The following is a 144,179-nucleotide window of genomic DNA, read 5'->3' as shown; positions in this document are numbered from 1 at the left end:
ATGGAGAAACAGCAATGCAAGGCGCTTTATAGGGTGTGAGTGCTCTTCCTGTCACTTTTTTGTTAACAGTTATATCAATAATTCGATATTAATAATAGTATTTAAGCTTCCTCTATGATATCAACATAAAGCATTGTAATATGGTCTAATCTGAACCATTTAGAAAGTGTCTCTTGTGTCTAATTTACTCTTGCCGCTGTGGTTGTAGGAGGCTTTGAAGTGGATGACTGATCAACCTGCATGGAAGCGCTCCGATGGAAGAGATCACATACTTCCTATTCATCATCCTTGGTCTTTTAAGTCTGTTCGCAGATACGTGAAGAATGCCATATGGCTGTTGCCAGATATGGATTCCACTGGGAACTGGTTTGTATTCTGAGTTGCATGCCTGCGATTTTGTGAATATAATGATAGTATATTATTAGTTGCTGAGCATGGCATCCAGTGATCATTTTTACATTTTGCAGGTACAAGCCAGGACAGGTTTATCTCGAGAAGGACCTGATCCTTCCTTATGTTCCCAATGTTGAATTGTGTGATGCCAGATGTCTGTCGGAAACGAATCCAAAGAGAAGCACACTACTTTTCTTTCGTGGCCGTCTCAAAAGAAATGCGGTAAGAATGTTTTGCAATTGCTGATTTTGATTGACTAACAGGTCAAAACTTCAAAGTGGAAGTACTAATACACTATATGTAAATGATGCCAGTTGAAGTCTATAGATATACCTTTGTTCTGTTAGAGTTGTAATTATTGTCAACACCAAAGAATATATATTTTATTTGCATAATTTTTATTATGTAATATTGGATATTTCATTGAACTGGTTAATTCTATTTCTATGATATAAATGAAGGCCTCGTATTGCTTAGGGTTTGTTTGTTTGTTGTATGTCTTTTTATAGTTTGTGGGGGGCAGAGTTCCCTTATCACTTTCTTTCAATCTTAGTCATATGTGTCATTTAAACATTTTGAGGTTAAGCTACTTTGTGCCTTTCCCATTTCAGGGAGGAAAGATTCGCTCTAAACTTGGAGCTGAATTAAGTGGAGCTGATGATGTGGTTATACAGGAGGGAACAGCTGGAGAAGGAGGAAAAGAAGCAGCTCAAAATGGCATGCGCAAGTAATATAAGTTCAGCACTTGAATATATGCAACCGCGATATTTGATTTGTTGTAATTATCTGCTTGCCTTCCATATTATCAGGTCTCTATTTTGCTTAAGCCCAGCTGGTGACACTCCATCCTCTGCTAGATTATTTGATGCTATTGTTAGTGGATGCATTCCAGTTATAGTGAGTGACGAGCTGGAGCTTCCTTTTGAAGGAATACTTGATTACAGGAAGGTGTGTGTCTGTGTGCATTTTTTGAAGTAATTTGAAATGTTAAATTTGCAATAAAATTATTATGAAAGTTGTAGGCCAATCTTACAGCTTAGATAGCATTATTGTTGTAACTTTTTAACTGGATGCTTTGTGATCCATTTATAAATCTGTTGCATAGGGTGTTTACTGGAGCATATGGTTTCCTGATAGCTTTTAACATTATACTTCCGTACCAGATAATTAATATTGCCTACTTACATCAAGAGATTATTGTTGAGGAAAGAAATATCCAGATGGGAATATTGCCTTGAACCCTGGTCATTTTTCTTATTTCTTCCTGTGGTTTATGTTAAAAAGACCGATTTAGGCGGTAATCAAGGTGTGATTAGGTTAGGGTTATTCACTAGTTTTGTGTATCACTCCTTGAAATGGAGTACTGAATAGAATAAAAGATACACCGAGGGTGAGGAAAGGAACCCTAAATTTTCAGTTGGGTTTTCTGCTCCCATTGTGTCAAAGATAACAGATGCCCTGTGTTATACCCATCGGCATAACACTGAACAGAAACTAAAATCATAATCCAATCCCCAAGAGATTTTAGTGCAGGGAGGCACTTAAAGGTGCAAGCATTCTGTTGCAGCCAAGGGCACTAAAGAGTAGCACAGAATGCACGTTGTCTCAGGATTTTGCTCCTTCATTTTACCAAAACCTCTAAGCACACCTAATGGAAGCTGCTTTAGGTTCACCTAGTGCTTTTCAAATACACCATAAAGTTGTTCCATAGAGAAGTATATGTCTTGCCATGCAGACAATTGCCACTGTGATTTCTTGTGGATCTGGCTGCATTCTTGTATGCCAGCTTAACTGAATTGTAGCTTTATGTTTTATTTTTATTTTTTGGTGGAAAGTGCTAAGAGGTTGACATTTTTTGCCACACATGCAGATAGCCTTGTTTGTCTCTTCCGTTGATGCTGTGAAGCCAGGTTGGCTTCTAAACTTTTTGAAAGGCATTAGTGCTGCTCGTATAAAAGAAATGCAACAAAATCTTTCCAAGGTTTGTGTTCTGGGTTATGTACAGTCTTTTGCTGCTGAAACCCTGCAAGAACTTTCTACTAATCACCCTGCATATTTGTTATTTTTCTAAAATTGATATTTAGTTCATTGTCTTGCTTTCCTATTTGGCATTAATTGCTTTTATTTTGTTTTCCAGTACTCAAGGCATTTCCTGTATTCTAGTCCAGCTCAACCATTGGGTCCTGAAGACTTGGTTTGGAGAATGGTTTGTTACTTTCTGTTTTGTCATTTTCCGATATGCTTGACCCTTAGTATTCCTAGACTGCTTTTTTTAGGAACTGAATGGCATTGTTCTCCTTTAACTATGGCATTGTTCTGTTTATGATGATGCTACAGATGGCTGGGAAGGTGGTGAACATCAAGCTTCATTCCCGAAGATCACAACGTGTAGTTCAAGGGTCTAGAAATGTTTGCACTTGTGAATGCAGACCTGGCAACGTCACTAATACCATTTCAATTGTCTCCTGATTCCTTTTTTTCCTCCTTACATATGTAACACCTAAGCTTTTGTTTAATTTTTTTCGTGATTTTTTGCTACAATTTTTTAGGCTATTTTATTGTACTTACAACTTTTACTGCAGAAGAAGAATTTTTAATTTACTGAAACACTGAAACAAGATTTATTACGGCCAGCTTTGGTTTGAACTAAAACAGTTTATAAAGATTGTAATTGCCCTTCATCAACCAAGTTCATAGTGGTGGAAACATTAGTGGTAAATTTAAATTGATGGGAAAAATATGATTAAAAAAAAAAAGAACTGAAGGGGAAGAAAATGGTATGATTGGTAACTTAGCTTTTCTATTGACTATTGTCCCATGATTTACGTCTTTTATTGTTCCTCAAATTGGTGCACTGACAACTAAACTGTCTTGATGGAAAAAGGAAGTGGGGGTAACAACATCAAATTAAGACATCAAAATCGGCGAGATTGGTTCTGAATTGATAAAATATAAAATATTCATGCCATATGATGGAGCAACGGACATAAGGAACCATCGGAATAATATACACAGCATATTCCTTACACTGAGATCAGTTTAAAGTATTCAAGTTTTCCGTTAAATGGATCCCCATTCTGTTTCTAAAACAGCAATAAAGAGAGAAACTTTCTTTCTGTGGCGCCGGTCTTATCTTCAATTTCAAATATCCTTCATTTGAAAGCATTTACACAAATTGCTTCTTAGAGACAAATCACAAAATAATAACGATAGAAGATAGTGTAGTAATTACTAATTAGAAAAGAAAAGATTGGATCCCATAAGAAGAGAAGGCTATATAATATTGTATTATGATGTTACTAGGAGTTACTGGGCACGTCGCTTATTCTATGATTATGTTATGGGAGGGTGAGGATATTGTTTAAAGGTTGAATTAAAAAAGAAGAGAGTTGAATTATGAAGAATGGTTTATAGAGGAGACGGTGGTAGGCATGTTGAGATGTTCCAGCTTCGTCACAGCCGGCAACACTTTAACGTGTCACCAACAATTTTCATAATCATATACTATATAAACTCTTCTTATTGTCTCATTCATTAACCATGAATAAAATATAATAATCATCTTATATTGTCAAATCCCCTATATTTACTTGTTCAATGTCAAAATGTCTTCACAATCCCTCTCAGATTCCATTCTTTTATCCATAACTGAAAAAAGATAATAAATAAATAGAATTTGTTATTAAGCATATACAAATTTATTAAAATAGAATTGAGGATAAGGTGCAGGCAATGGCCTTCCAATTCCATCATCAACCTTCAAGGCTTCAACCCCACCTCTCTCAACTCAAATAAAATTAAAATACAAGATATGACATTTATTAAGAGAGAAGATATATTTAGTGTATCGATAATGTTAGAAAGACAATATCTAAAATTACTTTATATAACATCATATTTATAATTTCATACATATAATATTTATAATTATATATTTATTCAATCATTATTTTTAGCCTATACGTATATACACGTTTATTATCAAGAGAAGATATATTAGCATATATATGCATACGATTATGATATGAATATATGATAATGATGGGCGGGTAGTTCTTGTAGTTTAGTTGAGGACTAAGTACTTGTTGGTATCTCTGATTCTGAATAATAATGTGACAGTTGGAGACCATATATCTAACACTCTTTCAAGCTTTCCAACACACACTCTTCTCTTATAAGATCACACACCACACATCTCAGTTTCTTGTTCCTTCAACAAACAGGTAATACTTCTGCTTCTGCTTCTGCTTCATCACTTCATTGGCTCTTCCTTCTTTTTTCTACTTCAAGTAACATACTTTCTTCACTGGGTTTTACTTTTTATATATTTATTTCTTGCAAGTGTAAAGAGTACCTGATTGATTGCCGTGACTGGAGGCAAGAAAGTGGTGATATTAATATTATTAATGATAATGGGAATGGGGAAAGATTTTCTTTTTTCCTTTTTTTAATTATAGTGGAAATCTTATTGAATTATTGGTTTTGTGCTCTCTTTCTGCTTTCGTTTTTCCACTCTTTCTTCATAAAATAGTCCTCTGAGTTTGTTGGCTTGCTGAGAAATTGCAAGAGAAAGCGTTGGGATCTTATACTTGAGGTTTAGAGAACAAAATACTCATAAGCTGTGCCTGCATTTGTGTGCATTAGATTCAGTTGCATGTGAATATTTTGTTTTAAGGTTAGATTTTTTTATATTGCTCTATTTTCTTTGCTTTAACAGAATGATGTAGAGGAATCGCCACTTATATTTTGATTACTAGAATACAATAGAATTTTTCACATAATTTCAAAAAAGCTTGGAATGATTGACACTTAAATAATGCATCTTATTTTACAATGTATAATTTCACTATAATCTGTGTTTCTATTGAGTGGAATTTAGATACAATGCTGATAAAGAAAGATCTGATTTTTGCTAAATTTCTGAACTGGGACATTAGGTTCAATCTTTGTCTTCAAATATGGCGTCAAAACAATTTAAGGGTAGCAGATCATCTCTATCAGCAACTTCTGATGCACCTGAAAACCAGAAGCCTCCTTTACCTCCAACCATAACATTCGGCCGAAGAACTTCGTCGGGTCGCTACATCAGTTACTCTAGAGATGATCTTGACAGTGAGCTAGGAAGCAATGACTTCATGAATTACACAGTGCATTTGCCACCAACCCCAGATAACCAACCTATGGATCCATCAATCTCACAGAAAGTTGAGGAACAATATGTGTCGAATTCACTCTTCACAGGCGGATTCAACAGTGTGACACAAGCACATCTTATGGACAAGGTGATAGAGTCCGAAGCAAACCATCCACAGATGGCTGGTGCAAAAGGATCTTCATGTGCAATACCTGGTTGTGATGCTAAGGTGATGAGCTATAATACACAAAATAGTTACAATTTTACCCACATGCAAATATCTTCATCAAATATTCAATACTAGTATTTGTATTTGTGCTACATAGGTGATGAGGGATGAACGCGGTGTGGATATTCTTCCATGTGAGTGTGATTTCAAGATATGTAGAGACTGCTACATAGATGCAGTGAAAATAGGTGGTGGTATATGTCCAGGGTGCAAGGAACCATACAAGAACACAGAGCTAGATGAAGTGGCAGTGGATAATGGAAGGCCTCTTCCACTTCCACCGCCGAACCGGGTGTCTAAGATGGAGAGGAGATTGTCATTGATGAAGTCAACAAAGTCAGCTCTGATGAGAAGCCAAACTGGTGATTTTGATCACAACAGGTGGCTCTTTGAGACAACAGGTACCTATGGCTATGGCAATGCTATATGGCCAAAGGAAGGGAATTTCGGAAATGGAAATGGAGATGACAATAGTGTTGCTGATCCTTCTGAGTTGATGAACAGACCTTGGAGACCACTTACAAGGAAACTCAAGATACCTGCTGCTATTCTGAGTCCATATCGGTACAAATTCAATTCTGTCATTTTATTTGTTAACAAACATAAATGAACTTTTATGTTTTAATTTGTTTTTTTCCTATGTCATCTAACAAATTGCCATCTGCTGCATGGAATGTTGCAGTCTCATCATTTTTGTAAGATTGGCAGTGTTAGTACTATTCTTGATGTGGAGGGTGACACACCCAAATAAAGAGGCAATCTGGCTATGGGGAATGTCTGTGGTTTGTGAGATATGGTTTGCATTCTCTTGGCTCCTTGATCAATTGCCAAAGCTATGTCCAGTGAATCGTTCCACCGATCTTAATGTTCTTAAGGAAAAATTTGAAACACCAACTCCTGACAATCCTACTGGAAAATCTGATCTTCCAGGCATAGATATTTTTGTCTCTACTGCAGATCCTGAAAAAGAACCACCTCTTGTAACTGCAAACACCATCTTGTCTATTCTAGCTACTGATTACCCTGTTGAGAAGCTTTCTTGCTATGTTTCCGACGATGGTGGAGCTCTTCTAACTTTCGAGGCAATGGCTGAAGCTGCTAGCTTTGCTAATGTATGGGTTCCTTTCTGCCGGAAACATGACATTGAGCCGAGAAATCCTGAATCATATTTCAACTTGAAGAGAGACCCTTACAAGAACAAAGTCAGGCCGGATTTCGTGAAGGACCGTAGGCGTGTGAAGCGCGAGTATGATGAGTTCAAAGTTAGGATCAATGGCCTGCCTGACTCAATTCGTCGCCGGTCCGATGCATTTCATGCAAGGGAAGAAATCAAGGCCATGAAACTTCAGAGACAGAACAGGGAAGATGAACCTGTGGAGCCTGTAAAGATTCCAAAAGCAACATGGATGGCTGATGGAACTCACTGGCCAGGAACTTGGTTGAATTCTGCACCTGAACACTCCAGGGGTGACCATGCTGGTATAATTCAGGTACTATGTTGGGCCTAATGGAATTTATTTTCTCAGTTAAATTATTCTGCAAATCCTTATTGTTCGAATCAATATTTTGAGTCTCTGTATAAGGACTTGATTACAAATTTTTAGACTATAGGGGTCTAATTAAACATTAAGTAAAACTATAGCTAATGATGATAATTAATGAGTGATAACTAGTAATGCATGCTTGATGAATGTAATTAATTATGCAGATGATGTTGAAACCTCCAAGTGATGAACCTCTTCTAGGAACCAGTGATGATTCAAATCTCATTGACATGACCGACGTGGATATCCGTCTTCCCCTTCTTGTTTACGTTTCCAGAGAGAAACGTCCGGGCTATGATCACAACAAGAAAGCTGGAGCCATGAACGCCTTGGTTCGAGCCTCGGCAATCATGTCCAATGGACCTTTCATACTCAACCTTGACTGTGATCACTATGTCTATAACTCAAAGGCCATGAGGGAAGGTATGTGCTTCATGATGGATCGAGGAGGCGACCGCCTTTGCTACGTCCAGTTCCCACAACGGTTCGAGGGGATTGACCCCTCAGATAGATATGCGAATCACAATACTGTATTCTTTGATGTCAACATGAGAGCCCTTGATGGACTTCAAGGGCCAGTTTATGTAGGAACCGGTTGTCTATTCAGAAGGGTAGCCCTCTATGGTTTCGATCCACCTCGCTCCAAAGAACATAACTTGGGTTCAGGCTGCTGTAGTTGCTGCCTCGGCCGGAGGCAAAAGAAGAGCACCCCTGAAGAGAACAGAGCACTAAGAATGGGTGATTCTGATCATGAAGAAGAAATGAACCTTTCCTTGTTCCCAAAGAAATTTGGAAACTCAACTTTCCTCATTGATTCAATTCCAGTGGCAGAGTTCCAAGGCAGGCCACTTGCTGACCACCCTGCAGTCAAGAATGGCCGTCCTCCGGGTGCTCTCACTGTCCCCCGGGAGCTTCTCGACGCATCGACCGTCGCCGAGGCCATCAGTGTTATCTCCTGCTGGTATGAGGAGAAGACTGAATGGGGACACCGTGTAGGGTGGATCTACGGATCAGTGACTGAGGATGTTGTCACCGGCTATAGGATGCACAACAGAGGCTGGAAATCCGTTTACTGTGTGACGAAACGCGACGCATTCCGGGGAACTGCTCCGATCAACCTCACGGACAGACTCCATCAGGTTCTCCGGTGGGCTACTGGTTCAGTGGAAATATTCTTCTCAAGAAACAACGCCATTCTTGCAAGCTCAAGAATGAAGCTTCTTCAGCGAATTGCATACCTTAACGTCGGAATCTATCCCTTCACTTCCATATTCCTTATTGTCTACTGCTTTCTTCCGGCACTCTCCCTCTTCTCCGGCCAGTTCATCGTTCAAACCCTCAGCGTCACCTTCCTCGTTTATCTCTTAACAATCACGGTCACTTTATGCATGCTTGCAATTCTGGAGATCAAGTGGTCCGGCATTGAGCTAGAAGAATGGTGGCGAAACGAACAGTTCTGGCTAATCGGCGGAACAAGCGCCCACCTGGCGGCGGTTCTACAAGGCCTGCTAAAAGTGATAGCAGGAATAGAGATCTCATTCACATTAACCTCCAAGTCCGGCGGCGACGACGTAGACGACGAGTTTGCCGATCTATACATTGTGAAATGGACATCACTTATGTTGCCACCAATCACAATAATGATGGTGAACTTGATAGCAATAGCGGTTGGTGTAAGCAGGACTATTTACAGTGCGATACCTCAATGGAGCAAGTTGCTAGGTGGAGTTTTCTTCAGCTTTTGGGTGTTGACTCATTTATACCCTTTTGCAAAAGGGTTGATGGGAAGAAGAGGGAGAACACCTACCATTGTTTTTGTGTGGTCTGGTCTTATTGCTATCACAATTTCACTCCTTTGGGTCGCTATTAATCCACCTCAAGGTTCCAACCAAATTGGTGGTTCCTTTCAGTTCCCATAGCTACACATATACATTCTTTTTGTCACATCAATCTGTTCATTCTTTTTTCACACTTTGAATTGCTTCAAGTTCAACTACCCAATGGTGAATTAAAACAGTGGACAATAACCCACATTACTTACCTATCTGTGTGCTAGTGTGGACTTGAGTTTCTTTATGACTTGGCTGTTCATGCTTCCTTCAAATTCTATTGGCAACTTATTAGTATGCTTATATGCGTCTGCAGATTTTCATGTTTCCAATTCCACCCGTAAATGAGTTCATATATTTCTACCTATAAAACAAAACTAGGTAAGAAGTTAATTAATAAGTGCATCTTTCAATTCCAACCAAATTAAGTACTAAGTAGCACTTGGTTTTGATTTTTATAATATGAAGACCGTTAATCTACCAGTCCAGCCACATGCTTGAATCCCTTCATATGCTACCATCACCTAACAAACCAAATTACCAAAAACCCCTCCCCCTCTATGATGCCTTATATATTACAACGCAATTAATTTTTCTCCTTCATTAATTCTTCGTATCAACATATTACTCCTCAATTACCTTATTACCATTTTAATTAGAGTGTGTGTGATTCATTAAACAAAGATATTTGCTCGTACAAACGAAATAAGATTAACCCTAATGCCATGCCACCATCATCAGAAACAACTTATTCCATTGATGCACAAAAAACCAACTTCAACCAAACTTACCAAACTACCCACATATTCAGATCAAAATTACCAGACATACCCATCAACAATACTATTCCTCTCCACACTTATTGCTTTCAAAAGCTCCCCCAAGTCTTCCACCGCCCATGTCTCATCACGGGTGATGGCAAGACTTACACCTACGGTGATATCCACCGCGCTTCTAGAAGCTTTGCCGTGGGCCTCTTCAACCTTGGAATCCGCAAAGGTGATGTCATCATGATCCTACTCCCAAACTCTCCAGAATTCGTGTTCTCCTTTTGGGCTGCTTCTATGCTTGGTGCAGTTTCCACCACTGCCAACCCTTCTTACACCTCCGTTGAAATCACAAAGCAGCTCAAAGCCTCCAAGGCCAAAATCGTCATTACACGTTCCATGCACGTGCACAAGCTCAAACAAGAACAAGAAAACAGCTTTATAGTAATCACATACCATATACATTTTTGTGTCAAACATTGATATTTTTTAATTTACAGTTGTCTTATTTAGTTATAGTGTATCGTATTCCGTATTTATACTCGTATTTGTACACGTAGGTGATAACTGTAGACAATCCACCAGAGAAGTGCATGAGCTACTCGGTGGTTTCCAGCATGGAAGGGAAGCTGCCGGAGGTGGATATCGACCCTGACGACATGGTGGCACTGCCATTTTCCTCCGGCACGACGGGGCTGCCGAAGGGTGTGGTTCTGACACACAGAAGTCTGATAACAAACGTGGCTCAACAAGTTGAGGGAGAGAACCCTAACTTGCACCTGAAGGAAGAGGATGTAGTGCTTTGCGTTCTACCATTGTTTCACATTTACGCACTACACTCGGTGATGTTGTGCTCTATGAGAGTAGGGTGTAGGGTGTTGCTTATGGAGAAGTTTGAGATGAGGGTGATGTTGGAGCTTGTGGAAAAGCACAGGGTTTCGGTTTTGATGGCGGTACCGGCGTTGGTGGCAGCACTTTCAAAGAACCCGGCGGTGGAGGAGTATGACCTTAGGTCCATGCGGATGGTGATGTCGGGAGGTGCCCCACTTGCAGAGAATATTGAGGAGGCTTTTCATAGTAGATTGCCTCAAGCAATCCTTCGACAGGTACACAAATAATATCACACTCATATTATGGTGATATATTTTTCGGAAACCATGTATAAAGACTGTTAAAACATTTTTTTAAGGATGTTCTTCAAGAAAATGGATCCTTTTCAAGTTCTTTTATCACTTGACAAAATACAGTATCATCTCTTACTTTTGATTCAAAAAGTGGGGGCTAAAATTAAATAAAAAAAAAATAATGAATGATTAGATTAAATACTGAATACTATTCAATTTTTTTTTATTGGAGAGGATCCACTCTCTATTTTTTAATAGGTAAATTTAATATATATAATTGGTTAAATTATATTATTTTTTTCAAAATTAAGTTAAATAAATTAATTTAATTAAAAAAATAGTGGATCAAATTTTAAATTGATTTAAATTAATATTATTTTTTAAAAAATAGCTATAATATTTTTATTCTAAAAAATAATTAAAATATTTATATTATATATTAATTTTTTAAAAATCTTAAATTTTAGTCCTTTTTTTCTCTGTTATCGTAGGAATAGAATTTAGAGTTTTTAATATATATATATATATATAATAAGAATATTTTAGTTATTTTTCATAATAAGTATATTATAATTATTTTTAATACAAAATATTAATTTAAACTGATTCAAAATTAATTTATTAGTTTTTTGGCTAAATTGATTTGTCCGGTCTAATTTTAATAAAAATAATACAATTTAATTGATTATATATGTTAAATTTTAATTATTAAAAATATATTTTTGATATCTTTTTCTGAGTGACTCCCTTTAAAAAAATGTTTTTGAATTTTTTTATCAATAAAGAACTATTTTTTATAAGTATTGCAAAGAAAAATACATTATTAGAATATAAAAAAATATAATTTTAATTTTAACAATATTTAAATAATCATTATAATATAGACACCATAATATTAAGTAATTTAATTAAATGTGTAAAATTACCGATCAAAAAAATTTTAACCATTATTTTTATATAAAATAATCATTTCATAATTTATTATCATAAAATAAGATGCGACTCTTTTTCTAAATTATGATTATATCTTTACAGGCTTTAGGAATGACAGAATCAGGACCTGTAATATCGATGTCACTAAGTTTTGCAAAGAATCCAATGACAACCAAGTTAAGATCATGCGGTACTGTTATTAGAAATGCAGAGTTGAAGATCATTGATCTTTTGACAGGCTCTTCTCTCCCTTATAATACTTCGGGTGAGATTTGCATCCGAGGTCAACAAATTATGAAAGGTATATATATTACTATGGAAATTAATTCACGTATAGTTATCCTGTAAAATTAATAGTTGACAATTATTAAATAATTTGATATATTTGACTAAATTATCATCTAATAATTCTCAATTAACTATCTATTTTACATAAAGACAATTACATATAAATTTTTAACATGTATTATTGTTGTAAATATTACATTGTATATATCATAAAATTAGTCATTGAGAGGCTTTAAGTGCTCTCTTAGTTGATTTTGTATTTGATGTTACTTACAACTTATATTTGTAGTTATTCATATAAAAATGTCTTTAATAATTAAGATATAAATATGTATGGTACATTTTTAATTATACTTTTACCTAATTTAATTACAATAGATAGAAAAAAAAACACCAAACAACAATATTTGGATTTTGTTGTTAGAGAAACTTTTTGATAAAGCATGTTTTATATTATCTTTTTAATATGTTCTTAACTTCATTTTTTTGTTAATGTATGATACTTTATCATAAAATTATTATTAATGTAATATATTGTGTAGGATACTTGAATGATGAGAGGGCCACAGCAGAAGCTATTGATGAAGAGGGTTGGCTTCATACCGGTGATATTGGCTATGTAGATGATGATGATGAGATTTTCATTGTTGATAGACTCAAGGAACTCATCAAATTTAAAGGCTTCCAGGTATATATGTACATATTCTTAATTTAATTTGACTCTTACTTACACATTTTTATTACTGGATTTTCACCGTAAATATGTAAGATACTTAAATTCTTTTATTTTCAAAACAAATATAATACAATTGATTTAATTTCCAAAATATAATATAATGTGATTAAATTAATTGGCGATTTGATTTTGAGAACTAATGTAATTTTTAAATTATTTTTTTATTTTAAAAAAATAATTAATAATTAATATCATGATAATTATGCTTATTACTTTAATTTGATCATATACAATATTAGGTGGCTCCGGCAGAACTTGAAGGAATTCTCATGAGCCACCCTTCCATTAAAGACGCAGCTGTTGTCCCGTAATACATATATCTCTTTGAAATTAATTAAGCTAGCTATTAGCTACTAATAATAATAATTATTAATATTATTATTGAGTAATAATAAATAATTAAATGGTTTGTTGCACACACATGCATATATAGGCAAAAAGATGATGTAGCTGGTGAAGTTCCAGTTGCTTTTGTGGTGAGGTCATCAAATGATCCTATTACTGAAGATGCTGTCAAGGAATTTATAGCTAAACAGGTAAATTATTTATACTTAATTAATTTAATTGTATTTGATAAGAAGATAATTAATTAATAAGACAATGCATGACATTTTTTAATTTAATTTGTTGTGAACAGGTAGTATTTTACAAGAGACTACATAGAATAATTTTTATTGACGCAATCCCAAAATCTTCAATCGGCAAGATATTAAGAAAAGAACTCAAAGCAACTCTATCTAATTAGTTATTTGGCTTCATTTGTGTTTTTTTTTTTTAGATAAAAGTAGTATTTTATTGAATGGAAGAATGATGATGATGATGATTCATATATTTGTATTCTTTATAATAGATTCAACATTATATATATATATGATTATTTTAAATCAATTTAAGTCCAATAATCAATTTACTTTTTGTTTAAATAAATATTAAAATTTAAATTTTATCTAGTTTACATAATAATTTATTGATCAAAGATAAATTTTTAAATAATGTTAAAATGTTATTTGCTATTATTGATCCACCTCCACGTTCCAACCAAGTTGGTGGTTCATTCAGTTTCCATAGCTACCTATACAGAGACGAATTCAAAAATTTTAATATGGAGGACCGAATTTTAGATAATTTTTTTTTATTTTTTAAAAATAATTAACATATAGTTATTAGAGTTAGTTTTTTAAAAGATTTATCAATATATATAGATATATATAATTTTTTTTTATAATTTTATTTTTAATATGATAATTACATAAAAAATATAACAATATCAATAGTGCATTATAAAATTATAAAATACCAATAATTTATAGTGTATTTATTAGTTAAAAATTATCACATATCTTATTAATTAAAATTAATTCTCTTAAAAATTTAAAAATAAATTATTAATTATTAATTATTTAAAAGACACAGTACCCTTATAAAATACAAGATATAAGATATTTTTATAAATTTTTTTTTTAACAATGTAAATTTAAAAAAAATAAATATTTTTACAAAAAATAATTTTTAAAATACATAATGTAATTACCAAAATATAACTATGTAAATTATTATTAATATAATAATATAAATATTAAATATATTAATATAAAAATAAATATAAAAATTATTATATAAAAACTAATTTAAAAATATAAAAATTTAAAAATATAATATTAAATTAATTAAATAAAAAATATTAATAAATTAAATAATTAAAATATAAATTTATTATATAATAAAAAATAATATTTATAAAATTATTAAATTATATAATATTTTTTATTTTTTAAACACATATCTCATATATAAATATAAATATAAATTCTTAAAATTTGGGGGAAGGGGGGAGCCAATTTCTTGCCCCTCTAGGTCCGTCCTGTACATATACATTCTTTCTCACATCAATCTCTTCATTTTTTTCCATTTTGAATTATTTCAATTACTAAATATCTATTGGCTATGCATCCTTTCCTTCCTTCAAATGCCATTGGCAACTTCTCCTACATCACAAAATTACCGTCCTTCTATTTATTCATTTATAATATATTAAAAGAAAATTTTTAAAATTTTAAAATTATCTTTAAATATTTAAAATCTCTTTATTTTGTCATAGAAATTCAAATTCCTTTTTCGATAGTATAACCTTCTATTTTTATATTATATTATATTATTTTGTTATTCTCATATTCTCTTAATATTTATTTCTTTTTAAATTTTCTTAATATTATTTCATTTTAATTATAATTGGTTTATAAATTTATTTCATTCTCTTGTATAAAGTTCATGTTTTTTTTATTTTAAATTTTTCTTTAAAAAATTATTATTTAATTTTATCTTTTTTATATTTTTATTCTTTATTTGTATACTGGTTGTTTTATATACTTCAATGTTGTTGTCAAGGTCTCCCTCACTTTAATGGCACCGCTATGAGCAATCAATGAGTTCTCGTAGTTTAGAACTCTCTTTTGGACTTTGAAATTCAATTCAAATTAAAAATATATATATTAAAATCATTAATTCTAAACTAATTTTTGGAAATTTCCAGCTTAAACCGGTTATTTAGCTCAAACTCGGGTTTTGGCTAAATTCAGTTTCCCGGCACTAATTTAATAAACTAACTATCCCGATAGGAGTGTTTATGGATAGGATCGTATCTGCATATCTGTAGTAAATATTTGCATCCGATCCGAAAATTGCGGATACGATCGAATCCGCATATTGATCGGATCCGATCCGTACCTTTCGCACTCTTTATGGATCGGATCGCGGATATCTACTCTACATCCGCATATCCGATCCACGAATCCGCAGATCCGCACAATAATAATTAAAAATAAATAAATATATATATTTGGTATTATATTTATTTGTTTGTATGTTTTAGTTAGTAATTATTATTCATATATTGTATTATTTTATTTTTGTTATTTAGAAAAAATTTGATTAAAAATATTTTAGGAATAAATAAGTTTAAAAATGTGAAAGAAATATTTTTATTGAATTTTTTATATAGAAATATGATCAAAAAGAGAAGATTTAATTATGCAGATATATCCAATATTCCTGTGCAGATCGGATCAGATTTGGCACTAAAAAATGCAACGCAGATATCATATCCGCCGATAAAAATTATACGGATCAAATCGAATTTTCAACCATATCCAATTAGATCCGATCTGCGTACACTCCTAGTTCCCATATCATAACACAACATGTGACATTTAATATATTTTTATCATTATTGGAGTAGCCGCTATTTTTCATATATTTGTATCATAGGCTGTGCTCATTATTCTACGACGTTATCAAGTCAAAGAAGCAAGATTTTATTTATTTTTTTTTTCTAGAAGGAGATCAGACTAAGCTGAATCTTTACGTATAAATATAAATACTCTATTTTGAGTATTTTCACGTATAAATATAGGCGGCTGGCTACATTATAGGGATAGCTACGCGTGCGTTAAGGTTTTTAATTTTTTACTACATACATTAAGTTATTTACGCGTGGTTAACTGGTTAAGTGGTTTAGTGTATTGATAAAAAATATATATTTTTATTTTTAGTGTTAATAACTATACCATGTGTATATAAAAATAGTTATTAAATTAATTATTTATATAAAATAATTATTGAAATACACATTAAAAATATATGAAATAAGACATATATTTATACACAAATGTATAAAAAATTTGGTTACACATAATATTTTATAGTTTTAAATGGTTAGATTATAATTTTCAAAACTTATTATTTAAACACTCTTTACTAAATAGGTAGTATTGTATTTCTTGTTAATTAAAGAAATTTTAATTTTTTATTTGTTATATTTTATTTCAATAATTTAAATTTAGAATTTAAAATTTAGAATTTAGAATTTAATATATTTTATATTTTATATTTTTAGAGAAAATTTTACTCCCCTCTTCTGCGAGATACTAAAATAACACTCTTTTCTCTTTTATTTTATAAATGTACATTCCCCTCCTTTTTAACTTTTAAAAAATCTCCTCTTTAATTCATTTTAAATTTTTTGTGTTAACTAATGTTAACTTTATCCATTTTTTAAGAAAAAATACCCATTAAAAAAAAATTATTTTTTATCATTAAATTTTACTTACCAAAATACCCTTTAATAAATTATTCTTTTATTGATTAAATTGTATTTTTACCAAAATATTTTTTAAAAAATTAATAATTAAATTATTTTTTTCTAAGATACCTACCCTTCAATAATTTTTAATTATTAAATTATGATTTTACTAAAATTTTTGTTAACAATTATTTTTATATTTACTATTAATTTTTTTATATCAATATATATTCTTTTAACATTAAATAAAAAATCTTACCACTCTTAATATGTATAACAATTAACATATATTGATATATTGAAAAATAATCTTACTAAAATTTTTTATTTAATGTTAAAATAATATATATAGATATAGAAAAATTAATAGTAAAATATAAACAAATTGTTAACAAAAATTTTGATAAAATTATAATTTAATAATTAAAAAATTATTGAGGGGTATTTTAGAAAAAAATTATATAATTATTAATTTTTTTTAAAAATATAATTTAATCAATAAAAAATAATTTATTAAAGAATATTTTAGTAAGCAAAATTTAATGATAAAAAATAAAATTTTTGTTAATGGATATTTTTTTAAAAAAATAATTGTTTTTTCTTAAAAAATGGATAAAGTTTAGTTAACACAAAAAGTTTAAAATGGATTAAAGAGGAGGTTTTTTAAAAGTTAGAATGGATGGGAATGTACATTTATAAAATAGAAGGGAAGGGAGTAGGGCTGGAAGTGAGTCAAGCCAGCTCGATCTCGACTCGTTAACAGCTCGATAAGCTAAGCTCGTGAGCTGGTGAGCCAAGCTTGAGCCTAAAATTGAGCTCATAAATTAAATGAGCCGAGCTTGAGCTTGGATAAGCTCAGCTCATTAGCTCGTGAGTTGGCTCGATTATATATATATATTATAACAATCTTAATTATTTAATATTTATATTTATTTTTACATATAATTTTAATAAAGGACATAAATAAAAAATTTATAATTTATTGATAGATAAACAATATATAAAATTGATCTTTTTAAATATTTTTAAAAATATATAAGTTATAATTTATTGATATAAAATTATAGATTATGTATTTATGTTTCTCTTATTTGAGCCAGCTCGTGAGCTCGAGCCAGCTCGTGAGCTTTTGGTGAGCCGAGTTTGAGCTTAAGAAATAAACTCGATTGTTAATGAGCCGAGCCGTGAGCCAAGCTCAATTTTCGTGAGCCGAGCTTGAGCTTGGTCTAGCTCGGCTCAGTTCGGCTCACTTCCAGCCCTAGAAGGGAGTGTCATTTTAATATCTCAAAAAAGGGGAGTGGAATTTTCTCATATTTTTAATAACAAATTAATTTTTAAAAAATACTGTAATTTAACTCTTTTTTTAGCGTATTAACATTCATCGTTTTCTAAAATACATATGAAGATACTTTTTAAATTTATTAATATAGAATTTTTCTAGTTATATACAAATTTTTCTTATACTTAAAATAATATTTAAGGAATAAGGAATATTCATACTGCATGAAGCATGTGTAAGACTTCAAAGTCAATGATGTAACTTTCTACAATATATCTAAAGGATACAATGTACTGTTGTTATTCATATACTTTAGGAAGAAGATGTTCGTATATATGCTGGTGTCTTTGAAATATGATATTCCAATAATTTTAACCATTTAGATATAATAATAAAAAAATATAAAGTTTAGATTCGACGAATGAAACACACATGATGACATGAACATGAAGGCTGAGCGGTGAACATGCAATCGATTTTTTCTTTAACAAGTTTTTTATGATTAAAGTTGTCAGCTTGTCTTTGTTGGTAAATTTTAAAAGCCATTTTTTTCAATAGCCATATGTGATATGTCTTGGCTGAACTGCACTAGATAGTATTATTTTTTTTTTCTTTTTTTTTGATCAAGTCTCACAACAATAACTATGGATTTTTTATTTTAATAAAGAGGTCGCTACACATACAAATTTTTTTGGCTTACAAGTTGGCACAAGTCCAACAAAACACACGCATTACACTCTCACATTCAAAAGTAAATAAACGCACGTTATTCAACCACTTCTTGTTTCTAAAGCGCGCTACTCATCATGCATTATGAATGACTCTTCTTCTTCTTTTTCCATGAAAACCATTTTCTTGCCAAATTTGAAGATACTGGAACTTCAGAAATATACCCAAACGATTACAGAAATACACCCAAACGATTACAAAACTACACCCAAAGAATTTAAGAAATACACCCAAAATTCATTAAAGTATACTTTAGGCATAATTCAGAACTCTTTCTCTTTCTCCTCCTCATCTTCTGCTGTTTTCTTCTTCTTCAAAAATGATTTCAGAACTTGATGTCAAAAAACAATGGAAATCGAGAATAACGAAAAAAGAAAAGAGAGAAGCACGTAAATGAAGAAGAAGAAGAGGAAGAGGAAGAAGAACGTGCAGCAAGAAGAAGAAGAAGGAGAAAGAGAAGGCAAGAAACGAAAGAAAAGAAGAGGAAGAGGAAGAAGAACGTGCAGCAAGAAGAAGAAGGTGCAGTGAAAACGTGCAGTAACAGTTCGAAGCGCGTTAATATGAATGACTTGTAAAGACTTGTATAAAAAAACGTTTGTATGTGGAGAATTATTCTTTAATAAATAAATTAATTATAATAATTACTGAAATAAATAATTTAAAACATATTTACTAAAATAAATATTATTCTCTTATCTCGTTCATACCGTAAACAAGATAATTTTGCACGTATTTCTGTTTACACCGTAAACGAAATACATGTATTTATAAATAATTAAATATAATTTTTGAAAATAATAAAAAATATTAATAATTTAAATTGGATCAAACTCTTAAAAATGAAAGTTTTAAATAATAGAAATAGTCCATTTTAAATAGGGGTGGCAAAACAGGTCAAACCGTCGGGTCGATCCGCTAAATCCGCTAAAAAAGGCGGGTCGAGTTAGGATTTGAAGCCCGCTAAATTAAAAAAATCCGCCAAATCCGCACCGCCAAATTGGAGGGTTTTGGCGGGGCGGGGCCGAAGATTTTAATTTTTTATTTTTTATTAAATAAAAGAGTGATTATTATTATAAAATTAATAATTATAGAATTTTTAAATTTTTTTTTATTTTTTGTTTTTATTCTTCTTATAGTTATTAACTTTATTTATTTTATTTTACAATTTCGTATATATACTCAAATTATGAGACTTATTTTTTAAAATAAAGATGATTCTATTAACAAATATTATTTTGAACAATTTTATTGAAATTAAAAATTTTAAAAAAAATAATAAAAAAATTATATTATAATTTGACTATTTTTATTGTATTTAATTTTTTAATTATTATTTTTTGGTTAATTTTAATGAATTTAATTTTTCAAAAAAAAAAGTCAAGCGGGCTAGCCCACCAATTCGTCATAAAGCGGGACGGGCTAGCATTTTGAACCCATTTTAATTGGCGGGACAGACCAGTCCGTCCTATTTATGGGGCAGGCCTGCCTAGGCGGGGTGGGACGGGCCGGCCCGCTTTACCACCCCTAATTTTAAATAACAGTGATTGACTCTTGTTTATTAATGGAAATCATCCAACCAATCAATCAATCTTCATTGAGTTCTTTTTGGACAAGATTATTTATATTATATTTTAAATTTGTATGTACTTCCATGCAATAAATGAAACTTTTAAATATTTCCATACAACAAATAAAATTTTAAATTTTTATATACACAGTCAATGGATAGAAGTAAGTGAATGGAAGAAGCAATAGTATTAGCAATGGGTAATTAGAAAAGAGATAACTATATTAACAGTGGACAATTTTCTTAGTAACTAATAGTGGGCAGGTTAACGGTTAGGAAAGTAAACGTGTTAATGTGCTTATTTTAAGACTATTTATCTTCTCTTTTCTATTATTTGAAACATTTCATTTTTAAGAGTTTTGTCCAATTTAAATCATTAATATTTTTTATTATTCTTAAAAATTATATTTAATTATTTATAAATACATATACTCGTTTACAATATAAACGAGATAACATGTATCTCGTTTACATACTATAAACAAGATAAGAGGGGATATTTATATCGATAAATATTTTTTAAATTATTTATTTCAACAATTATTATAATTAATTTGTTTATTAAAATAAAAAATCCCAATAATCATGCAATTTATATAAAAAATTTAGTTATTATGTATAAAAATATCATTTGATTTTCATAAAAATTTTTATTATAGTACTATAAAATAATTAATTATTTTAATATTTTAATTATAGTACTATAAAATAATTAATTATTTAAATACTTTAAATTAAGTGCAATGGGATTCTTCTTTTAATAATGATTAATAATTATCTAAAAGTTTAACTTGATATCATCAATATGATTACATAATAATCCTATTTTTAAATTTTTTTGTTTATGAATTGTATTTTTTTAATTAAGTTATGATTAAAAAAATAAAATTTGATTAAATACAGTTAATTTAGTTACTGATGTATGTAGTATTTACTACCACAAAATTACTGATTTTTTATTTATTAAAATTATTATATAAATTATTCATGGTTATATTTTTTGGGTTAACGAAATATTTTTATACAAATTGAATGTATTTATAATTAATAACTTAATTAGAATTTTAACCATAGATTTTTTGAAAAAATATTTTGTTAATATTAATATTTTTTATACAAAACGAATTTAATTATAAAATTAAAAGTAGTATAAGAACGTAATTAAAAAAAATATAAAACCTTAATTATAAATTTGATAAAATTATAAAGACTAATAAAATAATTAAACTTATTCTTAATATATTTATTATAACCTAGAGAAAATTATGCAAATGATTATAATTTAAATAATATATATTTTTTCTAAATTAAACAAATACTGCATTTACAAAAGAATTAAAAAAAATTGTTCACAATTATTATTATTGATTAATTAATTAATTAAATAGATTTTGTTCACGGTTAACCAATAATGGGCAATGTACTTATATAAAATAAAAGAGAGAAACCTTCACCTAATTACAATATTTGCAAACTGTTTACGTGTATGTCCTCTTTTATTTCTATATAATCCGTGGCAGCCAACGACAGATTCAAAATTGTATGTAAACCGTTGCTACCTAGCACGGTTTACGTGTAAAAAAGCTTGGTCATAAATCGTGGTTGGCCACCACGGTTTACTAAGGGAGATAAATGTGCATAAAACCTTGTAAGCAGCAACGGTTTATGAAGGGCTTTGGATAGGCATAAACCCTTGTTAGCTGCCACGGTTTATGAGGAGAGAAATTCTATACATATGTGAGTGAGATTCAAGCTGCTGAAGAGATCATTATTACAATGGCAAGTGAGGAAGAGAGTTTTATTGTCTTAGTGCATTGCTCTGGAAAAATCAAAAGAAGCAAAAAATATGGTGTGAAGTTCACTGACAGAGAACATTAAGTGTATTCATGACTTCATCAAGCATTTTGTCAGATGTGAAGAACAGCATCTTGCAAAAGCTTGGGGTTTTTGGGAGCAAGTGGGTAAAAAAGCTATTCTACAAGATTCCCATCGCAGTTGTCTCGACCGGTGTTAAGTATGATATGTTTGTGCTAGCGGCTGATGAAGATATTAGGGTTCTGTTTCATTGTGTTAGAAGTTTTCCGAAGATCAGAATACACGAGTTGTTCGCGAAGTTGGAGGCTGGTGTCGATAGTTCTGGGGCATCAGCTCCAGTTCATAGCTTGACTGCCGCGGGCGGTGCGTCTAGTTCGATGCCTGCGGTTTTACCATCGGTTCTGCAGACCGCATCCCCGTCATTCGCGGCTGATTTAGATCGAACGGAGGCAGTTGGTTCTGCACCGTTGGAGAATCCAGGGGTTTGGCAGCAGGCATTTGAGGTGGGCACCGGTGGTGGCATGATTCATGATGTTCAAGGCTTCGGAGAACCTGATCGAGTAGAGAATGCAATGCGGGACGATGACTCTGACCAGAAGCCTGTAGATATCATTGAGGACAACGATGATGACACAGGTGCCAATCCACATACACAGCATGGGCCTTCAAGTTCTGGCACACAACAGTACCGTCCACACTTCTCCACCCTAAACTTGGAGGCTCTGGGTCAACAGGCGGACGGTGGTGCTACAATTGGGGGTTCTTCAACAAAATTTCAGATTAGGCAATCATTCCAGAATAAAGATGAAGCTGTGCTGAGTGTGAAGGACTATAGCATCCGTCGAGGTGTTGAGTACAGAGTCTTGGAATCGGATCATCTGAAGTATCATGGAAAATGCAAGGAGTTCGGCAAGGGTTATAGTTGGTTGATTCGCATATCGCTGCTAATGACTGTTCAGCCTAGCCAAGTGATACAAGCCCGCGGTCTCTAGATACGGTATAATCCGGTCATGTAAAGGCATATTCTGTTATCTCCTAACACCGCTAATAACCCTAGTAGGCTGCAAAATATGGATAACAAAATCCTCAACATACGACCAATACTAATAACAGCTAATATAATTTTAAAAAATTTTCATACACCCACATTGGTTTTCTATTTTCTGTAATAATAACAATAGTTCTAATAACAACAACAATAACAAAATTAATAATACCAACAGGAATAACAATACTAACATCAACAATAATAATAATACTAACAACTCGCGATAATAACAATAATAATAATAACAACAACAATAATAATGATACTAACAAGTCACATTAATAATAATAATAATAATAATAATAATAATAATAATAATAATAATAATAATAATAATAATAATAAACTTGTTTAGCTAACCTCTTGATCGATGTATCCAGCCACATGCGCAACGCCATTTAACTGGTACATGCGAGCTTCGTCTTCCATCGATCCACCACCCAACTGGTTCAAAACCTCAAACCGGCACCCTAAACCTCCAAGCTCTCCGGATTCTCTCTCACCCACCCAAGTTGCCAAAATTTGATTTGGCTCATATGAGATCCGCCATCACTAACAGCGGCTTCTATATTTATACCAAATCATGCGTAAACCGTAGTTGCCCACAAAGGTTTATGCTCACAATAATTTGACCATAAACCGTGGCTACTACCAACGGTTTCTGCTGCGCTTTCTCCAAGGATAAATCGTGGCTACCTATCATGGTTTACATTGAAACCTCCATGCATGTAAACCGTGGCTGCTTAGGGCGGTTTACGTTCAAAGCTGAAACCATGGTTACCCACCACGGTTTACATAGAAAGAAAACAAGACTTTCACGTAAGGAACTTCCAATTGTTGTAATCAGGTAAAGGTTTCTATCATTTATTTTATATAAATAATTTGTCCTAGAAAAAGTATAGGGTACTAATATACTATCTGGCAACTTATGGCCAATAATAATTAATTATTATATTTTAAACACATGTATAAAGAGACACATCCAGAAAATATATATATAATAAGACACTTTCATTAATTAGACACAATCATAAAAAATACATTTTTATTAGACACATTCACAAAGACACTTCTATTAAATACAATCATAAACAAAAGTTAGTAGAAATTCACAAAAATACTGTTGGTAACTAATGTAGCAGAATTGCCAATAATAATAACAATAATGACAACCACAACAACAACAATTATAGTAACAATTATAATAGCAATAGATAGTGACAGTGATAGAATAACAATATAATGATAATTATGATAATGAAAAATTATAAAAAATAAATAAAAAGATAGATAAATAAATGGAAAAAATACTTTTAATTCGACAAATGTGTTTTTATATTCTCAAATTTAATAAATAAGTCAAAATCAATGTAATTTTTTTTATACGATATTGTATTAAGAAATAAAAAAATTAAATAAAAATAAAAGAGAATATAATAAAAAATTTTAGAATTAGAATTAAAAAATTAAAATTTTTAATTACATCATATATACTTATATTATATTATATTTTTTTATAATATAATTATTTAATTAAATTATAGACTCAATATTAATTCTAATATTTAAAAAAAAATTAAGTATTAATGTCTTTATAGGTGTCTTTTAGTTGGATCTCTTTTCTTCTATTAGGTATGCTAGCTAGTTAATCCTCTGACATATGCCTTCAACTTAGGCCCAAAAAAAAAGATAAATAAATAAAGAAGAACAAGTGAACAACAACCTAGCCAAAACATTTAGCGGCTTATTTTAGTCTTTTTAATTAATAAGATGGACATTTTAAGAATTTAATTCCTCACTAAACAACAAAAATAGCATGAGCAACTTATTCCTTCATGACATACTATATTTCATTGAAGTAGCGTGGAATACTGAATAATTTTCCAATATTTTATGACCGTTTGTTAGTTTCCGAGCAATACACAAGCCATTTGGTTCGTATAATGGTAAAGAAAAAATAATTATTAATTATTAATATATTAAATTTATAAATATTTTTTTACAGCCTGCGATGTTGAGCCGCCGGTAATCCTCCTAACAAGACAAATCCAGTTGAAAACCAGGAATTTTTTGTGATTTTATTTCGAGTAAAATAAACTTTGCCAGTGATTTAGGACTCACTCTACGAAGTTGGTAAGTCAAAGAAGCAAGATTATTTTTCTTAAAAGGATATCATACTAAGCCTAGTCATTACTAATGTAGTGTATATTGAAATATAAATATTTTATTGTTTTATTATATTTATATCTATTAAAATTATTTAAATGTTAAAAATAATTATATGGAATGCATGTACTCCTACACGTAGATGCGTCAAAATTTTTGACCCAATGGAACCTAACGAACTGATGTACTCCTCCTACACGTAGATGCGTTGCTGCGTGTACGGATTTTCATGTCTCCATCGTCCATGAGTTCATAAATTTCTACTTTCAAAGCAAATAGTCAAAAAACTATCTATTAGTAGGGAAGGTGGGATTTTTTATTTTAATAAATAAAATAAATATAATAATTATTGAATTAAATAATTTTAAAAATTATTATTAAAATCTGTCAGCCTTTCTTGTTTCGTTTATATCGTAAACGAGATAATTTTACATGTATTTCATTTATAATGTTATTGTAAACGAGATAAAACACGTGAACGTAATACTTGTATATTGTAAACGAGATAAGACTGGGCGACCACTTTCTTCTCTCTTTTACCCTTTTTTGACCATATAATCGATAAATACGACGATGACGTACACAGCTAATAATGACGGAGACATCAACAAGCTGAACGAGACTTTACATTACGCCGGGGCAGTTGACTTTGCGGTTAGTTCTGTTGTGTTGAATTTTATGCAATTCCATATAGATATATATGTGTATGTAGCCATAGTTAGGATAGTCGTCAAGAACTAGAATATAATTTGTATAGTTAGAAATAGGTCACCGATTAAAATTTGGAACTCTCTTTTATTTCACTTGTGTTAGATTGTTACTACATAATTATTAGTTTAGAACTCTATTTTATTTCTTTTAGTTTCATCAAATTTATAATTAGATTTTTATATTTTTTAATTTAGTTATTATACTACTTTTAATTTTATAATTAAATTTTTTTTATCAAATATATTAAAACTAATAGAATAATATTTTTTTCAAAAATATATAACTAAATATTTAATTATGTTCTTAATTATAAATATCTATAATTTATAAAAAAATATTTATTTAACTTTAATATTTTTTATACGAAAAAGATATAATTACAAAACTTAAAATAGTGTAAGAATTTAATAAAAAAAATATAAAACCTATTTAAAAATTTAGTGATATTATAAGGACCATTGAATTTCAAAGAACCAATAGAAGTTTTAAAATTACTTATTGATAATTGTGAACATATATTTTTTCTTCAGAGATCTCGCCTTCTACTATCCCGACGAGTGAGTCATACTCTTCCTCCACCCGACGCCATCGTCCCGTATCTGAGGGAGGCTGGATTCGGGCTCGGCGACACTGTGCTTTCAGGGATTTCACATTCAACAATTCCTTAATTACGACATTCGTGGAGCGATGGCTTTCGAATATCCACACGTTTCATCTCTCGTGGGATGAGGTCACTATCACCCTGCAGGACGTGGCGTACCACCTAGGACTACGCGCCCACGAGGACCCTGTTGGGGGGTGCTTCCGTGACTTCGATAGGTGGTACCACACGGAGACGTGGCAGTTGGTGGAGCGCCTGCTGGGTGCTAGGCGGCTCCACAGCAGACGGCGTAGAGGAAGGAGTCGTTCACGCTGAAGCTCGTATGGCTGCAGGACCGTGTCTACCAGATACCCCCCGACGGACGACCCAGAGACCCTCAGACAGTACGCTAGATGCTACATCATGTTACTGATCGGAGGATATATGATGACTGGACAAGTCGAACAACTTGGTCCACCTGCGTTGGTTCCCACTTCTTGAAGGCTTTGGGCAGTGCCGAGCGTTGTCTTGGGGCTCGGCCGTGCTGGCCTGGACATATCAATCACTGTGCTCGGCGGCACACCAAGGTGTCACAATTGCTATTGATGTCCTGGATATACCAGAGATTTCATCAGTGGTATCCACTGGAGCGAGTGATCTACATGTATCTTATGGCTGCAAGGTAACAACTGTTTATGTCTTTATTTAGTTATCAATTTGCAACTTCTTACGACCTTCTGCATAATGAACTGCTTTTATTCTTTTGATTGGTGTCAGGTTGGTTGGACTACAGCAGTAGAGCAGAGATCAGCATGAGGCTAGGATTCTGCGATGGAGAGTATCGATTGACAAGTTACAATTCGATGAGGTTAGTACCATGTTTGACACCACCACATTTTCATTTTAGTGTTTTATGTTGCATTCGTTTATAAGTGCTAATTATTAGTTATATCACGGTTCTTTCGGTTTGTATGGAGGTCGTACGATGACCCTGCTCTGTAGGCTCTGTGTCCTCCTTGGTTCGTTGAGGAGGAAGAGTGGAGAACATGGATTTAGTCGTCCCTCTTGTTTGCTTCAATGTTGTGCAGTTTCACCAGGTTGACCGGGTAAGGCAGCAGTTCAATGGAGAGCAGTAGGTCCCTGACACTCCAGTCAACCTTGACAGGTATTGTTAAAGCCTTATTTATCTTTGCTTTTCTAAGTTTAGAGTTAAATTATTACAATCAACAGATGTGTCCCAGTCAACTTCGTCATACTAGTTACTTGTCTTTATTTTTTCTGACAGGCTCCTGACATCCACCGGCCAGGGTGAGGATGTGTGGTGGCTTGACAGACATCACGATTGGCACAACAGATGGCGTAGCCATTTTGATCCAAGTCACAGGATCTCCATTCTGCACACGTTTGACAGCAGGCCGACCCAGGATATTATTACAATTGGTGGCATGGGACTTGCCGTGTAGGCACCTGTTAGGCAAGGAGGTTTTGGAGGATTTGAGGCTCGTCGAGTTACCTGCCGACGTATAGCCCACTGCTAGACAGTCGAGGGACGATCTCCACCTTCTCTAGGGCGTGCCGGATCGGCGTAGGCGTGCGAGGGAGGTTAGGACGAATATTCGATGATCTGCTTGAAGGGATAGGGGTGCTAAAGATCGCAAACCAGGCGAGGGGTTAGGAGGAAGAGGGTCATCAAGCAAAACATAGCGCACAGATGCCTCGACGGACGTCTTCGGTACAAACTCCTCGTCATCACCCCCTTAGAAGAATCATTGTCGCCACTATCAACAACGTACTCTTTGTCAGAGTCTTCCTCACCCACCTCCATGTCCTCCACAGGAATGGCGACATGAGTGGGTGGTGGTGCGAGAGGTCAGTCGTCCTATACATAGATCGAGTGTACAAAACCACCACCACCAACATCTCCAACATCGACAGAAAGCTCCATCACTTGCTCCGCCATGATTTTTCCATAAATGTCGAACATGATTCTCACATGCTCGTCCCTTATAAGACGAAATAGTCAAAATTGGAATATTCTATTACCTGCCAGTATGGGTGCACATGGCCCAGTCCGGTTCAAAGATTCGACCCGGTCCCGGTCACTTTAGGGGCTAATTTGGTGTGATTTCACCGGATTTAAGGTCGGGTAATGCTCTCAAAACTAGACCCGGTCATTATTTCGGGTCGGGTCCGGGCCATAGCTCTGGTCACCCGAACTCGGTCCGGTGGCCGGTCATCATACACAATTAATATTTTGTGTTATTAGTGATAGATCATGACTATTCTTATGTGGAATTTAAGTATTGTAAACCTTAATATAAGTTAATGTTTTATGTTTAGAATGCATAAGACTTTAGACTAATGCATAATATTGTGTTATTTGTATTGATTTAAATACTTGGTGTTATTAGACAATATTAGTATTTATTGTGGTTATGCTTTAATTTTGAAGAAGGGTTGGTTCTTGTTATATTTTTCGAAGTGAATTTTACCATGTCAAATAATAGTTGGAGTCTTGGAAATTTGGATATTTTTACATGCTAGCTTACAAGAAGGTATCAATGTAATGTAATGTTAATGGCCCGGTTTCACCCGGTTTTCATCCGATATAATTGTGGTCCGAAAGTGTATTGGTTTCATCGGGTTTAAGGCCGGGTTCGGGTCTAATAAATAGACCCGGTGTATGTTTCGGGTCGGGTCTGGGTCACATCAAACCCGGCTTCACCCGGCCCATGTGCACCCCTACCTGCCAGTAACCTATACCCCACCCTTCTGACCTTCCTCGTTTTTGTGCCACCAAGGTTGCTCAATATCAAACTCTTCAACTCGGACAACGGACTTACACGCTGAGTGCACAACAGAATTGGATTCTCACACTCAAATATCACCACATTGTCGCCATTTCTCATACAACAATTGGGGCAAACACACACAACTATGTATACGCTATTACTGGCAATTATTGCCTTCTTTTTGTAAGAAAACGAGACAAAAAAAAGATATTAAATGAAAGTGGATAATGCCAAGGGTTATACATCTTTTTATAACTGCTAAAAAATTATCTCACTGTATCTCGTTTACACTGTAAATGAGAAAAGCTTGCACGCATCTCGTTTATACTGTAAATGAGATACGTATAAAATTATCTCATTCACAGTGCGAGATAAGAGAGGTTGACGGATTTCGGTAATAACTTTTAAAATTATTTAATTAAGTAATTATTACATTTATTTTATTTATTAAAATAAAAAATTAAAAAAAAATTTCCCATTGAAGTTTAAAAATTATTTAGTAGTATATAATAGTACTATTTATTTGTTTTATTAAATTATTAAATTTATTTCCATTATGTTAAATAAATATAAAAATTATTTTATTAGATTTTACTCTCTATATATAAAATTATTGTGTTAATTAAATTATTGATGTCACAAAACTAATTTATTAAGAGAAAAAATTCTATTCACTTATTCTCAGAGATACTAAAATAACACTTTCTTCTCCTTTATTTGTAAAATATACACTCATATGTCTTATAACATTTAAAAAATCTTCTCTTTAATAAATTTTAAATTTTTTGTGTTAACTAACGTTAGTTTTATCTATTTTTAAGAAAAAATAAATTAATTTTTACAAAAATACTCTTTAGCAAAAATTTTATTTTTTTTGTGATTAAATTTTATTTACTAAAATACCCTTTACCAACTTATTTTTTTACTGATTAAATTGTATTTTATCAAAATATTCTTTTAAAAATTTTTTAATGATTAAATTATTTTTTTCAAAATAACCTTTAATATTTTTTAATTATTAAATTGTGATTTTACCAAAATTTTTGTTAACATTATTTTTGTACTTTATTATTAATTTTTTTATATCAATATATATTATTTTAATATTAAATTAAAAAAATCTTATCATTGTTAATATGTATGATAATTAATATTAATAAATAATTTATTTAATAGAATTATTAAAAATTATTAACAACTTTATCAAAATTTAAAAATAAATTATGATGGATACAACCCAAATCTAAAAAATTAGCATCTCATTCCTTCACATCTTTACAAAATAAGTTTTTTAATAATTAAAATATTATTGAAGAATAACTTAGGATAAAATAATTTAATCATTAATTTTTTTTAAAAATATTTTTAAAAAAATACAATTTAATCAATAGAAAAATAATTTGTTCAAGGATATTTAGTAAAAAAAATTTAATCACAAAAAATAAAATTTTTATTATAGAATATTTTTGTAAAACATAATTTATTTTTTTTAAATGGGCAAAATTAATGTTAGTTAACACAAAAAATTTTAAATGAATTAAAGAGGAGGTGTTTTAAAAGTTATAAAGGAGGAAAAATGAACATTTTACAAATAGAAGAGAGAGAACTGAAGAGTATCATTTTAGCATCTCTCAGAAGAGAAAAATAAAATTTACTCATTTATTAAACTTAATTATTACTTTATTAGAATTTTTTAAGTTAATATATTTTATCAAATAGTTAATATAAAAACAACTTTAATATTGAGTTACATTTTTGTATATCTTGATTAATTATTTTTAGTATTTGATAATGAGAAAGTGATTTATTCACTTCAATTTTATTTACAAGAATTTTTTCAATTTTATTAGTTGTATGTGCATGCAATCTAAATATCAGTAATTGAACTTAAATGGAATTTTTGTGTGTATTCTTTTTTAAATTGTTTGCAACAAACTAATAATAAAAAAAATGTTTATTTGTTGGTTTTTTTTTTTCTTTTAAAATTTACTTAATTTTGAAAATCACCTATAGTTGAAAGAACTACTATCTATTATGAATACTATAATAAAGAGTCAATTTTATAAATATATAAAAGATAATTTTTTTAATAATTATTTAAATAATACATATAAAAAGAGAAAGAGATTATATTTTCCTAAAAAAAATTAGTAAAATAAAAAAATAAAGTTTAATCAAATTTTAATGAAAGATAACAAACTCACGGTATCATAATTCAATACTGATTGAGAATAGCCACTTTGAATTCCAACCAAATTAGTCACGATAAGAAGATTCTTAGATTCCAACGAAATTAAGTATTAGCGCCTGCTCTTGACTTCTGATATATATATATATATATATATATATATATATATATATATATATATATATATATATATATTAAATGTGAAGATCGTTAATTTTTTGTATCTACCGGTCCACGTGCATGCATGTGATATGCTACCACCATCTGACAAGCCAAATTACCAAAAACCCTTCCCCTCGATTCCTTATAAATTTCAAGCAAAGCTACAACCAAATATTTCATCACTAAAGTGTGTGTGATAACAAACAAATTTGGTCCTACAAACGAAATAAGTAGATACCATGGCACCATCATTAGTAGCAACTTATTCCGTTGATCCAAAAAAAACCAACTTCATCAACCAAAGTTACCAAACTACCCACATCTTCAAATCAAAATTACCAGACATACCTATCAACAATACCATTCCCCTCCACACTTATTCGTTTCAAAAACTCCCCCAAGTCTACAACCGCCCGTGTCTCATCACGAGCGATGGCAAGGAGTACACCTATGGTGATGTCCACCGCGCATCTAGAAGCTTGGCCATGGGCCTTTTCAACCTTGGAATCCGGAAAGGTGACATCATAATGATCCTACTCCCAAACTCGCCGGAATTCGTGTTCTCCTTTTGGGCTGCTTCTATGCTGGGGGCAGTTTCGACCCTTGCCAACCCTTCTTACACATCTCTTGAAATCACGAAGCAGCTCAAAGCCACCAAGGCCAAAATCGTCATCACACATGCCATGCACGTGCATAAGCTCAAACAAGATCAACAAGAAGAAAACACATTCACAGTAATATTTATACCATATACATTATTTTTGTATCAAATATATATTCATATTATTATATTTTTTCATTTAAAATTGTCGTGTTTTTGTATTTATACAATATAGGTGATAACTGTGGACAAGCCACCAGAGAAGTGCATGAGTTTCTCGACGGTTTCCAGAAATGAAGGAAAGCTGCCAGAGGTGGATATTAACCCTGACGACATGGTGACACTGCCATTTTCCTCCGGCACGACGGGGTTATCAAAGGGTGTGATTCTAACACACCGGAGTCTGGTTACAAACGTGGCTCAGCAGGTTGAGGGAGAGAACCCTAACTTGCATCTGAAGGAAGAGGATGTAGTGCTTTGTGTGCTACCGTTGTTCCACATTTACGCACTACACTGTGTGATGTTATGCTCTATGAGAGTAGGGTGTAAGGTGTTGCTTATGGAGAAGTTTGAGATGAGGGCGATGTTGGAAGTTGTGGAGAAGCAGAGGGTATCAGTAGTGATGGCAGTGCCGCCGTTGGTGGTGGCACTGTCAAAGAACCCGGCAGTGGAGGAGTATGAGCTTAGCTCCATCAGGATGGTGATGTCTGGAGGTGCCTCGCTTGCAAATGACATCGAGGATGCTTTTCATAGTAGGTTGCCTCAAGCTATCCTTCGACAGGTACACAAATAATACCAGGCCAGAGACTCTAAAATTTTAATTTTTGTTTTTAAAATTTTAGTATTTTAATATTTTTAAAAAGTAAAGACTCAAGATTAAAATTTTTGAAGATGAAAACTGAAATTTTAATAATATTTTATATTTAATATATTTTTATTTTAATTAATTAATTTTTTATTTTTAGTTTTTGTGTAAACTAAATTAGAGTTTTATTTTTATTTCAATCTTTATCTTTCACTTTGCATTAAATACAATACTAATATTTATTTTAGTTTATGTTTCTCTATCTCTATCTCTCAATCTGAATCTCTCTTCCAAACACTATCTTAAGGTCATTATAATTATATTAGGATGATTACTATAGTTATAATATTTTAAAAAATATTGTTAAAGTTAAAAAATATTTTTTTCTGATAAACAATGCATTTTTATAAGTATTGCTAAAAAATATAATTAAAATATAAGAAAAAATATGATTTTAATTTTAATATTTATATAACTACCATAATTACTTAAATATAGACATATTAAAATTTATTATAATAGTAACTAGTTTAATTAAATATATAAAATTATCGATATAAAAATAATATATATGAAAAATATATATTAGGTCTAGAGACTGGTAGACAAATAATATTAGGTTTAGAGATTAGTATTAAAAATTTCTAAAATTTTAGTATTTTAATATTTCTAAAAAATAAGAATACAGGAGATTAAAATTTTTGAAAATAAAAACTGAAATTTTAATAACATTTCATACTTAAAATATTTTTATTTTAATTAATTAATTCTAACTTTAATTTTTGTGCAAATTAAATTAGAATTTTATTTTTATTTCAATTTTTTACTTTTACTTTATACGAAACACAGTACTGATATTTATTTTAATTTTTGTCATTCAGTCTCTATTTCTTAGTCTCAATTTTTCAATCTCTATCTCTCTTCCAAATACTACCTTAGAGTCATTATTATTATATTATGATGACTACTATAGTTATAGTATTTTAAAAAATATTGATAAAGTTAAAAAATATTTTTTCTGATAAACAACGACTTTTTTTTATGTATTGCTAAAAAAACATAATTGAAATATAAGAAAAAATATGATGTTAATTTTAATATTTATATAACCACCATATGTAAATAGTCTTTTTTTTACGAATATGTCTTTACAGGCTTTGGGAATGACAGAATCAGGACCAGTGATATCAATGTCATTAAGTTTTGCAAAATATCCAATGACAACTAAATTAGGATCATGCGGTACTGTCATCAGAAATGCAGAAATGAAGATTATTGACCCTCTAACAGGCTCTTCTCTCTTTTATAATACTCCGGGTGAAATTTGTATCCGAGGTCAACAAATTATGAAAGGTATATATTATGATAAAAATTCACGTGTAATTATCTTTATGTAAAAAGTATATATTGTTGTAAAAGTTATTTTGGGACTATCAAAAAATTAGTCATCCTGAACAAAATATATTTCATTCATATAATAAAAACAAATTCACAATTAATCATACTTAATTTATACTTATGACATAGACATTAAAAATATGACATAAAAAAATAATTATGTTAAATAGATATTAAAATTAGTTATTGATATAAAATATACATAAAAATATAAAAATATAAAATATATATTAAAAATAAGTTAATTTATATGCATGTTTATATACAAAAATATAATAACTTATAAATATTATTTTTGAAAAGAGTAAAACATAAATTAGTATCATTATATTTTATTTGGTAATAAATTAAATAAAACTATCAAACGGTCAGCTCAACCTATATATTTAGGTCTAATAACCTGTTTAAGTACGTTTTATTCATGAACCATAATATTTCAACCTGTATCATTTATGGCCAGATCGATGGGTTAAATGGGCTGATTAGTTTATTTTTTTATTTTATTTTTTAAAAAATATTTGACAAAAAATTATCACTTTTAGCATGTCAAAAACTTTAAACAAATAGCTTTTTTTGGTTGTGATAGATCGAATTTTGAGTCAAATAGAATGAAATGATGGCAAAAGGTGCTACTTTTAAAAAAATATAAAAAATAAATGAATCGCTCGTTTAGTCCGTTGGTTAGTCCATTTAATTCGTCGTTTTTTTTTTCAATTAAATTTGGTTCAATTTATTTAGCCTATATTTTAAACATGTTTAATTTTAGAGACAAAATTTGCTTGTTTAATCAGATATATATAGACTCATCCAATAAGTTTAATCCATTTTAATGGTCTTAAAATCAGATTAAAAAAAATAAAAAGTGTAATGTATGCTTTTTTTTTTCTCCTACAATATTTAGGAAGAAAAATATAATAAAAAAATATATAATTATAAAAAATTAATATATAAATAATAAATAAATATATTAATTCAGTATTTTAAAATATAATGTTTAAATTTGTCTCTCAACATAATTTTTATGTCTGAATATTTATATCTTAATGTTTCATACTTAAAAACAAATGCAATTTAAAGATTTTTTAACTGATTTTCTATTGAATACTGCAACTTATATTTTGGTGATTTCTTGGATACCTCAAATATAAATAGGTATTATTAATTTAAAATATATTAAATTATTTAACTGTGTTCAATATATTTTAATTCATATTTTTTATTTATTATTTAAAGATATTTTTATAGGATAAATTATTAAAATTATCTTGATTTTTGAAAACATGATAAAAATATCTTTTACATTTTTAATTATGATAAAAATGCCTTTTGCTAACGACAAAAATATTTTTAGAACATTTTAAAATGTGATAAAAATACTCAACATTAAATATTTATTCTCAAAAAATATTTTAGCATTGGATTTTGATTTTTTTTTTACAGATATAATTAAAAAATTAAAATATTTTTTATTCTTAATATTTAGTAATTTTACTCTTAGTAGATATTTTTTAATGGCCAAAGATTTTTTTTTTAAAATAAAAAATTTAGAGATTAAATTTTAATATAGTTTTTATTTATTTTATAAATAATTATTCAAATATTCATACACAATCTTAAATCAAATGCATAAATGATTTATCAAATACAAAAAGTATTTGTCACTTATAAAAATATAATATTCTTTCTCTCTATCTCTCTCCTATTTTGAAATATCAGCTTGTTCCTTTTTTATTTTTCCAAAAGTCGAACCAATATATTAAAACAGATTGGATGCTAATTTTCTTATTTTTAATTACAATTTTACAATATTTAAAGATATAGTATATAGAAGAATGAAGAAACACCAAACAACAATATTTGGATTTAATTATTTGAGAAACTCTTTTATAAATTGAACGGCAAGTTACTATCTTTTTGAATTATATATATATGTTCTTATTTTCATGTTTTTTTCATTATTAACACATGATACTTTATGATTAAACAATCGGTTCCGCTACATTATCAATAGCATTTCTGCCAACTTCTGCCAACTCTTATGTATAATTGTATTTAATGGAAGTGTCTTCATGGATGTGTCTAATAAAAATGTCTTTTTGTTGGTGGTGTTTAATAGAAGTGTCTTTATAGATATATTTTCTGGATGTGTCTCTTTATATATGTGTTTAAAATATAATAATTAATTATTGTTGGTAATAAGTTGGCAGATAATATGTTGGTACCCTATACTTTTCCTTAAACAATTAATGTAACAAAAATATATATATATTGTGTAGGATACCTGAATAATGAGAAGGCGACAGCAGAAGCTATTGATGAAGAGGGTTGGCTTCATACAGGTGACATTGGGTATGTGGATGATGATGATGAGCTTTTCGTTGTTGATAGACTCAAGGAGCTCATCAAATTCAAAGCCTTTCAGGTTGCTCCGGTAGAACTTGAAGTCCTTCTTATGACCCACCCTTCCATTCAAGATGCTGCTGTTGTCCCGTAAGTATATATAATTACAATAATATGTAGAAGACATAAAAAATTAGATAAAATAGTTTAAATTTATTTTATTTAATATTGATTAATTATAGCGATAATTAATAAATATTAAATAAGATAAATTAATTTTTTTTCTTTAACATTATCGATATAATTATTATATGTATCTTTGAAATTAATTAAACTAGCTATTAATTAGCTAATAATAATAAAAATTATTGACTAATAATAAGTAATTAATTAAATGGTTTGTTGCACACACATGCATATATAGACAACAAGATGATGTAGCTGGTGAAGTTCCAGTTGCTTTTGTGGTGAGGTCATCAAATGACCCTATTACTGAAGATGCTGTAAAGGACTTTATAGCTAAACAGGTAAATTATATAATATATATCATGCATACTTAATTAATTTAATTGTACATGATAAGAAGATAATTAATTAATAAGACAATGCATGACATATTTTAATTTAATTTGTTGTGACAGGTAGTATTTTACAAGAGGCTACATAGAGTAATTTTCATTGACGCAATCCCAAAATCTTCAATGGGCAAGATATTAAGAAAAGAACTCAAAGCAAAGCTCGCTAGCTACCATTAAATTCGCTGCATTTAGTTTGTTTCTTATTCTATATACAAAGTCAATGATGATGTCAATGTGTCTTTGTATGTTTTATTTCCTATGATGGATTGAAGACTATGATTATTATTATAATAAATTTATTGAGTGATCAACACATTTAACTACTTAACTAAGTATTGAGCTAGAGTTTAAATTTCCATCTTATATATATATATATATAGTAAATTATTAATCAATAATACACCTTTAAATAATATCCATTAAAATATGGGTAAAGTACTAAATTCGTCCATACGTTTGGGCATAACTTTGTTTTGGTCTTTAAGATTTAAAGTATCTTATTTGAATAAAAAAAAGTTTCATTTAGTTTCAATATATAGTCCCACCGTGAGATCAAAGTTAAATAATTAACAAAAAAATGTTCTACATGACAACAATACAAAAATAAGATCGATAATCTGGAGAAGAAGTACAAGCTCGAAAGACACAAAATCAACCGTGGATGCATCAATATATTTATTTATCATTCTTCTTATAATTTAAATGAAATATTTTCTATATAACTAAGGAGAATGATAAATAAATGTATCGATGCATCTACGGTTGATTTTGTGCCTCTAGAGCTTATACTTGTTCTCCAAATTATCGACCTTGTTCATATACTGCTGCCATGCAGGACATTTCGTTAATTATTTAACTTTGAGTTTACAGTGGAATTGCATTGAAACTAGGAAAAGTCTAGGGGACCAGCAATTTTATTAAATTCTGGCCAGCATATAACCAGCAAAGAAAAGTGAGCCATTAGATGAAATCTTACACCAATCTCACACCATTAAAACCATCTTGATGGCTATTTGATGGCTACAAATTACAAAAATTGCTGGCCCCCGAACATTCCTCTTGAAACTAAATGAAACTTTTTTGGATTCAAACAAGACACTTTAAACTTTAAAGACTACAACAGGATTACGCCTAAATTTAGGGGACTAATTTAATACTTTACCCTTAAAATATTATGCATTTGGTTTATAATATTTGTCATGTAAATTGGTTAATTCCTCTATAAATTTTGACTAACCTTTCTTTTTTCAAAAGAAAAAAAAGAAATTTGAGTAACCTAAATATCAAGGATTGGTTATAAAATTATTTAAAAATATCTTTATTAATAACTAATTTATTATGTTTGTATATTCTTCATGAAACAAAAAAATTAATTAATTAAAGTGTGGTAAAACAAAGATAGACATTTGCTTATAAAAAAAATTATTGTGTTGCCTAAAAAACAGATGTAGATGTATCTGTCTTATTTTAATTGCACTTTGGCTTGTTGAGCTCATCACAATTGTTAAGGGCCATTTTTCTCTTAATGAGTGAAGGAAAGGGTATTTTATTGGTTAATCCAATTAATATACTAATTAACTAAATGTTAACTTTCACCTTTCAGTTATTTCAAGATATCATAATTTGCTCAATTAAGTAATTAATAAGTTTATATTTCCATTAATATAAACTCCTATATATATTTAGGGTTAAGTTCAATTTTGGTCCGGGTCGAAAATCGGAATCGTCCCTAACTTTTTTTTTGTTACAAAATGGTCCCCAAAGTTTCAGTTTGTTTTAAAATCGTCCTTTTTACCAATTTTATTTTTTTTATTACCAAATTATCCCTCATTAAAAAATTATAAAATAAAATAAAATAAATATAAAATAAATATAAAATAAATAAATAAAAAAAGAAAAGAAAGGGTACAGACGGAGGTGGGGTGAGAAAGAGAGGGGAGGCGCGACAAAGGGGGGGAGAGGGGGGGGAGGGCGCGACAAGGGGGGGAGAGGGAGGAGGGGGGAGAGAAGGGGGACGAGCGCACCACCACTGTTCGTCCGCCGCTGCCGCTTCTTCTTCTTCTTCTTCTTCCGCCATACCCGCCGCACCACCGCTCGCCGCCGCCTCTTCTTCTTCTTCTTCTTCCGTCATACCCGCCGTACCACCGCCCGCCGCAGCCTCCCCTGCTTTACCACTGCCAGCGAGCATCCCTGCTTTTCCTCCCCTGCTTCACCACCGCCATACCCACCGATTCTTCTTCCCGCCGACCCACCGCCATTACTTCTTCTTCTGTGAATTTTGTGAATTGAATTTTTTGTGAAATTTCTGGATTTTTTGTGAAATTTATTGTGGAACATTGTTGTTGTTGAAATTTAAATTTGGAGTATTGTTGTTGTTGATTCTGGGTTCTTGATGATGATGATGATTTTCTGAGTTGAGCTTTTGTTTGTCTGAGTTTGAATTTTGAATTTAAGTTCTGGGTTTGATGAGGATGACGATGATGATGTTGATTTTCTGATGGATCTGAGTTATGGGTTTGATGAGGATGACGATGGTGATGTTGATTTTCTGATGGTGGTGATGATGATGATGATGATGGTGGTGGTGGTGGTAGGTGGTGGGTGGTGGCGGGTGTGGTGGTGGTGATAGTGGCGGCGGGTGTGGTGGTGGCAAGTGTGGTGGTGGTGGTGGTGCTTATGCTTATTATGTTTCTGCTGGTGCTTTGCATAATTTTGGAGAAGAAGGGATAGGGGCATTTTGGTCCGAAGGACGATTTTAAAACAAACTGAAACTTTGGGGACCATTTTGTAGCAAAAAAAAAGTTAGGAACGATTCCGATTTTCGACCTCTACGCTGGGACCAAAATTGAACTTAACCCATATATTTATTTAATTAGAACAAAAACTTAATTAGAACAAAAAATGACTAAACCAGCAGAGTCACTTTTTTTCACTCTCTTGTTCACAATTTCATTGCTGATGCATGCTCAGTCTTCTTACAAACAGGTATATATTAGTACAAGCTATTTTCAATTTAGTGTATACAATAATTAGCAATAAATGCAAAAATCATAAAGTGTTATATGTATATGCAGATTTATATTGTATATCGATAATGTTAGAAAGAAAAAAAAAAAGCTAGAACTTGTTTTTATTTAGTATTTATTAATTATTGTATTAATTAATAAATGTTAAATAAAATAAATTTTAGCTGATTTTAGCTCAATTTTTTTGTTATTAAATTTTTTTATTGTATATAGGGGAGAAAAAAAATAATAATTGGGATGAATTCTCCGCACAATCATTGCATCATTCCATGCTATTAGGGGTTCATGAAAGGTTATAAAATTTTCTTATGTACCTATCAATAATTAATAAATTTAAAAGTTTGTTTTTCTAATATAATTTTAGATTAGATATTTTAATTTTTAATTAATTTATATTATTCTAGAGATCTATGAAAATTATTTTCGTCAAATAGATTAGTCATTTTATCAATATTAATAAAACTTTTAATATAGATGGACAAATAAATTTTTAGTCAATTTTGTTATAAAATAATTAGATAAAAAATATCATTGTAAGATAAATTATCTTAAAAAAAAAATCAATCCGAAAACTGTTATAGTAACAAAGAGACAAAATTTTATATCTAAAATTTTTTAAGAACCAAGTTGGATGCTTACACTAAAAGTTATTATAAGATGCTATATTCATAGTTATGATACAAATATTCCAAAAGCTTTCATTATTCAATAATATATTCTTATATATATAAATTAACAAAATAATAACTTACATATTGAAGATGATTTAAATGTGCAACATTATTCTTCTAAACAAGTTAAATCTCACACCATTTTTTTTAAATAATTTATGGACACTCACTCTTTTTTTTTTTAATTCTCACCTATAGTAACCCTAATTTTCAACTCACTTCACTTCTACTACTACTATAAACCACTACCACTACTCTAATTTCAGTAGTGATTTTGGAAGTATTTTATCACTACTATATTTTTAGTATTTTCGGAGACTATATATATATGAGAAGAAAAAAGGATTTTATAGAAGGTGAGCAGATGGAGAACAGTAATATTTTATGCATTAAAGATGTGTGTCACCGTCTCTCTTTCTCCTTGTCTACAAGCTGAGACTAGGGGTGTGCATGGGTCAGGTGAAACCGGGTTTGATGTGACCCAGACCCGACCTGAAATATATACCGGGCCTATTTGTTAGACCCGAACCCGACCCTAGACCCGATGAAACCTATACACTTTCGGGCCACGATTATACCGGGTAAAAACCGGGTGAAAACCGGGCCGTTAACATTATATTACCTTGATACCTTCTTGTAAGTTAGCATGTAAAAATATCCAAATTTCTAAGACTCCAACCATTATTTGACATGATAAAATTCACTTAGAAAAATATAATAAGAACTAACTCTTCTCTAAAATTAAAGTATAACCATAATCAATACTAATATTGCCTAATAACACCAAATATTTAAATCAATACAAATAACACAAGATTATGCATTAGTCTAAAATCTTATGCATTTTAAACATAAAACATTAACTTATAGTCTTATATATAATGACTAATAACACAAAATATTAAGGTTTCCAATACTTAAATTTCACATAATAATAGCCATCATCCATCACTAATAACACAAAATATTAATTGTGTATGATTACCGGGCCACCGGGTCGATTTCGGGTGACCCGAGCTATGGCCCGGACCCGACCCGAAATAATGACCGGGTCTACTTTTGAGACCCATACCCGACCCTAGACCCGATGAAATCACATCAAATTAGCCCCTAAAGTGTTCGGGACCGGGCCGAGTCTTCGGACCGGGCCGGGTCATACACACCCCTAGCTGAGACAAATCTACAGGAGATCAGAGCAGCATTGAAGTCGAGCCTTCAATATTTTTATATTATATTATATTATATTATATTATATTATTTTGTTATTCTCATGTTCTCTTAATATTTATTTCTCTTTAAATTTTTCTTAGTATTATTTCATTTTAATTATAATTGATTTATAAATTTATTTTATTCTCTCGTATAAAGTTCATGTCTTTTTTATTTTTTTAAATTAGTATTTAATTTTATATTTTTATATTGGTTATTTTATATACTTCAATGTTGTTGTCAAGGTTTCCCTCACTTTAATGGCACCGCCATGAGTAGTGATGAGTTTATATTAAAATCATTAATTTTAGAATACGATGAGAGATTTTTTAAGTTTATTCTTTAAATAAAATTTTATTATACTAATTTAATAAAAAATAAAACAAACACATTTAAAAAAATTTAATATTTTTTAATTTAAAATATAAATTCAGAAAATAATTTAAATAAAAATAAAATAATAAAAATAAATTATTTATTATTTTAGATGTGTTGAATATAATTAAAAAATTATACCGTAAATTAATTTTTTTTAAATATTACTAAAAAACTATAAATAATTATTTATTTTTAAAATAATATTATTAAAAAATAAATATGACAGTGATAGAATTAATGGTCTATTTTCTTGTCTTTACCTTTCAACTTTTGTTGACTATTAGAATTAATATCAGGAAATTTAATAATATTTAACAAATAAATAAATAAATAAATAATTTTATAAAGTCAAATGCATATAAGAAGATAGTGATTTGTATTTAATTGGTTTGAGAATTTTTTAAAAAAATATATATTTTTAACGTTTCAAGATAAAATAACTAACAAGAGTTTAATAGTGCAGAAAGTTTAAAAATAAGAAAGAATAATTAAAAAATATAAAATTTAAACTAAATCTCAATTTATATGATTTTTTAAAAAATCAAAAAATTAGTGATTAAAAAATTATTATAATTAAATGATTAAATGTAAAGGCTATTTAAAGAATGATATTTTAAAAGATGAATAGCATTTTTCTAAAATTAAATCCAATTAACAACTAGTTTATCTAAAAGGTAGAAATGTGTTTTAATTAAAAATAATTAAATAATGTCATTTAAATTAAAAGGCCGACAAAAAAGCTTAATTTTAAAAGATATGTAGTATTTTTATAACAGTTTCGCTACATATTCAAGTCTCTTTATCAACCAAGTCCAATTAAGTTAATCATAATCTAACAAAATTCAAATTCCGTCGTTCTTCTTCGTATTTCTTTATCTTCTTTTTCGCATTCCTCCTCCAATAATGTTTGTATCACGCGTTCCTTCTCTTCCTTCTTTTTTTTTTATGTTTCTCCTCCTTTTTTTTCTCGTTTATTCTTCTTCGCATGTTTCATTCTCATCGTCGTTCTTTTATTGCTTCTGTTGTTGTTGCATTCTTTTCTTTTTCTTATCTTTTTCCTATTAATTTTGTAACATTATGTATTTTTTTTTCTTTGAGTGATTTTTTTATTCTTATTAAGAGAGTAAAATAAGAAGAAGATGAACAAAAAAAGAACACGATAATGATAATGATAAAGAAGGAGGAGAAAGAGACGTTTTGAGTTATGCAGGATTTATATATCAAAAAATAACACTGAAATTTTTTAATCGTTACACAGAAACTTCTCAATTTTGATACCGTAATTTTTTAATTGTGACACTAGTTTTTAAGAGGATTATCATTAAGAAATTTTGGTGCATTCTAGATCTAAATAATGTGCACTTTTAGTCTAAACTTGTTTTTGGAATGCACCTCAATTAACTCTAAAATTAAATTCAGAATCCACCTCAATTAACTTAGAAATGCACAAAAATTACATAATGCACCAAAATAAAATAAACAATAAGAATTATGAGAAAATGAAATAAGAAGAAGAATAAGCAACAGAAGCTTAGGAAGAGGAAGAGTTTTGAATTATGCAGAACTTATCAAAATAAAAATACACCAAAATTTTTTAACAATAACACATAAATTTTTTAGTTTTTAAACCGAAATTTCACTACAAATACACAAAAATATTTTCTTTAATGCTGCATTTGTTTTCTTCTTCTTTTTTTTCTTATTTCTTTTCTTTCTTTTAGTTGAATGAATATAGGTTCATCCTCTTCCTAGTAATTTTGTAGTATTATGTGTTTTTTCTTTTTTTTGTTTGATTTTTTTTGTTTTTATTCTTGTTAAGAGAGTAAAACAAGAAAAAACTTGAGAAGGTAAAACAAGAAGGAAAAGATTAATAAAAAAAGAAGATAATGACGATGATGAAAAAGAAGAAGAAGCAGAAGATGAGAAAGAAGAAGATGAAGAGTTTTGAATTATGAAGAACTTAACAGAATATAAATACACCGAAATTTTTTAATAATAACACATAAATTTTTTAGTTTTTACACCAAAATTTTGTTATAAAAACACAAAAATATCTTTTTTAATGCTGCATTTTTTCTTCTTCTTTTTTTCCTTATTTTTTTTTCTGTTATACATATAAGAAGAAGACGATAATGATGATAATATATAATGATGATAGAGGAGAAGCATGAGGAGGAAAAGAAAGAAGGAGATCGAAGAAATTAAAATGAGAAAAGAAAAAGGAGAAGGAGATGGAGGTGGGGGTAGTGACAATGATGACAAAGGAAGGAGGAGAATAAATTCCAATAAAAAAAGAGGAAGAGAAGGAGCGAGGTGATAATAGTGGTGACGACAATAACAAAAGAAAAAATAACAAAAAGTAAAGAAAAGAAAAAACGCAACATCAGAGATGAAGAAGAAAAAGATACGTACGTAAATTTAAAATATTAAGAAGAAGAAAAAGAAAAAATAAAAGTAAAAAAAAAATGTACGTACATATATATAAATGATTTAATTAGATTTAGTTAAGAAAATCACTTGGTAGTAGAAATTTTTTTTTTCTAATTTTAAACTTATGTTTGGAAATTTTCAACTTAAACCGGATATTTAGCTCAAACTCGGGTTTTGGCTAAATTCAGTTTCCCGACACTAATTTAATAAACCAATTATCACCGGATCATCAACATGTTAACATGTGACATTAATAATTTCCCATTGTCCAGCACAAATTTTCGGCGCCGCCATTTATCATATATTTTTATCGTTGGAGTAGCCGCCATTTTTCATATATTTTTATCAAGCTTTACTAATGTATTGAAATATAAATATTTTCACGAATAAATATGGGCGGCTGGCTACATTATAGGGATAGCTACGTACGTTAAGGGGTTTTTTTTTTTTTTTTTTTTTCACTACATACATTAAGTTATTTAGGCATGGTTTAGTGTATTGATAAAAAAAAATTATATATTTATTTTTTAATGTTAATAACTATACTATATATATATATATATATATATATATATATATATATATATATATATATAAAATAACTATTAAATTAATTATTTATACAAAATAATTATTAAAATATAAATACACATTAAAAATATATAAAACGAGAATATATATTCATACACAATATATAATAATTTTTTGTTACACATAATATTTTATAGTTTTGAATACTTAGATTATATTTTTTAAAATTCATCCTGTAACGCTTTTTACTAAGTAAATAGTATTGCATTTCTTGTTAATTAAAAAATAAAATTTTAATTTTTTATTTATTATATTTTAATTTAATAATTTAAATTTAAGATCTAAAATTTAAAATTTATTATATTTTTTTAATTTTGATAATAAATTAATTTTTAAAAGTTTTGTATTTCTTACTTTTTTTTTGGGGTGTATTAACATTGTTTTCTAAAATACATATGAAGATACTCTTTAAATTTATTAATATATAATTTTTCTAATCTTTATATTTTTATCTTTATCTTTATAGTAATACAAATGGGGAGCTCATTTGCTGACGTGGCGCTCATACGTTGAGTCTGAGAGTTTATTTGCTTACGTGTCGTTACTAGAAATTTTTAGATTTATATTTATAAATTATAAATTATTATTTGCTTAGGTTGTTATTTTCAAATTTTAAGTTTGGATTGTTTTACTTAGGTTGTTATTTTTTAAATTTTAAATTGTTTTATTTGTTTCGGTTATTTTACTTAGGTTGTTAATTTTAAAATTTCAAATTATTTTATTTAAGTTGTTATTTTTTAAATTTTATTTAGATTTTACTTAAATTGTTCTTTTTTATATTTTAACACTATTTTTTAAAAATCTGTTAATTTTTTTTAGCATTATTTTTTAAAATTTTGTTGATTTTTTTTTAAATTGCAGCAACATAAATTCTTTTAAAGAAATTTAGAGTTTTAAAAAAATTTACGTTAATTATTCTTCGGTTGTTACATACTAATATTACTATAAATAAAGATTTACATTAGTTTAGAATTTTTAAATTATTATTTGTTTAGGTTGTTATTTTCAAATTTTAAGTTTGGGTTATTTTACTTAGTTTATTATTTTTTAAATTTTAAATTAAAGTCAACCAAATTTAAAAAAATTTAGTTATGATGCAACTATAAAAGGATAAGTTATGAGAGATGTAAAGCACCATAATTTAAAGTACATCAATTCCTTTCTTTATATATATCCAAAATCTCCCTACTTATTTCAATGGCTGGTATTCACAAAATTGTTGACATCAATCCTACAATCGACAATTTGTGTGTATGTATATGAGTGATACGGTTACGGACACTATCAAGTTACGAAAATTCTCCATTGTCATACTCAATTGAGATGGTTTGGCTCGATGAAGACGCGAATTTTCTACTAATATCCTTTTATCCATGACTCCAAGGTTATTTATTTATTTTTTTAAATTAAAGTCTATGTACATTGGATTAGATATTGAATAAATCTATATTTAACTTTTTTTTATGTTATTTTCTTTTTTAAGCATGTATCGAATAAAGTTTGGTGTCATTGATGATTCTAACTGTGCATGTTATGTAGTCTTTGACAAGGAGGCAAAACAAATTTTGGAAAAGAGTTGTGTAGAGATACTTGATCCACTCATATTGGTAAGATCTAACCAATATTTATTTCTAAAAGCATTAGTGAAGATATTTTTATTGATACTTTTTATATTATTTATTATTAATATATTATGTAATACCCTGCAGAAAGGAGATCTATCGGATACACCTACACTTTTGCTCAACCTAATTGATAAGATCTTTTTCTTCATCGTTGAAGTTCAAATATCTGATAATCCACATTTTTCACCTTCTTATAAAGTTAAGAAGATGATTGATAATGTGGATCTCATAAATAAATTTAAAGAGGCTCACCCTATTCAAATTGTGAGTATATATAATTGTATTTTCTATTAAAAATCAATTTATTTTTTGCTTCTTTGGTCATTAGTAGTATCTAATTTATAAATAATAATTAATTATAATTTTAGGATGTTGACTACACCAATGGTTTTCAAATTTCAAAGACATCCTCAATCATTGAAGGGGAGAAAGTAGAAGGTGCTAAGGTATTTGTTCAAAAAATATATTTTTTTTGTTTGTTCTCTCAAAATTAGATCTTAATTTTATTCAAAAAATATTAGTGAGATAAAATTAAAGGTTAGAAAGAAGTCTTTAATTTAACGTGGCTTTTTGTATAGAAGACACTATTCTAACCTTTGTTATTTTTTTCTCTCGGAGTCGGAAGATTTGAAGGTGGAAGGAGATACCTCAACTTGCAAGAAGATCAAGATTGAGAAAGAAACTTGAGAATTTGGATGCACATGTTTTAGAATCCCTTTTAGAGTCTATCTAATAGAATAATGCCAAGCATATGTTTGTTTTAGTGGAAACATTGTCTTTTCTTGAGTTGTTATTTTTCTTTTTGTTCTTTTCGATTTTTATGTTTGGAATTTAGAATTTTTTTTAAATATAAATTGAAGTTATTTGGTTATTACTTGTAGTTTTATTTTTAATTTGATTCTCACCGTTGATATTCTGATAATTTTTAATTTAATATTTAATATCATAAAGTTATAAATTTCTTCTTTGAATTATTGTTGATTTAGTTATTAATTTTTAATGTATACTTATTTAAAAAAAATCTAATTATAATTTTTAATTAAAGTATTATGTTTAGAATTTTAAATTTAAATTCAAATATACTTTTTTTTCGAATTTTTACGTAAGCAATTGGGTTTGAGAATATTTTTTAAAAATTTATATAATTTATAAGCTACTATACTAATTACAAAAGATTATAATAAAAAAATAGAATTATCAGTCTTATTAAGATGTGAAGTTATTTATACTATTTAAAAAAATATAATACTATTTAAATTTTAGAAAAAGTATAATAAAGTTAATACTGTTTATATTGAAACTAAAAAAAATCATTTTTAAATTAACAAATTTCTATATTTCTAATGGACAACGGACGTTTGATTAGAAAATTTTATTTAAAAATTTAAAATTTATACTATCTAATTAAAAAATTCTATTTAAAAATTTTAAATTTAAATTTTTAATACTAATTTCTAATTAAGTTTTTAACCATTTCGATTTTTAAATTTAAATTTTTTTACTTGCCACATTTATAAATTTTTATTATTATCTTTTATATTGTAGAAGTACTTTCATCTTTTTCTCTCTTTTTAAGTATTTTTTCTAAATTTACGTAATTTATAAAATTATTAATTTTTAGATTATATTTAATTTTATTTATTTTTATCGATAAATAATAGGATTGATACTATTTATAACGAAACTAATAAAAATTATTTTTAAATTAACAAATTTCTATATTCTTAATGAATAACAAACGTTTAATTAAAAAAGTTTATTTAAAAATTTTAAATTTACACTAGCTAATTAAAAAACTCTATTTAAAAATTTAAAATTTAAAATTCTAATACTAATTCCTAATTAAGTGGCTTCTTAACCATTTTGATTTTTAAATTTAAATTTTTTTATTTGTCACATTTATAATTTTTTTTCTATTTACTTCGTTTACATTATTATTTTTTAGATTATCTCAACACAACAATAGAAGTACTTTCATCTTTTTCTCTCTTTTTACTTATAAGTTATTCATTTTCAATCTCTTTATTTAAGAAAATGAAAAAAAAAAAGATTTTAACTATAAGTTAAATTTATTGATCTGAGATTAAACTTATATTTATTTGAAAAAAGATACTTTTATAAAAAAATATATATTATTTTCTGTAAAATATGTTTACGTAACTAAATAAATGAGAATAAAAAAAAAATTAAAGCAGCCATTGAAAATAAAACCTGTGCGATTTTACATAGACATAATTAAGAAGATACTAAGTTCATATTCTATTTGGTAAGTTAGACATGAGAAAAAATTGTAAAAAAATTAGTGTCTCAAGTTAAAAATTAGTGTTTCAACATTTTAGAGAGATACAAAATACATGTTTTTAATGGGTGTTTGTGTATGACTATGCCTTCCATCATTTTTATCTCAGTAAACAAATATCTATATTTTGATGGACATGTATACAAAAAACAAACGTTGTCATATGTGTACTACTTTATTTTTTTTAATAATATAAAAAATTTGATAATAAAAATGTATTATGTATAATGTATATATATTTTTAATTGGATAAAAAATTTATTTATTTAATATTTTTAGGTATATATTGAAAGATGCAAGAAGTTCAAAGAGAAGCAAGATTATATTGAAGAGAAAATTGATATTAAAAGACAAAGAAGATACAAAGTGAAGCACAATTCAAGGTAGATTTTATATAAAAAAATAAATTAATTATTTTATCATTTTTGTTTTTAGGTTAGAATAATATATTTTTTTTATTTGGTATTTTTAAGTATGTCAGTTCTATATATTTAGTTTTTATTGGGTATACAAAATAACTAACATGTCATGAGTATTTTGGCCGAATGAAAGCCCATAAAATACAATATTTTCTATATATTATTTAGCTATAGACAAGTAATAAATTATTAATTTACATTGTCTTCGTAATATGTTACTAAATTTATTTATGAAAAAATTACAGAAAATTTGAGCGATAGTTCCAATAGTGTGCATTTTCAATCGGTGTTGTCGAACATTACAAATAGCATTAATACAGATTTATTTTTGGATAATTTTTTTTGGAACATGCACTTTGGTATATGCAAAATAATTATTATAGATTCATGGGAGTACACAAATCGAATTAGATTGCAAAGGGATGCAAGACTGAATAGGAAGACTATGCTACTTCAAAAGAGACATAGTAAGATAAGCATGATAGATTGTAATTATCACAAAGCTAAAATTTTACTTCTTTTATCTTTAATACTACCTTCATAATATATATATTCATAATTCAGCTGATTCAAACATTTAACATATATTCATTTTTCTTTTTTTATAATATAAAGTACTTGATGTATTATCTCTAATGATTACAGGAGCAAGTACATCTAATTCAAATTTAGATACTAAAGACTTAGAAGAAGTGTGCATAGCTGAAAAAGAAAGACACCTGATACAAAGAAAAACATTCTTGAAGGAATTGACTATAAATCTTTCAAAATTTTTTGAAGAAGTTGAGGATATTACTGAAAATACGACTATATTAGATGATTCTGTGCAAATTGAATACCCAGCCATATTCGATATTGCTGAGAATACAGGTAATTTAAGAAGTAGCAATATCAGTACTTTATTATTTACTATTATTATGCTTTTTATAAATAAAAAATTATCGTTTAGTGTTCAAGTTTTAAAATTCAAACTAAGATATGGTTATATATTATAATTTTTGTATTTGAACATTGATTTATTGTAATTCTTATTGTTTAATTAACGTGCATGTAAAACTTAAATCTTGAGGTTGTCAGAATGAAATTGTATTATATGATCTCATCTTTTTAATCCATAAATTGCATTCTTCGGTAATCTTTTATAAATATTATTTTTATACTTAACATGGTGAAAGAAAGGTATATTTTTATATAAAGTATTTGTTGCAGATATAACTGAAACAATTTATTATCTTGGTGATTATTAGATGTGATAGATATTGGTGACCCAGAATTTTTTTGTCGGCATTGCGAAGCCATGATGTGATATGAGGAGAGATCAGAGAAGTCCAAAACAGGATCCAATTTTGAGTTCTCAATATGTTGTATGCGAGGGAAGGTACAACTGCCGTTTTGAAGCACTTGATCGGACGCTCAGGGATCTTATGTCAGTTACCGATCAACATAAGACACATCAACCATTTGGTAGTAAGATTGTTGTTCTAGGAGGTGATTTCAGACAGATACTTCCGGTGATTCCGAAAGGAAGTAGACACGATATATTGGCATCCGCTATTAACTCATCCCATCTGTGGTCATTTTGTAAGGTTCTGAAACTGCATACGAATATGAGGCTTATAATGTCTTCTTCGGATCAAGATGAAGGTGAAATGAAGAGATTTGCTAATTGGATACTTGATGTTGGAAATAGAAATATTGGTTCTGTTGTTGGTGTTGAATCAGAAGTTGAAATTTCAGATGATCTATTGATTACAACTACTGATGACCTTTTCTCTCATTTGGTAGACTTTGCATATCCAAATTTGTTGCAAAATATGTCAGATTACAGGTATTTTCAGAGTAGGACAATTCTTGCACCCACGGTTGAGAGTGTCAAGAAGGTAAACGATTTTGTCTTGACAATCTTTCCAGGGATAGAAAAGGAGTATTTGAGCTCTGACGCTACATGTCAAGCTGATGAGAATGAAGATGTACAACAAGAGTGGTTCACACTAGAGTTCCTAAATGACATCAAATGTTCGAGACTACCCAATCACAAGTTGACTTTGAAGCCAGGAGTCGCTGTAATGCTACTGTAAAACATAGACCAGCCTTCAGGTTTATGCAACGGGACAAGATTAATAGTTAACGAACTTGGCAGCAACGTAATTGGAGCGACGGTAGTGACCGGTAGAAATATTAGAGATAAAGTGTACATTCTAAGAATGAACTTGATCCCTTCAGATTCAGGATTGCCATTTAAGTTCCAACGGAGACAATTTTCATTAACAGTATGCTTTGCAATGACCATTAACATGAGTCAGGGTCAATCATTATCACATGTACGGCTTTATTTGCCAAAATTAGTGTTCACCCATGGACAACTTTATGTTGCTTTGTCAAGAGTTAAGAGTCGCAGTGGCCTCAGGGTTTTAATTCTAGACGAAGACGGCAATCCAAAGTCATCAACAACAAATGTCGTGTTCAAAGAGGTTTTTAATAATATTTAGGTAAGAATAATATTATTTTCATTTTAATAGCATGTTATGATTTACACTTTTGTACAAATATTTACTATAGATATAACTAAGAGTTAAGTACTGTTTTCGTCCCTAAGGTCTGAGGGGAAAATCAAATTCGTCCCCGACTTTTTTTTGTTATTAAAATCATCCCCAACGTTGTAAAACGTTATAAAATCATCCTTTACTACTTCAATTTTATTATTTTGACAACCCTTTATAATTAATAAAAATAATATTAAAAAAACAAAACAACACCCTCCCCCCCTTCCCACCCCCCCAACCCGAACCCAAATCCTGCATCTCTTCAGTTTCTTCTCTCTCAGCTCCTCATCCCCTTCTTCTTACCCTTCCTCCTACCCATTTTTTCGAACCCCCTCCCAACCACAACCTCAATTCTTCTTCTTTCTCTTTCCGCCACCGTACCATCTCCGCCCCCGCCTTCTTTTCTACCTTCTTCTCCCTGATGAGGTCCACAACCTCGCCGCCCAGTCCCACATCGCCGTCTCCGTCGACAGCAAAACGCACCAAATCAGCGAGTCCAATCTTGTGAGCGTTGCAAGAGGTCACTGCCATGGACAGTGAAGAAGTCAGTGACTCTGTCCCTGCGATTGGTTTGCAAGGCGTGAACGACGAAGAAGCGGAGAAGAGAAGTTGATGATCTTATCAACGTGGAAGCCCTTTCCAAGATCGGTTCGGAGCTCAGAGTCGTAGGATTGGAGAGTGTTGGTGAAGCCTCGGAAGACGTAATGCATGTTCTCTATTAGCAGAGAAAGCGTGGATTGGTGGTGTTTGGCTATTTTAGGGGGTTTTGGATTCATCTTCGTTCCTCTTTTCTTCGTTCATCCTTTTTGTTTTTGAAGAACATAAATATTTTTTTTAATTCTTTTTAATTTCTGTGGTTGCTGATTTTGGATTTGAAGTGCAATTGATGATTGTTGAATTGTTGTCAAATTTAAATTTTAGTGATTTATTTTGTGGTTGTTGTTGCTGCTGAATTTGTTATTGTTGAATTTGCTGGATTTGTTGTTGTTGCTGGTGAAGAAGAGAAGAAGAATTGTTGTTGCTAGATTTAGTTGTTGCTGTTGCTAAAGGAGAGAAGAAGAATTGGAGTTTTTTGGGTGGGGGAGGTGGAGGGGGAGGGGGAGGAAGGGAGAGTCCGAAAAGAGCAGAAGGAAGCTGAATTTGTTATTGTTGAATTTGCTGGATTTGTTGTTGTTGCTGGTGAAGAAGAGAAGATAAATTGTTGTTGTTAGATTTAGTTGTTGCTGTTGTTGAAGAAGAGAAGAAGAATTGGAGTTTTTTAGGTGGGAGAGGGGGAGGAAGGGGGAATCCAAAAAGAGCAGAAGGAAAGGGATGGGAAAGGAAGAAACATCGAGGATGGGGATGGGGATGGGGATGGAGATGGAGATGGGGATAGGGGTGGGAGTGGGGTGGGGGGAGGGTTTTTTGTTTTTGTTTTTTTTTTAATATTATTTTTATTAATTATAAAGGGTAATTTGGTCAAGATAATAAAATTAAAGTAGTAAATGATGATTTTATAACGTTTTGTAACGTTGGGGATGATTTTAATAACAAAAAAAAGTCGGAAACGAATTTAATTTTCGCCCCAGACCTTAGGGATGAAAACAGTATTTAACCCTATAACTAATTTATCTATAACTCTTTTTTCAAATTTGAAATGAAATGTGTAACAAGGAGCACAACATCCTATGCCAATTGCTTTTCTAACGAAGTTAGTAAGATACTAGGTTGTCGATAAATTTTTATTAGCTTTTTGATATAAAATTTAGGGTAAAATTAACATGCTATTATTACAGTTATATATGTTCTTATTTTTTTATGTCTCCTTCCTTATAGTTCAAGAATATTATAAACTTTAAACTCTTCTATTTATATTTTACTTTGAATAAAGATAAAACAACATATTTAACACGTTTATTATATAACGACGTATACTAAATTTAAAAAATATATAGTTATAAAATATTATTTTAATTTAACTTATCAAATTTAAATATAAACCCGTGCATAACACTAGTTGATATACAAATATTTGTTATACTTAAAATAATAAATAAGGAATAACTCAATGGTGTAAGTTTCTACAATATCTAAAAGATACAATGTACTGTTGTTATGACGGTTTGTTTGTTTCCGAGCAATATTCAAACCAAATGGTTTGTAATAGTATAGAAAAAATAATTAATAATATATTATTAACTATTAATATATTAAATTTATATATATATATATATTCATGTATATAAATAATTTGGTTGAATTTGATTAAATAAATCACTTAGTTATAGAGATTTATTCTTTTTATAATTTTTGATGAGTTTGGAAAACTTAAAATTATTGTTGTTGCAGTGGTGAAGCGTTCAGGAAGAGAATGGAAGAACTTCACAGGATGGGAATTGTGACCAGAGAGCAATAAAAGTTTTCTCACAGTCTCAAAGACTCATTCTTTATTGATCAGGGTTTTCTTCACTTATTTTACAGCTGGTTACAACTATTAATATAACAACAATTAGTCTCCTAACTAATTATATTTATAATTAACTCAGCTACTAACTACACTAACAAGTTACTCCACGTGTTTACTCATGTGACACCCCCTCTCAAGCTAGAATCGATGCTCTCCATCATTCTCAGCTTGCTCAAACATTGCTGAAACTGGTTAGGAGCCAGTGCTTTTGTCAATGTGTCTGCCACTTGATTGTGAGTGGAGATGGGTAGCAACTTTGTGACTTGCTCTTGCCATTTGTCTCTCACAATGTGACAATCCATCTCTATATGTTTGGTTCTCTCATGGAATACGGGATTAGCGGCAATATGCAATGCAGATTGGCTATCACAGTATATTCCAATGGGTCTTTCAAGCCTTATTCTCAGATCTTGCAGCACATAAGTGATCTACTGTGCCTCCCGTATAGCCATTGCTAGAGCTCTATATTCAGCCTCACATGAAGAATTGGCGACTTGGCGACTGTACTTTGTTTCTTACTTTTTTAGGACACAATTGAAGTGCCAATGAAAAAGTAGTAGCCTGAGGTTGATCTCCTTGTATCTGAACAAGTTCTCCAATCGCTGTCCGAAAAACCAGTGGGTGTTAAATCTGTGTCGGCTGCAAACATCAGCCCTTTGGTTGGTGTTCCTCTTAAGTATTTCAAAACTCTCAATGCTGCTTCAAAGTGTATGTTTGTGGGACAATCCAGGTATTGACTTAGTCTCCCAACAGCATATCCAATTTCTGTCCTAGTATTGGTCAAATAGATCAGTTTTCCAATCAGCTTCCTATACTCTGTATTAGACTGCAACGGATTTTCTGAATTCTTGGTCAATTTGATGGTGTAGTCCATTGGTGTTGCTACTAGCTTGGCATTTAGTAGGTTATAATCCTTCAAGAGATCGAGGCAGTATTTCTTTTGATTCACCATGATCCCCCTCTTGCTTCGAATCACCTCCAAGGCAAGAAAGAACTTGAGTTCACCAATGTCTTTGATCTTAAACAAAAGATGCAAATGCTGTTTGATGAAGCTTATCTCTGCCATGTCATCCCCTGAAACAATTAGATCATCAACATATACTAGTATAACTGTGAAACCAGATTTTGTAGATTTGGTAAAGAGGCTATAGTCACTTCGAGACTGACAGTAACCAATCGAGAGAAGAGTGGAAGTGAGCTTAGTGTTCCACCACCTGCTGGCTTGTTTTAAACCATAAAGGGAACGATCTAACTTGCATACCAGTCCCGGGTCAGAGAGGAACAGTCCAGGAGGAGGCTTCATATAGACCTCTTCAACAAGATCCCCATGTAAGAAGGCTGTGTTGACATCCAATTGATGCACGAACCAGCCTTTGACTGCTGCTATGGCAAGTAGGATTCGAAGGGTTGTCATCTTCACAACTGGGCTAAATGTTTCAAGATAGTCCACCCCAGCCGTCTGGGTGAAGCCCTGTGCCACTAATCTGGTCTTGTGGCGTTCCACCGTTCCATCAGCATTGAGTTTCAATTTAAACACCCATCTGTAGCCTACAGTCCTTTTTCCAGCCGGAAGATGTGTTAGAGTCCAAGTCTTATTTTCTTTTAGAGCATTTAACTCCACATTGATTGCTTCTTGCCATTTTAGATCAGTGACAGCTTCAGCATAGCATTTGGGTTCAATGTGTTTTGGCTGAAAGGTGACTTGATTGGCAAATTCAATGGAGGATGGACATAATGGAATGAGTGGTAAAGCTGAATCTGGTATGGCGGATTCAAACAATAGCAGGGTGGAATGTTCAAAGAAATTTTGTTTTAAATCATGAATAATGTCAAACTGATGTTCAAAAAAAGTTTCATGAAGACATTGTGAAAAATGAGTTGTGCTGAAATCTGGTGTAGCTAATAGAGCTGATGAAGTAGTCATGCATTGAAAATCCGCAAGGTATGCTGGTTTTCTTGTCTCCCTAGTGGACCTTCTTAAAGGTTGCATAATGGGAGTGTGTGATGGAATAGGAATATTAGTATGAGAGGATGCTGATGGTGCTTGATCTAAGGATGGGAACCTAGATGCAGTTTGCTGTTGTGATCCTGGTTGTGTGTGTGATTGTTGAATTTCAATGCACAAGGGATCATCAAATGTATGCAAATCATGTATGCAAAAGTCTGGGTGTGTCTCAATCTCAACTTTCTCATTTTGTACAGCTTCCTGTACTGTAAAAGGTAAAACGAATTCATAGAAAATGGTGTTCCTTGAAATGAAGATATCTCTACTGCTAAGGTCATACAGTAAATGTCCTTTAACTCCTTCCTTTATACCAAGATAGACACACTTTCTAGCCCTCTTATCCAATTTTCTTCTATGATTCACTAGTGTAGATGCATACACCAAACATCCAAAGATTCTTAGATATGAAATATCCGGCTGTTTATCATATAATAATTGATATGGTGAGACGTTTTTTAAAATACTGCTGGGAATTCTATTCATCAAGTGAACTGAATGTGCCACAGCATAATTCCAAAAATTTTTGGGCAAGTTGGAGTGAAACATCAGTGCTCTTGTTATTTCTAGAATATGCTGATGTTTCCTCTCAACTATTCCATTTTGTTGAGGCGTCTCGACGCATGATGTTTGATGTATGATTCCTTTAGTGCATAGAAAGCATTAAGTTTGAATTCGGGTCCATTGTCCGTTCTAATCTTCTTGATAGTGATACCAAATTAGGTTTCAATTAATTTAACAAAATTTTTAACTAATTCAGCACCTTCACTTTTTCCTTTCATGAAATAAATCCAAGTGAATCTACTTTTATCTTCTACTATGGTTAAGAAATATTTAAAACCAGAAATTGATACAGTGTTTATTGGACCCCAAATGTCAATATGCACAACATCAAATCTGTTCTTACTTTGTGTAATTCTTGGTACAAAGAAATTTATTTTTTGCTTTGCATAGTGACAAGAGTCACATGGCTTATTACAACTAGAAAATTGTAAATCAGTGTATGTCTTTTGCATCACCTTTATTCTATGATTTGGCAAATGCCCTAACCTAAGATGCCACAATGCAGAATGGTCAGGATATGATGATTTTGATGTGTGTGTATTGATGCATGCTGAATTTGATGTCACATGAGTAAACACGTGCAGTAACTTGTTAGAGTAGTTAGTAGCTGCAACAGGTTGAAAATTTTCAAATGCATACAATCCACTTCTCTGTTTAGCTACACCAACTGTCTTCAATGTTTTCTTTTCCTGGATTGCACAACCATTTTCATCAAAAATCAGTTGACATTCAGAATCCATAGTTAATTTTGAAACCGATATCAAATTGAATTTAAAAGTTGGAATGTAAAACACATTAAACAATTGTAAATTATTAAGAAAAAAGACATTTCCTGCTAGTGTTGCAATTGTTCTAGTTCCATCAGGCATGTTAATGATCACAGGGTTAATTTTATAAATTCTGTGGAAGGATTTGTGTGAGTAAGCTACATGGTTGGTGGCACCTGAGTCAATAACCCAGGACCTTGGGCTAAAAACAGAAAGTGACATGATGTAGGATATACCTTTGTTGGATGGGAGAGTGGTGGTGCTGATTTGATTGATGCTATGCCTTGGTTGAGATTCTTGGTTTTGCAGGAGAGCAAGCAATGCTTCCCTCTGCTCTAAAGTAAAATGAGGCTCAGACCTATCATCCATCTCTCTCTGGGACTGCACCTGCATGTTGCTGTCTTCATAATCATCTTCAGCAACTATGTTGTTAAATGAGCTCTGATTGTTCTTGAGATTGGGAGGATATCCATGCTTCTTGTAACATACGTCAATTAAGTGGCCTAACTTTCCACAGTAGGTACATTGTTTTTGACCTCTTCCCCCTCTGCCTCTGCCCCCTCTGCCTCTCATATTTCCATTATTGACCTCGCTTCTCAAATTCGCATTACTGCTTCTTGCATTCACCATCAGTGCATTGCTATCCAGAGTTTCAAGCATGTTTAGTTGTCTTTCTTGTTGCAAAATGGAGGCAAACACAGATTCTAACTTCGGCATGGGATTCATCATAATGAGTTGTGATCTCACAGTGGCGAATTGATCACTTAATCCTCTCAAGAACCTTACCACTTGGGATTCTTCTCTATAATTTCTCATGATACTTAGCTTGCAAGTACACCTATCAATGCATCTGGAACAGTTTGGTACAGGGCAAAAGTTCTCTAATTCTTCCCAGATTATTTTCAATTGCGTGTAATAATCTGTCACAGATAGTTCTCCCTTCTTGCTTGCATACATCTCTTCTTCCGATTCAGCAATCTTGTACATATCTCCTTGGCAGTAGCGTTGTTTCAGTTCTCTCCATAGTTCTTCCGCCGAGTTGATCCAAATGACACTTTTAGCTATGTTAAGACTTAATGAGTGGTTGATCCAAGAAACCACGAATGTGTTGCATCTTTCCCACGCATCAAACAGTGGATCTTTTTGTGTTGGTCGCTGAAGTGAACCATCTATGAACCTGATCTTGTTCTTTCCTCTCAAGGCTCTCCACATTGCTCTTTCCCAAACTTGATAATTGTTGTGTTCTAATGCAATAGGAATTAGGGTTGTTCCTGAACGGTCTCCAAGATGCAAGAAATATGGACTTGAGGGATCTAATGCTGGATTCTGCTGGTTTCTACTTGAATTCGACTGTATCTGATTTAGCTGACTCAGAAGATTTGTTAGCGTTTGCAGATCGATTGTTGGATTCGCCTCTGATGCCATTTGCGACTGACGTTGGAATTCACAATTAATTGCGTAATCTTCTTCCCAAGACTCGCTAATCGAAAATGGTTACCTGAATCTTGAATCTTGTTCAGACAACACAGATCTCATTAGTCTCTATTGTTTGAGTCTCAAAGGAAGAGAAGAAAGTAGTAGAACAGAAAGAAAGTAGACGAAGAATGAGAGAAGATTCAGAAAAGAGAAGGGAAAATCCAGCAGAAAAGAAAGGGGGAAAAACTGCAGTAGTGAAATTCAACGAAGTTTCTATCGATTCATCCTTTTTGAAGCTTAATTCCTCACTGATTTCTTCCTTCCACGCTCACCGTACCATGTTGCAGTGGTGAAGCATTCAGGAAGAGAATGGAAGAACTTCACAGGATGGGAATTGTGACCAGAGAGCAATAAAAGTTCTCTCACAGTCTCAAAGACTCATTCTTTATTGATCAGGGTTTTCTTCACTTATTTTACAGCTGGTTACAACAATTAATATAACAACAATTAGCCTCCTAACTAACTATATTTACAACTAACTCAGCTACTAACTACTCTAACAAGTTACTCCACGTGTTTACTCATGTGACAATTGTGATAATCAAAGCATTATTAAAAATATTAATTAAAAAATTATTAAGTTAATATTTGCTTCCAATTATTTTGTTAATGTGTTTGTTAATGTGCAGGAAAAGTAAAATAATATTTTGATTGGCCAATGATTAGAAGCCCATTCTGATTTTCAAACAAAATTAAGTCACACATCTCTTGGTTCAACATAAGTGGCTGAATGTTGAATTGTGTGAAAATTCAAAATTAGCCCAAGAAGTTGTTAAAGCCCAAACAAAAATTCTCTCTTGGCCTAACATCATCATGGTCCAAATTGAAAGAAGAAAGAAGGAAGTGGAGCATGCATTATTCTGTTACCTACCTCCATGGGTTATGGAATTTAAATTTTAATTAATTTAAGTTCATGCCTTAGTAACTGAAAGAGAAAATTTAAATTGATTTAATTTCATTAAATGTTTCACACGTTACTCCACTTCTTGGGGACTGTTAGTGGGATTTCAATTTCATTTAATTGTACATTGAAAGCTTTGTATCTTCTCTCTTTTGTCTCTCTTTGTTTTGATCACTTCACTCATTAAAGAAGAGTGAACAAGTTATCAGAATAGAAGTACAATTACAGTGAAGCTATGAAGAAGAAAAAGGCTAGGTTGATAATGGCATTTACAAAAGGAAGATCCGAAGCATGGTGTGGCTAGATCTTTGCCATTGAAGGCAAAATTTCAAGAAGAAGTTTCAATATCTTTCATGCCAAAAATAGGAAAGATCAATCTTGGTCAGAGAAGAAGATCTCAGTGGGTAAAGCTCATTTTCATTTTTGTTATTCCAAGACAGAAGGTAGCTATTGGAGCTACGTAGAGGAAGGAGCTGTCAAGGATCAGAGGTTCATCAAGGGTCAGACTTCTTTCTTAGAACTAAAGTCAAGATCAATGGCTCAGATTGAAGAAGCTTGATGAAAATGGTTGAGAGAGGTACATGCATGTTAGTTTTTTATCCGTCACATTATAACTCGGTCTTTATTGTGCATTATAAGTTATAACTCGGCCTTAATTATCATTCATTCTGTAACCGACACCTTCATTACCGACTTAATGACCATTATTCTGACTTAATGATCAACGGTCATACCATCAACTCTATTCATCAACTCTATGCCTATAAAAGGCACCGATTTCTATATACACTGGACATTCTAGATACATTCTATATTCATAGAATTATTATAATATACAACACATGATGATTTCTATTTCATGTCTTACATTCTATATTCATAGAATTATTCTTATACATCTTAAACACTTACTGACTTGAGCGTCGGAGTGTCTTTTGTAGGTACCCATCCCCTTGTTCTCTCCTTGCTGACGTATAACTCATCCCGACGAGAAATTTGAAGACATTCATCGACGGACGAACTATACACTGGCCAAACTCAGCAAGAACAATTGGCGCCGTCTGTGGGGAGCGAGTAAAATTATTCCTACTCTTCTCAGGTTCATAAAACTTGAATTACATTTAAATTTTTGAACCAAGTTCAACAATCCTGTTTAAGATTTTGTTTAATACATTTTATCAAATTTTAATCTAACGTATCATAATATTTCACATGTCATAATCAATCCGAGAACAAACTCGACTTTCAACCAATCCAAAAAAAAATCGGTTTTCAATCAATCCAAGTACAAACTCACCTATCAATTTTGCTAACTTTTTCAAAGTTCTCTACTTACACAAGTAAAATTATATATTTTATTCAACATAATTTTGCATTTATATTTTATGAAACTAATATTTATTGATTTATTAGTTATATTCAAACCTCAATATATGTCCTATACAATAATGACATATAACAACCATGTCAATTGCATTTTTATTTCATTATGTATTATATTCTTATTGCTTAATGATTTCATTTATACAATTAAATGACGATAATGATGAGTTCAAATATTAAAATTGGATTCCATAAAAAATTAAGTGTATATCAATTGTATATAACTGTTACACTATTCACTTTATGCTATTAACTTTTATGTTACTATTTGTTTAATACAAAAAGTTAAACAAAAACACATGCAAACATTCAAAATTTACTATTATTACACGAGGAATATCCTTCGTCATACTGTAACTGCTAGAAACATTATACTAAATGTATAATTCAATAACTGTTATCTTATTGTTTTATTATCAAATTAAAGCATGTCTACAAAATAAAATTCAGATATTCACATTTGGCATGTATGACATTCATATATGTCATCTTCTTCTCTACAATTATCAACTTTTAAGGTATATTTTTTACTTTTAACTATTTTACTTTTACAATATATATTACTCAATATATGTTGCGACTTTATACCTATTCATTTTCTCAATTTATCTTATTCATGTCAGACCTTCACTATAAATTGTAAATAATCAATAACTAATTGCTATGAGCGAGAAATTTATCAATAAGTTGTTGTGGGCCGGAAAAATTCCCAAAACAATTAACCATTATATCCTAGGATCATACAATCGATTCCGTCAATGGATATCTATCTCTGAACTTTTCAGTTCACATACAATCAAATGCTAAAATTGTTCTTAAGCAGAAAAGTATCCCCCACACAACTATCTTGATTGAATAACTCTTATCACTCAATTATTTTTTGAATAAGTGCCGACATAATAACCCGACTAAGCTTGGGGCTCATCATATCATTATTCACTTATCTTTTAACCGAGTTATAAATCATTTTATTTTCTAAGCTTAGCCTGGATCATATGATCGGCAGACAAAGTTTGGAGGCTATGATCCGTCACCTTATAACTCGGTCTTTATTGTGCATTATAAGTTATAACTCGGCCTTAATTATCATTCATTCTGTAACCAACACCTTCATTACCGACTTAATGACCATTATTCTGACTTAATGATCAACGGTCATACCATCAACTCTATTCATCAACTCTATGCCTATAAAAGGCGCCGATTTCTATATACACTAGACATTCTAGATACATTCTATATTCATAGAATTATTATAATATACAACACATAATAATTTCTATTTCATGTCTTACATTCTATATTCATAGAATTATTCTTATATCTCTTAAACACTTACTGACTTGAACGTCGGAGTGTATGTCTTTTGCAGATACCCACCCCCTTGTTCTCTCCTTGCCGACGTATAACTCATCCCGACGAGAAGCTTGAAGACATTCATCGATGGACGAACTATACACCAGCCAAACTCAGCAAGAACAGTTTTGTTTCGATTTTTCCTCTCTCTTCTCTCTGTCCGAACCGCTGCTGTTTGTTGGAGAAGATGTTGCTAGCTTGGTTGAACTGGTTTCAACCTTGGAAGCTTCCCCTTCTATAATAAGGGTGAACGGCTAAGGGTTGAGATCAAGGAGAGAAATCACAGAGCTCTCATAGCTACCCTAAGCTAACAGAATTCTTCTCCTTCAATGGGTTTCATTTTATTTTTTTTCTTTAGTTTTGTCTGTCTGAGTCTCATGGTAAAAGGCAAACAGAGTGAGGTTTGTAAGAAAAAGCCAGTGAGAGAAAAAAGGCAGTGAGCAAAATTAAAGAAAAAGCCATAGATTTCTAAGAGTTCCTTTGTACACTTGTATGTTGTGTTTCATAATCCTGTGGGGATTCCCTTACAAGTTGGGTTAGCACTTTGCGGTTGAAAGTTTGGTAGGTGTCCAAGTCAAGTTCAGATTTGGGGATAAAATCTGGATTTGTCCCAGATAGAAATGGTAGTTCTTAGGGAAGAATTGATGCATGTAATCTGATGATTATAGTGAAATTCCATCACTGTTGTGATAGAGACTGAATGTAGGTTGCATTACACTTAGCAGCTGAATCAAGATACTTTTAAATAAATATGATTCTCTCTCTTCTACTCCTATTCTAAAATTCTTTTAAAAGTCAGAAATTAATATTCAAACGAAAAAGAGACTAAAATTCAACTCCACTTTTTCTTAGTCACTCGTTACCATCAATTTTAAACTAATTTTTAAAAATTTCCAACTTAAACCGGATATTTAGCTCAAACTCGGGTTTTTGGCTAAATTCAGTTTCCCGACACTAATTTAATAAACCAATTATCACCAGATCATCAACAACATGTTAACATGGGACATTAATAATTTTCCCATTGTCCAGCACAAATTTTTGGCGCCGCCATTTATCATATATTTTTATCATTGGAGTAGCCGCCATTTTTCTTATATTTTTATCATAGGGTGTGCTCATTCTGCGATCAGACTAATAAGCTTAATCTTTACTAATGTATTGGAATATAAATATTTTCAGGAATAAATATGGGCGGCTGGCTACATTATAGGGATAGCTACGTACGTTAAGTTTTTTTTTTTTTAATTTCTTTTTACTATATACATTAAGTTATTTAGGCATTGTTTAGTGTATTGATAAAAAAATTATATATTTATTTTTTAATGTTAATAACTATACTATATATATATATATATATATATATATATATAATAACTATCAAATTAATTATTTATATAAATAATTATTAAAATATAAATATACTAAAAATATATAAAACAAAAATATATATATTTATACACAATATATAATAATTTTTTGTTACACATAATATTTTATAGTTTTAAATACTTAGCTTATATTTTTCAAAATTCGTTTTTTAAACGCTCTTTATTAAGTAGTATTACATTTTTTGTTAATTAAAAAAATGAAATTTTAATATTTTATTTATTATATTTTAATTCAATAATTTAAATTTAAGATCTAAAATTTAGTATATTTTTTTAATTTTAATAATAAATTAATTTTTAAAAGTATTGTATTTCTTACTTTTTTTTTCGGAGTGAATTGTTTTCTAAAATACATATGAAGATACTTTTTAAATTTATTAATATAGAATTTTTCTAGTTGATATACAAATTTTTCTTATACTTAAAACAATAAATAAGGAATAACTCAATGGTGTAAGTTTCTACAATATCTCTAAAAGATACATATACTGTTGTTATGACGGTTTGTTTGTTTCCGAGCAATATACAAACCAAATGGTTTGTAATGGTATAGAAAAAATAATTAATAATATTATTAATTATTAATATATTAAATTTTAAATATTTCCGCGGGTAGTCCTCCATCCTGAAAAGACAAACCCAGTTGAGAACCAGGGCTTTTTTGTGATTTTATTTCGACTAAAATAAGGATTTTTTATTTTAATATTAAAGAATAAATAAAATTTTATATTAATGTTATAAAAAAATAGGATTTTATAGTATTAAAAAAAATTATTATGTATAAGCATACAATATACTGAATACATATTAAACTGATAATACGTAGTCTGTAAATTATAATTTAATATTAAAATAATATAATACATAATTTGTATATTATTTTTATAAGTTAAAAAAAATATTGATCTGACAATTCACTTTCTACTAAATTGTACAGCCCCATAATTTTACAAAACACGATAACTTTTAATATTAAAAAATTATACCCATTTTTATTCAATAGGCAAAAAAATAGCCCTAAAATAAACTTGGCTAGCGATAAGCTAGTAACTTAGCGCTGACTCTACGAAGTTAGTAAGTCAAAGAAGCAAGAGTCATTACGAATGTATTCAAATATAAATATTTTACTGTTTATTTTATTTATATCTATTAAATTATTTTAAATGTTAAAAATAATTATACCAAATGTTATGATAAAGATGAATGATTACGTATATTTTGAGTGGTTATCTTTTTTTAATATTAAATGAATCACTTTACAAGATAAAAACTAATAAATGAAAGTTAAAAATAAACTCAATTTACATATATAAATAGTAGGTATCGTCACATGCATTATACACAAGCAATAATAAAACATTCTTATCTCTCTCTTCTTTCATGCACTTTAATATTATAAATTCTATTTTCTTCTCTCTCTATGGGTGTTAGTATATAAGTATTAATATATACTATTAATACATTTCTATTAGTGTGAGATATTGAAGTAGTAAATATTATTATTAAAGTTATCTATTTACACATCTTTATTTTATATCTAGTACATCTTCTTTATTTATTTTACAACACGTTATCAGCATGAGACTCTGATCAAATTTTAGGAAGACTCCAGGTAACAAATTTTTATTGTGTCGAAACTCTTTCACATCTTGAATATAATGCTTTTGATATATCTGGAAACAATTATTTATCATAGATACTATATGCTAAAATCCATCTTGATTTAATGGATCTTGAAGATACCATTAATGCTGAAAATAATACATCCCAGAAGGATAAAGCCAAAGCCATGATTTTTCTTCGTCGTCATCTTGACGTATGATTGAAAAATGAATATCCCACATTAAAAGATCTTGCAGATCTGTGGAAAGACCTTGAAGAAAGGTACAATCATGTGATACTTCCTCAATCCCAATATGTTAGAGAAAACTTTCTCGACCTTCCATGCCTCGAATGTGCTCTTGCAGTAGCAATCGAGAAAAAAGATTTAAAAAATTTTTTTTTTGAGTTAATTTCTTGCCTTCTTGTTGTTTAGCGCAACAATGAGTTACTCTTAAAAAATCATGAAGCGCGCCCAGCTGGCGCCGCCCCATTTCCTGAAGCAAATGCGACAAATCATAACCCTCAGAAGAGGTAAATGGCAAGGCTTTGGTAGCAAGAAAAATTATGGAAGGAAAATGAATTATGTTCACAAGAAAAAATCTCACCAGAAGTGGGATAAAGAAAGAAACAATGGGCAATGTAAATCAATTGAGGATAAATGATTCCGCTGTGGTGAAAAGGGCCATTAGTCACGTACCTGTCGTACCCCAAGACACCTAGTTGATCTTTATCAAGCATCCTTGAAAAAGGATGACAAAGGAAAGGAAATAAATGTTGTTTCAAATTATGAAAATTCCACCACTCATTATGATGTATCTAATTTCTTTAAGGATTTTGAAGGAAATATTGGCTATTTGATCAATGATAAAATAGTTTGATACATGTGTTTGTTAAGTATTCATGTGAATAATTTTATTGTGCATGTACTTCTACTCATTTTATTATTATTATTATCATTTGTCTTTGAAAAAAAATGGCAAGGACATATTCTGAAGATATTTGCCTTGCGGATAGTGCAAGTTCGCACACTATTCTTAAAAGTGATATATATTTTACCCATCTTGTGCCAAAAGAAGAATATGTTAATACTATTATTGGCTCAGACAATGTGATAGAAGGCTCCGGAAGAGCTATAATTTTGTTTTCCGGAGGAACAAAATTTATAATAAATAATGCACTATTATCTACCAAGTCTCAGAGGAACTTATTAAGTTTCAAGGATATTCGCCGAAATGGATATCATATTGAGACTATGAATGAGGGAAGTCATGAGTACTTATGTATCACAACTCATGATTTAAATAAAAATGTTATATTAGAAAAATTACCCTCACTTTCATATGGGTTATATTATACCAAGATTAGTGCAATTGAATCACATGCCATTGTAAACTAGAAGTTTACTAGTCCAAATGATTTCATAACTTGGCACGACCGATTGGGTCATCTAGGAACAACCATGATGAGGAGAATTATTGAAAACTTTCATAGACATTCACTAAAGAACCAGAAGATTCTTAAAACTAGTGAATTTTGTTGTGCTGCATGTTCTCAAGGAAAGTTAATTTTAAGGCCATCACCAGTAAAGATTGGATTTGAGTCCCCTGAATTCTTAGAAAGGATTCAAGGTGATATATGTGGACCTATTCATCCACCATGTGGATCTTTTAGATATTTTATGGTTCTAATAGACGCATCTTCGAGATGGTCACATGTGTGCTTATTATCTTTTCGCAACCTAGCGTTTGCGAGATTACTGGCTCAAATTATTCGATTAAAAGCACAATTTCCAGAAAATCCAATCAAAACAATTCGTCTTGATAATACTGGTGAATTTACTTCCCAAGCTTTTGATGCTTATTGTATGGCTAATGGAATAAGTGTTGAACATCCAGGTAGCTTATGTTCACACACAAAATGGGTTAGCAGAATCGCTTATTAAACGCCTCCAATTAATTGCTAGACCCTTGCTATTGAGAACAAATCTCCCGACCTCGGTTTGGGGGCATGCTGTTTTACATGCCGCAGCACTTATTCGTTTGAGGCCAACGAGTTATCATCAATTCTCTCCTATGCAATTAGCTTTTGGCCAGCAGCCAAATGTTTCCCATTTAAAAATATTTAGGTGTGCGATATATGTTCCCATTGCACCACCTAATCGCACCAAAATGGGACCCCAAAGAAAATTGAGGATATATGTTGGATATGATTCTCCCTTTATAGTGAGGTATCTTGTGATACAAACTGGAGATGTATTTAAAGCCCGGTTTGCGGATTGTCATTTTGATGAATCAAAATTTCCAACATTAGGGGGAGAGAATAAGTTTCCTGAAAAAGAACTTAATTAGAATGCATCATCGTTGATGCATTTAGATCCTCGATCAGGGCAATGTGAACAAGAAGTTCAAAAGATTATACATTTGCAAAGAATAGCAAATGAATTTCCTGATGCATTTTCCGATACAAAGAGGATAACCAAATCTTATATACCAGCGGAAAATGCTCCAATTCGAATTGATGTCCCAGTAGAACAAGTAGCCACTGAAGCAAATTCACGCCAGAAGCGTGGCAGGGCGGAAAATGTCCCAATTCGAATTGATGTTCCAGTAGGACAAATAGCCACTGAAGCAAATACACGCCAAAAGCGTGGCAGGCCTGTCGGTTCCAAAGATAAAAATCCTCGTAAGAGAAAAGAGGTAAATACTATTCCTGTTGAAAAAGACATTGTAGAGACACTTGCAGTTGTCCAAAATTCTAATATAGTTTTAACGCCAGAAGACGTTCAGGTACCTGAAAATTGTGAAAATGACGAGATCTCGATAAATTATGTCTTTACAGGGGAGAAATAGAACTGAAATAAGACAATTGTCAATAAAATATTTGCATACAATGTGGCATTAAATATCATGCATGAAAGTAAGGATCTTGAGCCAAGATCAGTCGAAGAATGTCGACAAAGGAATGATTGGCCAAAATGAAAAGAAGCCATGAAGGCTAAATTTGACTCACTTGCAAAACGTGAAGTCTTTGGACCTGTAGTCCGTACACCTGAAGATGTAAAACCTGTTGGATACCAATGGGTACTTGTGAGAAAACAAAATGAGAAAAATGAATTTGTGCGCTACAAAGCCCGACTTGTGGCACAAGGTTTTTCACAAAGGCCCAGTATAGATTATGAAGAAACGTATTTCCCTATAGTGGATGCGATAACATTGCGTTATTTGGTCAATTTATCTGCATATCATAAACTGCATATGCATTTAATGGATGTGGTAACAGCCTATTTGTACGGCTCATTAGATCGGGATATCTATATGAAAGTCCCGAAGGACTAAAGATATCTAAACCATCCAGTGAATATTCGCAAGGGTTATACTCAGTTAAATTGCAAAGATTTTTATATGGTCTAAAACAATCTGGACGAATGTGGTATAATCTTCTTATTGAGTATTTGACCAAAAACGGATTCAAGAATGATGATATCTGCCCGTGTATTTTCATAAAGAAAACTGCATCTGGATTCATTATAATTGCTGTGTACGTTGATGATTTAAATATCATTGAAACTCCTGAAGAGATTCCAACAATTATAAAAACTCTAAAAGAAGAGTTTGAGATGAAAGATCTTGGAAAGACTAAATTTTGTCTTGGCCTGCAGATTGAGCATATAAAAAATGGGATCTTTATTCATCAAACAACATACACAGAAAAGATCTTGAAAAGATTTTATATGGATAAGTCACATCTATTAAGTACCCCAATGATTGTAAGATCTTTAGATGTGGAAAATGATCAATTCCATCCTAAAGAAGAGAATCAAGATATCCTTGGTCCTGAAGTACCATATCTTAGAGCTATTGGAGCGCTAATGTATCTTGCTAATAATACACGACCTGATATATCATTTGCTGTGAATTTACTAGCAAGATATAGTTCCTCTCCAACCAGAAGACATTGGAGTGGAATCAAACAGATCTTTCGATATCTTCATGGAACGGTTGATATAGGATTGTTTTATCCCTATGGATCCAAGTCACAATTAGTTGGCTATGCAGATGCTGGATATTTATCTGATCCACATAAAGAGAGATCTCAAACAGGATATCTGTTCACATATGGAGGTACAGCTATATCATGGAGGTCCACGAAACAGTCGATTGCTGCAACATCCTCTAATCATGCCGAAATACTAGCGATTCATGAAGCTAGTCGCGAGTGTTTTTGGCTCAGGAGTTTGATCCAATATATCCTGTCATCATGTTGACTGATTGATCATAAGATAGCTCCAACTGTCCTGTTTGAAGATAATACAGCATGCATTGCCCAACTTAAAGGCGGATGCATCAAAGGTAATAGAACAAAGCATATTTCTCCCAAATTCTTTTTCACTCATGATCTTCAAAATCAAGGAACAATTGATGTCCAACAGATCCACTCAAGTGACAATCTGACAAATTTATTTACAAAGTCACTCCCAAAATCCTCCTTTGAAAGATTGGTACATGAGATTGGGATGCGCCGATTTCGAGATATTAAATGATGTCGACAAGAGGGGGAGACTGTACTCTTTTTTCCTTAGTCAGTTTTTTTTTCATTGGGTTTTTCTTGACAAGGTTTTTAATGAGGCAGTCCCCATCACAAAAAGATATTGTACTCTTTTACCTTCACTAAAATTTTTTCCCATCGAATTTTTCTTTAGTAAGATTTTAATGAGGCAATAATCCTAAGTGGTCATCTAAGGAGGAGTGTTGTGATAAAGATGGATGACCACGTATGTCTGGGTGGCTATCTTCCTTCAATACTGAATGAATCACTTTACAAGACAAAAACCAATAAATAAAGATTGAAAATGAACTCAATTTACATTTATAAATAGTAGGCATCGTCAGATACATTATACACAAGCAATAACAAAACATTCTTACCTCTCTCTTCTTTCATGCACTTTAATATTATAAATTCTATTTTCTTCTCTCTCTGTGGGTGTTAGTATATAAATATTAATATATACTATTAATACATTTCTATTAGTGTGAGATATTGAAGTGGTGAATATTATTATTAAAGTTATTTATTTACATATCTTTATTTTATATCTAGTACATCTTTATTTATTTTACAACATCAAATACATTTTTTATATTTTGTACTTGTCACTTTTTCATATTTATCGAACTTACAAATTTCGAAAAACAATTTTTTAGGAAGGCAGTTTCACAATAAACTTGAAAGTCAAATTTTTTGACCCGATGGGACCTAATTAACTGTACTCCTACATGTTGTCTGTAGATGCGTTACGGCGTGTACGGATTTTCATCATGTCTCCATCGTGATTTGTTCATAAATTTCTACTTATAAAAACAAATCGAATTACATGTATGTACATCAAAATTAAAATCAGTTATTAAAGTTAATTATTAAAATAAAAAATATTAATAATCAACTTAAATAAAAAATATTAATAATAAAAAAATATTGATCTAATCACTTTAGTTTTATTTTAGAGTTTTTTCAATAATTCAATTTGACACTTAAATAATCAATTTGATAACTTTTATTAGATGTATGTGCATACAACTAAATATCAATAATTGAACTTAAATGAAGTTTGTGTTTTTTTTTTTTTCATTGTTTCAAATAAGAAAGAAAATGTTTATTTATTATGTTTTTTTTTTCCTTTTGAAATCAAATCTGATTTTGAAAATCGCATGTAGTTAAAATAACGCGGATCTCTACTACAAATATTATAAAAAGAGTCAATTATTTTGTAATTATATGAAAAATAAGTTTTTTTTAAAATAATTATTTAGTAATACGTATAAAAAGAGAAAGAGATCGATTATGTTTTCTTAAAAAAAAAAGTAAAATAAAAAAATAAAGTTCTAATCAAATGTACAACAAGATAACAAATTCACATATCATAATTCAATAGTGATTGAGAATAGCCACTTTCAATTATATTTATTCCAACCAAATTAGTCACAAAACGAAAGATTCCAACCAAATTATTAGTGGCTGCTTTTGGCTTTTGATTCCATGCAGCTACCTGTCCACATGCATGCATCTGATGATATGCTACCACCACCTGAGAAGCCAAATTACCAAAAACCCCTTCCCCTTTATTCCTTATAAATTTGAAGCAAGCTAGCTACAATCAAAATATATCATTACATATAACACATACAATCACTAAGCTAGTGCGTGTGTGTGTGTGAGATATAACAAATAAATTTGGCCGTACAAACCAAATAAGTAGATACCATGGCACCATCATTAGCAGCAACTTATTCCGTTGATCCAAAAGAAACCAACTTCATCAACAAAAGTTACCAAACTACCCACATCTTCAAATCAAAATTACCAGACATACCCATCAACAATACCATTCCTCTCCACACTTATTCGTTTCAAAAGCTCCCCCAAGTCTACAACCGCCCGTGTCTCATCACGAGCGATGGCAAGGAGTACACCTATGGTGATGTCCACCGCGCTTCTAGAAGCTTGGCATTGGGCCTTTTCAACCTTGGAATCCGCAAAGGTGACATCATAATGATCCTACTCCCAAACTCGCCGGAATTCGTGTTCTCCTTTTGGGCTGCTTCTATGCTGGGCGCAGCTTCCACCCTTGCCAATCCTTCTTACACATCTCTTGAAATCACGAAGCAGCTCAAAGCCACCAAAGCCAAAATCGTCATCACACATGCCATGCACGTGCATAAGCTCAAACAAGATCAACCAGAAGAAAACACATTCACAGTAATATTTATACCATATACATTATTTTTGTATCAAATATATATATTCATATTATTATATTTTTTTCATTTAAAATTGTGGTATTTTTGTATTTATACAATATAGGTGATAACTGTGGACAAGCCACCAGAGAAGTGCATGAGTTTCTCGACGGTTTCCAGAAATGAAGGAGAGCTGCCAGAGGTGGATATTAACCCTGACGACATGGTGACACTGCCATTTTCGTCCGGCACGACGGGGTTATCAAAGGGTGTGGTTCTAACACACCGGAGTCTGGTAACAAACGTGGCTCAGCAGGTGGAGGGAGAGAACCCTAACTTGCACCTGAAGGAAGAGGATGTAGTGCTTTGTGTGTTACCCTTGTTTCACATTTACGCACTACACTGTGTGATGTTATGCTCTATGAGAGTAGGGTGTAAGGTGTTGCTTATGGAGAAGTTTGAGATGAGGGCGATGTTGGAAGTTGTGGAGAAGCACAGGGTATCAGTAGTGATGGCAGTGCCGCCGTTGGTGGTGGCACTGTCAAAGAACCCGGCAGTGGAGGAGTATGAGCTTAGCTCCATCCGGATGGTGATGTCTGGAGGTGCCTCTCTTGCAAATGACATTGAGGAGGCTTTTCGTAGTAGGTTGCCTCAAGCAATCCTTCGACAGGTACACAAATAATATGAGTCAATTTAGTATGATTATATTTATATATTTATATTACAGTGATGATTTGATAATTATAGTATTTTAAAAAATAGTACTAAAATTAAAATAAAGTTTTTTTTATTGATAAACAATGATTTTTAATAAATATCGTTAAGAAAAAAAAAATGTTATCAAAATATAAAAAATGTAACTTTAATTTTAATAATATAAATATATTAGAATCTATCATAATATTAAATAATTTAATTACATATATAAAATTATCGATTTAGACATTTTTAATTATTATTTGTATATAAAAAATATTTTAAAATAAATAGTCGTTTTATAATTTATCATTATAAAATAAGATGTGACTATTTTTTAAAGGATAATGTTAGATAACCAATAACTTTTTGAACAACATGAACAACACCAATCAAATCAAAACATACTACATCTTTAAATTATCCACCTAAATTTTAATATTAGAATAACTATCCGCACACCTAATAAAATGAACATCTAATATCTTTATTGTTCACATTGTTTAGTATTTTCATTATCTACTTATACTTTTTTTTTTAAATTATGAATATGTCCTTTCAGGCTTTAGGAATGACAGAATCAGGACCAGTGATATCAATGTCATTAAGTTTTGCAAAGTATCCAATGAAAACTAAATCAGGATCGTGTGGCAGTGTCATTAGAAATGCAGAAATGAAGATCATTGATCCTCTAACTGGCTCTTCTCTCCCTCGTAATATGTCGGGTGAAATTTGCATCCGAGGTCCACAAATTATGAAAGGTATATATTGTTATAAAAATAATTTTTTATACACCAAAAAATTAGTCATCCTAAACAAAAATATATTCAATTCACATAATCAAATCAATTTCACAATTAATCAAACTTAACTTATACTTATGACATAGACAATGAAAACATGACATAAAAGAGAACAATTATGCTATATTAAATATATATTAAAATTTGTCACTAAAATTAGTTAGTATAAAATACACATAAAAAATATAAAATATATACTAAATAAATTAAATTACATATATATTTATATATAAATATATAGTGGCTGATTTTAATATATAAATAATATTTTTAAAAAGAGAAAGACATAAAAATTATTATTGTTGTATTTTATTTGATAATAAATTAGATATAAAAGAGAATGAAAAGTATAATTTATGCTATTTTCTTCCCCAACTCATACAAGATTTATAAATTATTCTGTTAAAATTTATTTTTTATTTTACTTGATTTGATAATTCTTTTGAGAGTAACATTATTTTTGCCGTTCACAATATTTTTGTCCTATTTAAATATCTAACGTTTTAAAATCGGTTTAATATTGTTCTACCGACAACTTTGTTAACAGATCACTAACAACAAACAACATTAAGATAATTTTAAAACATTAAAAACTTAAATATTATATTTTAAATATTAAAAATAATTTTAAAATTTACTATAAATATTAAAAACAAAAATAATACTTTATCTAAAAATATAATATTCTTTCTCTCTATCTCTCTCCTGTTTTGAACCATCAGCTTTTTCCTTTTTTATCTTTTCAAAAATTGAACCAATATATTAAAACGGATTGGATAATAATTTTCTTATTTTTACAATTTCACAATATTTAAAGATATAGTATATAGTAGAATGAAGAGCACCAAACAACAATATTTGGATTTAATTATTTTTAGAGGAACTCTTTTATAAATTGAACGGCAAGTTACTATCTTTTTAAATTTGATGTTCTTAATTTCATGTTTTTTCTTTGACACATGATACTTTATGATTAAACAATTAATGTAAAAAATATATTGTGTAGGATACCTGAATAATGAGAAGGCGACAGCAGAAGCTATTGATGAAGAGGGTTGGCTTCATACAGGTGACATTGGGTATGTGGATGATGATGATGAGCTTTTCGTTGTTGATAGACTCAAGGAGCTCATCAAATTCAAAGCCTTTCAGGTTGCTCCGGTAGAACTTGAAGTCCTTCTTATGACCCACCCTTCCATTCAAGATGCTGCTGTTGTCCCGTAAGTATATATAATATATATATGTATCATTGAAATTAATTAAGCTAGCTATTAATAATAATTATTATTGAGTAATAATAAGTAATTAAATGGTTTGTTGCCCACACATGCATATATAGGCAAAAAGACGATGTAGCTGGTGAAGTTCCAGTTGCTTTTGTGGTGAGGTCATCAAATGATTCTATTACTGAAGATGCTGTGAAAGACTTTATAGCTAAACAGGTAAATTATTTATACTTAATTAATTTAATTGTATTTAATAAGAAGATAATTAATTAATAAGACAATGTATGACATATTTTAATTTAATTTGTTGTGTACGTACAGGTAGTATTTTACAAGAGGCTACATAGAGTAATTTTCATTGACGCAATTCCAAAATCTTCAATCGGCAAGATATTAAGAAAAGAACTCAAAGCAAAGCTCGCTAGCTACTATTAAATTCGCTGCATTTAGTTTGTTTCTTATTCTATATACAAAGTCAATGATGATGTCAATGTGTCTTTGTCTGTTTTATTTCCTATGATGGATTGAAGACTATATTATTATTATTATTATTATTATTATTATTATTATTATTATTATAAATTGGTTAAGCGATTTAACACATTTAATCGCTTAAATAAATATTAAGAGTTTAAATTTCTGTTATATATATAATAGATTATTAATCAATAATACATTTTTAAATAATATCCATTAAAATATATATTTGGTTTATAATATTTGTTATGTAAATTGGTTTGTTCCTGCATAAATTTATTTTTTTTAAAAGAAAAAATAAGTTCAACACACTAGGTGAAGTATACATAAATTAAAAAAATAAAATAAAATAATTTTTATGTTATTTCTGGTATAACTATCAACAATATGAGTTAGTTTTCATTTTATTCTCTAGAACAACAAAATGACCTAACAACATAATCTACCTCATCGGTTGCCTTGTTTTATAAAATAAATTTATTGTTACATATTTAGATATTTCATATAACTGAGAAGAATTTTTTTAACCATTTTTTTCTATGTCTTTTTTTAAAGACATCGTCCTTCAACTCTCAAAGTGTTCTTTTATGGATCTTAGGATGTTTCAAACATGACCCACATGAGTAATTCATGTGCACCACACTTACCGAGCATACTCATACGTAATAATTAAATATTATACAGATTCAATTTTCTTGTTATACATAACACAAACATTATCATTCCGTTCAATGATATCCAAGCTACTCAAATGATCTTTTGTATTAACTCAACCTATTAGTACAATCCAAGTGAACAGCTTTTTTCTATAAATTATGACTAACCTTTCTTTTTTTAAAAGAAAAGAAAAAAGAAATTGAGTAACCTAAATATCAAGGATTGGTTATAAAATTATTTAAAAATATCTTTATTAATAACTAATTTATTATGTTTATATTTCATTGTTTATTATTCTCTAATTTATTATGTTTATATATTCTTCATGAAACAAAAAAAGATTAATTAATTAAAATGTGGTAAAACAGAGATAGGCATTTGCTTATAAAGAAAAATATTTTGTTGTCTAAAAAAAAGATGTGGATGTATCTGTCTTATTTTAATTGCACTTTAGCTTATTGAGCTCATCACAATTGTTATGGGCCATTTTTCTCTCAATGAGTGAAGGAAAGGGTATTTCTCTAAATGTTAACTTTCACCTTTCAGTTATTTCAAGAGATCATAATTTGCTCAACTAAGTAATTAAGTTTATATTTCCATTAATAATGTAAACTCCTATAAATCTTTATTTAATTTCAGTTTTGAGAAAATTAAAGAAAAGCAAAAACTTAATTAGAACAAAAAATGACTAAGCCAGCAGAGTCACTTTTTTTCACTCTCTTGTTCACAATTTCATTGCTGATGCATGCACAGTCTTCTTACAAACAGGTATATTAGTACAAGCTATTTTCAATTTAGTGTATACAATAATTAACAATAAATGCAAAAATCATAAAGTGTTATATGTATATGCAGATATATATTGTGTATATGGGGGAGAAGAAGAATAATAACTGGGATGAATTCTCCACACAATCATTGCATCATTCCATGCTATTAGAGGTTCATGAAAGGTTATAAAATTTTCTTATGTGCCTATCAATAATTAATAAATTTAAAAGTTTGTTTCCCTAATATAATTTTGGATTAGATAGGTCACTTTATCAGTATTAATATAATTTTTAATATACATGGATAAATAAATTTTTAATCAATTTTGTTATAAAATAATTAGATAAAAAAATTATCATTGTAAGATAAATTAGTCTTCGAAAAAAGAATTAATCCAAAAACTTTTATAATAATAGACAAAATTTTATATCTAATTTTTTTTAGGGAACCAAATTGGGTGCTTACACTAAAAGTTATTATAAGATGCTATATTCATAATTATGATACAAATATTCCAAAAGCTTTCATTATTCAATATAGTTATTGAGGAAGTTTAGCACTTGAAAATTGTGATTGTAGCATTGATGCAGCAAAGGAGTCATTGATTTACAGTTATGGAAGAAGCTTTAATGGGTTTGCAGCTATGCTATCTGAAGAAGAAGCTGCTATAATTTATGGTAAACCTGTCATTAAATTTAAGAATTAAGACAGAAAATGCATACAAGCTTGCTCATTGATTTACTCAAAAAAATGATTAACTAATATCATATTTTATGTGTAGATATGGAAGAGGTAGTGTCAGTTTTTCCAAACCTAGGATTGGAGCTTCAAACAACAAGATCATGGGATTTCATGGGATTCACTGATGATGCATCCAAGCTTACACCTCCTTTTGATGGAAGAAACATCATCATTGGAATGTTTGACACAGGTCAACAACTCAATATTCCTTCTATTTCAAAGTATACTAATTTGTTACATTGATTAATCAAATCGATCTGAAATGAGAAATAGTAGTACTAATAGGATTATTCCATTTGGATTGTGTCATGAACTTGAAGGAATTTGGCCTGAATCCGAAAGCTTTAATGATGAAGGACTAGGTCCACCACCTAAAAAATGGAGAGGAAAGTGCCAAACAGAACATAACTTCACCTGCAATAAGTATTAAGCACTTTTTTTCATTTTAGTTTTCTAAGATAACATTGGAGTTTGAACAATCAATTGTGACAAACTGAAAAATGAATGTGAAATGCTGACAGTAAGATCATTGGAGCCCGGTATTATCAGAGCTTTGGTCTTGAAGACCAATTTAAATCAGCAAGAGATGAATCTGGCCATGGAAGCCATGCTGCATCAATTGCGGCCGGAAGAGAGGTTGTGGGAGCCAATTACTTTGGCCTAGCTAAGGGAACTGCAAAGGGTGGATCACCTAATGCCAGAGTTGCTGTTTACAAAGTGTGTTGGAACATGGCATGCTATGCTGCAGATATCTTAGCTGCTTTTGATGATGCAATTGCGGATGGGGTCGACATTATATCGGCCTCATTTGCAGGATACTTGCAGTCGAGGTTCTTGTTCAATCCAGTAGCAATTGGATCCTTTCATGCTGTGAAGAATGGAATATTAACCATAGCAGCTGCTGGTAATCAAGGTCCACAAAGAGGAGGTTTAGCTAATCACCCTCCTTGGATACTAACTGTTGCAGCTAGCACCATTTACAGAAAATTTGTGACACCTTTGGTTCTAGGAAATGGAGATGTAATCACAGTAAGTAATTCTTCTTTTTGTTTGTGTATCATAAATTTGTCTTTCTCTTTCTCAAGACAAATTTCTCAACTATTTTTGTCTTGAGACAATTATCAAACAGAGTCTCTCAGAACATCAAACACTCTTGTTTCATTTTGATTACTATTATTTGTATATTGTGATGGTGAATGCCCTTTTTGAAAATCTAAATATTGATGTATATTTAAGAAGAGATTTCAGTTATGGAATAAATGCATTATTAGTTATGAAACTATGCAGGCAAATTCTATCAATACTTACAATGTTAAGAACATATCATATCCTTTGATTTTGGGAGGAGATGCTACAAACTTTTCAGCCAATTACATTCCCAGAGAGTCAAGTCTATGCTTCCCTGGCTCCTTAAATTCAAAGAGAGTTAAAGGAAAGATTGTCCTTTGTGAAAACAGTGAGGGTGGCGCCGGAGTCGAAATGGCAACTGGGGCAGGGGTCATAGCCCCAAATCGACCACAACAAAACTATGCTGAGAATTACCTCTTCCAAACAGCAAGTATCAGTAACAAGGAGATCTCAAAAGTATCACAATACATCAAATCCTCTAAGTAAAATCATACCATTCTTATATTCTATATAAAACTTTGGCATAAAATGAATTTACAATAGTACTAATTATTCAGGTTAGTTTATGCAGTAAACCAAAGGCAAACATAATGTTTAGTGAGACCATGGAGGACAAGGATGCTCCTTATGTAGCAAGTTTCTCAAGTAGAGGCCCCAACATTTTTAATCATGACATTCTCAAGGTATGTAATCAATAAAATGGATCACTATATATCTATTTACACTGTCTGTTTCAAAAATAACTGTCAAACTAGACAAAATGCTATACTAAAGAAACTCCATGTATTTGGATAATTTAATACCTATGGTATGTTAATTTCTCAAATGTAACACTTGATTCAAATTGATAGTTATTTCAATATTTGATTTGACAGCCTGATCTTTGTGCTCCTGGGGTAAATATTCTTGGAGCATGGTCTCCTATTGCATCACCTTCCATGTTTAGTGGAACTGAAGATCTTAGGAGTGTTGAATACAATATTATCTCTGGAACTTCAGTGTCTTGTCCCCATGTTACCGGCGCCGCGGCTTATGTTAAGGCCACTCACCCAACCTGGTCCCCTGCAGCTATCAAGTCTGCACTCATGACCACAGGTATCGTCGCCTCATCGATTCCTTGCTTATTTACACATGAATCACATGTCAAAATGATTATATTCAAAGTGTTCTTGAATATAATGCAGCAAATCCTATGGACCCCAAAATGCATGAGTATGAGAAGGAATTTGCATATGGTTCTGGCCATGTTAGACCACTTTATGCAGTGGATCCTGGCCTAGTTTTTAATGCTACTAAAGAAGATTACAGTGACTTCTTCTGCAAGGAAGGTCCTAGAAATGGTTGTAAAAGCAGCAAAGCATTGAAACCATGGGATCTAAACTACCCTTCATTGTCACTAGCAGTGAAAGATGGGAATGCGATCAAGGGCAATTTCGTCAGGGCAGTTACAAATGTTGGCATGCCAAAATCAACCTATGATGTTATCATTGATGTGCCAAATATTCTCAAAGTCAAGGTGGAACCATCAACTCTTGCATTTTCTAAAGTTGGAGAAGAAAAATTCTTCTATGTGGAAGTCACAGGGCCAAGGATATCACAGGTTCCAATAATCTCAGGTTCCATAACTTGGGTTCATTTGAATCATATAGTCAGAATTCCAATTGTAGTTTACACTATCCTTCCATGGAATTCAGAAGTTCATCATTAAATCAGCACCTAAATTGAGCAAGAAAATCATATCATGTACTATATATTAAACAAATAAGATGGCCACTTGGCCAAATATATTGTATATTTAAGAAATATAGTCTCCATCGAAGAAGTTTAGCTATGTCAATGTAAAATAATTCTTGTTTGGTGTGTGTGTCTCTATCTATCTATCTATCTATCTATCTATCTATCTATCTATCTATCTATCTATCTATCTATCTGTAAGGTGATTCTAGTATAACTATGTTTCTGTGACTATTGTGACTATGATATTTTAAAAAGTATTGCTAAAATTAAAATAACGCTTTTTAATTGTTAAACAACGATCTTTAAAAAGTGTTACTTAAAAAAACTGTTACCAAAATATAAAAAGAAAGTGTGATTTTAATTTTAACAATACTTATATAATCACCGTAGTTACCATAATATAGTCATGCTAGAATCCAATATATATATATTTGCTACGATAATTATGGTTAGGGGTGGTAAACGGGCCGGTCCGCGTAACCCGCTGAAAAAGGCGGATTGGACTGGAAATTTGAAACCGTCAAACTTAAAAATTCCGCTTAACCTGCATCGCTTAATCCGTAAGTTTTGGCGGGCTTCGGCGGGGCAAAGCGGGCTTCCTCGCTAGGCCAGGCGTTTTTTTTGTCAGGACCATTTTTTTACAAATTTTTATGATGTTATTGATCTACAAGAGGATGAAGATGATAATTAAAAATGTTCTAAGTTATATTTTGGATTATGTTGATGTTTGATTGATTATAAATTTGAAGATGTTTAATTATATGTTTTGGATAATGTTTGTTTTGCTTTGGACAATGTTGGTTTTATTATTTTGTTTCAAAAAACTTAGTTTATAAGTATGTTTATTACATATTTATAATTATAAAGACTTTAATGTTTGTGAATTTAGAAATTATAATTTTTTTATATCTTTAAAAATTATAAATTTATTGAAATGGTTGTGAAATTATATATATTGTTTAATATTTATGGTTTATAAAAAGAAAAATTGGCAGCCAAGCCAGCCCGCCATTGGGCGAGACGAGAGAAGAATTCAGGACTATCTCACTAGGACGGGGATGGACGGGTCAACCCATCAGATGGCAGACTTTTGATGGGATGGGACGGACTTTTCCATTTGCCACCACTAATTATGGTAGCTACACAATTTTCACAATATTTAAAAAATTTTGTTAAAATTAAAGTAAACCCTTTTTCAATAAATAAAAATTATTAAAAAATATAAAAAAAAGCGTCATTAAGTTTTAGTAACACTTTTTAAGTGTTGTCAAATTAAATTCGTATAGGCATGATAGTTACCATAATAATAACCACCGTATATATTAATAAAGCTCTACATCCAAGCAAAATACTTAACCAAGTCTAACCAAATTGTTATAACAACTTTTTAAATTACGCGCTTCTCTCTCCTTCTCCTTCTCCTTCTCCTTATCCTTATCCTTATCCTTATCCTTATCCTTCTCCTTCCGCATTTTCTTCTTCTCCTCCTCCTCCAATGTTGCGTCTTTTTCTTTTTTGTTATCGTCATCATTAATAATACCAACATTTTGCGAACATTTTTATTAGTTCTGATTTTCTTTGCTATCATCATTAAATAATTTTGATTCATTTCTTAATTTAATTGAGATTCATTTGGATCCAAATTCGATGTATTTTTGTTAATGATTGAGTCTTTTTTAGCAAAAAAGAATGAAATTATTTATTATCACTTTATTCAATTGTATTATATTTCATTCCATTTTATTCAATTTGTCTTGAAAGCCATTCCAACCATTGAGACAAATTATTCATCGACAACACACCTGAATTGCAAATGAACCAAAAATATTATTAAAGCAAAACCATTGTATAATACCAAATGAACCTAAACATTTGTCCATTATATAAATTCGAATTCAGAAACACCTGCGTCTAAAATGAATCGGAAATATTGTCAAAGCGAAATCATTGTATAATACCAAATGAATCGAACATTTGTCCATTATATAAATTCGAATTCAGAAACACCTGCGTCTAGAATGAATCGAAAATATTATTAAAGTGAAATCACTGTATAGTATTAAATAAATCGAACATTGTCGATTATATAAATTCAAATTCAATTCAAAATGTTGGTTTTTATTAGCAAAATATTAGTGTTGTTGGTGATTACGATAATGAAAAACCTACGTGCACGAATTTAAAAGAAGGAGGAGGAGAAGGAGGAAATGGAGAAATAAAAGGAGAAGATGAAGACGAAGAAGTTGCGTTATTGAAACGCGCGTGTGATATACGTTGGTGTGATGAAAGTGATTTTTGTTGAATTCGAACCACCTTGATTAAATTTGGATACAAAAGTGTTTGAATGTGTAATTAGACTGTATTTATAACATGACGTAGTGTACTTTTGGAATAAAGAAAATATTTCTTATTTTCAGCCATTAATTTCTCTTTGCTCCATAATTTGTGCATACCGAAACTAGTGAAATTTCTTAACAACTAGAATTTTCAATCGAAAATATTGCTGATGCTTTGACCTATGGACTTTGAACACATTGCTGCTGAAGAAATGCCGAGTAAGATGTGGGACTTAGACAAAAAGGACAATGTCCACAAAAGTTATGCAAAAATAACATTTTTTTCCTATGTTTTTGTTTCCATTTTACATTAAGTTACAAGCATTTATTTTAGATCATTACACTAGTAAGTAGTAACCTCTAACACATCATCACTTTCTACCTTTGATTGTTCATGTAATGGATTTAGTATGTTTTGTGATGCTGCTGCTTCTTTTGACTTGCACCACTCTTTATTCTCTCCATTATCTAAATGTAAGAAGAAGCAAAGCAAACTATAAGCTTCCTCCAGGACCTTCTCCTCTTCCCATCATTGGAAACCTACATGAACTTGGAAATAAACCCCACCATTCTTCAGCCATTCTTGCAAAGATTCATGGCCCCATAATGACTTTGAAGTTGGGACAATTAACCACCATAGTGATCTCTTCAGCTGAAATGGCCAAAATGGTGCTTCAAACCTATGATCAGTTCTTATCGAATCGCACAGTTCCGGAGGCGGCAAGAGTTCACAATCACCATATTCATAGCATTGCCTTCATGCCTATGACACCTCTTTGGAGATCCCTTAGGAAGATATGCAACAATCAGTTATTCGCCAACAAGACTATTGACGCGAGGCAAGACTTGCGTCGCAAGAAAGTGCAAGAACTCCTTGGGGAGATCCATCAAAGTAGCCAAATTGGTGAAGGAGTGGATGTTGGAGAAGCAGCTTTCAAGACTACAATAAATTTATTGTCCAACACAATTTTTTCAATGGATTTGGTTCAATCTTCAGGTTCTGCTGCACGGTTCAAGGATTTAGTTGCCAATATCACCAAAGAGAGTGGAAAACCAAACTTGGCTGATTATTTTCCAGCCTTGAGAATGGTTGATCCACAAAGAATTAAAGCACACAATACCATTTATGCTGGGAAGTTATTGGATATCTTCCATGACTTGATTTACCAAAGGAAGAAGTTGATACTGAAAACAGGTTCTGACACCAATAAGGACATGTTAGAAGCTCTTCTTAACATTTCTCAAGAGAATAGCAAAGAGATGGACAAAATAAATATTGAACATTTAATGCTGGTATAAGCTCTCTTCTCATACTTTCTTTACTCAATTCAACTACAGCTATATCATATATGATTGTGATTGATGTATACTTACATATTTTGATTTTACAATTTATTTTCTTACTTGGTGACTTGGATTTTCATTGCTAGACCTTATTTGTTGCTGGAACAGATACAATCACATCTACATTAGAATGGGCAATGACTGAATTACTCAGCAATCCAGACACTATGACAAAGGCTAAAAGGGAGCTTGAAGAAACAATTGGAAAGGGAAACCAAGTTGAGGAATCAGACATAGCAAGATTACCATATTTACAAGCAATATTGAAAGAGACATTTCGTTTGCACCCTTCAGTGCCTTTTTTGATCCCAAGAAAAGCTGACACTGATGTAGAAATCAATGGCTATACCATACCAAAAGGTTCACAAGTGCTAATCAATGTTTATGCTATTGGAAGGGATTCAAATGTATGGAAGAATGACACAAATTTGTTCTCACCAGAGAGGTTCTTGGGATTAGAAACTGATGTTAGAGGGAGGCATTTTGAGTTGATACCATTTGGTGCTGGTAGAAGAATATGTCCTGGTTTAACATATGCTATGAGGATTTTGTTCTTGATGTTAGGTTCACTGGTTAATTGTTTTGATTGGAAGCTTGAAAATGATTCAAAAGCTGAGGATATTGATAAGGAAGAAGAATTTGGAATAACATTAAGAAAGTGTAAACCCCTTAGATCCATTCCAATCAAAGTAAATAACTAATCTCTTTACCTTGAAGGAAATTAAAACTCTGTTGTTTTTGCACTTTCCTATATCCTTTCATATAATGATGCTGACAAAGAGCTTTGATTATAATATTTTTCTTGTTAAGTGGATATGTACTTTTTGTGGCTTTAATATTTGGGTGAAAATCTTAAGTACTCTATATTTGAGGATTGTACCTCCACATGAATGTCAGCAATAGAACACTTAAAAGCAAGAAACAAAATGAACAATAAAAGAAGTGATTATAAGAACTATTTCTCCATGGGCAAGTGTGGTAGAACATGTCAACTTAGATACTAAGTAACATGTGGTTAGGTTCAAAAGTGATTATGATTCGCAAAATTTCATTCATTTCCACATGAAAAATGAAAAAAAAAAAGGTTAAAATATTAATTAAGAAATTATTTGTGAGATCACAAGAGAAGTAAAGTCTTAAATTGGGAGATTTTTAGAGGGAGATTCAATAGTTTCAAAATTCAAATCATTTTTCACATAAAAATGTGTTAGTAAGACTCTTTTAGTCTTCTATTGACATGTGATACTCTGTATTCCAGTTTAGTATAATGATTTTGTATGAGATGACAATATATAATTTATTTTTCATAAAGGACATTAGTGGGATATTTATTTTTAATATACTTAGTTATCTTTTCAATGAAAGTTCTTCGACCATTTTCAAAATCGCTACAATAAATCAAAATACAAAGCATCACATATTAGAAAAAACGTCTTACCAACACATTTTTATATTCGAAGAATGTTTTTCACTTCAGCATCATTAAATCTTTTTTTTAATATACAAAAAGTAGGAAGTAGTGATTACTTAATTTGGTAAAAAAAATAACCATTTATTTGTCTAACTATATGGCATTATAGTTTTGTAAAATAATACATGTATAATAACACTATATATAGGTGATTTTATTTGTGACTAATTAAAAATGTATTTTTTGTGTGTTTAAAAATTGTTGTGAAATAAAAGATATATATATATATAATAAAGATGTATAAATAGAAGACTCTATTATTAATATAATTAGCTCAATAATTATTATATATATATATAATAATATTATATGTTGTATTGTGTATATATATACAAAGATAAGAAAAAGTATTAAAAATAAAGAGAGAGAGATTTGCATTTGATACTATCTCAATATAATAAAGATGGTTAATATTGCTATTAATATTATATGTAAAGAGTAATAGAAAATAGAATTTAAAATACTTATAAAATAAAAGAAGAGAAAGAATTGTAATAGTAATATAAGGAGAAGGGTATTTGATTGCATAAAAGAGGATTGATTTATTTGTATGAAAAGGAAGGAAGAATAATATTTTTGTTCTGTTGTTATTGTTGTTTATTCCTTTTGCCCGTACATCCTTTTATAGGCATACAAAACTAGCTTTTTCAAACCTCATTAAATCCATTCTCTCTTGAGAATGATTCCTTCAATATTGAGAAGGTGAGTCTACGTGGTCATCCATATCACAACACTCCCCCTTGGATGACCATTCAGGATTATTGCCTCGTTAAAACCTTACTAAAGAAAAACCCAGTGGGAAAAAAAACTTTAGTGAAGGAAAAAGAGTACAATATCCTTTAGTGATGGGGACTGCCTCATTAAAAACCTTGTCAAGAAAAACCCAATGGGAAAAAACCTGACCAAGGTAAAAAGAGTACAGTCTCCCCCTCTTGTCGACATCATTTAATATCTCGAAATCGACGCATCCCAATCTCATGTACCAATCTTTCAAAGGAGGATTTCGGGAGTGACTTTGTGAATAAATCTGCCAGATTGTCACTTGAACGGATCTGTTGGACATCAATTGTCCCTTGATTTTGAAGGTCATGAGTGAAAAAGAATTTGGGAGAAATATGCTTTGTTCTATCACCTTTGATGTATCCGCCTTTAAGTTGAGCAATGCATGCTGTATTATCTTCAAACAGGACAGTTGGAGCTATCTTATGATCAATCAGTCCACATGATGACATAATATATTGAATCAAACTCCTTAGCCAAAAACACTCGCGACTAGCTTCATGAATCGCCAGTATTTCAGCATGATTAGAGGAGGTTGCTGCAATCGTTTGTTTCGTGGACCTCCATGATATAGCTGTACCACCATATGTGAACAGGTATCCTGTTTGAGATCTCCCTTTATGTGGATCAGACAAGTATCCAGCATCTGCATAGCCAACTAATTGTGACTTAGATCCATAGGGATAAAACAAACCCATATCAACCGTCCCATGAAGATATCGAAAGATTTGTTTGATTCCACTCCAATGTCTTCTGATTGGAGAGGAACTATATCTTGCTAGTAAATTCACAGCAAAAGATATGTCAGGTCGCGTATTATTAGCAAGATACATTAGCGCTCCAATGGCACTAAGATATGGTACTTCAGGACCAAGGATATCTTCATTTTCTTCTTTAGGACGGAATTGATCCTTTTTCACATCTAAAGATCTTACAATCATTGGGGTACTTAATGGATGTGACTTATCCATATAAAATCTTTTCAAGATCTTTTCTGTGTATGTTGTTTGATGAATAAAGATCCCACTTTTTATATGCTCGATCTGCAGGCCGAGACAAAATTTAGTTCTTCCAAGATCTTTCATCTCAAACTCTTCCTTTAGAATTTTTATAATTGTTGGAATCTCTTCAGGAGTCCCAATGATATTTAAATCATCAACGTACACAGCAATTATAATGAATCCAGAAGCAGTTTTCTTTATGAAAACACACGGGCATATATCATCATTCTTGAAACCGTTTTTGGCCAGATACTCAATAAGACGATTATACCACATTCGTCCAGATTGCTTTAGACCATATAAAGATCTTTGCAATTTGACTGAGTATAACCCTTGCGAATATTCATTGGATGGTTTAGATATCTTTAGTCCTTCGGGGACTTTCATATAGATATCCCGATCTAATGAGCCGTATAAATAGGCTGTTACCACATCCATTAAATGCATATGCAGTTTATGATATGCAGATAAACTGACCAAATAACGCAATGTTATCGCATCCACTACTGGAGAATACGTTTCTTCATAATCTATACCGGGCCTTTGTGAAAAACCTTGTGCCACAAGTCGGGCTTTATAGCGCACAACTTCATTTTTCTCATTTTGTTTTCTTACAAATACCTATTTGTATCCAACAGGTTTTACATCTGCAGGTGTACGGACTACAGGTCCAAAGACTTCACGTTTTGCAAGTGAGTCTAATTCAGCCTTCATGGCTGCTTCCCATTTTGGCCAATCACTTCTTTGTCGACATTCTTCGACTGATCTTGGCTCAAGATCCTTACTTTCATGCATGATATCTAATGCCACATTATATGCAAATATTTCATTGACAATTGTCTTATTTCGGTCCCATTTCTCTCCTGTAAAGACATAATTTATCGAGATCTCGTCATTTTCACAATTTTCAGGTACCTGAACGTCTTCTGGCATTATATCAGAATTTTGGACAACTGCGGGTGTCTCTACTATGTCTTTTTCAACAGGAATAGTATTTACCTCTTTTCTCTTTCGAGGATTTCTATCTTTAGAACCGACAGGCCTGCCACGCTTCTGGCGTGTATTTGCTTCAGTGGCTATTTTTCCTAGTGGGACATCAATTCGAATTGGGACATTTTCCGCCCTGCCACGCTTCTGGCGTGAATTCGCTTCAGTAGCTACTTGTCCTACTGGGACATCAATTCGAATTGGGGCATTTTCCGCTGGTATATAAGATTTGGTTATCCTCTTTGTATCGGAAAATGCATCAGGCAATTCATTTGCTATTCTTTGCAAATGTACAATCTTTTGAACTTCTAGTTCATATTGCGCTGATCGAGGATCTAAATGCATCAACGATGATGCATTCCAATTAAGTTCCTTTTCAGGAAACTTATTCTCTCCCCCTAATGTTGGAAATTTTGATTCATCAAAATGACAATCGGCAAACCGGGCTTTAAACACATCACCAGTTTGTATCTCAAGATACCTCACTATAGAGGGAGAATCATATCCAACATATATCCCCAATTTTCTTTGGGGTCCCATTTTGGTGCGATTAGGTGGTGCAATGGGAACATATATCGCACACCCAAATATTCTTAAATGGGAAACATTTGGCTGCTGGCCAAAAGCTAATTGTATAGGAGAGAATTGATGATAACTCGTTGGCCTCAAACGAATAAGTGCTGCGGTATGTAAAATAGCATGCCCCCAAACCGAGGTTGGGAGATTTGTTCTCATAAGCAAGGGTCTAGCAATTAATTGGAGGCGCTTAATAAGTGATTCTGCTAACCCATTTTGTGTGTGAACATAAGCTACTGGATGTTCAACACTTATTCCATTAGCCATACAATAAGCATCAAAAGCTTGGGAAGTAAATTCACCAGCATTATCAAGACGAATTGCTTTGATTGGATTTTCTGGAAATTGTGCTTTTAATCGAATAATTTGAGCCAGTAATCTCGCAAACGCCAGGTTGCGAGAAGATAATAAGCACACATGTGACCATCTCGAAGATGCGTCTATTAGGACCATAAAATATCTAAAAGATCCACATGGTGGATGAATAGGCCCACATATATCACCTTGAATCCTTTCTAGGAATTCAGGGGACTCAAATCCAATCTTTACTGGTGATGGCCTTAAAATTAACTTCCCTTGAGAACATGCAGCACAACAAAATTCACTAGATTTAAGAATCTTCTGGTTCTTTAGTGAATGTCCATGAGAGTTTTCAATAATTCTCCTCATCATGGTTGTTCCCGGATGACCCAATCGGTCGTGCCAAGTTATGAACTCATTTGAGCTAGTAAACTTCTGGTTTACAATGGCATGTGATTCAATTGCACTAATCTTGGTATAATACAACCCAGATGAAAGTGAGGGTAATTTTTCTAATATAACTTTCTTATTTGAATCATGAGTTGTGATACATAAATACTCATGATTTTCCTCATTCATCGTCTCAACATGATATCCATTTCGGCGAATATCTTTGAAACTCAACAAGTTTCTCAGAGACTTGGTAGATAATAGTGCATTATTTATTATAAATTTTGTTCCTCCAGGAAACAAAATTATAGCTCTTCCGGAGCCTTCTATCACATTGCCTGAGCCAATAATAGTGTTAACATATTACTCTTTTGGCACAAGATGGGTAAAATATATATCACTTTTGAGAATAGTGTGTGAACTTGCACTATCCGCAAGGCATACATCTTCATTACATATCCTTGCCATTCTTCAAAAACAAATAATAATAAAATGAGTAGTATGCATAGTTAAATTGAATACTTGATCAGAATTATTTTTCTAAGAAACACTGTACATAAAATAATGTCATATGCTGAAATTTTATTTTAAAATTTGACACAATTAATAATTTCAAAATTCATAAATATTAATATTTCATTATTTATGTACATCACATTTGAAACTTAAATACATAGAAAATAAAACTTAACAATAAGTTCTTTACATTATTTATTTACATATATACTTCACAATCCCACAGATTAAACTATTCCATCATTGATCAAATGACCAATATTTCCTTCAGGATCCTCAAAGAAATCAGATACATCATAATGAGTGGTGGAGTTCTCAGCATCATTTGAAACAAAATTTGTTTCCTTTCCTTTGTCGTTCTTTTTCAAAGATGCCTGGTAAAGATCGACTAGGTGCCTTGGGGTACGACAGGTACGTGACCAATGGCCCTTTCCACCACAACGGAAACACTTCTCCTCGGTTGATTTATTCTGCCCGATATTCCTTTCTTTGTCCCACTTCTGGTGAGATCCTCTCTTTTGAACATAATTCTTTTTCCTTCCATAATTTTTCTTATTGTTAAAACCTTGCCATTTACCTCTTCTGGGGTAATTTGCCACATTTACTTCAGGAAATGGGGTAGCGCCAGCTGGGCGCGCTTCATGATTTTTCAATAACAACTCATTGTTGCGTTCAGCAACAAGAAGGCAAGAAATTAACTCAGAATATTTTTTAAATCCTTTCTCTCGATACTGCTGCTGCAGGAGCACATTCGAGGCATGGAAGGTTGAGAAAGTTTTTTCCAACATATCATGATCAGTTATTTTTTCTCCACACAATTTCATTCGTGAGGTGATTCGGAACATTGCAGAATTATATTCATTTATAGATTTAAAATCTTGTAAACGCAAATGCGTCCATTCATACCGGGCCTGAGGAAGTATCACCGTTTTCTGATGATTATACCTTTCTTCAAGGTCTTTCCAAAGATCTGCAGGATCTTTTAATGTAAGATATTCATTTTTCAATCCTTCGTCAAGATGACGACGGAGAAAAATCATGGCTTTAGCTTTATCCTTCTGGGATGCATTATTTTCAGCCTTAATGGTATCTCCAAGATCCATTGAATCAAGATGGATTTCAGCATCTAATATCCATGATAAATAATTGTTTCCAGATATATCAAGAGCATTGAATTTAAGATGAGAGAGCTTCGACATAATGAAAATTTGTTACCTGAGTCTTCCTAAAAATTTGATCAGAGTCTCGTGCTGATAACGTGTTGTGAAATAAAAGATATATATATATATATAATAAAGATGTATAAATAGAAGACTCTATTATTAATATAATTAGCTCAATAATTATTATATATATATATATAATAATATTATATGTTGTATTGTGTATATATATACAAAGATAAGAAAAAGTATTAAAAATAAAGAGAGAGAGATTTGCATTTGATACTATCTCAATATAATAAAGATGGTTAATATTGCTATTAATATTATATGTAAAGAGTAATAGAAAATAGAATTTAAAATACTTATAAAATAAAAGAAGAGAAAGAATTGTAATAGTAATATAAGGAGAAGGGTATTTGATTGCATAAAAGAGGATTGATTTATTTGTATGAAAAGGAAGGAAGAATAATATTTTTGTTCTGTTGTTATTGTTGTTTATTCCTTTTGCCCGTACATCCTTTTATAGGCATACAAAACTAGCTTTTTCAAACCTCATTAAATCCATTCTCTCTTGAGAATGATTCCTTCAATATTGAGAAGGTGAGTCTACGTGGTCATCCATATCACAACAAAAATAACACTTTTTTGTAGAATTTTACAATAAATGAATCCACCCAAAATTCACAGTTTAATAGATTTTAAATGTTAGTTGGTGAATTTTTTTTCCTTTTGTCAATTAGGTCTTGTAACATGTTTAAGGTTTGTTAAGCCATGATCGGGTCGGATCCCCAAACCCAAACCGAATCCTTACCCGCCACTCCGTGTTTGCTGTGCAAGAAAAGCAAAAACTCGGAAACCCTACCAAAACCCCTGAAATGAAAAACCGAAAGCTCTCTTCTTTTTTCATTCCCATGGAAGCTAACACTTAAAAACCTCATCTTTTTGTGTTAAACCTTCTTCTCCCTTTTTGCTTTTCATTCTCATTTTCCGAATTATCGAACAAAATGGCGAAAACAACCTATGCGGCGGGTTTGTTGTCAGCCATAGCAGCCGCAGCTGGTTTCTCTCAAAGCCACACTGCTTCTTATGCTGATGGCCCTTTTAACTTTCCCTTCACCAACCTTCCCCAACAACCGCCACAACCGCCTCCTCCTTCCGATGGAAAATCGCCGCCGGAGGCGCCGCCGCCGCCGCCTAAGGTTCGAAATGACCATCCTAGGACCACTTCTGCTGGGTTTGATCCTGAGGCTCTGGAGAGAGGTGTCAAGGCACTCAAGGAGATTTCCTCATCTCCTCATGGCAAAAAGGTTCGGACTTTGCACTGGGGGTGTTTGTTATAATGCCCTTTTTGTTATTTTAATCTGGCTTTTATGTACTTGTTTATGTAATTGATATGGTGTGTTTTTTGTCTTAAAAAAAAGGTTTTTGATGTTATAAAAAAACAAGAGGAGACAAAGCAAGCTGAATTGGCTGCAAAGGTGGCAGAGTTTAAGGAAATGAAAGCACAACACGAAATTGTAGGTTGATCATCGTGACGTGTTCTAGTTTATTTTATTTTATTTTAATTGGAATGATTAATGTTTAGGTATAGTAAACTGAAGTTGTCTATGATAGTTGAATATTCATGTTTAATCTTTTTGCTTTGCTCTTTGTTTTGTGTTTATTTTGTTATTTGCTTGCATCGCAGGAGAGACAAAGGATTATATATGATGAACAAAAAAAGTTAGCCCAGCATCAAGCACAAACTAAATCCCAGATTGCTAAATATGAGGATGAATTGGCAAGGAAGAGGATGCAGGTATTAAACCTTCTGAAATTCGGGGAATTTATATGTGTTTATTTTATGTGGTGATGCAATGTTTCTCATTATTTTATTGTTATTGTCAGGCAGAAAATGAGTACCAGAGAGCTAGGAATCAAGAGTTAGTAAAAATGCAAGAAGAATCATCAATCAGACAGGAGCAAGCTCGACGTGCAACAGAAGAACAGATTCAAGCACAACGGAGGCAAACTGAAAGAGAGAAGGCTGAGATCGAACGTGAAACAATCAGAGTAAGGGCTATGGCAGAAGCAGAAGGAAGAGCACATGAAGCAAAGCTAGCTGAAGAGGTCAACAGGCGAATGCTAGTAGATCGTGCTAATGCAGAGCGAGAAAAATGGGTCGCTGCCATCAATACTACTTTTGAACATATTGGAGGTACATTTCCCCCAGATGCATGAATGTCTCTGTGCATTTGTGGTTTTAGATTTATAGACTACTTATAACCCCGAACATGAACACTTGATACATCTTCCGCAGGGGGATTGAAAGCCATTCTAACAGATCAAAACAAGTTGGTTGTAGCAGTTGGTGGAGTGACTGCCCTGGCAGCTGGGGTCTACACAACGAGGTATAGATCATTCAGCAAACTTGGAATGTGCAATTACTTCCTCATAAATTTAATGATCCCTTTTAGGATTTCTTTTAGAAGCTTACAGTTGGCATGGCATGCATTACACATCTGTTTCCATCTGCTCAATCATGTTCTTATTGGTTATTAGTAAAAATTCTTTACCATGCTCCTTTGTTTATTCTTTTTCTAAAACTCAACCTAAACTGGTCAATCTGTCTCACCGAATGGTTGACTGATGGATTTTGGCCTTGGTTTCATGATGTCAATTGTCAGATACCACTTATCAATATATTAGCTAAGAACGAAAAAACTCCCAAATATTATTATTTTACTGATGATAGATGAATCTTTTTCTCTGCTTCAATGTTAAGGCCAAAACTTGACATGTGAAGCATAGGTACTATGGTATGTATTTCAGCTAAAGGTTTTCCTCTGTGGATGCATTTGGTACTATACAGTTTGTGTGTGTAGTTACAGATATTTTTTCCTTCATCAGGAAGTTTGAAGTTTGACTTGGGAGCTTTAGAAACATGTTTAAATATCTCTTTATATTAGATATAATACTCACACAAAGGCAGAAATACTAAGAGCTGGTGTAGGTCTTAAATTAATACCTTTGTGATATTGCACAGCCTTCACTTTTAGATATCATCAACCTTAAGTACTTCTGTTTTTATTTTTTATTTTTTCCCACTTTCCACATCAATGGTCCTTCTTTCTCATAGTAACTTGTGACGTACTGTCATCTGCATGCTAGGTCTTCGTAATATTCATAATAACTTACGTGATATGATTTTTTAAGTTGCTGTCACTGAAGTAATGGCTTGTGCTGGTCATTCTTGGTCAATACAGGGAAGGTGCACGGGTTATTTGGGGATATGTGGATAGGATTTTGGGACAACCATCATTGATCCGAGAGTCATCCAGAGGGAAATACCCTTGGTCTGGTGTGTTTTCCCGGGCCATGAGCTCCCTGTCTCGTCGTAGTGATGCAACTTCGAAAAATGGAAATGGTTTTGGTGATGTAATTTTGCATCCCTCACTTCAAAAACGGATTGAGCAGCTGTCGTCTGCAACGGCAAATACAAAAGCACATCAAGCACCATTCAGAAACATGCTTTTCTATGGCCCTCCAGGAACTGGGAAGACAATGGCTGCTAGAGAATTGGCTCGTAAATCTGTATGATATTTTACTCGTAATTATATTTGTCATCCTATTGAAGTGTTAAATATCATCTACTTTTCTCATCCATAGGTCACAAGAAATAGTTGAGACTTTCTGTGCTCATTATTTTATCCCCTGGAATTCTTCCCTTTTAAATTAATTATGGTTTTCTGTTTCTCTTTCAATTTTATGTAGGGGTTAGATTATGCATTGATGACTGGAGGAGATGTTGCTCCACTGGGATCACAGGCTGTAACAAAAATACACCAGTTGTTTGATTGGGCTAAGAAATCAAAAAAGGGTTTATTGCTTTTCATTGATGAAGCCGATGCATTTCTGTGCGAGTAAGCAATGCTGCGTCCAACTTCAATTAATTATTTTCCCTAATGTCTATAGCCACATAAATGTGTCCACTTTTCAAGAGAATGCTGTTTTTGTTTTTCTTTTTTTAAGTGAGCAGAAGATTTTGTAGAGGGAGATTATTAGTTATTATCTTTGTTTTCCTGACAATTGTTTGCACTGAATCAACTTTGCAGGCGGAACAAGACCTATATGAGTGAAGCACAAAGAAGTGCACTAAATGCTCTTCTCTTCCGAACTGGCGACCAGTCTAAAGACATAGTCCTTGCACTTGCCACAAATCGACCAGGTGATCTTGATTCAGCTGTGGCAGATCGAATCGACGAGGTCTTGGAATTTCCCTTACCTGGGGAAGGAGAGCGCTTTAAACTTCTTAAGCTCTATTTGGACAAGTACATAGCCCAAGCCGGATCGAGGAAGTCGGGTTCAATTCAAAGCTTGTTCAAAGGAAACCCGCAAAAGATAGAAATTAAAGGATTGACTGATGATATCATAAAGGAAGCGGCAGCTAAAACCGAAGGATTTTCTGGAAGGGAGATAGCAAAACTGATGGCAAGTGTTCAAGCTGCTGTATATGGGAGCGAGAACTGTGTGCTTGACCCAAGCCTGTTCCGCGAAGTGGTAGATTACAAAGTTGCAGAGCATCAACAGAGAAGAAAGTTGGCAGGTGCTGATAAAGCTAGTGCTTGAGAGGATGTTCATTATCTTAGATTGTGCCATGAACCCTTCTATTGTTGGTATAAGCCTTAGTTTGTATGCAAATTTTAGCTCACATAAAGGGGGTTGACCCGCCATTTTATTCATTGATTATCCCCAACGACAAGAGGGAGATTTTGGAATTTGAGTATAGTCGAGTTTAATTTTACCGACTGATAATTATCGTTAATAGTTCGTATCCAACTTTAACTACTTCCGATATTGTTCTCTCCTGGTCCTGGCTATGGATAATAAATGGAGGTTGCATACAGCCCTTGAAGCTTGAGTTTTATTTCTTGAAAATATTATGACTTGCCATTTACATAGTGATCACACTATTTGCATACATTTGAGGATGAAGGATCAACAAACTAATCCATATTTGCATCATAAAATTTTCAAGATTTATATCATCGAGTTACAAATTCAATAGTGGAATTTTGCATTTTGTTTGTTCATATAATTTATAAGGTAATAAATTCGGAACTATTGTGATCGAGACCTAATTCTTTCATATTACTACAGCTATGTGAATAATGGCATGAAGATCTCTTACAAACTTTTTTAACCCACCATAGGAGCTTTTCCCAACCTAGGAATCACAAGATGAAAAATTGATCACTGAATGAAAATGTACGTCCATTCTTAAGCAAATTAAATAGCTCTGCAAATCACAAAGTGACAGCATCCCATCACTACTAGCAGATAGTGACATGAACAACCTTGTATTTTTTTTATTTAACATATTGTAACAAAGAAGTATCCTTGTAGCATTTAGTCGGGAAACATTTTACCAGCATAAAAAATATTGTTCAGCAGCAACCACCAAAATACAGACCAGAATACTTGTAGACAGCATTTTCCTAATGATGATGATCCTGATAATAACGTAGGCCACAATATTTGCAAATAGCTGGCTCGTCCTTATCAAGGCATATGTACTCAATTGGGTGCCCAAGTGCAGGATTAGTATCTACAACAACATACAGCAACACCCAAATTAGTTCTTAATAAAGATGTTAAAAGTAAAACTTTAAAGTTTATATCTCTTTCTATAAATCTTTTGCAAGTTGGACGGGATAACTGAATTTTGCAAAAATTGTACCTCCTTCACAAGCAACTATCCTGTCTTCAACCTTGATAGGTGGAACTTCATTAATCAGCTCCATTGGAGATTTCTTGCTTGTATCCTATTACAGAAGAAACAAGCATGAGTTTAACAAACGCCCTTCTATAAGCAGGAATGAGTTAAGATTCTAACACATGAAGGAGTGAAGGACCAACTCATTCAAGTTAAACTTAAAACACAATAAGTTAAAGCTGCTGAAAAGACAATGTGGCCTGTTCACTAAGAAAGTAATTCAGATTTTCCAATATTCAAATTGCAAACTCTTCCATATATTATAATCTAGATATCCTCTAACATAGCAAAATTTTGAACCAGTGACTTACTAATTTATTTTTCACGTTCTCCCCCTATATGCAAACATCTAGATATAGACATATAGTATCGAATACATACTGTGTAATTCATTGAAACTTTTGCTTCACCTCTTCTATTATAGAATTATGTTTAAACAATGTACAAATTCCAAAATAAACAGCAGTTTATATTACAAATACATTTATCAACGAGATTTTCATTTTTAGCAATGGAATTGGAGGAAAAAAAATAAGTGTTCTCTTTTACCACGATCTTCCACACACTTTGAAACAACACCCTCATCTATCATTATGTCTACAGAGTAATCCAAGAAATAAAAACCACAATTTGGAAGATCATTTCACGAAATTGTAATTTGAATCCAATAACTGGAACTAAATTCCTATTAGAAATAGCTAACAAACAAATACAAGTGAATAACCTAATTAGATTCCAAAACCAGGCACAACCTAAAAATGATTATTTCTTATTCCAATTAAATGGAAACGTAACATTTGGATCTCGCGAACAATGGCGTTAAGACGGAAACGGTTACCTGCATCCACTTGGCGGTGTGCTCACTGATTTGAGTGCTCACAAGGCTCAACCTCCTCGTGCCCGTCGCCGACGACGCGAGCTTCGACGATTTCATGAGACCTCTCAACAAACTCGACGCCATTTCACAAACCCTAAATTGAATCAAATATCAGAAAAATACGACTGAAAATTGAGGATTTTGATTCAGCTTCAGCAAGATGAATCAAAGTGTGGGTATTCGCAGCTTGTCGAATTGAAGAAACTCACACCCCGTACCTCACAAAACGATGGCCGTTGGAGAAAGTGCTCTAATTGGGCCTCGTCTAACCATTCCAATGGGCCGGCCCATATTTTATTGGTCCCAATAAACTCTGTTAAGATCCACCAAAGATGATGATAGTATGATACCCATTACATTTGAAAACCAATAAAACAAAATGATAACCCATTACAATTGACAAAAATTCTGTAAAAGTAAAATTTATCAACATGACTAATTAACTTGGATTGTTTGAGTGATCAACTCATATATAATTAATCAAGTGTCAATAATTCAAATCTTACCCAGTCAGAGGTCCTCTTTGGAGGATTCTGTGGCAAACAAAAATTTTAAAACTACATATTAGTTGTGTCACTCCATTCTTCTCTATTTGCTTGGAAGAATATCAAAGTACCTACAAACAATAAATATCTCATCTTTGTAATTTCTTTATTTGCAATTTATTTTTATACAATATTTAAATTTTATATTAAAAAAATAGTAGCTGTAAATATATCTTTTTTTAATTTTTATTGGTCCGAATTGTAGATATTTTTGAAATACGAATTAATGCAGAAAGTATTTCTCCATGAAGAGTGAGTATCATGTGAAGTAAAGCTGCCCTTGCCTTGTTCAGTTCCAGCATCATGAGTTGTATAAGATCGATGGCTAATAATCCAATTGATGCCTTATGTGCATTATAAAACATTTTGGTCAACTATTACTTTCCTAGTTTCCTTCAACTAGGGACTAAATAACTAGAAATTTCTGATAGAAAGTATAATTTTATGTTTATATACACATCATACATAAGCTGCAATGAATTACTATTTCTCCAAAAAATATTTGCTTACTTGGATCACAAGCTAATAGTTATGTCAACGTATAATTGCAATAATATATATGGATCAGAGGGTCAACGTTAAAGGCACCATCAGCCTAAGCCTTTGCTTCCGAAGCTATTCTTCATCTGCACTGCATTGCAAACTTTACGAAGTGCCAAGCTTTGTGGAGGAAGAAAGGAATGGAAGACCACAAGGAGTAAGAGTTCTGAATGGATTCCTCTAACATGACCTTGCTTTCAATAATTCTAAGCCTGTTTAGTTGCACTCATTTTTCTGATTGATCTCCTTTTGCAGGCATCAAAATTTTGTAACCATCGACGTGCATGCCGCCAAAGATATGCTTAACTTGGATGGTTACCACTATCTCGATGTGAGGTAAAATTTTGACTTCTGAATTTTGGGTTTCTGGAGGAAACAATGAGGAAACTGAATTGCTTAATCTTGCCCTTGAATAGAACTGTTGAGGAATTCAAGAAGAGCCACGTTGAGAATGCACAAAATGTTCCGTACATGTTCCTTACAGAACAAGGTATGTCATGTGAATGATATGTTAATAGCTTATCTTTTGATTCTTGTTCTGAAGAGGCTGCTACTGGGTTATTCTCTGTCCACTGTCCTGTATGGAAATAAACAGGAAGGGTGCAAAACCCTGATTTTATTGACCAGGTTGAAGCAATATACAAGAAGGATGATCACTTAATTGTGGTAAGAGATTAATAAGTTTGAGTTCTCTCTAAAATATAAACATTTAACGATATCCTAGAGATGCTGATGGATAAAAAAATAAAAAATTCAGGCTTGCAATAGCGGAGGAAGAGCATCCCGAGCCTGCGTTGACCTGCTTGATCATGTAAGTCAACTAATCTTAAGGTCTCAATCTTGATTCATGTCAATATGTGCAATTTGGATAAGAATTGGTACAAGGGATTGTGGGAAATAGAATCTCGTTATGGCCATCGATTAATGATTACCCATAAAATAAAACACAGGGATATAAGCATGTTGTTAACATGGGAGGAGGCTACTCGGCTTGGGTGGATGCTGGTTTTGCCGGGGACAAGCCACCAGAAGAGCTCAAAACCAGTTGCAAGTTCCATCCTAAGCAATCTTAATTCGAATTTTATGAACGCAAGCACAATGTTATTGATTTTATTATTTTAATGAGGAAGATATTGCTGCTGCTTGTTTTGTATGAATAAACGTAAATTGTACTTGTGAGTTGTGAGGGAGCTGGTTCTGTATTCTCTTTCCAGTTGCTATCCCAAAGTCTTCTTACATTGCTTGTGACAAATGACTTGGTAACATCAATGGTTCAAGTTGTGGTTTATTAATAGAAATATGAGGAAATAGTTTGTATAAAGGGGCGTATTTCCACGTCTTTAACTTAGTTTTGAGCTTTAAAACTGCATGCGGTCGTGTAGTTGTAGAAAAGTTGAACTGGGATGCTACATGACCAAACTAAAGAAGAACAATATTCTAGACAGAAACATCATAAGAAATAAACCAATTATTCAGTTCCAAGAGAATGCTGTGTATAAAGCATCTCTTTCAAACTGCAACTGCTATCTCTATCTAGTAAATGCTACAAGGCAAGGAAGGCATGCAAGAGACCAAGCACTGGCCCAAACACCACCAAGTATTAGACATAGACTAGAAAACTTTACATTATGGATAGCTGAATACCGAAATTAGTTGTATGCTGATTCCATTCCATGATCTATCATCTATGGACTACTAATCATAACAGAAATTATGGAAGGAAACCAAAGAATTTGCAAGTGTCTAACCCTAACAATAAAGAAGCATACAGATTGATCTTAACCTACAGAATGACTTGGCTGTACTACTGACTATCTATCCTATTGATTTCCGGCAAATTTTACAAATATACAAACATGCTTAAATGAGGCAACATGAGAAGATAAAATTGATTATTAAGGCTCATTCTTAACTCTTGCCTTCAATATCCCAGGGAGTGGAGGTGATGTGGGAGGCCTAGCTGGAAGATTCGTAACTGAAGGAGGAACTTGTGACTGATTCAAGCCTGACATGCTAGAACCTTCACCTCCATCGGCAAGATTGTGTGTCGTATTATCACTCTGTGGTCTCCCACAGAACTTCATTGCCTTTAGGACATAGTTGTCATCATGCAGCTCAAAAGGAGTACTGCAGAGAGAGAGAGTTATGCATGAATTGAAAAGTTGGGACAAGAAAACATCAAAATGAGATACATGCAGTTGAAGCTTTCTTACCTATTGAAATCAAAATGCACAAGCTGCATATCTTCTGATATTTCCACTTCAACAGTTGCATGAGGACGTGTCTACAGTTTTTAAAAAAAGTCAGATGTATGAAAATCTACCAAAACTCAATACAAGGGTCACAACACTGCGAGATCTCATATATTTCATATAGTTTCAAAATCAGCCGATTGCTACATGCCAATTAGGGAGTTAACAACAACAAAATATAGAATAAGAATGACTATACAGATGAAGATCCAAGGGGAAAAAATGACATGTTCTACTGAACAAAAAACAAGAGACAGTGGGATGCGGGTATACCTGTACCAGAATAAAAGGTAAAGATACACCACTGGGAGGGTTTTCTGAGCTATATAATTGCTCATTTCTTTTTATAAGGTTCTGAATACCTACAAACTTGATTAAACAATACAGGTAGTTAGCACACAGAAACTAAACATAACAGAAATTAAACCATTTGTTCACAACTTATATAACCAAGTGCCAATTTCAAATGGTGCAAACCAGGTATAGTATTTCATATTTTCATTCCTGTTTCATTTTTACTTTCTGGAATAAAATTCACTCCCATTTGGAAATAGAGAGAGGGGGATGGACTTACTTGCTCCTCCAGCTCATGCAAATATGCTGTTTTCTTCTCAATTTTACTCCTGAGCACAAGACGTTCTGACTGTTGAACAATTAATACCAAGGTATTAATGTGTTATAAACTTATAAAGATCCTTCATTGTATTTTTTGGATAAGCTCAAATCATCATTGTAGAGAAAACATAGCATAACTACTTGGATGAAAATAGAAAAAACTTGAGGCTGTCTGCAAACCTTTAGTTCTTCAATATCGTTCACACTAGTACGAGGAAGACCCTTCCATTGTATTTCCTTTTTATCCTTCGAAATAATATCCATTGCCATGAGAACGTTCAGAGCATCATAGACCCTTCTACGGATATTTTTCTCATCATATTGTTGCTGATAAAGTTCAGCCCAAGAAACATAAGTTACTTATCTTAAACATTCAATCTGTGAAAAAGAATATAAAACAGAAATTTGTTTATATGAGAAACCTGATCAGGAGACAAACCACTGTTGCCTGGATCAGCAAATTCAGCCACAAGTTCATCTGCTACCTGTAATGTAACCACAATCACATTAAAGTGAAATAGCAAACTAAAAATTATGAATAATATCTAGAAAATAAATTTGAGGACAGGGAGAGAGCATGAAACAATCAAAGACATCATAATAAAAATTTTCTGAGAGGTGAATCAATTTCATGAACAACTTTGCCCCGAAAAATAAAATGCATGTACCTTGACATAATAATAAAGAAATCAATTGGAAGTACAAATGAGTTGTAAATGAACATTATTCAGGTGCATATATATAAATACACACACATACATACAAACATAAACTGAAGCTAAAGAGTAATTCAAAAGTAGCAAAAGCTGACTTCAGACAACCACCTAACCTCATTGTAAGTTGTTCTTCCCTTGCTTTCTACCTTCTCACAAACTGAAGACAAAACCAGAAAGAAAATTATCATGATGTCCAACTACAAGTTGTAAGAATCTAAATATCGGTGCTACAAAACTTCAGTTTTAGTGTCTCAATTACTGCATATGAACTCACAACTTTGCTAGGTTATTGTTAATTGGAATCAATTTGTTAAAGAACAAATCAATCAAAGAGGATAGATGAAAAACCTTTCATACTAAATTGACGGAGCCCTCTTCCACTTTTATCAGGTCCAACTGCCCGTTGACCTCTCTTTTTCTTCTTGCTACTGTGTGATATAATCAATTAAAGGAACAAAGAATTTAAATTAGTAGCAAGATCAGAGGCAGATAATTGCGACTTACATGTAATAGTACACAGCCAAATTCATGCTCATTCCAAAACTTTTCCATTTCCTTTCTTGATAAACTCAGTAAGACGAAGCCTTTAGCATAAAATATATGCAGATCAATTAAACAAAAAATGACCAACAATTCCTCCATAAAAGCAAAAATAGAATAAACATAAAATCCACAGGTCAAAGCTGAATTGCACTCTCAATCTTATGAACAATAGATTTACTAAAACTCAAGAGAATACAGGGGACTCACCCAACTGGCCCCTGCGATCCAGCATCATCGCCTTGTATGTCAAGATGATCTAATTTGAGACAGGTGCTATCACCAGCTGGCGTTGCCAACCCAGCACTCTTACTAGTCGACCCCGATTGTCCTGAACCCGTGGTTCCACAGCCTGGCAGCTCCTCCTCTTCTTCTTCCTCCTCCTCCTGTCCCTCCTCACCCGATTTACGGGGTCGCATTCCCATCTCTGCAAGTCACTCACCTATAGACTTTGCCAATTCTAAAACCTACGAATAGAAGAAACAAAAGGGACTTCAATTGAACAGGAATATTCTCCATTTCAAGCCTATACCAGGAAGATTCCCTATTCCATACTAACTAAAACGAAAACAAGATAACAAAATCTTCAAATCGCAACGATGAACCAAACAAACTCACCTCTCAGATGCAGTTCAAGTACAAACTACAAAGTAATCAAATAAATGATATCCAAATTAAGCAGCATAAAAACACGCAAAATGGAGCAGAATCTCTAACCCTTCATCCGAGGGAAGAATGAGAATAAGTATTCAGAAAACGGTCGAATAAAAAAGGGGGGAAATGGCGCCTAGGGGCTAGGGCACGCAAAAACGAAGAAAAGTTGCAAATATTGAAGGGAAAGGAGTAGTAGGAGGGAAGGTAGCGTACCAAGGTGGTTGTGAGCGGCGGAGGTGGCGGAGCATACGGCGAAGAGAAGTGAACAGATCTGAATTGGGTTTGTTGAACGTAGCTGAGCACTGAAAAAGTGATGATGCGGTTTCGCTCCAAAATTGATTTTTTAACTGCTGTGTCACTATTATGTGTATGCCTTCTTCAGCCTTCAGCGCAACCGAATAAGCGCCATTTGCCTACTTAAATGCTCTTTTTCTAGAACAACTTTAGTAATATAATTAATATTACTCAACTTTTTTATTATAAAATTATTTTTTTTTAATTTAAGCTTTAAAATTTAGAATTCATAATTTAAAATTTAAAATAAAAATATATATAGAACAATTTTTTAGTAGTGAACTAATTTTAATGTAACATTTTTTTACCTTTAATTTTGGAGAATTTAGAATTATAAAATTTAAAATTAAAAAATTAGTTGATGTTGATTAAAAAAAGTTAGTTTCTTAGTTGAACTCTAAAAAAGGGCAATTTTAAAAAATTATTTTATATTAGTTGAAAAATATTGGCTCTTTAGTTGATTTTTTTTACTATAATACTCATTAAGACAAAAGAAAATACTTTGAAAAAAAAAAAAAATATATATATATATATATATTAATGAATTAAATAAGAAACTGGATAATGTCACTCTTTTTTTGATACTTTTTTTTTTATAATCATGCAAATATGCAATATAAAAAAATAATATATGGAATAACATTATCGAAAATAGAAATAGCATTATCATTTTTCTTGGATAAAGTTCAAGAAAAAAATAGTTCTACAGACGATAACATTATGTAATAACAAAATAATCAGCTTCCAAAATAATTAAACATTTCACAACATTATATATAACTAAACATATTATAATGGAATAACTAAGTTTTGTACCATAACCAAACTCTTTTCCGGTAATTTAAATACTCTTTGCATCTAAAAAAAAAAAAAGAATGACTTGGCAAAGTCTTGAATGAGAGCCAAATAGGTTAATACTTGTGTGAAGAACAAAAGAAGCTACAATTTTGGGTAGAAGGATACAACTATACAAGTGGAGGGAAAAGAATCCATGATGTCATATGGCATAAGTAAATTTAAAAGTAAGAAACAAATAATTTGATATATATATTTAGATATTATTTAGTTGGAGTTACTATTTACTTTTATGTTTAAGTGTTCCCATAGGATTCCCTGGTAGCTGATCTATTTTGGAGTTTAATCTTCATATATAGTGACTTTCCTTCTATACTTATTAGGTATACATACATGTGTGACAAGTTTCTTTTTTTTTTTTGGAAATATTTAATAACAAAAAATATTAACTAAAAATTACTAAACTTACTATTTTTTTATTTAATATAATTTATAATAAATAAATATTAAATAAAATAAGTTAGGACTGTTTATTTTTTGTCTTACTAACAATGTATTTTTTTTTTTTGGAAGGATTTGTTATCGTGAATGCATACTACTACGACAATTCCAGCATTTTGCGGCGGTTCTAGGGCCAATTTTGCGGCGGTTTTTAACCGCCGCGAAATATATTTCGGCGGTTGAACCAGACGTTGGAAGATGGGCTGCGGGTAAACGGTTAGCCGCGCCGCAGCGGTTTTAGCTAACTGCTGGAATAACCGCCGCATAATAAAAATGGTTTTACGACGGTTAAATGAAAGGGAATTAAGTCAACCGCCGCTAAATGCTAGAAAAAACTACGATATGCTTATTTTGCCTCCAAATTTAGTTTTTCTATTAAAATTCTAGCTTTTTTATTATTTTGTCTTTTTTAAAATAGTATGTTTATTCAACTTTACTTTATTAATTACCAATTAATATAAAGAACCTCCAACCAAATAACATAACAAACCAAATTATATATATTCAAACATGTCTTATATAAGATTGTCATAAGTACATGATTCAATATAAAGTAAAATTTCATAATTTGAAGAAAATAAACATAAAGCACTAAACCAATATAGATTCAATAGTGTCTAATAACATTGATTGAAGAGGATTAATTTTGCTGGGGTCATGGTTGCCAGATGAGGATGGCCTTGCGCGCGATGAAGTCGATGTACTGCCCAAATCATCCAGCGCTGCAGCAACGTCAACTGGTAAATTGCCTCCTTGCTGTTGGATTATATATCCCAAAACCTTCCCCATCGACTGTCTCTTCGCCTGCTCTTCTTCTATCTTAGCAGTTAATTCTGCAATCCTCCTCTCATACTCTTCATTTTGCTCACGAGAACCCGACGGTTGTCCAGCAGTGTTACAAAATACTTGGGTGGGACATGGTCCAGCACCTAAGGCATGAACTCGTCCTGGGTGCTCCTTTCCAAGAACTTGTACTAGCGAATCATTTTGTGAAATGTGCTTTGATGATTCATCCTGCCTGTCAACATTCGCAATTGCTTCCTACAAATATATAAGAAATTGGAAAGGCATAATTTAACATTAGCACGATATATACAGTAATCTAAGTTTACAATTTCCAAACGTTACTTACACTAACAACACGCGCATCGGGATGGATATACGAGCCATTTTTTTTCTTATGAGTGATGATAAACAACTCTCCTCTACCAACGGGCCTTCCTTGTTCTTTCTCCTATGTCATTGATATCGAGACAATTATGTAAATAACAACACTATATTTAGGAAGATTAATCAAAATCTCAATGCAAATAATTACTTATTACCACTTCGTCTTTTTTTCTTGCCAATGTTTTGGAGCTCCCAGTATGTGTGTAAAGTTGCTTGCTCCGATTTAAAGCGTTTTGTTTACACTTTTTCTATGAACAAATAATAGAAAAAATATAAATGAGAAAGTGATGTTGAATATAAAATGTAAGGGGTATAATATGTATACACATATATGTTTTTGTGGAAATAATAAAAAATACAAAGCTTACCTTTGTTTCTTCGTTACTTTCCTCTCATACCACAACTGCAACGCTTATTCATGTGCAGCAAGACATCAACTGACATGTTATGGCATAAAGAGGCGCGTAATAACGATGGTTTGCTCAGGCATCCAAGGGACGCTGAAGCATGGAAAAAGTTTGATGCAAAGTATACTAGCTTTTCGAAGAATCCGAGCAATGTTCGCCTAGCCTTGGCGAGCGATGGATTTAATCCTTTTGGGAATTTGAGCACAAAATATTACATCTGGCTTGTGATTCTTATTCCGTATAATCTTTCGCCCTGGCTTTGCATGAAACAGACATCTTTCATTCTATCAACGCTTATTCCTGGACCGAAAATGCCAGTAATGACATAGATGTTTACTTACAGCCTTTGGTAGATGAGTTGAAACAATTATGGGATGGCGTTGAAACATATGATGCCAAAGAGGGAAACACTTTCAAGATGTGTGCGGTACTGATGTGGACTATCAACGACTTTCCAGGATTGGGAAACCTATATGGCTGGAATACGCACAATGGGTTAGCATGTCCTACGTGTAACTTGGACGCAAAGCCACATCGGCTGAAAGACAGTAAAAAATGGTGTTTCATGGGCCATTGCCGCTTTTTGAATCAGGGACATAAATACAAACTAGACCGGAATAGATTTGACGGGAAGGTCGAAGGTAGAGATCCACCGAAGAAGTTATCCGGAACAGATGTATTAAGGTAACAGTCTAATGTGCACGTTTCATTTTGGAGGATTTCAACTGTGACATCCAAAAAAAGACGCAATGGTCAGGATGCGGATGAAGATGACTCGCATTGGAAAAAGAAGAGTATTTTCTTTGACCTCCCATACTGGGAGGATCAGATGTTGCGTCACAACCTCGATGTAATGCATATAGAAAAAAATATGTGTGACAATGTGGTCTTCACTATCTTAAACGATAGCGGCAAATCAAAAGACAATCTTAAAGCTCGCAGAGATTTACAATGCATGGGCATAAGGCATGAATTATGGCCAGGCGAAGGTGGTAAATATTCTTCTGCAATATTTGCGATGTCGAATTCACAGAGGAATGTATTCTTGAAGACTTTGCAGAATGTGGTCTTTTCAGATGGTTACTCTAGCAATGTTGTTCGTTGTGTTGATTTGCGACAGCGCAAGTTGTCTGGGTTGAAAAGTCATGATTGTCATATTCTGATGGAATAATTACTCCCAATTTTGGTGAAGAATGCACTTCCGAGTCCATTGTCCAATGTGATTGTAAATTTGTCATCATTTTTCCGAGAGCTATGTGGGAAAGCTATAAATCCTATGTAGTTTGCTGACCTTCATAATCATGTTGTGCAAACCCTGTGTCAGATGGAAATAATTTTTCCTCCACTATTCTTCACCGTCATGGTTCACCTAACGGTGCATCTCGTTGATGAGGTAAGTCTTGGTGGACCAGTACATTATCGGTGGATGTATTCAATAGAAAGGTTAGCTTGATGATAAACCCCCTCAGTACACTCAGTTGAATTAATTATGTATATACTGAGCATTTTGTTGTATTTATACAAAAGGTATTTAGGACGTCTGAAGCAATATGTTCGTAGTAGGGCACAACCAGAAGGCTCAATTGCAGAAGGCTATTTATCTGAGAAAATTCTGACTTTCTGTTCTAGATATTTAGATAATATTGAAACTAGAATCAACCGACCAAGGCAAGTTGATGATGAGCCCATTGATGTTACACAAAATTTGAGGGAAACTATGTTTCCAGCTATTGGAAGGGCATTAGGGGCTGTTTCGCATTTTGAACTCACTCCAATGGAAAAATGTCAAGCACATCATCATGTGCTAGTCAACTGCGATGCCGTGGTTCCTTTTGTTGAGTAAGTATACACATGTATTTTTAAAACACCAATATAACTCTTTTCTCCCAGTGACTAGTTGGACTAATTTTCTTTTTTCACATAAAGTACATTTAGAGAACAGACAAAGCAAAGCTTACGGGCTCAAACAAGGTCACAATCTAAGATAGACAGCGTTGTGCATGCGAAATTTCCTCGGTGGTTCAAGCATGAGGTTGATAGAACATTAACCTGACCAATGTGTTTTTAGCCTAGGATTCATACTTTATGAAATCCGATTTTAACAATAAAACATGAATGTTATGTGGTTCTAGATTTCAATGGAAAGTACACTTCATTCGAAAGAAATGAAGTTGCTTGCGTGTGATCCCAGGATTCAGACAAGATGTTTTGAGGCGTACAACGTTAACGGGTACAAGTTGAGAACTATCACAAAGGAAAATGGGCTGAAAATCTAAAATAGTGGAGTATATGTATCATCTAATACAAGAAGTTATGCAAGCATGTGTGATAATAGAGTCGTTGTTGGTAGTGTTCCGTATTACAAAAAAATTATAGACATAATTGAGTTGAATTATAGCTGTCATTTCACAGTGGTATTGTTCAAATGTGTTTGGGCTGATAGCACTACCAGTAGATGCATCAAACAAGACCATTTGGGACTTACCAGCGTTAATTTCTCTCGTCCGATTCACACTGGTGATCGAGAAGAAGATGAACCGTACATATTGGCCTCAGAAGCTCAGCTTGTATATTATGTGGATGATGAAGTAGCTAAGGAATGGAATGTTGTGGTTCATGTGAAACCACAAAATTCGTATGACATGGGAGAAGAGAATGAAGAATCTGAAGTTGGTTTTTCTCCACTGCCAGGGTTGAACATGTCAGCGGAAGATGACATCAGAGATTTACAGTTGGCAAGGGAGGATGATATAGAAGACCCCACAGAAAATGCTTCAGAGAATATCGATGATGTTGCATAATGCTTATATGAAGAATTTTAATGTAATTTAAAAAGGATCTTTGTGTCATGAACTAAGTTAAACAAACTCAACGTTGTACGTTGTTTTCTTTGGTTACAAAAAACTTTGTGTATTTTCGATTGCATTGTGAATTTTCATGAATAAAAGCAGATTTTCTGTTTATTTGAACGATTTTTTGTGCAAAGTTAGTTTACGTTAAATCTATAATGCTGCGTCAGTTGTTGTTTTTCTTAGTGTTGCAATTTTGATAATCTTGATATCTATTATTCAATATCAATTCCAGTGGTGTTATATTTTTTAAACATTAGTGAACATAACATGACGGTGGAACAGGACAAATAAAAACTGAGGACTTTTCGTCATCCTCTGCAAGCACAACATACGCTATAGAGCTTCTGTTTAAGAAATTTGCCCAAACTACCAACAAATGAGATGGTAATTGTCAAAAATTTTTGTTTAGTTTTAAAATTGTCTTAGCATATTGTTGTCCGTTTTTTTTCTAAGTCAGTATCTAATGACTTTGGAGTTCTCAGTTTCTTTTGGGTATACTTATTTTGTTGTATGCATGTTGATATTTTTAGTATTATCTGAATAATTTGGAGAAATAGTCCCTGACAGTCTAGATGGGGAAGAGTGTGATTCAGAAGACAATTTAAATGATATCTCCTCTGTTCGAATTGACAGATCCATGCAGTTTGATCTCAATAAGGTTCCGGAAGAAGACAATGAAACTTTAGAAGACCAACAAAGAGAAGATGATATACGTGTTAAGAAAAGGTGCTTTGATCTAAACAAAAAGCCATGGTATGGAGATAAAATATCAGATACTGTAAAACGTGAAGCCCATAGATTCTTGACAGAGTATTTTTTGTCAGGTCAATACGATGTTGAAGAGAAATTTTGATCTTTTATTATAAGAGTTACGTTGATTCCTTAATTTAATGATTTGGGTCGCAGTTTTACATATTTATCTACTTTTAGAGTTTCTTGATTTAGGTATGCATAACTTCAAAGAGGGGTAACTTTGATTTATGCTCGTTATAACTTTATTTTAACTTTATAAATTCAGAGTATGACTTTATTTTCTTCTTTTATATTTATGTTTAAATGCAAATTTAAATGCCAATAAAGTAAACAAAGAAATCTTCTTGGTAAATTTGTTCACATGAGTTAACATATATAGTTTATTTAACTTGTGAACTTTTTTATGTAAAACGAATCTAGAAAAAGTGTTACGAGTTTAAGTAACAATGATTTAAACATATGTAGCTTAAAATAGTAGTGTTTACTTAACTAGATTATACCCAGATGGTTATTACTAAAGAAAACATTGTAATATGTGGTAATACGTATTTTGCGGCGGTTAGAAGAAAAACGTCGCAAAATGTTAAACAATAACTCACGGTACATTTAGCGGCGGTTCTGAAAAAACCGCCGCTAAATGCAAGGCTGATTGCAGCCCCAACCCTTAACCTCTGCTATTTGTGCCGCAGGTGGTCATTTTGCGGCGATTTTATAAAACCATCGAAAAACTTCTGCCACTATCTGCCGGAATTTGTGTAGTGTCAATGGAGCTCACAACACCGTATCCAATCTTAGAAAAATCATTAAATGTGTTTTATCAATGTTTAGAGTGGTTTTATAAAATTATTTATGATTAGAATTGAATATTTTAAGAATAGTAATTTATTCTTAAAATCATACTTAATTATAACAAAAAGTGTTCTTGAGACAATTTTTTATCCAAAATTTAAAGTATAAATATATTCTAATTCGTTCTTAGAATGTGCTATATATTAGCAATTAGCAAACATTCTCCAAATATGAAGTGTTCATATATGCACCGACTTTCTTCACAAACTTTTGTGTGCTCTTAAGAGCTGAGTTTTTTTATTTAATTTGTTGGCTTATAGATTGCTTTTAATGACATTATAGCATGAAAATTCTTTTTGCGTTTTTTTAAGCAGTATTATATTGATCCACTAGATATCTTTTACAACCTTTTTCTTTGTTCACTTCGGTTTGTGCAGTTTCTTCGATTAATTCTTTATTGCTAAAAGTTGTTTTTTATAATGGTTAGCTACGACCAACTCCTTGACGAGGGAATAATCCAAATTAAGTAAATCATTGTTCTCTTCTCTCTTTCATCCTACATTATATTATTAAATAATAATTCTAACTACTAGGCAATCCCCATAATAACAACTTAACCAAAGAACTAATAGATATCTATTTAAAAATATTATTTATATACTAAAATTAATTATTAATATATTTTTGTATAAATATATATAATTTAATAATTTATTTTTAATATATATTTATATTTTAACATATATTTTATACTAATAATAAATTTTAGTAATTAATTTTAATATATACATAATATAATTGATATCTATTTGTAATAAAAAAAAGTGTAATTAAATACAACAATCTAATTTTCTCTGGCTATAAATACATCAATCCAAATAAACTACTTGTTTTGTAGTTATTATTTAGGGTTAGTTGTCAGATTAGTATTGTTCTTTTGAATTCAAGATTTAGCGGCATGCATTTGGTTTTTTTCACTTTGTTTATCGTCTAATGTCCCTTTCTTTTGGGGCAGCTAGCTTATGCGATGCTTATTTTTATGAATGCCACATGTATCATAGAAAGAAAAGGGACCAAGACAGAGAAAAAGAAAGAAAAGAAAGAGGGGTGGTTGTGCTTTATGTGTGCTTATTAGTTTTTTTTTTTTAAACAAAAAGTTCAACACAGTAAGTGGAGCATTTAAAAAGTATAGAATTATAATAAAAATACTAAAACAAAATTGTAGTTATTTTTGACATTGTCATCAATAACTAGACGAAACAAAGTCAACACGCTCTTTGTAATTCCTAATCGACTTGATAATAACTTTCGCAACGCCTGTTTCTTGATTCCTGAAAATCCTAGCATTCCTTTATTCCAAATGATAGCAAAAAAGTCAATCAGGTACTTGTTACGTTCATCTTTTCTTACAAGAGTTCATGTTCAACTCTCAAAATGTTGCTTAATAGTTCCTGAAATAGACCAAATTTATTATAGACGTATAATCAAACATACTACACCTGCCACGTAAACTCTGAATAAATGTGCTTATTAGTTATTACAACTTGTAAACCGTCACATTAAGTTGGGGTTAATTTTTTTAATATAAAAAAATATTTGTGTTTTGTTGAAAATATAATTATTTGGTGTAATTATACGTGAGTGGATTTTGAAAATAGAAAGTCAACATATAAAATACGTGTTAGACACGTGTCAACATTTTGGCAGCACAAAAAATACGTGTTAAATACGTACAGCAACATATTCCCTATGTGTTATATCGACGTTTTCTGCATATATATTCATAAAAATATAATACAATTCGATTATCAATATTCAACTAAATATCATCTTTATCTCCATATTAAAAATAATTTCTATTAAGTTGCCAATTGAAAGAGTATATATATATATCAACCCTAAATCTCAAATATTTGGATTTAATTCTTAACCTTGTCTCTTTTGGGTTTATTCCTGATTAGAAAAAATGAAGACAAGAATATATAATGATAAAAGAACGAGTTTAATGTCTTAATAATATAAAATGTTTTACTCCAAATACATTCATTTTTTAAAAAATTATTCATATGATTAATATAAAAATAATTATTTTTGTTGGTATGACATTACGATATTGAATATAAATATAAAATTATTTTATACCAATAATATATCAAAATTAAATTCTAATAGAACATATAATTTAATGTACATGTATATGACTAAAATGAATATATAAATAAGAATAATTAACCATAAAAAAATCCAAAAAGATTTTAGTATCAACAAAAATGACTTTTACTTAAAATATAAGCAATAAAAAATATAAACAATATATGTTTACCAAAGTGTTTATATCTTTTGGAGGCTAATTTCTTTGTTGTTTATTTTTTTTCTCAGTTCTAAATTTTTTTTGGAGTCCTTTCTTCTCTTTATAATTAACCCTATAAGTAATACATCTTAATTATTGTAGGCTGTTCAACTGTTCATTGAGCAGGAACTACGTTTTCTTGTGCATATTCATTACTTGTTTATATTTAGTGTATACAAAACTATTCACTACTATAAAAACAACTTGAATACAGCAAGTAATAATGGCAACTTCCGGAGACATATATGTTCTCTCAAATATTAAGAGAAATGTTATTTTGACATTTTTAATTACTTAAGTTGTTTTTACTGTCTAGTTATAAAATGAAAAGTAAAATTGTCTTTTACTTAAAAAAAATTTCTCTTAGGAACCCTAAAAAATTATTAAATTTGTCAAAATAGCATTACTTAATATTAAAGAAGATATATGATTTTCTCAAATATTATAGAGAATTCACTAACATATATTATAGCTATCAATTATCAAATTAAAGATACTCTGTATATGAAAGTGATCACTACTGAATCTCTGTCACTGCCACAATTCAATATCATAGATAGTCCAGAAAAAGATAAGTATTAATTAATTGTTAATAATTCAAATTTATTTTTCTCATGATGCATGAGTAGTAGCAAGCACAAAGTCAAACATTCTTTGATTATGTTTCATTATTTTGGTGTATAATGTATGAGTCTGTTATTCTATATATAGTGGTATATAAGACAGATCACATGAAATTGAAGGCAAAAAAACAAATAATAGAGGGAAAGTATTTCATTCAATATTTGAATATTAAAAAGGGAGTTATTAGAATTTTGAAAGAAATTAAACTTGTAATGAGTATCTCATCGAATAATGTCAAAATTCACAGTACCTTCCACCATCGTATATACAACAATATAATGTCTTTCTCCTCCTCAAAGTCCAACTTCTAAACAAATAATGTCTCCTACTTGTTTCCACTGTTGTGTGCAATTATAATATTTTTTCAACAAACTACTTCATTGCAAGTTTGACCAAAGCTTAGCTTGTATTTATTAATCTTATACAACGAGAAACCATTTGGCTGTACATTTAACTGTTTTTAGGTCCACTGCTCTCTGTGTGTGTCTCTGTATATATTATTAGTTTTTCATAATACCTCCCTCTGATAGATTAATCAGGTAATGACCTCCCTTTAACTTATAATTTTTATATAGAAAATTTATTATTTTATAATTTAGCCTCTTTCTAATTTTATTTTTTTTCCTTTTCAACTTATACTTTTTATATTGGTCTCCTCTAATTTTAAGCTCTAGGATCGTTGAAGGATGTGTTCCCACGACTTTTTTCGGTCTCAAACCTTAAATGATCTGTTATAGGAGATTGTGGGTTTTGGAATGGGATGGAGTGGATTTGGACTTTCCAATGGCAGAGAGAGTTATTCCAATGGGAATTGGAGCTAGTAAACTAACTTCATGAGAGGTTACACTCGGTTAGGCCAATAAATGAGAGAGAGAGAGGATAGAGTAGTATGGAAATTTGATAGGTCAGGTGTTTTTTCAACTAACTCCTTTGTACAGGTGTTGCAAGCGAAAATTCTTCCGGAGGAAATCCTTAGCTATAGCTTCACTAGTTCTATTTGGAGAGGGTTCGCCCCACCAAGGATTGAGTTGTTTGCTTGGTTTGTGTTGGTTGGCCGGGCGACTACTAAGGATCGACTGTGTAGATTCGGAGTCCTTGACCAAAATAATAATATGTGTGTTTTATGTTATAAGTCTGTAGAGTCTGCCTTTCATTTGTTTATTGGTTGTGAGATTACTTGGCAGGTGTGGTGTGCTTGGCTATTTGCTCTTGGGAGGGTTTGGACAGTGACAGGTTCATTAAAGCAATACTTTGAAAGTTGGACAAACGTTTCAGTGCGAAAGATTGAGAGAAAACGATGACTCATTGGTTTCTTTGGACAATTTGGCAAGAAAGGAATGCCAGGATCTTAAAAAATCAGGCCTCAGATGTGGTGGACATTATAAGCAGGTCTTTCAGTTTTTCTGATGAATGGATTGGGGATGCACCCTGTGGTTGTTGATAGCAATGTCGAAGATAACTCGGGACTACTAGGTTTTCTTAGGTCTTTGACGTGTTTGTTGTTATCTGGTTTATTTGTTTTTCAATGCTCCATCTTGCGGTGTTGAGCTCTATGCACTTCAAAAAAAAAAAAAAGCTATAGAATCGTTGTTAGAGATATAAAATAGCATAAAAAAAAAAATCTATACAAAAATTAAACAAACCCAAAATATAGAATGTTGGGCTACCGTAGAGAGCTCTCGACAATGGGAGAAATTTTGGAGAAAAATCAAATGAAATAATATAAGATGGGAAGACACCACATCCAATTCAAAACCTTAAAGTAATAAGTTAATAGGTCTTTCATCTTATAAACTCCTCATTCTTCCTTACTTCTTTTGATAGGAGTCTAACTTCGTATACTCCTCACACTTACAACATTAACAAATTACACACTTGTATGGTTTGTCTATCCTTATACAAATCAAATAAGCCAATAATGGGTCCTTAAACTAATTAGAGTGGAACAAAATTTTTCCCAATCTCTAGCTAGCTGCCTCTAATGAATATTTTTCATTTTTTTGGATTATATCCATTAAATTTAACGTGTATGTCCTACATATATATCATGATCCTATTGATGACCCCTAACACAAAACTTTCTAGCATTTAAGATGTAGGGACTAGCTAGGGAGGTTATTAATTTATTAAACTTGTGTTACAAAAAACACAAATCTTGTCCCATCTTCAATAATTGATCTTGCAAAGTTTTGAAAGTGATATTGATGTCCACATCTAGCTATATACACATCCTTGGCTTCATATCGCTGAAATTATTGATTTGTATCATATACTAAAAATTTATATTTGTACTATTTTTTTTCTGACACACCTCTTTCATACGTAATTTTCTTTATGATATAAAAAAATAAATATTTTATCTTCTTTTATTTTTTTATTATTAAAAATAAAAAATATACCAAAAAAAGTGTATACGTAGTTACGTATAAAAATGGTGCATATAACATTACTCACTATATCCTTATTCTCTTCTGATCTATCTATATCATCTGAATTTCTATTTATCCGTTCTCGTAATTAAAAAAAAAAAAACAAAACAAAACAAAACAAAACCTAACTAGGATAAATATTCAGATATGATTCATTTATTAATTAAACATAGCATTGTTAAAAAAATATTTAATTATTTAATTTATTTGTAGATTATACGTATATTAATTATCATCATAAATTATACTATTTCAAATTAAATAATTTATATAACAATAATTTTATTTATTATTATAAATACTAAATTTAATAAATCATAATTACTTTTAATTTGAAATTAAATAAAAATATATAAAATCAGATACTAATTTTTGGATTTTAAATATTATTTTTATTTAGGTTTTAGAATTTAGTGGGTGTCATACTTAAATATAAATAGTAATCTCAAGTTTCAGTCTTCAACCTATATCAAAACTGTTTTCGTAACTCTTTTCCATCAGAAAAAATGCAATACAGAATATTTTAGTTGAAGAAGACTCAAAAAGACAGAAATAACTCTTCTATTAATTTCTATAAATAAAGATATACTTTCGCATTGTGACATATATTTTTAATGATTTAATATGAATGATCTAAATTATAAAACTACTCATTCTAACAAAAATATGGAGTTAAATACAACATAAAAATTCTTCTAAGTCATTCTAAGATCAGATCAGACTGGATTTTTTTTCGATAAATAAAATAAATAATTTGTAATATTTTTACGAAAATTCATCATATTTTTTATTTCATTTACACTGTAAACAAAATAAAAAAATAAATAAGTGATGTGTATATTTTATTTACAGTGTAAACAAAATAAGTATATGTGATAAATTTTCGTAAAAAAATTACAAATTATTTATTTTAATAAATAAAATATTTATTTTATTTATTTAAATAAAAAAATCCGGATCAGACATCTTTCTCCAATCCCTTCTTGTTTATTCAAGGGGAGATTCATATGATTGGATTTCGTTTTCATCTCCATGACAAATAAATTTTGTGGATATTCACTTCCATAGACTTTTTTATAATTTCTAACAAGATATATACTAGCATAAATAAAAACAGATGATGATTAAATCAAGAATAATTAAACAAACAAGGATATTTTAAAAATGGATGAATAAAAAGTTCGAAAAAATATTAACAAGAATTAATAGTCAATTTCATCTCTGAAAGATCACCGATTCTTTAAATTAGTTCTCAAATGATCTTTTTTGTCATGTTAGTCCTTGAAAGATAAAACTTAAGCCAAATTAGTCCTTCCATTTGTTAGATGATGACGTGTCACCAGATGATTGGTTGACATGTGAGGTCAGTGACACCTAGCACGCCACGTGTCACTTAAAATGTAAAAAAGATATTTATAATCAAAATAGTCACTGAAAGTCCAAACGTAAGTTATTTTCATCCCTAAAATTTTTAAAATTAATGAAATTAGTCCTTATATAATTTTTTTTTATTTTTTTATAATATTAAATTTAAAATATTTTTTATAGTACTAATTTTAATATTATTTTTAGACCTTAATAAATAAAATTCTCTTTATATAAAATAATAAAAATAATTAAATTGTTATAAAATTATTTTGTTACTGTATTTTAAAGTTTTATATTTTTAAATTGTAAATTTTTTTTATAGTAAAATTTTTTTATTTAAATGAGTTTATTAAATTATTGTTGATTATATATTTAAAATTTTAATATTTAAAATTTTACTAAATAATATAATAATTATTTTAAAGTTTAAATCTTTTAAATTTTAAAAATTTATAATTTATATTATTGTTTAATTTATATTATAGAACTCAATAATTTAAAAACCGATTTAGATGATAGAACTCAATACGTTTAAAACCCATTTTGTATTTTTTGGAAGCCATCCGATCAGATATATAGTAGTGAAATGAAAATCTTTAGTTTTCTGTTGCTTCTAACTAGTAGAGCAGGGGTAAATTTCTTCTCAGTGATAATTATGAAACCAGAAGTTAGTTTTGAAACTAGCTTTTGATTTGTTTCTCATATTATATGCACGATGTATTCCTTTTGTTCATATAATCATTTTATTAGTATGTAATCATCACTGATTAGAAGCCAATAGCTCATCTTAAATTATGAAAAAGTATTGAGTTCTATCATATAAATTAAATAATAATATAAATTATAATTTTAAAAAATTTAAATTTTAAAATAACTACTATATTATTTAGTGAAATTTAAAATATTACATTTTTAAATATATAATCAACAATAATTTCACAAAGTCATTTAAATAAAAAATTTTACTATAAAAAAATTTACAATTTAAAAATGTAAAACTTTAAAATACAAATAACAAAATAATTTAATTATTTTTATTATTTTATGTAAAGAAAATTTTGTTTGTTAAGGTCTAAAAATAATATTAAAATTAGTACTATAAAAAGATATTTTAAATTTAATATTATAAAAAAATAATTAAAAAAATTATATAAAGATTAATTTGATTAATTTTTAAAATTTTAGGGATGAAAATGACTTACGTTTGAACTTTCAGAGAATATTTTGATTATAAATATCTTTTTTACATGTCAAGTGACATGTTGCGTGCTAGGTGTCACTGACCTGACACGTCAACCAATCATCTGGTGACACGTGGCACTTAATGTGACACGTCATCATCTAACTAACGAAAGGACTAATTTGGCTTACGTTTTATCTTTCAAGGACTAATATGACTAAAAAAATCATTTGAGGCCTAATTTAAAAAATTGATGATCTTTCAGGGACGAATTTAGCTATTAACCCATATTAACAATAACTTAACTTTAAGCTAATTAATTAAGTGGCCTTCCCCCAAAAATTCACTTTCATAAATGATAATAATATTTCAATCCATGTTAACTAATATATTATTAACCACATTTAGTTGGAAAGACATGCTTTTCTCTCCCCCTCTCTCTCTCCAAAAAAAAAAATGTATATCACTATATCCCCTCATTATTGAATCTCGTTCTTCTATACACCTTCTTTGAAGAGAAAGTGTGATTTTTCACAAATCAAGAGAAAATGAATTGAAGTACGTTGAGAGGGACAAAGATAATGAAAACAGAAAGATAGGTCTGCCATGAAAAGGAGACAACCTTCTCACTTTTGCTTTCCAATTAATAAAAAAAAAAAACTTTTTTTTTTGTTACATAACAATGTTGATAAATTTCACTGCTCTTTTCAATAATTGATGATTCACTTGCATACAAATACATTCCCATTTGATAAGTGTAGACAAAAAGGAAAAGAAGGAAGCCCCATAAAATGGGCATTATCTAAATGGCCACAAAAGTGTAACCGACGCAATACACACAACACCAAAATAATTTAGCCACACATGTCTTCATAATGTGACTTATGTGCCGGCTTAGCTTTATTCATGTGCTGCCATTTTTTTTCAACAACTAACAAAAGGAAAGAGCTAAGACCAACTTGTCAATTTTTCTCCACATCCATCATTTCCTTAATTAATTGTTACCATTGTTAATTCAAAATACAAAATGTGTTTTAGATTTATTTTTTGTTGATTACTTATTCAAACCCAAAAAGAAGATTGTCCCACTGTGATCGACACTTCGTATACAATTTGCTACATACACCATTAGTTTTTTTTTTTTTTTTTCAAAGTTAAAAATAAAACTTGAACTCGCAATTTATAAGTAAGTACGAAAAAACTATATAATTTAAACTATAACTCATTGGCTACATACACCATTAGTTGCTATTATCAATAATACCAACTATATATAGTGAGATTATATTTAGTTTGCTGATTTTAAGAAGATACAAGCTAAGCTAAGTAATTATAACACAATTTTGTTAAAAAAAAACTAAGATAAAATGTAAATAGGGTTAGAATTCATTGATGAATGGAATTGGAAAAAAAAAAAAAAAAACTCTTTTTATGTCCAAATATAAAGCTTATTTATTTATGTTTTTTGACCGAAATAAAAAGACCACTTTTAACATGAAGGAAAGTTCTGAGTTCTGACTATTAAAAAAGGGGAAAAAATTAAATTAAAGGACATTAAAGGGTGGATAATTAAGGTTAATTTTGGTGGGCCTCTTAGGTAAAGATAAGCAAAGTATGGTTGGCTTTGATTTCCTGTCTAATCATCCCACCATTGACTCAGACAGTGACGTTTGATTTTGTCTTCTCTTGTACTTTTTGCTGTATTGATTATTAATTCAATAATGCTAAAAATTGTAAAATTTAAAATTTCAATCAGTATTCAATTATATATAATAAAATAAATTTTTTTACAATATATATTCTTAAAAAAACAAATTTTTGGTTATAAAAAAATGAATTGATTTATGACGTATTTTACCGAACGTGTTCGATAATTAGCTTTCAATTAGTCCAATTAAATCAATTCGATTTTGAAAAAAAAAATTATAAGAAACCAATTAGGTATCAGTCAACTTGAACAATCTTTTTAAAAAATAAAATTTGAAGTAGGGTTAGTGCAATAAAATTAAGATTAACGCAATGTAACCCTCTACTATCATCGCGTAACCGCTTCCTCAAGATCAAGCACTCTCTCCTCGCATCACCGGTTCCACGATCCTAAGCGCTCGTCACGCAACTATTGCGTCGTCCACCGCAACAACTCTGTGCGCAGCATAGGGCCAAACCACATCTAATCCTCATTGCCGCAACGCTGGCTCTCCATGCAATGTCTCCTGCGACGTGTTCAATCCCTGCGCATCGAGCTCCACTTGCCATGAGTTCCCTCTGTTTGAGTTGGTCATCGATCTCACTGGACCGCGCAACTAGGGCTGGAAGTGAGCCGAGCTGAGCCGAGCTAGACCAAGCTCAAGCTTGGCTCACGAAAATTGAGCTTGGCTCATGGCTCGGCTCATTAACAATCGAGCTTATTTCTTAAGCTCAAGCTCGGCTCACCAAAAGCTCACGAGCTGGCTCGAGCTCACGAGCTGGCTCAAATAAGAGAAACATAGATACATAATCTATAATTTTATATCAATAAATTATAACTTATATATTTTAAAAATATTTGAAAAGATCAATTTTATATATTGTTTATCTATCAATAAATTATAAATTTTTTATTTATGTCCTATATTAAAATTATATATAAAAAATAAATATAAATATTAAATAATTAAGATTGTTATAATATATATATATATATATATATATATATAATCGAGCCAGCTCACGAGCTAATGAGCTGAGCTTATCCAAGCTCAAGCTCGGCTCATTTAATTTATGAGCTCAATTTCAAGCTCAAACTTGGCTCACCAGCTCACGAGCTTAGCTTATCGAGCTGTTAACGAGTCGAGCTCGAGCTGGAGCTGGCTCATGAGCTGGCTTGACTCACTTCCAGCCCTACGCGCAACTATTCTCCCTGCATCATTTTTCCATTGTCGCGACGTGCAGCTCTCCATGTAACGTGTGTTACAGCGCAATCGGACCCTCCACATGGAGCTCCTATTGCCAAGGACTTTATAGACAAGGTAACGCCATTTGTATGCATTTCTGTTTTTTTTTCTTTAACTGTTTTTTTAGATATTTTTTCTGAGTAAATTGATATTCTTTTAACAGAGTTTTAGATGTTTCTTTTCGAATAAATAGATGTTTCTTTTTATGTGGGTTAATGAATATTTATTTCCTAGATTTTGGGAAGTTTCTTTCTTGGATTTTGGGGGGAGAATGCGGCAGCACGCGACAGGAGCACTCGACAGGAATTGCATACGAGCACACGACATCACAAGAAGAGGAAGAGAAAGAAAAAGAGGAGGAAAAAGAAGAATAGGACAAACATGCATAATACAAATACTACTGAGGGCGCGTTTTTTGAAATGTAAAAAATTTTTAAAATTCAAAAGATTAGCTCAAGTTAGATGGTGTCTTAATTGATTACCTAACAAAATTATTTAAAAAAAAATATTTTTTTTGTGATCTATTTTAATCATCATTTATCATTTTTTATTCAAAACATAAATCCAAACTCTAAAGTATAAATAATATCTATCGACTATTTTAATCACTATTTCCGTATCTATTTTAATGACTATTCTCCAAACTTTATATATAAGTTTTCTTTCTTTTTCTTAAACAAAGAGACAAAAAAAAATCCATATAACACCTCTCTCCCCCTCACTACTACAACAAATAAGCTTTTGCCGCCGGACAACTAATTGAATTTGTCACGAAAAGAATTTGCAATATTATCATTTAGTGACGATTTTGCATCTTTTTTTGTGACGACCATAAACATAAAGTGTCATTTATTTTATTGTTTATAGTGGCAACTTATAAGATAGATGTGAGTAAAAATAATTTTTTTTTTGTGTCTTTTTGGCTGACACATTTTACAATATTATTGGTGACAAAATAACCATTACAATAAATAGATATTTTATTATGACTAACTAAATCGCTGTCGAAGTTGCCATGAATGTGTATGTGATAAAAATTCAAAATATATCATAAACAAAAAAACTTACATTTTTCGTCAAATGCCTCATTAAATTTGTAGTCATTTTGTGATTATTCTAATTGTTACTGAAAAGTTAAATATTGTAATAACTAGAAAACTAAAATATTTAAACGAATTTAAAATTAAAATCGCAAAATAGGTAAATATATAAATAAAAATTTAGAATTTTGAGAGTATAAAGAGTATGAATATCTTAACTAATGTCTAAAGAACTAATGTCATCATCACAAGTTCACAACACCGTTTCATGGTTAGATAAATTATTCATTTTATTTCGGTGACATTGTGTGTTCTATTCAGAATTAGGTTAAATTATTTTGGTATTGGTGATTATTTTTATGAAGATATTTTTATATAAAAATAATATTATAAATTATTAAAAAATTTATATATTTAATTTAATATATTTGACTAAACTATTTAACTGATAGCAATACTGCCTTTATACAAAGACATTTTTCTCTTCGTAAAAATAGTTACTTTAATATAAAATTCAAGAAAAGAGTTATATGCACATTAATATTAATAATTAGGTGGAAACTCAGGTGTAGTTGACTTTATGTAAAGTTGATAGTTGAGAGCGGATAGATGATTTGATTGATTTGACTAAATTTTCATCTGACTAATATCAACTATCAACTATCAACTTCACCTAAAATTTACTGCCCTGAATTTTCACCTAATAATTAATAATAATATGATGTGTAAAGGAAAGTTGACTACAATAAGATGAGATGTGATCAGTGAGAGTCATTAGTGGAGATTACAATGGCAATCAAATCAATCGATGTTGTTACGTTGAATGAACGTGCGTGATGATGAGGCCATGACCATCACCTATGAGCCATGGTGCACTCCACAACCATATTTATTTAATTATTTATTATTATGGACTATATTTAACTTAACGCATATTCTATAAATATTTTTTAACACTTCAATTTTCTTTATAATATACAAACAATTAGAATTTTTAATATGATCTACTTATCCGAAATATAAATTCGATTAGCTTCTTACTTATGTTTCTTATATGCTTATATAGTTTTCTTTTTTCTCACAATATCTTGGACAAAGACTAATTCGTCGTAAATTTGAATTTTATTCTATTAATAAATTGTGTATACAACACATAATTTAAACTTCTAATACTTATTTAAACGGATTAGTGAAGTAAAAACTAATTTGCTCATATAGTTATTAACCGTCAAAAGATCGTGCATCGCAGCTTTCAATTCCAACGCAGACATTTGCATTTCCGTTGGTCCAACTTTGCAGTTGAGACCCGGCCTTCGTTGGGCCCCACCCACTTTCCTAATACCAACTCAAAGCCCAGTTTTCTTCGGGCCCACTAACCGCCCCAAAAAGTATTCCTTCTATCCTTCCTTGCCCTTTTTACTATTTTTATTATCCTAACACCATCATTTATAATTAAATAAAAATAGAATTAAAATTTAGCCTATACGTGTTTTAAACTTTTAAGAGATATATGAAAATTATTATTAATGATTTTTTTTAGTTTTTTAGTAAGTATATAACAAATATATTATAAATTTAAATTTAAGGTAAATCTAAAGAATTATTGTTAAAGAAACTTTCTAATTAATATTTAATTATTTAGAGAAATATTAGAGATTATACTTTTAGTTAAAAAATAGTATTATTTTAAATAAAATAAATATAAAATAAAAATTTGGTTGCTTAATACTTTTTTTTTAAAAGTACCTTTTAAATATCAGAAAGCATAAATATTTAAGTTTTAAATTTTAATATTAAATGTCACCAAAAAATATTAAAATTTTAAATTTTTAAATATTGTTTTAAAATATTCATTACCAAAATCTTTATTGTAATTGCGAATTCATACCGGCTAAGAACATGTTAGTTCTCTTATTAGTACAGGTTGGATCCAATTGAACGAATTAATCCTTCTTTTGATGTTTAACAATATTGAAATAAAAAATAAAAAAACTCTTAAAAACATGCTAGCTCACTTATTTATTCTAGTCTTTTAACCAGTGTAGGTTCAAAACAATTTAGAATTAATTATTGAATTTTTCTCATAAATTAGTATTATCTAGTTTTTGTACTCTGTCAATAAGAACATTTTGTTAGGGTACTTTAACTAGAGAAAAATATATAAAAAAATAAGTTAAAAGGTTAGAATTTAAACATATTTATTAAAAGGGATGCTCTCAGAAAGATGCGTAAAATGTTTTTTTGTAAAGACATTTACCTGTCGCATTATTATTGAACGTATTAATGAACCGGTTATTTTTAATTTTTTTAACAAATTAGAATAAAATCGATTTTTTTATAACAATAACAATAAATCCATTTTTTTTTAGGAATGTAATTGTATTTTTAAATTTTTAGAAATTTAAATGTCCGAAAAACAAAAAGTCAGGGATATAATTGTTTTTCTATAAAAAAATTTAAAGATATTCAATTTATATGGTATAATTTGATTGGATTAAATCGGATATAATAATTATAATGCAGACAATTGAGTTTATTATTGTTACTATAATACTGATTTTATTCTAATTTATCATAAAAAATAAATTATTAATCGGTTTAATAAAAATGTCCAATAATAACATGACATGTGTAATGTCTTTAAAAAAAATATATTTTAATGTTTTTATTGAAGTGGTTTCTTATTAAAAACAATCTTCTGATTTTGATGACTTCACTATCCGCTGATTTGTTTAGATATAGATGTAATGTGGCGGTTTGCCTTGTCATGGATAGGATGGGTGTTTTTTTTGTTATGGAATTAAAAAAAAATTGTCACTAACAAATTGGATTCTCAATGTTTTTTGTTATAAAATTTCAATGAAAATTTTGAAGGTCCGAATTCTTGAGATGTAATTTTAAATTTTCCGATATATAAATTGGAAAGTTGATGTAATTTTTTTTATTTTACTTTAAAATAAATTGAAAAGTCTGATTCACATATTTAAAAAATTAAGAATTAAAATAAAAAATTTAAGGATCAATTTTATATATTTAAAAAAATTAAAATAAAAAATAATAAATTTAAAGATCAAATTTATAATACACCAAAAATAATAAGACTGTAAAACATTATTGAAAAACCAATATCAAAATTAAAAAATATCCACCAACAGCTCATCGTAACTTTAAACTACAGGACACATTTTTTGTTCCTTTAATCTAAAATTGTGTGCTAAAAAAATCATAACGATTAACGAGGTCACTCCATAGTCCATACTAGCAGCTAAGAAAAGATAAAATAATAAATAGATTTCGTGGTGTTTCTTATTTGAAGCAAGCAAAGCAAAAAGTAACGTAAGCAAAGGGGTGAGTAGTACTGTAGAGTAGCACTACAAGTTATTATGGACTGACACGTGTACAGTATTGTGGCAGGTGGATCCGATCATCTTAACATGTCCCTCGCTTCAATAAGAAATAAGCACACAAAAGTGCAAAATTTGGATAATGCACTTGTTTTTAGAACAAAAATATCCTTAAATAAATCATCTCTTAAAATGATCAGTTTTTTTATTTTAATATAATTATCGGTAGTGTGATTCATAGTTCCGAGAACCGAATTTATAATCAATCCGATCATATGATTAGGTTATTAGATTACCGTAAATCATTGATTCATTTAGTTAATTCAATCATAATTAAAAATATAAAATTATATAAATAAAATTAAAATAATGTGTTAAAATTTAAAATGTAAATTTTATAAATATAATAATAATAATAATAATCAAATATCAATTTTTAAACATAATTAATAATATAAATATAGATAATAAATTAATTTTTAGTATAAAATATTTTTTGAAGAAAGAACAAATAAATTCTTGAGCTTTTATTTCGTGGACATTTAACTTCCTCAGGAATGAAAAATACAAAACGATCTCTGACCTCTCAAAACGTCATATAAATTATTCCTTTTATTTAATCTGCTCTCTAATGCCAAACGGAAAAGTATGATGTGACGTCCATGTGGCAATAACGGAGTGATGTATCCGTTACGGGGTAGGATGAGATGTTGACATTCATTTGGATGATAACTAGGTCCCTCTGCTCTGCTCTCAAAACAATAGGAGGTGCCCTAATTTTTCAAATTGGTCTCAGACACCATCGCACTTGTATAGTTAGGAGTTTGTTGCATCTAGGGCGTTTATGGCCAGTGAAGGAGGTTCTTTGAACACCCAAACGAGTCCGATTGCCGTCTCACATTCGATGCGTGGAGGCTGGACACGAGAAGGACGACATTGCTCCGATGTGCAGATGTGGCGTGTATGCTGTACTATATAAGTCCAGGACGCCAACTAACCCCAACCGGTTGTTTCTTGGGTGTCCCTTCTTCAAGGTAACATGGTTCTATGAAGCTTGAAGCTGATTCATGTGTTTAGCTTAATTTTGATTTTGTTGTTGATGTTGCAGTTGAAAAATCCATCCCACTACAAGTTCTTTGTCTGGCTTAATGATCATGTTGCAAAAATTAGGGCTACAGAGAAGTCAGTTACTAACAATGAAGTTGACGACCTGGAGCAGTACTTGTGCAAGAATAAAGTAGAATAGAGGCTGGTTAAGTTAGAGAAGAAGCTTGCCTGTCTAGAAAAGGGAAAAAAAATCTAATATGTGGGTAATTGTTGTATGTTTGGTAGTAATTTGTGCTGCTGTTGTTGTTATTAGGTGTTATTAGATGTTGAGCATCGCTCTTGTGAGGAATAATTGACATAATATAGTTATGTTTATCCTTTGATGAATGATAATATGTTGTTGCTGTAACATCATGTCTTTAAATGGCTATATATAATATCATGTTGATGGTCCGAGTATGTAAAATTCATTAAACTAGTTGGATCATTAAACATTGAACCATAAGATAAGTTTGAAGGATTACAATCCTAACAAAATATGATAAGCAGTCTCATAACAGGTCATAACCTGAGCATTATAATTTTGACAAAAAGATACTAGGATGCATAAAAAATGAAAATAAATTTGTCCAATTTTTTACATCAGCTACGATTGACTTCCTAAGATAGCAACATCATTTCTTGGAATTATTGACTCTCGGGGTGGGGATGAACCGAAATATTCTTGTAGTTCCAGTGCTTGCTGCAGCCAGAATCTCATCAGATGGTCCTTCAGTTGCTTCTACACTTGGCTGCTGTGATCCTTGAACATGTTGTTTGCCATCATCCTTCCTTCTAATTGGTTGTTTGGTCGCAAATTTTTGTTGGATGGCCTTGCTGGAACTCTAGCTGGAGGTTTGAATGGAACCTGGCCTTACCTTGCAGGGACTGCAGAAACAAGCACATGTGCAGCTTTTGGAGCAGCTTGTTGTTGGACCACACTGGAATTGTGGTAGCTGCAGAATGGTTCTAGTTGGTTGGAATAGATGAATTATGCTCTTCACCCTGAAATGAAGAAAGACAGTAAAGTCATCAAACAATTAAAAAAATACAAATAGATCCTTTAACACTTTTAAAATGGACAACTAAATTCTTCAACATTTTATCAGGGGGACAAAAAGATCATTCGTCCAGTCAAGTACCTCTGCCTCAGGTGCTGATTGTGACAGTGGTAGAACCACAAGAGAAAGGTTGTCATGGGTCTTCTTCTTTGGTTTCCTGATCTTAGATTTTCAATTTAAGTTGGATGGCGCACCCTTGCAAGTCTTATAGTTCTGTTTGACCACACTTGCTGCAGGTCGCATAGAAACTCCTCTTCACTTTTTCACCTTCAATAACAGTTTCTGCTGGGTCTTTCTGTCTATTATGGACCTTTGGACGATCGATTGACCTCTTGATGATAGGTGCAGCAGGCCTTGTCTGATCAGTCCGTGTCAAGAATTCTTCACTAGTAACAGGCTGGATGAAGTGCTCGTAAGTCTTCTTCAGAGATTCCATGTATAAACATGGATGCACATAATCTTCCATGTTCTCATGCTTTTTTCTGATTGCTGCAACCGCATAACAGCACGACATCCCTTTTTCAGAAAATATAACAAATTGGTAACAGGCATGCAAGTAAGGATAACAATTTGACAAATGCAATTTCAAGTAATAATAATACCAGTAGGGGGAAAAGACAACAAAATTCAAGTCCATCGGAGAAAACTTCTCAGCTTGAACATGCAAATAGACTAACTCACCGGTGGGTGCCCTTGAAAAGTTATCCCCATGATAGAATACGAGAACACCGAATACATCAACCATCTGCAAAATTTTTCAATCCACAACACAACACAAAACCAACTCTTATTATCAAAATCTCCAAAACCTCTCTAAACAATACCTGACAAATGACTAACCCCACAACTAATCACCTACGACAATCACTTACAGTTCCTATCAGTCCCATCCTACGACATGATGATAAATAACGGGTATAAACAGAACAAATTTAAACAACAATGTACTTACCACTCTCCACGATAGACGCAGGTATAACCACAAAGCTTTAATGGAACTGCTTCACGGAACAGCAACGAGGACAACACGGAGACAAAGCGTTGTATTTTTTTGAGGGAAAAGGTTAGTCCTAGGGCTTCCTGTAATTGTTTGTGACTGATATGGACAGCATTGGCATATCTCATAAGAACCATTGCAAAATGTTTTTTGAAATGACGTCGTCTTAGTGCCCAAGGACCACAACGTCCCATTACTTTCTCCAATCGACCACGTCAGCCCCGTTCACACTATCCTGAAGATACGTACTGTAACACCCTACTACACAGAACTTTACCCCTAGGATGTAAAACAGAGATGGTGAGGTGCTACGACTTCTAAAATTAAAATGCATACATATAATAGTAGAAAGAATATAATAAACTAGGAGCCTTGAAAAATGAGTAAAACAAAATTGCGAAACGAAAAGCGCAACGCTCCGGAAACGGAATAACTTGCGTGTGAAGAAAACTATAACTATCAGACATAAGATAATAAAAGTAGGAATAGAGAGTCAATGATACAAAATAACAAGCTCTTAACTCAGCCCGCGAAGTCAAGGCTGGCCGGAGAATATTTACACATATATACATACATAACCAAAACCCAAATATACATAAACAGAATCCTGTCTCTCCATAAACCTCTAAGAGGATCGAAAGAGCAAGATATGTGGAGAGAAATCTAAGTATATATATATATTACTAGTTATTTTGTTGTACATTAATGTGTATATATATATATATATATATATATATACACATTAATGTACAACAAAATAACTAGTAACCACTTCGCATGAGTCCAGACGCCTAACGATATGCCTCCCAACCTGCATATGAAAAATAACAACATAGTATGGGGTGAGAACCAGAGGTTCTCAGTATCGTAAAGGTGCCACACACATAATATATAAGGTCTTGGGAATGCCAAAGGTAATCCTAGAACGCCGATACTCGGATTATAGAGCTTAAAGTAATAAACAGAAGCCATAAAGGGTGATTTTCTAAGAGTATCTAAATTTAACTTAACTTAACTTTAAAATCTAAGTCACATACTGCCATTCCTCCATACCTCCATCTCCGTCAGCATTTCACAGACAAATAAATAGATAAAAGTAAGCACAAGAAGGTTACAAGTACTGCAGGTAACAAATATACATTTAGCATGACAAGTATATTTAGGCACACCCAGTTAATGCACAAACAAGTAATTCAAGTTGTATGCATATGATGCATGCCTGTTCTATAGCTGATGAGGCTCATCTGTCGGTTATCCAGCCAACCCGACAAGTCCGAAAACCTTAGACTGTCCCTCGACGTGCATCCCCAAGAGTCTATGCATAGCTTTTTCTCGAATAATCAATATTGCTCAATGGAGGTTAACATTCCCGGGAATTTATAAGTGCCCGGTCACCCTTACATAGAGGGTCAACAGAGTATCGAGCTTTCAACCTGGTACACGTGGTGGCAAGCTATGGTACTTTACCCAGGGAATCTCGTATCTCAGATCATTTAATCATTCAAGCCAAGTATCATACATAATCATTCATTTGATTATCAAGCCAAGTAACATACATGATCATCCATAACATTTTATAGTCAATTCATCACTTTTCAACTTTACTTCATCTCCAAATTATCTCAATTTCCTAACTTCATCTGAATATTAGGTCTAATACTATTATTTACGACTAAGAAATGAGAATAGAGGTTTAGAAGTTTGAAATAGGGTTTAAAACTTCAAAAATCATGTTTGCTGGAACAGGAGCCACGCGTACGCGTGGCTCACGCGTGCGCATGGGAGTGTGAAACTGCAGCTCGCGCGCGCGTCCCTTTGTCATGCGTACGCGTGGACATGCTTGTTAACCCCTTACGCGTGCGCATGGGACCAGTCGCATACGCGTCGTCAAAATTCCATGCCACGCGTATGCGTGGACGTACATTCTTCAAAAAAGATTAAGCAGAGTTGCACAATCAGGGAGAATACCACCTGCATATCAACATATTACCCTCCAAACTTCCAACGAGCATAACTTGATCGTTTTAAATCATTTTTCTTCCGTTCTTCGAATGGCATAAACTTCACAAACCCAATTTTCATTTAAAATAAGTTGAAATCGATTTAGGGTTCCAAAACTAAATAATATCCCGCCGAAGTTCAACCCAAAACCACAATTTTGCAAACCCCTTTAAACCTTATTCTCATCCAAAGTTTCCATTCCATTCATTATCAACCTATCAATATCAACACAATTCCAGCAACAACGCTCAACCATGTCTCTTTCCAAATTAACATAATAACAATCTCCATCCTATAATCAAATCACTAAATATCCAACAAACACCAACCAAACATATTCATCAACAAATTGCTAAACATTAAACACACACCTGCATTCCAACTTATCCTATGGTCATCTAGCCTAAGTTTTCACAGAACATTATATATTAAATACAAGAAACCTAAACTATACCTTAGCCGATTCCCACGTAACAATCAAAGCAATTTAATTAAAACCAATCACAACCCCAAAACCTCAACTACACAGCTTCCTCCAAGTTATGGTATTCACAATTTCAAGCTCCAATTATTTATTCACAACCTAATACATATTCATAACACATATATACCCAATTTAATTCCCAAAACACAAATTCAGAATATTTGGATAGAATTAGTATATCATCGCCTTACCCAAATTTCACATAAGCAAGAGTGAACGTTTTTCTCAAGCTAATTGGATCCAAAAACTTCAAAAATTAAAGAAATTCAACATCTCTTCCAATTTTCTGAAAATTGGGGGGAAAAGAGTGGCTGAGAGTAATTAATGGCTTACCTATGAAATTGTTCCGGTAAAAGTATAGAGTTCGACGCGATGGTCGCGTGGCCGCAAACGGTACGGTGATTGGATCCCAGATCGGAAAGTTACGGCGCTTTGAACTTGGAACAAGGGTTCGAACCCTTTTTCTTCTCCCTGCACGCAAGCCTTCAGCGTTTTGCTGAAAATGAAGAAGTGAAGGACGTGGGTTCATTTTAAAAGGCTGGCCCAGTTGGGCCCACGGTCCGGTTCAACCAGTTCAGCCTGCTCGGTCCAATTTTGGACCGATTTTTTGAAATTAGTGTCAAAATTATCGTTTCGATGAGCTCTATCATAATTTAATATCATATTCGCATTTCTAATCTTCTTTATTAAAAAACTAGTTTATTGACTAATTATCTACTAATTTAACGGAGTTTACATGTACCCATTGCTACGCCACATAAGCGCTAGGTAATCTGAATCCGTAACGTATTGCGAAGCAGAATGAACAGAAAGACCAATTTGTATGGCGTTTTGAGAGGTCAGGGATTGTTTTATATTTTTCATTCCTGAGGGAGTTAAATGTCCACAAAATAAAAGCTCAGGGACCTATTTGTCCTTTACCCATATTTTTTTAATTTAAATGAACAAGAACGAGCAAAAGATAACACAATCAGTAACATAATATATCCATATCATAGTGATTTTTATTAATTTTCAACAATTTATTTACAATGCTCCCAAATAGGATTATTCTTCCCTCTATTGTTATAAATTTTTTCAATTGTAACCTTAAGAGTTGAAGATACTTGTTTTTGAGATGGTGGCGTTTTTAATAGTGTTTGAGATGAAGACGTTTTTAAAATTCTAAGGAAAAAATAAAAGATTTACAGTAACAAAATATTTAGTTAAGTGATTTTTTAAACAATACAGTAACAAATTCAACTCAACTCAGCGATGTTATTTAGCAATAAAATTCAACTCAATGATGTTATCCATTCAATTTACCACAACAAATTCAACTCATTCATAATTTTTAATAACAAATTCAACTATGATAATTTTTAAATCCGTAGTATTTAGTTTCAAAAATTCTAAAAAATAACATACAACAACAGCAACCATCAGTCCATCACCATAAAATTCTAATTTTGCTATGAAATCATAAGGCACACTGAAATTGACATTGAAAGTTTGAAAAAAAAGATAAAAAAAAAAGCTCATTTGAAACTAATGGTGAAAGAATATACAACGAAATAAGAAGACGACCACCACCATCACTCGAGGGACTAGATGCTAGTTCTGTCTGCTTCTGCTGCTGACGAAGCAAGCGATGAGAAGCCGTGATAGTGTGCGAGACCAAGAGAAAAATAAGAGACTGAAGACGAGAGGTAAAACCGTGAGAGCGACGAGGTGGAGTGAGCAAGTGACGAGGTGAGACTGTGAGAGACTGTTGAGAGAGAAGAGAGTCGAGGGCTTTGCCACGGGGGGAGTTTGATCTGATTAGAGTATGGGGTGGGGTGGGGGGCTGAACCAAGGTAGAGAAAATCGAGATTCTGCGTGAAATCAAAAAAGTAAATTAAGTACTTAAAATGTAAAATTTTAGCAAGATTTAAATCGTAAAATCATCAGACCTAGTATAAATTTTGTAAAATCGATTGACTCATTTAAAATCGCAATATCGGAAGATTTTAAGAGTTAAATCGAGATTTTAACTACTATGGCTGAAACAACGTATTTCGGATTTAAAAAAATATTTAAAAAATAAATTTGATTCGGTCGAGTTATACAATTCGACTAAGGTCTTGGATTTGCTGAAAATCGACCGCGTCAAACTAGTTTTTATTGGGTTTAATATTTGTGCAGCTCAACGAGTAATTTGATCTGGCCAGATAATTAGATGGCCAAATTTTTAGTCAAACAGGCCAAATCGAGTTAGATTTAATAAGTGTAGTATGTAAAAAAAAATGCAAATATATGAATTTTTCAGATATAATAATATTTGAAATTCGTTCTAACGTCTATACTTTTAGTAGATTTGGTTTAATAGTATTAAATCGTGGTAGTGTTTAAGTTCTATATTTAAACGTAATCCTTATTAAAACCCCATTATTTACATATACAAATTAAGAACATTTATATAGAGAAAATTGCCCAAGGACAAATGAATAATATTGATAGTGATTTATTTTATTCGTGTAAATTTTCCTCAATTCATCGTCATCAAATAAGATATTTAACCAATTAAAGCTGAAGGTCACCAAAAAAAAAAAAAAAAAAAAAACCAATTAAAGCTGAAGATATTTTAAGGGTGTAAAACTTGAATTCAAAGTATGGGTTAAGTTTAGCTCTAAAACTTGTGTCTAATAACATTGTTTTGAGCTAGACTCTAGGATAGTTTGGAATTATTTTTTGACTAAATAAGTAACAAATTAAAATTTTTCTACACGGAAATCAATAAAAGTTAGAACATGTTCAAAATTCGCTCACATTATCGAATATATATATATATGGTAAATGCTACTCTATCTTTTTAAAATAATATATAAATTATTCTCTATGTCATATTTTAATGGGTGTTTATTTATTTTAAATTTTTAGTAAAATTTATTGGATGACTAATTTATCTAATAAAATAAAATATAAAAAATTGTTTTCGGATCACTAAAATTTGTTGAAAATTTAACACAATATTTGACAAATAATGTTATATATTATTTTTTTATTTTTTACACAAAATCTCTGATTTCTAACAAAAATTAAAAAAAAAAAACAGACCTTTATAAAAAATAATTGTAAACTAGTTACATTAATTTTTAAAAAACAAGATATAAAGTGTTTCAATTTCTTCCTTTTTTTTTTCCATATAATTCGAAACCAAATTGTATAGAATAAATTTCGAAATTCAAAGATCTATTTGATACGATAAACTTTTTAAATTGAAAATTTTTACGTTGACACTAATTTGTGTTTTTATTTTTAATTTGTCACATCAATATTTTAGTTTAGAGTTTAGTTAATATAAGAAAATTTTTAAATTAATATTTTAACAAATATATAACAAATGTATTAAAATAAACATCGAATTAGAATATAACACATCAAAAAAAATAATTAGCATGTTACTTTAAAGAGAGTAGGACAACATTCACACACACACACATATATATATATATATATATATATATATATATATATATATATATATATATATATATATATATATATATATATATATATATACTGTATGAGAATTTATATAATTTTTTTAGTAAAATAATTAATAAATTTTTAAATATTTATACTTCAGACAAATTAATTTTTTTTTAAAATATCAATAAGATATTTTATAATAATAGACATAAACAAATTAAATTTAAACTAAAACATTCTATCTTAATTATAACAATTAATTGAAAAATAATATATTCATATTTATTATTATAAAAAATTTTATTAATTTTTTTAAGGATTAATTTATCTAAAACTTAAATTCTTACAAATTTGTTTATCATTTTACTCTAATTTACCCTATGGTTTGACCGTAAGTCTGTGTCAGCTAACCACTTGCTCTGTATTGCATGTGGACCAGTACAGCTGAGTCGGAATCGGTTCAGCTAATAAGATTGGGACTCACGTGAGTGCTCACGTGAACATTCAAATATGCTTCTAGACTTCTAGTGATTGCTTTTTTCCTTTGCCTATTTTTTCTTGTATCTTGTTTCGGTAAAAAGTATTTTTTAATAAAAAATAAAGTTTTTTTATATAAAAAATAAAAATATTATGTAAAATGCACGTTTTCATAAAAGTGATTATAATCTTTATATTTTTTTAATCAATTTTTACTCTTCATTAAAACATTTCTCATTATCTTTCTTTCAAAAAATTTTAGGTCAAATACTTTATTTTTCAATATTTTTTATCAAAAACTTTTAGGTCAAATACTTTATTTTTCAATATTTTTTATTTTCTATTATTTTTGAAGTATTCTATTTAATATATAATCTCTCTATTATTTTAAAGGAGATTAATTTATTCAATAATTTTTTTTAATTTCATTATCTTAATAAAATTTGTTTGTCTATTTTGTATATTAAAACTTTGATTAAAAGACAATAAAATAACTAATTTATTTAATGAAAATAAAGTTGAAAATAATAAAAATTTATGGAAAAAAATTTGTTAAAAAACACATTTGAGTGACTACTCTCAACTCTCAAGTGACCTTAAAATGGACCGTAGCATTACTATTGATAGTATCGTGTTATAAAAAGAATTAGGGGTGTCAAAAATTTTCAAGAGGTAGAATTTTTGTAGGGACCGTCTTAAATAGAGCTTCAATGGTGGAGAATTTTTTCTATGGAGATGGGATGAGGAGTAAAAAATAACCCTTACTTTATTTCTAATACAGGGGTTCTTTTAATATTTTCACTCATTGAAAAATTCTAATCTTATTGTTCAAGATTTTATTTTATGGATTATGATTTGCTATGTTATATTTCTGGACTTATAATATTGGATAAGATATGTTTGTGTGTTTGTAATAATATTTTATAGTTTGTTTTTTGATTTTTTTTTTTATATTTTTTATTATAATTTCCATATGAATGTTAAACATAGGGAAATGGGGAATGAGACTCCGCAAAAAACACGAAAAATAGAGATGGGACAATTATTCTTCCACAGTGGAGAATGAAATGAGGACGGAAATTAATTCTAGGGGCGGGGACGGAAAGCAGAGAGGCATCCCTGTCCCGCCCTATTGACATCCCTAAGAAGAATAAGAATAGCAATCTTTAAAAGTTATGGCTCATGAGAAATAGACTAACATTTTTTTCAAGGAAAAAATTCCAAAACATATTTAATAAGGTAAATTATCAAAAATACACTTAAATAATTTTGTTGTTGATAAAAAATGTACTTGAATTTTGTTATCAATAAAAATATCTTTAAACAATTTGTGACAAAAATATTTAACATTAAATATGTATTTCTCAAAAATAATTATAAATTAAATTTTAATGCGATTTTTTATAAGTATAATTGAAAAAATAAGATATTTTTATTTTTAAAATTTAATAATTTTTTGCTAAGTATATATTTTTTATGAATTTTTTTTGTCAAAAACTAACAATCCTTTTAAAAAATTACAAAAAAATATATACTTAGTGAAAAATCACCAATTTTTAACAATAATAACATCTTATTTTTCTAATCACTGTTTGTAAAAAATTACATCAAAATTTAATTTTTAAAATATTTTTTAAAAATATATATTTAATATTAAATATTTTTATCACATTTTAAAATTATTTAAAAATATTTTTATCGATAATAAAATTTAGATATATTTTTGTCAATAATAAAATTATTTAAATGTATTTTTAGTAGTTTACCGTATTTAATATATTATGCAAGTTTTATATATAAGTCAAGTTAATACTTACTGCCTTTAGGAAATGTAATTTAATTTTATTAGCAAGAATACTTATTGAAAGATAAAAATAGAGCTTGTTTGTTTAGAAAAGTTGTCTATATTATCTGTGTAGTATCTAGTATCTGAAGGATTAGTCATTAAATTTTTAGCCTAATGTATATTCTAGTGTAAACAAAAAAAAAACAAAAATACTATTTAATTACACTTTATTTATTATTTTATATTCTTAAATGTAATTCTCACTTAGACAGGAGTGGATTTTAAATATTTTTTTAATTATTTGATAAAGTATAATTTTTAATTATTTAATAATTTTTTACTTGTTTTTTTTTATTTTATTTAAAAAATATAAAATAAAAAATTACATTTTATTAAACAATTAAAATAAAATTGAGATGATTATTTTCTACTAAGACTGAATTGAATATCAACCAATGAAAGTGTGGAGGTGTAAGGATTAGGAGTACACTGTAGTATTGTCATCTGATGTTATATCACTTATGCATAACAAACATTTTTATTAAAATCTTAAACCAAAACGACAAATTTTAATTCAAATTAAAATATTAAGACCCTAAGGAAACGAGTAGAGCTGTGCCTCTCGTTGCATAGGGCTGCAAGTCAATTCATAAGCTACTTTGAATTCAAGTTATTAATAATTTGATAGATTGAACTACTGAGGTAATCAGTCAAATTTAAATTTAAAATTGATTTCATAAATTAAATGAATCCATCTTAGATAAATTTAATTTATTAGTGTTTGAGTTAGTTCGATTATATATATATATATATAATATTAAAAATACAGATTAAATACATATAAAATATATATATTAATAATTTAATATATATATAAAAAATAATAATTATATATATATTAATATTTTTAATTATTTAAAATTTTATAGTTATTTTTTATATATAATTTTAAAATAGAATATAAATAAAAAAATTATAATTAATAAATAAATAATATATAAAATTGAGTTTTTAATATTTTTTAATATATAAGTTATAATTTATTGATATAGAATTATAGATCATGTTCTTATTATTTAAGTTAGTTTGTGAGTTCGAACCAATTCGTGAGTTTTTGTTGAGCTAAGTTTGAGCCGTGAGCCAAACTTAATTTTTATAAGCCAAACTTAAATTTGATCTAATTTGACTCGACTCGACTCACTTCCGACTCTAGTTACATAGCATGACTCTTTAAAAAGTAATTAACTAATTATATTTGTAAATATCTTAATAAAAAAGAAATCGTGACGTAGCAAGATAATTAAATTAAATATATTATAAGGTGGATTTCATTATACAATTCTACAATTTCACAAGAAACGGTAGAATTTTTTATTTTTAATATTGGAGTGGTAGTGGTGTTTTTTTAAAATGTGGATTGTTGGGGTGTTATACTCAAATGTGGGATCGTTTAATTAGAGAAGCAAAAATCGGACCGTCCGATTTATTAGAGGTACAGAAATCGGACCGTGCGATTTCTAGAGGTACACAAATCAGACTGTCCGATTTGTAGAGGTATAGAAATCGGACCGTCCGATTTGTGGGAGGTACACAAATCGGACCGTCCGATTTGTGGTAAAAAAAAAAATTTTTAGGTACAGAAATCGAACCCTCCGATTTCTGTACTTCCACAGTTTTAAAAAATACCAAAATTTACAATGTTAAGGTATATCACCACTTCTACTTCCATAACCAAAAAAATTAGGCGAAAGAGTAACCATAAGTTTTTGACATGGGGAAACGGCAGTAAATAAGTATCACAATGAAAACTAACATGGCCATATTTTGGATCTATTTGGACAGAAAATATACTTAAAATACAATTTAAATTCGTTGATAATGCTTACAAAAGAATAATTATGTTTTTTTTGTGTATAATTTTTTAATATTTTTATAATATAAATTTTGTTATTAATAATCACTTTTAAACTAAAAAAAATCTACACAACAAATATAAATTTAATTTTAATACATTAATGGTATCGAATAACTTTACGTATGTGTTAAATTACATATTAGCATTTTATTAAAATTGTTAAAAACAATAGTAATTAATTTTTTTTATAAAAAAATATATAAAACAGTGAATGTGGAAAAAAAAAAAAATAATGGAAGAGGGTGTTTGGGAATTGGGAGTGGGACCAAGGGGGATGGTGTCTACTGTCTTTAGGAAAACCTTTAATCAAGTTGTCGTTTTAGGTTTGTGTTTGGTTTCTTCTTCTTAGCCTCCAAAGTCACTCACTCCTCACTCTTTCTTCAACGGCTCAATCACAAACAAAACCCCCTCTTCTTCTCTTCGCCCTTTTCACAAACACTATATCTGCATTCTCTAATTTATACAGCGTCATTCACACAAACACCTTATATAATATATTCTCATACCATCTTCTTCTTCCTCTACTCCACTCCACTCTAATCTACTATACTCTACAACCTTCTATTATTACTACAAACTTCACACACTATTCACTATTCTCCTTTCTTGAATGTGATTCATTCAGAAGCATTTCATCAAACACCTTATATCCATCATGGCGTACATGTGTGCAGACAGTGGAAACCTCATGGCCATTGCACAGCAAGTCATCAAGCAGAAGCAGCAACAAGAGCAACAACAACACAACCACCATAGCCATAACCACCACCACCACCACCAACAGCAGCAGCAGCAGAACCAACAACACTTACTGGGTATTAATCCTCTTTCTCTTCATCCATGGAACAATACACCTCCTTTGGGGTTCCCTCTCACACCAACCAATGATTTTCCCGACCCGTTTCAAGTTGGGTCAGGACCCGACAATCCGGATCCAGCTTTTCACTTCCCTCCTCCATTGGAGCCTCATTCCTCTTCTTCCTTCAGGTTCTCTGATTTCGCCGCCGCTACTTTTGATTCCGATGAGTGGATGGACACACTCATGGCAACCGCCGCGGGAGATTCGACGGACACGTCAACGATCCCAGCGGCGGCGGCGGCGTGGCACAACGGTAATTCCGATTTCGGACTTTACGGTTCTAGCCCGTTTACTACTTGTCCGACCCGTTTGTCACCGACTTCGGATCTCAACAGAGTGATATTCTCGTCGGAACCTCACACCGCCGCCGTGACAACAACCGCAGCAGCCACCGGTGTATCTCTCCAACAAGCTCAGCTGCCGGCCACGTGGGCAACCCCGCCGGCGCTGCCTCCGCCAACCGCCGTCAAAGAGGCTCCGAAAATGGTAGCGTCTTCTCCGCCGGCACCACCGCAGGCTCCGGCCACAGTCCAAGGCGGCTTTTCGAGCTTGCCGGAGCCTGATTCGTCGCACCCGCTTCTGAAAGCGCTAACAGAGTTCGCTCTGTTATCGGAAACGGAACCGGATCAAGCTTCAGAGTCGCTGAGCCAGTTGAGAAAATCGGTGTCCCAAAACGGAAACCCAATCCAAAGAGTTTCCTTTTACTTCGCCGAAGCTTTGACCCGAAAATTAACCTTTGAGAGGGAGAAAGATAAGAACTTGGCAATGGTGGAAGCTGCTTCTACTGCCACTACCTCTGAGGAGCTAACACTGTGTTACAAGGCTTTGAATGATGCATGCCCTTATTCAAAATTTGCACATTTAACTGCAAACCAAGCTATTCTTGAAGCCACTGAAGGAGCTTCAAGGATTCACATTGTTGATTTTGGGATTGTTCAAGGGATTCAGTGGGCTGCACTTTTGCAAGCATTTGCTACACGCTCTTCTGGGAAGCCTGAGAGCATAAGGATCTCAGGGATACCGGCTATGGCTCTTGGAACTTCCCCTGCTGCTTCACTTAGTGCCACTGGAAATCGTTTATCCGAGTTTGCGAAGCTTCTTGAGTTGAACTTTGAGTTTAGGCCTATTCTAACCCCTATTCACGAGCTTAATGAGAGTAGCTTCTGTGTTGATCCAAATGAGGCCTTGGCTGTGAACTTCATGCTTCAGTTGTACAATCTTCTTGATGAGACCCCAGATGCTGTTGAGGCTGCACTTCGTTTGGCTAAGTCGTTGAGGCCTAAGATTGTGACTCTTGGTGAGTATGAAGCTAGTTTGACCCGTGGTGGATTCATGAATAGGTTCAAGAATGCTTTGAGATATTACTCATCTGTGTTTGAGTCTCTTGAGCCAAACATGGCACCTGATTCCCCTGAGAGGATGCAGGTGGAGCGGCATCTATTCGGCCGCAGAATTTCCGGTGTCGTTGGGTTGCCAGGGACTGTGAGGGAAAGAATGGAGGATAAGGAGCAGTGGAGGGTTTTCATGGAAAGTTGTGGTTTTGAATCAGTTAGTCTCAGCCATTATGCAATTAGTCAAGCTAAGATCCTTCTGTGGAATTACAGTTACAGTTCTCTTTATTCATTGGTTGAGTCTAAACCTGAGTTTTTGTCCCTGGCTTGGAAAGATGTTCCTCTCTTGACTGTTTCTTCATGGCGTTAATGGTGTTATATTGGGGGTTTTGAAATGGAAAAATGGGGTTTCCACCTGGTCCTTTTTCTCTGGTGTGGAACAACTAATTTGTCTATATATGCACATTGATGATCATGCTAGGCGCTTCAATTGAACTTTTGGTTGGTGGAGTTAACTCAGATTTGATAATATGATATGTTATGGCACTGCAATGCAAGGCTTCTGGGAAGGATTACCAGTCATGCTGTACTTTTAGCCGTTCTGATTTTATTAGTTCCACACCCTGCTCCCTTCTTTTTTCACTTTGTGTCCTTTTTTCTTTGTGTAGCATTTTGA

The 144,179-nt window shown here is 31.3% G+C and overlaps 14 protein-coding genes and 1 pseudogene across 18 annotated transcripts in view; 12 read left to right on the top strand and 3 right to left on the bottom strand.

The window, feature by feature from the left end:
- The window catches only part of LOC107629521 (Exostosin family protein), a 4,126-nt gene extending 1,058 nt beyond the window's left edge, over positions 1-3,068 (top strand). For both annotated transcript variants that reach the window (XM_088507022.1, XM_016332333.3), the window contains 8 exons: positions 1-33; positions 209-366; positions 468-615; positions 1,005-1,120; positions 1,203-1,341; positions 2,264-2,374; positions 2,531-2,599; positions 2,731-3,068. The exon at positions 1-33 is cut by the window's left edge and continues 141 nt beyond it. In XM_088507022.1, the coding sequence (XP_088363148.1) occupies positions 1-33; positions 209-366; positions 468-615; positions 1,005-1,120; positions 1,203-1,341; positions 2,264-2,374; positions 2,531-2,599; positions 2,731-2,862 (906 nt within the window). In that variant the 3' untranslated portion in view covers positions 2,863-3,068. The remainder of the gene's footprint in view (positions 34-208; positions 367-467; positions 616-1,004; positions 1,121-1,202; positions 1,342-2,263; positions 2,375-2,530; positions 2,600-2,730) is intronic.
- A 1,387-nt stretch (positions 3,069-4,455) lies between these two features.
- On the top strand, positions 4,456-9,343 carry LOC107629522 (cellulose synthase-like protein D3). 2 transcript variants are annotated; one of them, XM_021118147.2, is made up of 5 exons: positions 4,456-4,616; positions 5,331-5,756; positions 5,854-6,320; positions 6,439-7,246; positions 7,465-9,343. In XM_021118147.2, exons 2-5 carry the CDS (start codon positions 5,352-5,354, stop codon positions 9,217-9,219), a joined length of 3,435 nt encoding a protein of 1,144 aa, XP_020973806.1. In that variant the 5' UTR covers positions 4,456-4,616; positions 5,331-5,351; the 3' UTR covers positions 9,220-9,343. The 2 variants fall into 2 exon arrangements, with proteins under 2 accessions (XP_020973806.1, XP_016187820.1); XM_016332334.3 differs by lacking the exon at positions 4,456-4,616 and adding an exon at positions 4,813-5,068.
- A 511-nt stretch (positions 9,344-9,854) lies between these two features.
- On the top strand, positions 9,855-13,722 carry LOC107632457 (4-coumarate--CoA ligase 2-like). Its single transcript, XM_088506677.1, has 7 exons — positions 9,855-10,340; positions 10,457-11,002; positions 12,056-12,254; positions 12,784-12,929; positions 13,217-13,284; positions 13,411-13,513; positions 13,615-13,722. The coding sequence occupies exons 1-7, from the start codon at positions 9,855-9,857 to the stop codon at positions 13,720-13,722; spliced, it is 1,656 nt and encodes a 551-aa protein (XP_088362803.1).
- Positions 13,723-22,516: 8,794 nt separating this feature from the next.
- LOC110269370 (uncharacterized) lies at positions 22,517-23,437 on the top strand. Its single transcript, XM_021117160.1, has one exon. The coding sequence runs from the start codon at positions 22,517-22,519 to the stop codon at positions 23,435-23,437; it is 921 nt and encodes a 306-aa protein (XP_020972819.1).
- Positions 23,438-32,270: 8,833 nt separating this feature from the next.
- LOC107632209 (4-coumarate--CoA ligase 2-like) lies at positions 32,271-38,139 on the top strand. The gene is made up of 6 exons (XM_088508808.1): positions 32,271-32,826; positions 32,929-33,474; positions 34,653-34,851; positions 37,173-37,386; positions 37,661-37,763; positions 37,878-38,139. The coding sequence occupies exons 1-6, from the start codon at positions 32,332-32,334 to the stop codon at positions 37,989-37,991; spliced, it is 1,671 nt and encodes a 556-aa protein (XP_088364934.1). The 5' UTR covers positions 32,271-32,331; the 3' UTR covers positions 37,992-38,139.
- Positions 38,140-51,769: 13,630 nt separating this feature from the next.
- LOC107632458 (uncharacterized) lies at positions 51,770-52,951 on the top strand (annotated as a pseudogene).
- Positions 52,952-55,974: 3,023 nt separating this feature from the next.
- Positions 55,975-60,209, bottom strand: LOC148569855 (uncharacterized). The gene is made up of 2 exons (XM_088506676.1): positions 58,473-60,209; positions 55,975-57,873 (listed from the first exon to the last, which is right to left on the bottom strand). Exons 1-2 carry the CDS (start codon positions 60,207-60,209, stop codon positions 55,975-55,977), a joined length of 3,636 nt encoding a protein of 1,211 aa, XP_088362802.1.
- A 12,903-nt stretch (positions 60,210-73,112) lies between these two features.
- On the top strand, positions 73,113-76,790 carry LOC107632460 (4-coumarate--CoA ligase 2-like). The gene is made up of 6 exons (XM_088508699.1): positions 73,113-73,649; positions 73,755-74,300; positions 74,889-75,087; positions 76,136-76,349; positions 76,469-76,571; positions 76,677-76,790. The coding sequence occupies exons 1-6, from the start codon at positions 73,155-73,157 to the stop codon at positions 76,788-76,790; spliced, it is 1,671 nt and encodes a 556-aa protein (XP_088364825.1). The 5' UTR covers positions 73,113-73,154.
- Positions 76,791-78,173: 1,383 nt separating this feature from the next.
- LOC107632461 (subtilisin-like protease SBT4.3) lies at positions 78,174-81,837 on the top strand. Its single transcript, XM_021118145.2, has 10 exons — positions 78,174-78,257; positions 78,345-78,442; positions 78,840-78,937; positions 79,042-79,191; positions 79,322-79,424; positions 79,523-80,030; positions 80,289-80,611; positions 80,692-80,812; positions 81,005-81,224; positions 81,314-81,837. The coding sequence occupies exons 1-10, from the start codon at positions 78,174-78,176 to the stop codon at positions 81,835-81,837; spliced, it is 2,229 nt and encodes a 742-aa protein (XP_020973804.1).
- Positions 81,838-84,601: 2,764 nt separating this feature from the next.
- Positions 84,602-86,247, top strand: LOC107632463 (geraniol 8-hydroxylase-like). Its single transcript, XM_016336138.3, has 2 exons — positions 84,602-85,495; positions 85,633-86,247. The coding sequence occupies exons 1-2, from the start codon at positions 84,602-84,604 to the stop codon at positions 86,245-86,247; spliced, it is 1,509 nt and encodes a 502-aa protein (XP_016191624.1).
- Positions 86,248-93,567: 7,320 nt separating this feature from the next.
- LOC107629523 (P-loop containing nucleoside triphosphate hydrolases superfamily protein) lies at positions 93,568-97,633 on the top strand. The gene is made up of 8 exons (XM_016332335.3): positions 93,568-94,040; positions 94,155-94,250; positions 94,421-94,531; positions 94,621-94,930; positions 95,033-95,123; positions 95,979-96,306; positions 96,487-96,635; positions 96,828-97,633. The coding sequence occupies exons 1-8, from the start codon at positions 93,738-93,740 to the stop codon at positions 97,339-97,341; spliced, it is 1,902 nt and encodes a 633-aa protein (XP_016187821.1). The 5' UTR covers positions 93,568-93,737; the 3' UTR covers positions 97,342-97,633.
- A 336-nt stretch (positions 97,634-97,969) lies between these two features.
- On the bottom strand, positions 97,970-99,580 carry LOC107629524 (NADH-ubiquinone oxidoreductase-like protein). Its single transcript, XM_016332336.3, has 3 exons — positions 99,327-99,580; positions 98,453-98,537; positions 97,970-98,320 (listed from the first exon to the last, which is right to left on the bottom strand). Exons 1-3 carry the CDS (start codon positions 99,447-99,449, stop codon positions 98,211-98,213), a joined length of 318 nt encoding a protein of 105 aa, XP_016187822.1. The 5' UTR covers positions 99,450-99,580; the 3' UTR covers positions 97,970-98,210.
- An 897-nt stretch (positions 99,581-100,477) lies between these two features.
- On the top strand, positions 100,478-101,747 carry LOC107629526 (Rhodanese/Cell cycle control phosphatase superfamily protein). The gene is made up of 6 exons (XM_016332339.3): positions 100,478-100,607; positions 100,706-100,786; positions 100,867-100,940; positions 101,046-101,116; positions 101,208-101,261; positions 101,401-101,747. Exons 1-6 carry the CDS (start codon positions 100,591-100,593, stop codon positions 101,521-101,523), a joined length of 420 nt encoding a protein of 139 aa, XP_016187825.1. The 5' UTR covers positions 100,478-100,590; the 3' UTR covers positions 101,524-101,747.
- A 227-nt stretch (positions 101,748-101,974) lies between these two features.
- LOC107629525 (transcription factor-like protein DPB) lies at positions 101,975-105,631 on the bottom strand. 3 transcript variants are annotated; one of them, XM_016332338.3, is made up of 10 exons: positions 105,441-105,631; positions 104,784-105,040; positions 104,382-104,461; positions 104,147-104,190; positions 103,740-103,802; positions 103,498-103,644; positions 103,277-103,345; positions 102,976-103,071; positions 102,664-102,734; positions 101,975-102,577 (listed from the first exon to the last, which is right to left on the bottom strand). In XM_016332338.3, the coding sequence occupies exons 2-10, from the start codon at positions 104,996-104,998 to the stop codon at positions 102,346-102,348; spliced, it is 1,017 nt and encodes a 338-aa protein (XP_016187824.1). In that variant the 5' UTR covers positions 104,999-105,040; positions 105,441-105,631; the 3' UTR covers positions 101,975-102,345. The 3 variants fall into 3 exon arrangements, with proteins under 3 accessions (XP_016187824.1, XP_020973803.1, XP_088365665.1); XM_021118144.2 differs by having other exon boundaries at positions 104,382-104,458; positions 105,441-105,609; XM_088509539.1 differs by lacking the exons at positions 104,784-105,040; positions 105,441-105,631 and adding an exon at positions 104,538-104,582 and having other exon boundaries at positions 104,382-104,458.
- A 36,004-nt stretch (positions 105,632-141,635) lies between these two features.
- The window catches only part of LOC107629527 (SCARECROW-LIKE protein 7-like), a 2,884-nt gene continuing 340 nt past the window's right edge, over positions 141,636-144,179 (top strand). Inside the window, exon 1 of the mRNA XM_088506885.1 lies at positions 141,636-144,179. This exon is cut by the window's right edge and continues 340 nt beyond it. Within this exon, the coding sequence (XP_088363011.1) occupies positions 141,969-143,873 (1,905 nt within the window). The 5' untranslated portion in view covers positions 141,636-141,968 and the 3' untranslated portion in view covers positions 143,874-144,179.

This window comes from Arachis ipaensis, chromosome B3, assembly GCF_059453495.1.
Source record: "Arachis ipaensis isolate K30076 ecotype BB chromosome B3, ASM5945349v1, whole genome shotgun sequence".
Classification (NCBI taxonomy): Eukaryota; Viridiplantae; Streptophyta; class Magnoliopsida; order Fabales; family Fabaceae; genus Arachis; species Arachis ipaensis.
This window is presented reverse-complemented; position numbering and strand designations above follow the sequence as displayed.

What these genes read in the sequence shown, in the direction of transcription:
- LOC107632457 (XM_088506677.1), top strand. Translation starts at nt 9,855, where the DNA reads ATGCCACCATCATCAGAAACAACTTATTCCATTGATGCACAAAAAACC. An exon ending in AGGTCAACAAATTATGAAAG is followed by an intron (nt 12,255 to 12,783) that starts GTATATATATTA and finishes TATATTGTGTAG; the next exon opens with GATACTTGAATGATGAGAGG. An exon ending in TCAAATTTAAAGGCTTCCAG is followed by an intron (nt 12,930 to 13,216) that starts GTATATATGTAC and finishes ATACAATATTAG; the next exon opens with GTGGCTCCGGCAGAACTTGA.
- LOC107629526 (XM_016332339.3), top strand. An exon ending in CATGTTCCTTACAGAACAAG is followed by an intron (nt 100,941 to 101,045) that starts GTATGTCATGTG and finishes GGAAATAAACAG; the next exon opens with GAAGGGTGCAAAACCCTGAT. An exon ending in AGGATGATCACTTAATTGTG is followed by an intron (nt 101,117 to 101,207) that starts GTAAGAGATTAA and finishes TAAAAAATTCAG; the next exon opens with GCTTGCAATAGCGGAGGAAG.
- LOC107629522 (XM_021118147.2), top strand. Translation starts at nt 5,352, where the DNA reads ATGGCGTCAAAACAATTTAAGGGTAGCAGATCATCTCTATCAGCAACT. An exon ending in TACCTGGTTGTGATGCTAAG is followed by an intron (nt 5,757 to 5,853) that starts GTGATGAGCTAT and finishes TGTGCTACATAG; the next exon opens with GTGATGAGGGATGAACGCGG. An exon ending in GCTATTCTGAGTCCATATCG is followed by an intron (nt 6,321 to 6,438) that starts GTACAAATTCAA and finishes GGAATGTTGCAG; the next exon opens with TCTCATCATTTTTGTAAGAT.
- LOC107632461 (XM_021118145.2), top strand. Translation starts at nt 78,174, where the DNA reads ATGACTAAGCCAGCAGAGTCACTTTTTTTCACTCTCTTGTTCACAATT. An exon ending in CATTGGAATGTTTGACACAG is followed by an intron (nt 79,192 to 79,321) that starts GTCAACAACTCA and finishes ATGAACTTGAAG; the next exon opens with GAATTTGGCCTGAATCCGAA. An exon ending in CATAACTTCACCTGCAATAA is followed by an intron (nt 79,425 to 79,522) that starts GTATTAAGCACT and finishes AAATGCTGACAG; the next exon opens with TAAGATCATTGGAGCCCGGT.
- LOC107629524 (XM_016332336.3), bottom strand. Translation starts at nt 99,449, where the DNA reads ATGGCGTCGAGTTTGTTGAGAGGTCTCATGAAATCGTCGAAGCTCGCG. An exon ending in ACACCGCCAAGTGGATGCAG is followed by an intron (nt 98,538 to 99,326) that starts GTAACCGTTTCC and finishes CTTCTGTAATAG; the next exon opens with GATACAAGCAAGAAATCTCC. An exon ending in GATAGTTGCTTGTGAAGGAG is followed by an intron (nt 98,321 to 98,452) that starts GTACAATTTTTG and finishes ATGTTGTTGTAG; the next exon opens with ATACTAATCCTGCACTTGGG.
- LOC107632463 (XM_016336138.3), top strand. Translation starts at nt 84,602, where the DNA reads ATGGATTTAGTATGTTTTGTGATGCTGCTGCTTCTTTTGACTTGCACC. An exon ending in ATATTGAACATTTAATGCTG is followed by an intron (nt 85,496 to 85,632) that starts GTATAAGCTCTC and finishes TTTCATTGCTAG; the next exon opens with ACCTTATTTGTTGCTGGAAC.
- LOC148569855 (XM_088506676.1), bottom strand. Translation starts at nt 60,209, where the DNA reads ATGGCATCAGAGGCGAATCCAACAATCGATCTGCAAACGCTAACAAAT. An exon ending in TGCCAAATCATAGAATAAAG is followed by an intron (nt 57,874 to 58,472) that starts GTGATGCAAAAG and finishes TATGATAAACAG; the next exon opens with CCGGATATTTCATATCTAAG.
- LOC107629525 (XM_016332338.3), bottom strand. Translation starts at nt 104,998, where the DNA reads ATGGGAATGCGACCCCGTAAATCGGGTGAGGAGGGACAGGAGGAGGAG. An exon ending in GGATCGCAGGGGCCAGTTGG is followed by an intron (nt 104,462 to 104,783) that starts GTGAGTCCCCTG and finishes TATATCACACAG; the next exon opens with TAGCAAGAAGAAAAAGAGAG. An exon ending in TGCATGAGCTGGAGGAGCAA is followed by an intron (nt 103,072 to 103,276) that starts GTAAGTCCATCC and finishes TGTTTAATCAAG; the next exon opens with TTTGTAGGTATTCAGAACCT.
- LOC107632460 (XM_088508699.1), top strand. Translation starts at nt 73,155, where the DNA reads ATGGCACCATCATTAGCAGCAACTTATTCCGTTGATCCAAAAGAAACC. An exon ending in CTCAAGCAATCCTTCGACAG is followed by an intron (nt 74,301 to 74,888) that starts GTACACAAATAA and finishes ATGTCCTTTCAG; the next exon opens with GCTTTAGGAATGACAGAATC. An exon ending in CAAGATGCTGCTGTTGTCCC is followed by an intron (nt 76,350 to 76,468) that starts GTAAGTATATAT and finishes ATGCATATATAG; the next exon opens with GCAAAAAGACGATGTAGCTG.
- LOC110269370 (XM_021117160.1), top strand. Translation starts at nt 22,517, where the DNA reads ATGACTTCATCAAGCATTTTGTCAGATGTGAAGAACAGCATCTTGCAA.
- LOC107632209 (XM_088508808.1), top strand. Translation starts at nt 32,332, where the DNA reads ATGGCACCATCATTAGTAGCAACTTATTCCGTTGATCCAAAAAAAACC. An exon ending in AAGAAGAAAACACATTCACA is followed by an intron (nt 32,827 to 32,928) that starts GTAATATTTATA and finishes TATACAATATAG; the next exon opens with GTGATAACTGTGGACAAGCC. An exon ending in CTCAAGCTATCCTTCGACAG is followed by an intron (nt 33,475 to 34,652) that starts GTACACAAATAA and finishes ATGTCTTTACAG; the next exon opens with GCTTTGGGAATGACAGAATC.
- LOC107629523 (XM_016332335.3), top strand. Translation starts at nt 93,738, where the DNA reads ATGGCGAAAACAACCTATGCGGCGGGTTTGTTGTCAGCCATAGCAGCC. An exon ending in TGAAAGCACAACACGAAATT is followed by an intron (nt 94,251 to 94,420) that starts GTAGGTTGATCA and finishes CTTGCATCGCAG; the next exon opens with GAGAGACAAAGGATTATATA. An exon ending in GCTGGGGTCTACACAACGAG is followed by an intron (nt 95,124 to 95,978) that starts GTATAGATCATT and finishes TGGTCAATACAG; the next exon opens with GGAAGGTGCACGGGTTATTT.